Source organism: Rana temporaria, chromosome 13 (assembly GCF_905171775.1).
Source record: "Rana temporaria chromosome 13, aRanTem1.1, whole genome shotgun sequence".
Taxonomy (NCBI): domain Eukaryota; kingdom Metazoa; phylum Chordata; class Amphibia; order Anura; family Ranidae; genus Rana; species Rana temporaria.
The window spans coordinates 73042029-73186207 of NC_053501.1; the positions used below are offsets into that span (position 1 = coordinate 73042029).

Consider the following 144179-nt stretch of genomic DNA (forward strand, 5'->3'; position numbering starts at 1 on the left):
TTTATTCTCTTCTAAAGATGATGCACATGAAAGCCTGCAAACAGTTTGCTGAAGACAAGCAGACTAAGGACATGGATTACTGGAACCATCTCCTGTGTTCTGATGAGACCCAAGATCAACTTTTTTGGTTTAGATGGTGTCAAGCGTGTGTGGCGGCAACCAGGGGTGAGGAGCTCAAAGACAAATGTGTCTTGCCTACAGTCAAGCATTGTGGTGGGAGTGTCATGGTCTGGGGCTGCATGAGTGCTGCCAGCATATGGGAGCTACAGTTCATTGAGGGAACCATGAATGCCAACAAGTATTGTGACATGCTGAAGCAGAGCATGTCTTTGGAGACTGGACCGCAGGGCAGTATTCCAACATGATAATGACCAAACACACCTCCAAGATGACCACTGTCTTGCTAAAGAAGCTGAGGGTAAAGGTGATGAACTGGCCAAGCATGTCTCCTGTCTCCAGACCTAAACCCTATTGAGCATCTGTGGGGCATCCCCAAAACAGAAGGTGAAGGAGCGCAAGGTCTCCAACATCCACCAGCTCGTGATGTTGTCATGGAGAAGTGGAAGAGGACTCCAGTGGCAACCCGTGAAGCTCTGGTGAACTCCATGCCCAAGAGGGTTAAGGCAATGCTGGAAAATAACGGTGGCCACACAAAAGATTAACACTTTGGGCCCAATTTGGATCTTTTCACTTAGGGGTGTACTCACTTTTGTTGCCAGTGGTTTAGACATTAACCACTTAAGACCGGGACCTTTAGGTAGCTAAAGGACCCGGACAGTTTTTACAATTCGGCACTGCATCGCTTTAACTGACAATTGCGCGGTCGTGCGTCGTGGCTCCCAAACAAAATTTTTGTTTGGGAGTCCTTTTTTTCCCCCACAAATAGAGCTTTCTTTTGGTGGTATTTGATCACCTCTGCGGTTTTTATTTTTTGCGCTATAAACAAAAATAGAGCGACAATTTTGAAAAAAAAATCAATATTTTTTACTTTTTTCTATAATAAATATCCCCCAAAAATATACAAAACATTTTTTTTCCTCAGTTTAGGCCGACACGTATTCTACCTATTTTTGGTAAAAAAAAAAAAATCGCAATAAGCGTTTATCGATTGGTTTGCGCAAAATTGATAGCATTTACAAAATAGGGGATAGTTTTATTGCATTTTTATGATTTTTTTTTTACTACTAATGGCGGCGATCAGAGATTTTTTTCGTGACTGCGACATTATGGTGGACACATCGGACAATTTTGACACATTTTTGGGACCATTGTCATTTTCACAGCAAAAAGTGCTATATAAATGCATTGTTTATTGTGAAAATTACAATTGCAGTTTGGGAGTTAACCACAAAGGGGAGCTGAAGGGGTTATGTGTGACCTCATTTGTGTTTCTAACTGTAGGGGGTGTGGCTGTAGGTGTGACGTCATATATTGTGTTTCCCTATAAAAGGGATCACTCGATCGATACGCCGCCACAGTGAAGCACGGGAAGCCGTGTTTACATACGGCTCTCCCCGTTCTTCAGCTCCGGGGACCGATCGCGGGACTCCAGCGGCGATAGGGTCCGCGAGTCCCGCGGCCATGGAGCTTCGGACCGGGTCGCGTGCACGCGCCGGTGGTGCGCACGACCCCGCGGCTGGGCTTAAAGAGACACATACATGGATGTGCCCAGCAGTGCCATTCTGCCGACGTATATCAGCGTGAAGGGGTCCTTAAGTGGTTAATGGCTGTGTGTTGAGTTTTTTTGAAGGGACAGCAAATGTACACTGTTATACAAGCTGTACACTCACTACACAACATTGTAGCCAAGTGTCATTTCTTCAGTGTTGTCACATGAAAAGATATAATAAAATACAAAAACGTGAGGGGTGTACTCACTTTTGTGAGATACTGTATATCACACACACCTTCCACTTCACCAATATTACTACCAAGCGCTCATATTCTCTCCAAAAAATACATACATCACTAGAGCCTGAATAAGAATAAAACAAAAACTCTGCACAGTTTCTGTTTTCTAAACTTGTGTATACAATTTCAGATTAGGTTCTAAGATCTGAAATTTGATTTCATACTGGTATAGTATTTGCCCTAAGATTAAAAGCTTCATGAAAAATGGATCTAAAGCATGTAAATCCATAAAGTATATATGTATATGCGATTCCGAAGAGGTAGTCAGAATAGATCGTTTTCTGTAGCTGCAGACATCAACAGCTCCTCCAGGAGGGGTGCGCTTTCTGTATCCTGATGTAAAACAGACAACAATTTACAATTCATATAAAATCTCCCACATGATGACAGCATTCAAATGACTTCTAAGCAAAGCGCTCAAGAAATATTTTATTTCACCATTTATAATCCCACTCTTACAACTATAAAAAGGATTTATATGGCACTTGAATTGAGGGCCTCCAGGCTGTCCATATCCAGGCTATTATGACTAAATCATACTTTTTTTTTCCAAGAACACTTACTAAGCCATGTCAACTTCACATAAAGTGTAGCCACATTTTCCTTAAAGCGGAGTTCCGGCCACAATTTCACTTTTTAAATATAAATACCCCTGTAATACACAATCTTAATGTATTCTAGTAAAGTTAGTCTGTAAACTAAGGTCCGTTTTGTTAGGTTGTTAGCATTTAGACACTTTATAAAATAGAAATTGACTGGGGCCATCTTAAGTGTGGGCATCATGAAGCCAGACTGTATGACTTCCTGGATTTCAGCCTTGCAGATCTCGAACATGCTCAGTGCTGCACAAGCAGTGTAATAGGTTTCAGATCAGGTTTTAGCACCTGTACTGTCCAAGTCACATGACTCTTCGAGACTGGGGAGTGCACAGACTCCTGGAAATTTACACCCACTACATTCCCAGGAGTCTGTGCGGTGTAGGTTAGGAAGCTTAAGCACCTAGGTGCAGGAAGAGGGAAGATTAACTATTCTGCCTAGCAACAACACTTTGAAGGCATCTAAAAAAAAAAATTTTTTTTCTTAAAGGACTAATGACATTTTTTTTTAAAACTACCGATGTAATGTTACATTTATGGGTGGAACTCCACTTTAAGCCCTCTGCAAGTGCTATGATACCCCTCCCCCGCCCACACAGGGGAGTCCACGACAAAAATAATTGACAACTCTGTGGCTGGTGGACAGAAACTCTAATCTCTGGACCCTGAAGAAATATGCCATCAGCAAACAAGTAACAAAATGCCAATGTAGCTCTAACCTCCAAATCCAAACATTCCCATGGACTACGGTATATGCATCCATGTGCGTGGTTACTAGTTAGGGAGTCAAATTCAGCCGTCTATTAAAATGTGATTATGAAATATACGGTACATACTTCTTTTGTTAGATCTGGAAGCTCCACTGCCAGTTTCATCCAATCGTTAGCCCTACTGAGGTCGCCCAGATCCATATAACACTGCAAATTCAAAGGTGAGGTTAGCAGTCTGTTTAAGAATATACCATCCCACTAAATACATTTTAGATGCTTAGTAGAACATAAAGCCGTGCACTGTAAATTGTCATCCTATTCCTAACACCAAGATATTTGTATAACCAACAAAAGAAAATTTCCAATTTAAGAGCCGGTTCACACTGCGGCGGCACGACTTCGGGGGCGACTCTGCAAGTCGTCCTGAAGACAAGACGATTAGCAAAATGACTTCTGTATAGAAGTCGCCCCGAGCCGCCCCCAAAGTCGTACAAGAACCTTTTTCTAAGGCGGAGCGACTTGCGTCGCTCCTATTAGAACGGTTCTATTGCATAGAATGGGACGCGACTCGTCAGGCAGTGTGAACCGGCTCTTAGGGTCCTACATACACCTAGAGCACAGGTGTCAAGCACAAGGCCCGTGGGCCGAATACGGCCCCCTGGGCCATTTCATGTGGCCCTCGAGCCTCCAGCCCTCCTCTGGTCCTCCTACAGACCCTGCACTATATGTTTTCAAGCAACGCATCCATCTTCATCCCAGCCCCAGCATAGGGAAAGGGGGTGCACTGTGATGTAAGGTAGTATAGGAGAATCAACTTTTGACGGTGGGGTGGCTCTTGACATCTAATGTAAGGGGGGGGGGATGCTCTGGACATCTAATCTTACAGATACAACTGGCCATTTTGAGGGCAATCATAATGCTGATATGGCCCACGATGAAATAGAGTTTGACACCCCTGACCTAGAGCAAACTAGGTGCTGGCGTTTCCTTTCATGTTGACATTTTTCCCTAGAGAGAAAATAAAACATGGTCACTCCCTATTATTCACAACAGATACTTTAAAGAGAACCAGTCAAGAATCTGCTCATGTAGTTATCTAAAAATTCAGTCTTTGTAACGGTACAGGTTGCTGTAAAGGCAAAGTTTATGGTGTTTACGCTCATTTAGCTTCACTTACTTTGTCCGAGTAAGATGGTGTGTCAATGGGTCAGAGAGATCACTCACTGCTCATTCAGCAGATGGGAGACTTTGGGGTAGTCTAATAAAGATAAATCGGCTCTTCACTTTGAAAGTATATTCTTATGCCTCGTACACACGACCGGTTTTCTCGAAGAGAAAACTGCTATTTTTTAGATTGGTCGGGAAAACCGGTCCTGTGTTTGCTCCATAGCAGTTTTCCCGACGAGAAAACTGCCTGCAAAAAAATTCGAACCTGCTCTATTTTTCCCCGTCGTGTTTCCAGTCAGTCTTTTTCTCGTCGCAAAAACCGCTCGTGTGTATGCTTTTCCGAGGGGGAAATAAAACCTGCATGCTCAGAATCAAGTATGAGACGGCAGCGCTCGTTCTGGTAAAACTAGCGCTCGTAATGGAGATAGCACATTTGTCACGCTGTAACGGACTGAAAAGCACAAGGCTGAAAGGCGCGAATCGTCTCTCACCAAACTTTTACTAACACGAGGGTCAGCAAAAGCAGCCCAAAGGGTGGCGCCATTTGAATGGAACGTCCCCTTTATAGTGCCGTCGTACGTGATGGACGTCACCGCGCTTTGGTCGAGCGCTTTTTTGACTGAACGTGTGTATGCAAGGCAAGCTTGGGAGGAATCACATTGAGAAAAACTTCAGGTTTTGGCATGTCAAAAAAAACGGTCGTGTGTACAGGGCATCACTTGTGAAAATTCACTTAGAAGAGAGTATTCAATTACATGCAAAAAAAAATATTTTACTTGCACGTGATTGGATTATTAAAATCAGCAGAGCTTCATCTCATTCACTAAGCTAAAGGGAAAATTCCACTGCAAAGTAAAAATTCCCTTGTAAACAGGAACAGCAAATTTGTCTTTAGTAAATTAACCTTAGTGTGTGAGGTCAGGTAGTTGACAGTGCAGCAAGTGTCTGGCCTCGGGTGATCTCTGACCCTCAAACTGCCTCAACAATGGCAGCTCTCATATTTCTATCCTAAAGGATTCTATTTAAGAACCCTCTACTAACATAAATCAAAATACAATATTTCCCAGGCACCTATTCAAGAAAACCAGCTGTTTGTTGTAATATTTTGGCCGATTTATCTACCACTATATATGACTTCACTACACTGTTCAGTGATGCTGGGTGCTGTAATGACCATAAGCTGGAAACCAAGGATAATCAAAGTGAAGAAATGTCATCAGCACATTAAGGATTCCTCTAAAGCAGGGGCGTCAAACTCAATTTCATCGTGGGCCGCATCAGCATTATGATTGCCCTCAAAAGGGCCGGTTATATCTGTAAGATTAGATGTCCAGCGCATCTCCTCCCCTTACATTAGATGCCAAAAGCCACCCCCACCATCAGAAGTTGAGTCCCCCACTCTCCCTTCCATCACAGTGCACCCCCTTTCCTTATTCTGCTGCTGGGAAGAATATGGATGCATTGCTTAAAAACAGAAAGTACAGGGTCTGGAGGAGGGCTGGAGTTGTGAGGGCCACATGAAATGGCTTAGGGGCTGGATTCGGCCCGCGGGCCTTGTGTTTGACACCTATGCTCTAAAGGGTCCAAGGATTCCTCTAAAGCTTTATTTTCCGTGGTCACATGATAAATATGAAGCAACGTTTTGGAGCCATGCAGGGCCCCTTCGTCGGGCACCAAGCGTGGATCCGAAACATTGCTGTATATTTATTATGCAAGCACGGAATAAACCTTTCAAAGAATCCTTGGTGTGCTGATGACATTTCTTCATTCTACTAACATAAAAGGAACTATAAACATCGAAGCACAAACTATCACCAAATACTGGGAGGAAATGGTGGAGCTTACCAAATATAAAAAGAAGTCCAATTTGCAGTAAAAAAGATCTGTGCTCACACATTCTCAATAGCTATGTCATACCATTAGGATCAGAACAGGCACTAGATCACTTAAGACTCCCAGATGGTGCCCATACCGACCTCTCATTTTGGCCGCCCTATGTTTCAAGTTGTGATGCTGCCATATAAATGACTTGACATTTACAGATAAGGACTTTTGACTTTTCTCCGCTTTCTTGATGTACATACTTGTTCCAGGCCAATGATTTCAAAAGTCAATGGCTGGCCCTAGACGGTCTGAATCTTGGCCAGTTCAGCAGGAACCAGCCAAAATTCAAACCATGTATGGGCACGCTGAATTTACTAAATTGACCGATTGATCAGATTGGGTATAACCCCCCCCGGGAGAACACAATGGCTCGGCAGGAGGGATTCCCCTGTCAATACTGACTGTGTTGGAGGAAAAGAGTGCATCTCTAGCAAGGACATTTTTCCCCAGTGGGGTTTTTAAGCAGCGAAAATTCCAACAATTACAAAATTATATATTAAAAGGGTTTATTAAATGTGTATATTTAAACCCTTTTAATATATAATTTTGTAATTGTTGAAAAATTTCCTTGCCAAAATATATCGGGGTGCGCAGCGCTCTTCACTTTCCATATGTGTGTCTTTTTCATTTAAGAGTGCATCTCTTGCCTGCAACCCATGGCTGCAGGAAAAAAATTTGCTCCATGTATGGCCTGCTTTAGCCAGGCAGTAAGCATTTTCACAAGGTCAGGCACTGCTGGTTGCCATATTTCTCCAATGGCAGGTTTACTTTATTTAATGTGAAAATAGCTCAGGATATTCCGGCAGAAAACAGGAGATATATGACTGTTTCGTGTGAGTGTATGCCAAGCCTTCTAGGTCTTTTCTGCTGTGCTGCCCTATGTTATTACCACAATACGACTTATCGCCTATCAGTTGGATGGTATATAACTGCTATGTATAATATAGAGGATTTACTGCCATGTATTCTATCCCATCATCATATCAAAAAAAATAATAATAATAGAGAAACAAGGAATTAGCCTTTTCACCATGACATAGTCAGCCTTATGAAAAAATAAATAAAAAAGAGTCAAAACATGATTCTAGTATAATTTTACCCAGTACAACATTCATAATATGTTATATAATATATATCATTGACAGATAAGGTCATATGAAGGATGACCCTTTATTTCCCACGATACAAGCAGTCATGCTTAGTACAAGTAGTTTAACAACAACAAAAAAAGTAAGAAGGATAGCGCTGCAGATGTGATCTGTATCTGGTTTCAAAGCCATATTTTACCTCATTAATTCAGAGGAGTGAAGTGCAGATTGTTAAAACCTCATTTAGCAGAACAGCACACTAGAGTCATTGTGTCAGGCTGATATAGCACTTGTTAATATAAGTTGCTCACCCCTGGTGCACCTTTCTCTGGCACACAGCCAATTCCTCAATTACTTCCCGTTATGCTATACAAAAACTTGTTAAAAGTATTCAAAAAAAAATTCTTTAACCGGTTAAAAAAACAGTAATGAATTCCATATGGAAACAGCATGCTATCACTCCACTATATGTAAAAATATACATCCAATTTAGAGAAGCAAAAAAGTGTGCTGGTTTATTGAATGGGATACGATTTGAAATTCCTAAAACATTTCCTAGTGGTATGAATGCGTGTGTGAGGAATGTAACATTTACAGTGGATGTATTTTTTTAGGATATATTTAAATATAAATACTAACAAGTTTAAAAAAGAAACTGGCTAAAAAAACTGTACAACTCTCAATATATATATATATATATATATATATATATATATATATATATATATATATATATATATATATATATATATATATATATATATATAATTTTCTATGCTTATGCTTTATATGAAGACTGTTGCAAACTTTGGTGTAAGAATTACCTTTGCAATATAAACCCTTGCAGCTTTGGAAAATCCCGGGGACAGCTGCTCAGCCTGTATCAAAATAAATTCAGAAGGTAAAACCATATAAAAACTTGTACATTAATATTACAATGCACATATAAAAATAAGTTCTGAGCCTTGTAATATCAAATATAGACAAAACATATTATAGACCTAGATATAGTTAAAGTGGAGGTTCACCCGAAAAGTAAATTTTTAACCTTAGATTGAGGCTCATTTTGTGAAGGGGAATCGGGTAGTTTTTTTTAAAACAAAGCAGTACTTACCGTTTTAGAGAGCGATCTTCTCCGCCGCTTCCGGGTATGGGCTGCGGGACTGGGCGTTCCTACTTGATTGACAGGCTTCCGACAGGCTTCCGACGGTCGCATACATCGCGTCACGATTTTCCGAAAGTAGCCGAACGTCGGTGCCCAGGCGCCGTATAGAGCCGCACCGACGTTCGGCTTCTTTCGGCTACTCGTGACGCGATAGATGCGACTGTCGAAAGCCTGTTGGAAGCCTGTCAATCAAATAGGAACGCCTAGTCCCGAAGACCGGAAGCGGCGGAGAAGATCGCTCTCTAAAATGGTAAGTACTGCTTCGATTTTAAAAAAACTACCCGATTCCCCTAGACAAAATGAGCATCAATCTAATGTTAAAAAAATAAATTCGGGTGAACTCCCGCTTTAACATGAAAAACTGTTGATAAAACTAAATGTTATAGCGATATAAAACATACATATATAAAAGGTAACATATCTATACTGAAATTGCATCAATGATCAAATAATAATAATAAAATGGGATAAACATAATAATTTGTTATGGTGCTGAATACAAAGGCATATCCCAGTAAACCAATTTTTCGATAGATACATGCAGTGTGTCATAAAGCGTATGATAGATGCATTCAGATAGTTTAATCATTTCCATCTTTGCAAATACCTGTGGCCATGGAAGAGATGAAGAACGCCAATTATGAGGCATCACCCATTAGATAGAGCTTGAGGCCTCGTAAACACACTATAGGATCGCCAGAGGACAACGGTCTGAAGGACCGTTTTCATCAGTCCAAACTGATCGTGTGTAGGCCCCATAGGTTATTTACCCTTCAGTCAAAAAAATGAGAACTTGCTTTAAAATTTAACAGATGGACGCCTAACTGATAGGTCAAAACCGATCGTTAGTATGCAAAAGCATTGGTTAATAAGCCGTGCATGCTCAGAATCAAGTCGACGCATGCTTGGAAGCATTGAACTTCGTTTTTTTTCAGCACGTCGTTGTGTTTTACGTCACTGCGTTCTGTAGGCGCGACGGACCATCAGTCAGCTTCATCGGTTAACCTTCATCGGATGGACTGATCGTGTGTACGAGGCTTAAAAGGGTATGTAATATTCTAAAACAGGGGTGGGTATATCAGGTATAGGGGCACATAAAAAGGCATATTTGTGGGGTTAGGGGGATTGTTTTACCTGCTCATGTGGCAGTATGTTGCCACACAGGTTGTAGGAATTTACAACTCCACAAAAAGTGCCATGATCAGGGCATACCCTGTAGCAGCAAGGAGAATCTGATGGATAGAAAGTGCATCTTAGAGGGGGTCATATTCCATCTGGTATATAATTTATTAGGCCTTTCTCTGATATATATAAAACAGAGATACATTTGCGCAGGTTGTTAATCGTGGTATTCCAGTCCTCAGTGGAAAAGGAACGGTCCAAGTCGGTCTCCTACTGAAGCACAGGTTTAGAGGTTTCAGGGACAGAGAATTTGTTTAGCCTCGTACACACGATCAGTTTTCCCGACGGCAAAACTGAGGTGCGCTTTAGGCTAGGAATTCCAGTGTGTATGCTCCTCAGTTTTTCCGATGGGAAAACTGCCTGAAAACCTCCGGACAAAAAAAGAGAACCAGTTTCTTTTTTCCGCCAGGAAATCCGGCGGACTTTAGGCTGGCGTTTTTTGGCAGTTTTCCTATGGAAAAAACTGCGATGGAGCATACACATGATCGGGATTCCCAGCCAAAACTCCATCGCAGTTTTCCCGTCGGTAAGACTGCCCGTGTGCAAGGTAAAGATTGACTGAGCAGGTTCTCGGCTTTCCCTTCTAGAAGTTCCCGTCGGAAATCCCGTAAGTGTGTACGAGCCATTTAAGTAATGATATATACGAGAGATCATTTCTTTATCTCTTGCGGACAACATGCAAATTTAAAGACTCTCCCCTGCAGAGAAGCAGCCAACCATGGTGGGAGATTAAGGAGCATACCTGAACATTTAGATTTACACCCAGACCTGAAAGGCCCTGTAAGATCTTTAGTTCAGTAATACAATCTGGTAAATAAATATGGGGCAACAATATAAATAGTAGAACATCGTCTGCATATAAACCCAATTTTAATTTCTTTGGGCCTTGGTATGTTCTTTAATTTTTAGCATTTCTAATTATGCAAGCTAGGGGTTCAATAGCCAAAACGAATAAAAGTGGGGATGGGGTCGCCCCTGTCTAGTACCTCTCCCTAAGGGGAAGAACTCCGAGTTACTACCAGGGAGTTTCATTCTAGATTGGGGAGATTGGATTAAAACGTTGCAGCTGTATAAAAATTTGTAAATGTCAAATTTAGGGAGTAGACAATGTACATACAGGCCATATATACAGCACATTCAGTGGGCACATGTATTCGTGAAGGGAATAGTTTGGGCCAGCTTAGCCAAAATTAACTATTTAAAGGCACGGTAAACATGGAGTTGGGTTTTAAGTTCAGTTAATGTTGACTGACTTACTATTTTTGCTGAGCTTTAGTAAAAAAAAAAGTGAAGCGATTTTAACTTTGAATAAATAATCGTGTGAGAGAAATTAAAGAAACAGGCTTTTTGATGAGACAGGAGTCGTGATTGAAGCAAACAATGATTTACCTTATTTACGAAGCTCATTGAATATGTACTTTGCAAAAATAAGCAGCTTCTACTCTCCCACTTAATAAATACATTTGAAAACCACTCAAATCAGTGAATACTTTATGAAAAGCAAGGGTGCACATGGCATGGCAGTTTGCAGACAGATTTTCCAAATTGTGACATATATTAATTAATAGACAGAGAGGGGATGTGCTTTCTTCCCAACAGGTACAAGGAAGGGTGCCGCATGGGTGGAGCACGATGGTTGAGGTCGGTTAGTTGTGCTCTGCTACCCATAGGCACTGTTCACGCTCTACATGTGAAGCACCTAATAGCTTATCCCATTGATGTTAGACTTGCCTCTCAGAACTACATCTCCCACAATCCTTTGGGACTGTAGCAATGTTTATATATATTGCCAATCAAGTGCTGAAGAGATGGGGGGTTCCAGGCTGGGTCTTCCCACAGCAGGGGATGGAAGGATGACAGCACTGCTCTGCAAGAACTACGGGGAAATATTGAAAAGACTGGTATCCCAGCTCAAGGAGAAAAGCAAGTGGTCTTATTTGGAAATTGCAGAAAGTAAGCCATTTGGAGATCACCTTTTAATGAGATTTAGAAAAGCTGCTCTGTTTGAAATGATCCTTACAGATTCAGCTAAGGTACAGGGATTTCTTTACCAAGAAGAATCAATAGATGTAAATGGAGTTCAGCTAAAGGCTTAGCTTGTCTTTTGCAGTAGCTTTTTTGTTTTTTATTATGAAATTAAACTTTTGGTATAGTTTTCTGATTTTGGTATCCCTCCCTACCTGACCATGGTAAATCTGGATCTGAATAGAACCTGCTAAAAATAAATTTGCCTCAGTTTTACAGATGGCGGCAGTGGGCCTGGTCCTGCGCAGCGATGACATTGCCCACCCTGGTAAATACAGTATTATACTTGTACATAGTCAATCTCTAAATCAGAAATAAAAAATAGTGAACTAAACCATCAACATTTGCATATACTCTAGGTCTACTTTAAAAGGAGGGGAAAAGTGTGTATTGGCACTGTGCAAAAGCTCACCTTTAGGAAGTTTTGCAGAGCCTCATCAATGGTAGCACTTGGTGGAGTTTCATACAAGGCAGAAGCAGTTTTTCTCTCCAACCATCCAAGATTAGCGACCTAGACAAACAAGAGTTGGCCGAATCATGAAAGTTTCAGTACAGGCAGCTTTAGGTGACTTGCTATATCTAAATTTATATGTTCTAATTTAGGATCAAATGTTTATACACTTGTAGGGGCTTGAGTATTTGTTCTTAAAGGAGAACCGAGCAATCATATGAATGCTGATTGTTCAGTTTCCGGTTGAGAAACACATATATAGGTAGATTCAGAGAGAGTTAGGCCGGCAATCTGCGCCGACCTATGTTTAAGTGTATTCTCAAACAGAGATACGCTTAAACATATCTAAGATACGGCGGCTTGCGCCGTCCTATCTTAGGTTGCAATATTTCTGCTGGCCGCTAGGTGGCGCTTCCATTGCGGTCGGGGTAGAATATGCAAATCACTAGATACGCCTATTCACGAACATACGCCCGGCCGCCGCAGTACATTTACGCCGTTTACGTAAGAGATAGGCCGCCTAAAGTTAAAGCTAGGCCCTAGGTGGCGTAGCCAATGTCAAGTATGGCCGCCGCTCCCGCGTCGAAATTCGAATTTTTTACGTTGTTTGCGTAAGTCGTCCGTTAATAGGGATTTACGTCGTTTACGTCCACGTCGAAATCAATATGCCCGTGCGGCGTACTTAGCCGCAATGCACACTGGGAAATGTAGGCACCCGGCGCATGCGCAATTTAAAAAAAACGTCAAAAACGTCAGGTCAAGCCCCATTAACATAAAACACGCCCCCTTAGACAAATTTGAATTAGGCGCCCTTACGCCAGCCCGCTTTAGGCTACCCCGCCGTAACTTAGCAGGCAAGTACTTTGAGAATCAAGTACTTGCCTCGCTAACTTACGGCGGCGTAGCCTAAACACGCTAAGCTACGCCGCCGCAAAGTTGGGCCAATCTCTCTGAATCTACCTAATAGTGTACACTGGTAGGTTTAAAAAAACGGTAGGCTAAACAGTCATGTTCACATGCCAACAAATTTAAAAAGGCATAATAACGAAATTATAAATTTATAAAATATATATATATATATATATATATATATATATATATATATATATATATATATATATATATATATATATATATATATATATATATATATATATATATATATATATATATATATATATATATATATACACACACACACACATATATATACACATATATATACACACACACACACACACACTAAAAAGAACATACAATCCAATATTTTACTAAAATCACATTTTATGTTACCATTAATTTTTTCTACTTGTACTACGTTTAAGCTTGACCAGTCCGCAATCCAGACACCAATCACTGGCAAATATATGCATAAAATGCACAACATATTAAGCTACATGTAATATCATTTCTGGTGATAAGCAAAGGATTTAGCGAACATAGATACACCACACACAAACATCTGCCTACTGCATAAGTTAATTCAAGCAGCATTAAAGGGGTTGTAAAGAGAATTTATTTTTTTTTTTTAAATAACAAACATGTTATACTTACCTCCACTGTGCACGTCTTCTGGGGTCCCTCAGCGGCTGTCTCTGCTCCTGCCTGCAAGAACTTTACACCTTCATGCGAGCGTGTTCGCATGGTGGTAAGTTCTTTCGGGAACGCTCCTGTGATAAAGCCAGCGGATATAGCCGCTTACTGTATCACTCGGGCGCCGTGTCATTGGATGTGATTGACAGCAGCGCGAGCCAATGGCTGCGCTGCTTTCAATCCATCCACTCTAGCCAATCAACGACCAGGCTGAGCGGCGGTGAAGAGGACGTCGGGGGCGAGCGCCGCAGGTGACCGGTCTCAGGTAAGTAAAATGGGGGGGGGGGGGGGGCGGTGCTGTCGGATGTTTTTTTATCTTAATGCATAGGATGCATCAAGGTGAAAAAACATGTACCCTTTAGTTTCCCTAAAACAAAAATGTAACATATTACAGCTTACCAGTAATTAGATGTGGTAGCTGCAGTAGTTTTCTTATTCCCCCCCCCCCTTTATTTTTACTTGTTAATCCAGTCAGCAAGTTATCTCGTGAAATATACCGTATATGTTTGTAAACTGCAACATATAAAATGTTTGTTTTTTTGGGTTTAATACCACTTAAATTTCTCATTTGGTGCGATGATGATGATAATAATGATAATTTTAACCATTAGTACAACTGGCAACTGACATATTATTCCTTCAAACTGTAACTTAATAGCAAAGAACAGATCCAGTAAACCAAGGTTCCCATAAACAGGACAATTATCTACTGAGAATGGTGGCTTAGATGCTTTTCGTCTATCAAACTTATAAATGAACAACAGCAATAGAATATTGTTTAAAAGACTGGATTGCCTTATTTAAAAATCTGAATAAAAAATGTTGAATAAAAAGACTGGATTGCCTTGTGTATGTAGCTCTTCTAGAACTATTTTCACCCTACATACTATGGGCCTTCAGCCCCCACCTGTACTGCCACACTATCCCTTATAGACACCTGTGTAACATTTTACTGAACTCATAGGTGAATGCTTCTTTCACCTATGGAAAAGAGAATGATCATATAACCAATAAGATCTTCCAGTATCATGAAAGGTCTTTCCATCTGACCAACCCAAAGATCTGGGTTTCTCGCTGTATGTGCCTGAATCACAATACTATCAGACAAGAGCCAATGCAAAAACGTGAACAAATAATTTAAAGGCTACATAAAGTATAAACACTCCATTGGAAAAGGCATATTGCGCGTTATTTTTAGGTTTAAATGCTGTATAAAGTTCATTTTTCGTCAACCCACATATCCTCTTCTTAAAATTAAGTTGCAAGTTTGCATTTGATTTGATTTGTATTTAACTACAAACAGGTGTCTTCAGGAATGTTTTTTTCCAAGTGGTCAATAAAATAAGTGATCATACATGTTTAGTTCCATTTTCTCTTATTTAGTAATATCAACATGTGCATCAGAGGACTTGATGTTTGGTGTTAATGTGTCTTTGCTTGTTCATTTGGGATGCTGTTAACAGTTCATGGAGGGAAATGCAACTAGTTCATTTTAGGTACCGGGCATGATTCGAACCGGTTCATTCAGGAACTAGCCAATATTTGAACTGTTTATGGGAAGGCTGATTGTACCAAGTTGATAGACCAACTTGGGTACAACCAGCCTGCCTGTGGTATAGCCACTAACAATAATCATAGTCTTCTCCTAGCAGGGAGGATACTATGTCATGGCAGGAGGGATTCCCCCATCAGTACTGTCTGTGTTGATGGAAGATCATGCAAATTTATTTCCTGCAACCCGTGGTTACATGAAAGTAATATGCACCGTCTACGTCTCTGGCCTGTATAAGAGCTGTCCAGGATGTAGAAGTTCTCCATAGACCAGACTGGATGCTGAGGTAAGTTCTGGTGTGCGTCATTTTAGAACGCTTTATCTTTTTGGCAAAAGAGGCACAATAATGCTATATTGGTACATAGGGAGGCTGGAATTTAACATATTAAAGCAGAGTTCCACTCATTTATGTGTTTATTAAAAGTCAGCAGCTACAAAAAGTGTAGCGGATGACTTATAATAAAAACACACAATCACCTGTATCACGGTCCACGATGTGGCATCCCAAACCTTCGCTTCTCTACCCCGCCTCTCTGCGGTGCCAGCATTGCAAGTGTGGGCACCCGGCTGTTATAGCTCGCGGCTCCACAGACTGGTGCATACTGTGCATGCTTGAGTCGCACAGCTCCTCCCCATTGTTCCAGCAATGTTCTGGGACCTGCAACGTGTATATTGATATTGTGTGGGGGGTGTGCTTAAAGCGGAACTTCAGTTTTTGGGTCGATCTCCGCTTTAAAGCTATGTGCCGCAAGAACAGGATAAATTATATAAGTAGAGTAGTGGTCTCCAAACTGTGGCCCGAGGGCCAGATGTGGCCCTTTGCTAGCCTTTATCCGGCCCTTGGGTCACTATTCCTCCCTATTATATGAGGCACTATTCCTCCCACTGACAAACAATGGAGCACTATTTCTTCCACTGATACCAATGTTGGGATACTATTCCTCCTACTAATAGGGGCACTACTACTCCTCCTCCTCCTCCTCCTCCTCCTCCTATTGGCCACCAACCCTAAGGCCATATTTATTCTAACCGATGCTGGGCTCAGGACTTTTTCTACCCTGGCTGGCCACAACCCGGCCCTTCTCAAGTCTGAAAGACAGTAAACTGACCCTTTGTTTGAAAGGTTTGGAGACCCCTGAAATAGAGGATAACAGCAGACCATAACCCTGTAGTCAGCAATATAGTTCTGCCAACAATGTGATGCCATAACCCCCTTGTTGAACTATATTGATAATAATGTTGTCTGCAAAATTTCTCTCTGGAGTGTAACTTTAAGTGTAATGGAAGTATAATAAAACACAGCTTGTTATGTTGCACATACCTGATAGCACCAACGGCCAAGGAGATAATAGCACTTTGAGTCATCAGGCTGTAGAGTAATTGCTTTTTCAATGTGCTCCTAAAATTGACAAACATGACCAAAGCAAATGAGACGTGGCCCCTGATATGAAAAGTAACTTACTAAAACATGAAACAGCTAATATTTCAGATATATTACTATAAAAATGTCTTAAGCACTCTTTGGCATAATACTTTCTTTCCCCATCAACAAACCCCGACCATATTGTTTATATAAGCCTATTCCAAATACCTTAAAAATGTATCCAATTTGAATGCGCTTCTGAATGCCTTCATGCTCGGATAGTTGCCCACAAAGGATGGCAAACCTTTAAAACAAACACTACTGTTAAAAAAATAAAAAAATACAGTCTTGTAATTATATGGTCACACAACTACTACAAATCTTTTTCCTTACTTCTAATTAAGGATGAGCTCCAATGTGTTCGCAAAGCCTGCCAGGAAGTCGGCACTGTGCTGCGCTAATCACAGGCAGCGAGACATTTCCCGAACTCTGCAGCCACGCATCGGGACAATGTCTCACTGCCTGCGATTAGCGCAGCGCAGTGCCGACTTCCTGGCGGGCTCTGCATGTGGGCTTTGCAAACACACCGGAGCTCATCCCTACTTCTAATGTAAGATACAAGCAGAATCAGGAAATAGTGAACTCATCTTCCTTACTATGCTGCTTAGCAGATGTATGTGAACCACAAGATTGGCTGAACAGAATAGTAAATTCTATGGCTAGTAAAAGTCCACATACAAAGTTGTTCAAATGGAGATTCAGCCGTTTACTTGGAATTAAACATTTAAAACGATAGCTTCCCTTTCTCGACTTTTGTCAAAATGATGCTATGAGGCAAACAGCACATCTGCTTATAGTGCTCCAGGTGATCCCATCGGTATTGTAGTGAAAATAAATGAATTGGTGTCATCACCAACAACAGTACTAACCCTTAGAGGAAAGGGTAACCGATCAGATGAAACCAAAGAGCCTTCTCACTGGATCCAAACCATGGGTGTCGGGAATGCAATGATAATGCAAAAATAGAGGAAAACTTGGACAGCCGCACTCCAAAAAACGTTCCTTTTATTAAAACTGGTCACAAAAAAATTAGGGCTGGGGAAATTAAAGATTAATTCCTCGATTAATCTTTAATTTTTTTGATCGATCAAAATTCTTGATGTCACCGGACAGCCTGGACAGTGAGACTTACCCTGCTGGATGCGAGCAAACTGCACCCATTGGATTGAGGTACCTTTGCATCTGTGGAGCAGGAGGATGCATCAGGCTCCATCAGGGGAAGGGGGCAAAAATAACCATCGTTTTCCTGTTCTAAGCAGTTTTGTGCAGACAATTCTTTGTGTATCGAATTTGCTCCGTGCGAAAGACTGTTCAGTTCTTCAGGGTATATTGTCAATAAATGCGATTATGTCTGCTTCCAGAAAATGTAAACACTCTGGTATGTCTACGTGACTGGCTAAAGTGATGCCTACTTGCCTGCTATAAAGTGACTGACAGTGAATATACTAGATACGTTTTATAATTAAAGTTAAATTAACTTTCTATGTTTTTCTTAAAGTTTAATAAGAAAAAATTACTTACGTCAGTGCTACAGTTTGAATTTAAAATGTATTTATGTGAACTGTGAAAACTAACTAGTGTCGGGTGATTGTATATAGTGTATACCACATTTACCACTGACTAATGCAGGATCAGATAAAAAGTAGTTGGATCTGTAAGTGCGTTATAATTAATCGAAATTAGTCGATTAATCGATTAAAAAAAAACGATTAATCGAACACGAAAATTTTAATCAGTAACAGCCCTAAAAAAAATACAAGCCACAGCAAAAAATAGAACAGAAGCTGACACGTTTCACACTGTCTCCCAGTGCTTAATCATAGCTATGATTAAGCACTGGGAGACAGTGTGAAACGCGTCAGCTTCTGTTCTATTTTTTGCTGTGGCATGTTGTTTTTTGTGACCAGTTTTAATAAAAGGAACGTTTTTTGGAGTGCGGCTGTCCAAGTTTTCCTCTATTTTTGCAGTACTAACCCTTACACCCCACATATTTCCCAAAGGAAGTTTGATTCTTTATTATAAAAAGCATTTAAGTGGAATATATACTATAATCCTGTTAGTTTAGTATAAATTATTTGCAAATATTTGAGATTTAATTCATTAAAAGTTTAAACATATTATAAGAAACTCAATGTAATAAACACCGCAATGGTTTCCCCATGGAGAGGTCCATATGAATGTGCCAAGATCTGCAGATGTGTGTACTCTGTACGGTCCATCGGGGATTCCCAAACACTGGGAATAGGAAGGAGGCTAGAGAAAGGGAAACTTAATACAACCACCCATTTAGCTGAATAAAGATGTATTTTTCTTGATCAGCCCCATATTGTAGTACAGCTCTAACTATTTGTCTTGCCTTTTATTCACACTGAAAGCCTGCTGTGTGGGGATTGCTGTGCCTCCACTCTGTTCTGAATGTGGTTATTCTACAGACATTGGAAAGATGCACAAAGCCCACAAGTAAAGATAATACATATATTTCCCACGGCCTTCCCAGGCAGCTGAAAAAATAGACTGGGTTTCACCATGAGGGGAGAGAAGAAATGCAAGAACAGATAACACAGAACATATATTTCCTCTCTCCATGGGGCAAGAGGATACACAAGACAAGAAGTCTGCTGACCAATACCAACTAAATACTCAACTCCCATAACAAAAAAAGTGACATCCGGCCCATTGAAAAATACTGACTCTGCAAAACAAATCTAACTGCAGAAAAGATGGCTTTGTACATCGACATTATATCTAATTCCAAAACAATTTGCTGCTGGGAGAAATACACTCGACAGCTACAATTGTTTTTGTAAGAGTAAAAAAAAAAAAAAAATGTATGCATCAGGTTTATCAAAAATAAACATGCAGGTAGAGAAGGCAAAAATGTTGTAAAAAGAAAAGCATTCAATATAAAATATTAAAGTGGAGTTTCCATCCCAAATTTCTTTTTTCATTATTGTGCTCATTAGACCTAAAAAAGTAAAAAAATAATTTTACTCATCTGGAAATGCCTGTTGCTATGCAGTCCCACAAAATCTGCCTTTGAAACCACCTAGGGTTCTGACATCATCTCCCTCTAATGCTCCTGTGAAAGGTGTGTCATCATTTCCCAGGATGCAGTGCGCTGTCCAATTATCACTCCCCATCCAAGACTTCCAGGAAGTGCTTTGTGGGCTTCACAATGCCCACAAGCAAAATGACAACGGTGTAGACATAGTTTTATAAACTATCTTTTTTGAATATCTATGCGGATCGGCGGCAGATTGTAAAATAGTAAGTGACCGGATTTATATTATAAAAACGCAGGATGAAAGGACATACATTTAAAAAATGCTAATTGTGGTTGGAACTCCGCTTTAACATGCAATCCTAAAAAACAAAAAATTTAAAATATTTGTATTGCAATGCGATGATATATATTGACTGGCCAGCGATACAGGACTACACTGTATACGTTGTGTGAATCACAACAGTGACTGAACAAAATTACAGCACGTAAAAGGGTTTACATTTTCCCATTTCAACTGTGTAGCCTGAGGTCTGCCTGGATTTTATCCTAAGACCCCTTTCACACTGAGGCGATTTACAGGCACTAGAGGGCTAAAAATAGCGCCTGTAAAATGCCTCCCCTGCAGCCCCGGTGTGAAAGCCTGAGTGCTTTCACAATGGGGCGGTGCGCTTGCAGTATGTTAGGAACAGTCCTGCAAGCAGCATCTTTAGAGCGGTTTACCTGCCCATCGAAATGAATGGACAGCGATGCAGAAACGCCTGCAAAGCGATTCGTAGCGGTACTTTTGGGGGGACATTTAGCCCTTTCTTTGGCCGGTAGCGGGTTAAAAGCGGCCAAAAAGCGCTGCTAAAATTCACCACTCCTGCCCGAATAACAGCGGTCCTGTATTTCTACATCCGTGATCAGGTCTGTATTGCTGGTAATCAGTAGGTCCTTGTTGGTGCATTCACCATCTGACCCATGAAAATTGTCCTGTAAGACATTTAGGAAATGGCGGGCCTTAGCTGAATGCGCAAACAATTGTAATCAGCAAACGATTCATGTGCAAAAGAAAGTGATTCCACATAATGAAAGTCCTAACAGCGATGAAAGCTTTTAGTGTTAAATTAACAAAATAAATGCCTAACTATTGGTGTTCTCACAGCAAACATATAGTACATGGGTGCTCAACCTGTGGCCCTCCAGCTGTTGCAGAACTACAAGTCCCATCATGCTTCGGCCTTTGGGAGTCAAGCCTTTGCTTGTTTTTTGGTCCGTTGGCATGGACCATAGGGTGAGTACATGGATTGAAAAGTGGCTACAAGGGCGAGTTTAGAGGGCAGTGATAAATGGGGAGTACTCTATTGTGGAAAGTGCGGTCCACCAGGGTTCTGTCCTGGGACCAATCCCATTTAATGTATTCATAAACGACCTGGAGTATGGGATAAACAGCTTGAGCTCTGTATTTGCGGAAGACACTAAGCTAAGCAGGGTAATAATTTCTCCGCAGGATGTGGAAACCTTGCAAGAAGATCTCAACAAATTAATGGGGTTAGCAACTCCATGGAAAATGAGATTCAATGTAAAATAATAATGCATATGGGTGGCAAAAAATATGAATTCAATCTACTCACTGGGGGGGGGGGGGGAGAACCTCTGGGGAAATCTAGGATTGAAAAGGATCTGGGGGCCCTACGTATCGTCACGTCACTTCATCAGGGGATACAAGTCACGATGAAGTCACGTGACGTAACGATACGTAGGGATTGGAGCACCGGGTACAGACAGAGTCTGAAGTTTTAATACGAGTTCGGCGCTTGTGGATGTTTTACTCTACTTCACTACCTAAATGTGAGTTTATTTGTTTTTATTAAATGCATCCATTATATGGAGTCACGCTATGGTCTATCTTTCGCTCTTCTTAATGCTCCCATGATACATTGAGCCTTTCTAATTGGACTTATGAGGATCTGATTACACTCCTACCTGTAATGCTGACACTCTGAGGGGGATACGAGTTCGGCACTCGTGTATTTATGCCCGCTGTTCTTTCATTCATGTGAGTGCATCTTCTCATATCTTTACCCGTTTGAGGTACCCTCACAGTGTCACGCTATATGCATTGCATATATCTTCTCTTTTCCGTGACACACATTGGCCCTTGAGAGCTGTCTTAGGAGCCAGGTGGTGTTCACCAGCCTATTCATCCAGCTGCGATCAGTATCTCTGTTAGCTGTTTGGACAAACAGCCGTGAGGTGAGCTGCCAGCACACTCAGAGGGGTCATCACTGAAGATTTCATTTTTGAATGCTGCATCTTGGGTGGAGGTGTTTCATCTAGACACTGTTCCGTGGAGGAATTACTGGATTTCTAGATCTGACCTTTATTTATGGACAGGACTTTATCACATGTGTGATTTTTGACAGTTTTGCACTTTTTTCCACTTATTTTATACTAGTTTCGGTGTTTGTATATGTAGTAGCAATTTTACTATGTATTTTTACTGTTAAACCTTTACAGGATTATAGGTGTTTGTTCACTTTCATCTGTATTGTTCATTTTAGTATCATCAGATACCCTTTTTCTTTCACCGTTTAGTTCACCCACGATCCCTTCACTTCCCATTCCCTTTCACTTCACCTTTCCATTCCCTCCCCCACAGCGCAGCTACCATACTTTACATTATTATCACTTTTTCTGTTAGGATCAGATCCACAGGTGCTGCTGCAGTTCTCTCCCCCCCCCCCCCCATTAGACAGTAACGGAGTTCTCTATTTTTATTTTTTATTTTGGTGGTATTTGATCATCTCTGCGTTTTTTTTGCGCTATAAACAAAAAAAGAGCAAAAATTTTGAAACAAAAGCAATATTTTTTACTTTTTGCTTTAATAAATATCCCCAAAAAATATATATATGTATTAAAAAAAAATGTTTTTCTCCGTTTAGGCCGATATGTATTCTTCTACATACTTTTGGTTAAAAAAAAGGTGAGGAAGGGGTTAAGTGTGTCCTAGGGAGTGATTCTAACGGTGTGGGGGATGGGCTACTAGTGACACGACACTGATCACTGCCAATGATGACGAGGAGCAGAAGATCAGTGTCTTGTCACTGGGCTTTTTTTTTTTTTTACACAGGCACCCCCCCCCCGTTCTGCTTCTCCGTGACACGATCGCAGGCTGCCGGAGAACATCGAGCACGGTTTCTTAAAGGGGACGTACAGGTACGGCCATTTGCCTACCGCTGTCATTTAGCCTACATAAATCGGCGCGCAGCGGTCGGCAAGTGGTTAAAAATATCAATACCCCTTGCGGACATCACCAATTGTGGAAGAGAGTTCCACATTCTTACCGCCCTGACAGTGAAAACCCCCTTGCGTAGTTTAATGTTAAACAGCTTCTCCTTCAGGCTCATTGTGTGGCTCCGTGTCCTCTTACACTCCGAGACTGAATATTTTTTTTACCTATGCTGGGATTTGTAAATCGCTATCATGTCCCCTCTCAAGCATCTCTTCTCCAGTGAGAATAAATTTAGTGCTTGTAGTCGTTCTCCAAACCTTTCATTAATTCTGTTGCCGCTCTTTGTACTCTCTCCAGCACATCCCTTCTTAGGACTGGTGACCAAAACTGGACGGAATACTCCAGATGTGGTCAGACCAGAGTTTTATAAAGTGGCAGGATTATAGTTTTATCTCTGGAGTATATCCCCTTTTTTATGCATTGTTTGCGTTTTTTAGCCCCCCCCCCCCAAACTGCATTATTTTACATTTCTCCACATTACACCTCATTTGCCATGTAGTTTCTCACTGTATTATTTTGTTCAGGTCTTTCTGCAAAATCTCTATATCCTGAAGTTATTGCCCTGCTTATTTTTGTGTCGCCTGCAAAAACTGAGATTGAGCTATGTATCCCAACCTCTGTATCATTTAAGAATAAATTAAACAGAATTGATCCAAAGACAGAACCTTGGAGTACCCCACTTACCACGCCAGACCAGTCTGAGTCCATGTTATTTAGCAACAAAATGTATATCAGTAAGACTCCATTCACACATGGGCAACGCGACTTCCAGCACGACTTTGGGAGGCAACTTGAACATTACTCGAGTATGAATCACAGTACGACCTGAGACAACTTACAAGGCAACTTCAAGTTGCCTCCAGGACAGGAGGCTTTCCAGTGGCCAATCAAACAACAATCAGCTCTGTGGGAGGGACGAGGGAGGGAGGGGTTTGCCTGAGAAATGTATGTTCTCTTCCTGTATTGTTGCTTCTGTTAAGACAGTGATCCGACTTCTGAGGCGACTTCTATTGAAATCAATGGGTACAAGCTGCCTAGAAGTTGGATTGAAGCAGTACAGGAACCTTTTCTGAAGTCGGAGCGACTGCAGTAGTGTGCATTAAGACGGCTCTCATTCACTTACATTGATTTTCGTATGCAGCGCGATTTGAGACGACTAGGGGCGACTTGAAGTCGGATCCAAAGTCGTCCCTGTGTGAATTAGCTCTTAGGCCCCGTACACACGGCCGAGGAACTCGACGTGCCAAGCACGTCGAGTTCCTCGTCGAGTTCTGGGATGAAGCCGCCGAGGAGCTCGGCGGGCCGCCTTCTCCCATAGAACAACGAGAAAATAGAGAACATGTTCTCTATTTTCTCGTCGAGCTCCTCGGCGGCTCCATCGAGCCAAAACTGTACAGACGACAGAGTTTCTCGGCAGAATCCGGGTTTTGACCGAGTTTCTCGGTGAATTCTGCCGAGAAACTCTGTCGTGTGTACGGGGCCTCAGGGTTTCCATCTACTTTAAATGTAACCTATTTGATATACCGTATTTATCAGGGTATTGCGCGCTCAGGCGTATAGCGCGCACCCCTAAAGTGGACCCGCATTCCTGTGAAAAAAAGATTTTAGTACTTACAGTTTTGGTGTCTTGCGCGGCGTCCATCGGCGGCCTCGTCGGGGCCGGCGTCCGTCTCCGGCTTTGGTGGTGTCCTCGTCGAGTCCGGCGTCCTTCTGCGGTGTCCTCCCTGCTCGATCTCTGCTTCCCGCACTGAGTTTGAACTACTGCGCCGGCATATACCGAGCACAGTATACTCGTGTATAGTCGGGCAGGCTCGTCTCCTCTCGCGGCCATGTCGGGGCCGGCGTCCGTCTCCGGCTTTGGTGGTGTCCTCATCGAGTCCGGCGTCCTTCTGCGGTGTCCTCCCCGCTCGATCTCCGCTTCTCGCGCTGAGTTTGAACTACTGCGCCGGCATATACCGAGCGCAGTACACTCGTGTATAGTCGGGCAGGCTCGTCTCCTCTAGCGGTCACGTCCTGTACGTCCAGGACGTGACTGCGAGAGGAGCCAAGCCTGCCCCGCGGGTATCGGCGTATATCGCGCACCTACGATTTTTCCCTGAATTTCAGGGCAAAAAAGTGCGCGGTATACGCCGATAAATACGGTTTATTATTGTTAATTTTCATAGCTTTATAAAGAAGTCCCTCAACGTATCTGTAGAAAATGTTATATTGCATTAATGTAAATGTTTTCAAGGAAGTCAAGACTAGCTGGATACTGGCCAGCCACATAGTACAGGCTTTAATCTTTTTCGGATTTAACAACACCCGATTCACCTGATGGAATTACGGAAATGGTATTTCCAGAATAAAAAACATGCACTGGATGTGCCTTGTACTATGTTGCTCTTTGTACTGACATTTATATATTTTTTGAGAGTGAACCGACAGTATGATACAACTGAAATATAGTTACTTTGCAAGATACCTCAACTATAACAAATGTCATTGCTACATTGGAGTACATATCCTGAAGTAATGCATTCCCCCTAGTGAACTCTGTGTAAGTGGCCTCTATGTTTGACACAGATAGGAAATAATTGAACCAACAGCCCCACAGAACAGTTATTCTTCCCATAACCTGCACAACGCTCCTGAGGGAGGATCCGGTCATAAGCTGACATGCAAACAAATACGATCCATAAAGTACTCACGCAATGAAACTCAGCACTGATGCAAAAGGTTTACATAAATGAAACCAAGGAAGAAATTTTACGCCAAATCAAATACAATTAAACTATTTACATTAAGTTCTGCTCAACACTGTACAATGTACAGACAAAACAAGAGCTTAGTGCCTGAATCAGAAGTGCTTTTTGTTAAATAGAATATACAATGGGATCACTAAAATGAAAACTGGGCACAACACATATGTTGGAGACCTGGATGTAGCAAACCATTTAAATTACTTCTGTCCGGTCATCGCAGAAAAAAATTGCACCAACAGAAAGAAGTTGGGGAATCATATTGGTTCTAGCAATGGCGGTTCATTTCTCGGATTTCTGGAAGCAGAGGTAGCAGAGGAACTGGGTCGGTTCAAGGTTAAAGGGGTTGTAAGGGTAATTTTGTTTCCCTAAATAGCTTCCTTTACCTTAGTGCAGTCCTCCTTCACTTACCTTATCCTTCCATTTTGCTTTTAAATGTCCTTATTTCTTCTGAGAAATCCTCACTTCCGGTTCTTCTGCCTGTAACTACACACAGTAATGCAAGGCTTTCTTCCTGGTGTGGAGAAAGCCTCTTGAGGGGGGGGGGGGGGCGAGCTGGAGTGTCAGGATGCCCACACAGCTCCTTTCTCTATCTGCAAAGTAGAGAGTGTCCTGACATTCCTGCTCGCCCCCTCCCCCCTCAAGAGGCTGTCTCCACACCAGGGAGAAAGCCTCGTATTACTGTGTGTAGTTACAGACAGAAGAACAGGAAGTGAGGATTTCTCAGAAGAAATAAGGACATTTAAACGCAAAATGGAAGGATGAGGTAAGTAAAGGAGGACTGCACTAAGGTAAAGGAAGCTATTTAGGGAAAAAATGTTTTACCTTTACAACCCCTTTAATAAAGCAATGGGCCCTGAAGGTATTCATCCCAGAGTTCTTAGAGAACTTTGAGGTACATTTTTTTAAGAAGGTAATACAATAATGCAACGTACAAATGGTACAAAAATGCCCAAATACAACAGGACATGAGGCATTCTGAGTATGTAGAGTATATATAGAGTATATACTAGGGGTGTTGAATATAAATCACAGCATCGGTGCATCACGAATCAGACGTTCATGATGCTGCAAGTCGGCCGAATTGATGTCTGGTGACGTCATCTGTCGCTCCGTGTGGTGCTCTGCCTCTCTGGGAGAAACACAGAGCCCCTCCCCTTTACTGAAGCAGAAAGTCAGCTGATGAGCCGACAGCCAGCACAGTGCAGGGGGAGACAGTGCTCAAGGAGACACGACATCAGGAGAGGCTTCACTGGAGGCACCACAAGGAGACACACTGAGCAGTATGGAGGACAGGGAATCGACTGACACCAAGAGTGCTTTCACACTCACAGTTCCCGGGCATTGGCGGTTAAACGCCGCTATTTTTAGCGGCGCTTTACTGTCGTTTTGCCGCGCTACCCATTGACTTCAATGGGCAGGGGCACTTTAGGAGCAGTGTATTCACACTGATCCTATCCCTCCACTACCATCACCCCTCTGCCACTGATCCCAGCCACCCCTCTGCCCCCGATCCCACCATACCACTACCCTCGATCCCACCGCCACTGGAGAAAATGTATTTCTTCTGAATGCTTGAATTTTTGGATAAAAAACGTTTTTAACCATGCACACTTGCGCAGTAATCGTGATGCATTGCGCAATCAGATCGAAACGAATCGTGGACAGGATAATCGTACAGAACTACAATATAGAAATATAGTTATACATTAAATGAATATAATTTTAAAGGTTAAAAAAAAAAAAAAAAACACACACGTTATACTTGCCTGCTCTGTGCAATGGTTCAATCCTCTTCTTTTTGGGCCTCTGCCGGCAGTCCTGCCCACCCACCCCCTGCTTATTAACCCAATAGCAATTTAATATGCTTTCATGCACATCAATGGATCGAAATGTGGCTCAGGTGAGTATAAGGTGGGGCTGGGGTGGGGAGCTGCACATTGAAAGTCTTACCTTAAAAAACTTCTGCCACTTTAAAAAATTGCCTAATAAAACATCTTAACATTCGTCACAAAAAAAAATGTGTAGCATATGTTGGGGATTGTCAGAGCGTTTTTTCATTCCAAATGAGTAATTCTAAATTATTCAGAAAAGCACAGTGTACTTTAAGTAGGCTTCTACAACAATAGCCAAGGCTAGAAGGTAAAAACATTGTAAAGTTACTGCATCACATTATATTAACACAAGATGCAGACCTTGTAACCATAAAACACTGCTGAGAGGCTAGTAATAAAGTGTGTGCTGTTACCATACTCCTGGGCAGGTGGTATTAACTGAATTTATGAGGGATCCCCAAAACACTCGGCATCTGTTTGGAGGTGACAGGTGATGGAACACTGACACTTTAACTAGAACACAGGGGGCCTTTGTTTAACTTGCTGCAGTATGAATGTGCTGGCATGTCTATTCAATAATCAAATAACAGCCCAAGGAACAATTCTTATAAACATAGATGTAACTTTAAGGGGTAGCCGTTCAGAACATTTCTCAACAGGCTCCTATTCTATTAAATTTTAGTCTTCATAGCTTTAGGGTAATACAACTGAATTCAGCAATCCAATATGTCCACACCACAGTATTTTACTTACATTACATTATAACACACTACTGCACTCCGTTGCATATATTACATACTTAGAACTGTATTGTATATCAAAAGATTTTTTTAATTTATTATTTTTTTTATACTTTTTTTTACATATCAATAACACCAATAATAATCCCGAGAAGTGTGGTGTACATTTGTATTCAGCCCCCCTGGATCAATACTTTGTAGAACCTCCTTTCACTGCAATTACAGCTGCAAGTCCTTTTGGGGATGTCTCTACCAGCTTTGCACATCTAGGAGGGGGACATTTTGACCATTCTTCTTTGCAAAATAGCTCAAACTTTCAGATTGAAAATTGCTGTTCACAAAAACTCTCCAACCAAAGTCTTGTCTTCTCAATTGGATTTAGGTCTGGACTTTGACTTGGCCAGTCTAACACATATGAATATGCTTTGATCTAAACCATTCCATTGTAGCTCTGGCTGTATGTTTAGGGTTCTGCTGGAAGGTGAACCTCTGCCTAATTCTTAAGTCTTTTGTGGAGACTAACAGGTTTTCTTTGGCTCCATCCATCTTCTCATCAACTCTGACCAGATTCCCTGTCCCTGCTGAAGAAAAGCATCCCCACAACATGATGCTACCACCACCATGTTTCATGGTGAGATAGTGTGTTCAGGGTGATGTGCAGCATTAGTTTTCCACCACACATAGCGTGTTGCTTTTAGGGAAAATAAATAAATTTTGGTCTCATCTGACCAGAGCCCCCTTCTTCCATGTTTCCTGTGTCACCCACATGGCTTCTTGCAAATGGACTTCTTATGGCTTTCTTCTTGCCACTCTTCCATAAAAGGACAGATTTGTGCACGATTAATAGTTGTCCTGTGGACAGATTCTCCCACCTGAGTGCTGGATCTCTATAGATTTTTCAGAGCAGTGTTAATTTCATCAACGAAAACGTTTGTCAATTTTCATCAGCAGCATTTTTACAGTGATGAAAACAAAAAGCACAGCACATTTCTGTCAACTGCCGAAAACTATGATGAAAATCTATTTTGTTTTCGTTAACTAACAAAAACTAAAACAAAAATGTGAGGCAGGGACATTTACCCTCGCAAAGTAACTTCTGTTTTCCATGGAGCTCCACCTGCTTCCGCCAGCATTACAGGCCTTTTCGGGTTAGGCCTGTTAGGGTTTTCCCTTGAAAAATAAGGCTAGGACTCAGGGATTGGAACAGGGACCTCCCCCAGAGGTCAAAGGTCAGAAGGCGGGTTCCCAGAGGTCAAAGGTCACGAGGCGTGGCTCACCCACCGCCACCAAACTGTACCGCCTACCCCAACTAAGTCGGGGAATGAACAATTAGGGGATAGTGTTTACAGGCCTCCGAATCTCACACCGGGATGACTGCCAGAGACCAGAGTAGCACTGTGCATTACAGTCAGGCCTCCTGAGGCCCGACGAGAGCCGCACTTTCGAGTATCCTGACTCACAACAACAGAGTACGTAAAGAGCAGTGAGCAGATAGAGTACCACTGCGAGTGTGTAGTGTACATTACAATTGTAGCACTGACCCCCGAAGGAGCTGCTGGTTTAATTTGGGCCTGCACTCTACTAATAAACCCCACTAACTTGGCTCAATCCCCTTGGCACAGCTGTGATGCAATGCAATACAATACAATGTAAGACAATACAAAATACCTGTATTATAACCCCAGGATCCACTGACTGCACTTGGAGTGAGAAAAACAGTACGCCACAACAACTGGATACTTAACCAGAGATATATTTTACTGTGAAATATGCAAATAAGTGATTACAGTAATTGTGCTGTCATCCCAACGTAAGACGACAGCACAATTGATTTAAACATAAGCTATTTGAAAACAGTATACATAAACATTTTATACCTGGGAGCTCCCCCTACTTTATTAGCTATGCGTGAGATCTCACTTAAAGTACTTGGTCCTGGATCTTCTTTTCTTCGCTAGCTAAAGTGATTTGTAATCCACAGTTTTGATGAGTCAAATTGAAGTGAATTTGCTCCTGGTATAACTGCAACAACTATTTTAAAATCGCTTGAAACGTCAAATTAGATAGGCCTCAGGCCTTCTCAGTTTCAGTTCCTCTGCTCCTCTGTGGAACTATAAATCCCAGTGAGGCCTGCATATGAGTCTAACTGTGTGTAAACTTAGCAAACTGTGGGTCGTGACCCGCTCACCCACTGGATCGGAGCTCTGGGTAGTAACTTTTGTTCAGGGTCCTGTGACTACAACTTGCTTCTCCGTCAGCTCTGTTCAGCTCCGCTGGATGGATCCGGTTCTCTGATGCTCGGATGAGTGTCTCTCAGTCTCTGCAATCCGGCCACTGTCCTCTAGCTCTCCGAGCTCAGCCTTTCGCTCCCCAGCAGCTCGGCATCCGCCTCCAGAAGGCTTTTGTTTACACTCCTGTCTCCCCTCGTCTCCAAGGCAACCAAAATCCTCAACCAAAACATCTCTCTGCATTACCAGTATTTGGTCACTAGATGGCTCCAAATACTTAAACATAGCAATGTCCATAGACGTTGTATTAAAGTATGCAAACACACATCAATATACAAGAATGTCAGCGCTACACACTCCCCCTACTTTATCTCTTTGGTCCTCCAAAGAGGTTCAAATTGCTAACTCTATTCTGCATTTTAGCCTCTATACGGTTATACAATACAGACAGAGGAGCTTCCCACCAATTGTCATATGATGGGGAGCTATCCTGTGCACTCACAGCTGATACTACTGTGTCTGGTACAGATGTGCCAAGGGGTGAGGTGGGGTTGTCCCTTACTGAATCAAAAGTAGAGGGACCAGACAGTTCAAGGTTTCTTTTGCTGACAAACTGAGATGCTTCAGAGCATTCGCCCAATGTATCATAAGTCAGTCTGCGTGGTGGGCGAATGTCTCTCTTTGCTCTTTGTACTTTCGGGGTATCCATTCCTTTTTGACAAATGTCGTCATCCCTCCTCTCAGTGACTAAAAATGGAGAGTAAATAAGAGTACTGGGCTCTTCTGCAAGATGAGTTGCCGGCACAAATTCTGGGGCCTCTGCCCTGAGAGTTCCGTTATTATCCTCCTCTACTTCTGAAGAGATATCAGCATCTGTTTCTGAAGTTTCCGGAGGCCACAGCCAACTCATCTCCACTTCCTCATCTTCATCTGTAGAGGGTGCAGGCTGAGATCTGGTTATTGGCCTACACACATCGGTGGATGTGGATGGGAATTCCTCCTCTGTGCTTATCCTGACTGCCTCAGTGAGAGGTAAAAGGTGATTCCGATGCCAGGTTTTTATTGGCCCAGTGTTTCCTTCTGGCTTGATTTCATACACTGGGAGCCCTGGAAGCTTCCTACACACAACATAAGGCTGTGATCTCCAACGATCAGCCAACTTATGCTTGCCTGGGATGCCTAGATTCCTCAGCAAAACCCGGTCACCTGGTTGAAGATCCTGAACTCTTACTTTCAGGTCAAAGTTTCTCTTGTTCCTGTTGACTCTGGAGTTCGAGGTGGCTTGAGCCTGCTCGTAAGCTATCTTCAGGCTCCTCCGCAGCCTATCCACATACCCTCTATGGGAGGTCTCTGATGTGTGATCCAAGGAGGAACCAAAAGCCAGGTCCACTGGTAATCGGGCTTCACGGCCGAACATCAATCTGTAAGGTGAATACCCAGTGGCGTCACTTTTGGTACTGTTGTAGGCATGAACCAGTGCAGTAATGTGTTTACTCCAATGGGGTTTCTGTTCCGCAGTCAACGTCCCCAACATATTCAGGAGAGTCCTGTTGAACCTTTCCGGTTGAGGGTCCCCTTGTGGGTGATAAGGAGTAGTCCTGGACTTTTGTATGCCTAGTAGATCCAACAGTCTTTTTATTAATTTGCTCTCAAAGTCCCTTCCTTGGTCCGAATGTATCCGTTGAGGTAAGCCATAATGGACGAAGAACTTTTCCACGAGAGTCTTTGCTACTGTGGTTGCTTGCTGGTCTCTAGTAGGAAATGCTTGGGCATAACGGGTAAAATGATCTGTTACCACCAAGATGTCCCCCTGCCCACTCAGATCGGATTCCAAACAAAGAAAGTCTATGCAGACCAGGTCCATTGGTCCCTGGCTCTCCAAATGGCCCATTGGGGCAGCCCTCTGGGGCAATGTCTTTCGTTGTATACACCTGAGGCAGGAATGACAGTAACTCTCCACTTCTTTCCTCATGTGAGGCCAGTAGAACCTGTCCCTTACTAGTTGGAAAGTCCTCTCGGCTCCCAAATGACCATGATGATCGTGTAAAGCAATCAGTACCCTCTCTCTGTGCTTTTCCGGCTGGAGCAGCTGCCACTTTGCTTCTGGATCATCAGAGGGGCCCCTTCGGTAGACCACCCCTTGTGGCAACTGCAACCGATCCCATTCTTTCAGTATCAGCCGGGCTTCCTTCTTGGGGCTCTTCTGCAGCACATCAGACTGTTGATGTTCCAATGCCTTCAGCACCAGCCCACACAGTGGATCTTCCTCCTGATCTCTCCTGAGATCCTTTCTGGATAGCTTGGGGAGACCCTCTTGTACAACCTGGGAGACGTTGCAATAGCACCTGGGTACTCCCGCTGAGGATACTCCCACTTCTTCAGCTCTGGCCCCACCTCTACCATGTAGACTTGTCCCTTCACAAAGGGCTCTTACCCCCTCTGGAGTAAGTTGAGTCCAGTCTTCTGATGGATTTCGGTGGTCATGAGGCCTTCTTGATAGAGCATCCGCATCTCGATTACCAACCCCTGGTCTGTACTTCAGGCTGAAGGTAAATGCCGAGAGAGCAGCTAGCCACCTGTGACCAGTGGCGTCCAGCTTTGCAGTGGTGAGCAGGTATGTGAGGGGGTTGTTGTCCGTCTTTACCACGAATTCAGCCCCATAAAGGTAATCCTTCAACTTGTCTACCACTGCCCACTTCAGAGCCAGAAATTCAAGCTTGTGAGTCGGATAGTTTCTTTCGGCAGGAATCAAACTTCTGCTCACATAGGCGATCGGCTGCAGATGCCCTTCATGCTCTTGATAGAGCACTCCTCCCAGTCCGTCATGGCTGGCATCCACATGCAACTCGTATGGTTTGGCAGGGTCTGCATAGGCCAAAACCGGAGCAGTGGTAAGGCTCCACTTCAATTGTCTGAAGGCTTCCTCACATCCTGGAGTCCACTGGTCCTGGATGGACTCTTTCTTCCTTCTGGGCCCTTCTTTTGGCTTCCTTGACTGATCTGGGCTTACACTAACTTCTTCCTGTTTCTTCAGGAGCTCAGTGAGTGGGTGGGCTATTTTAGCGAACCCCTCCACGAACCTTCTGTAGTACGAACAGAAGCCTAAGAATGACCTGAGTTCAGTCACGTTGGTGGGCCTTGGCCAAGAAGTGACAGCTTCTAACTTCTTGGGATCGGTTGCCACTCCCTCTTCAGACACAATGTGTCCCAGGTAATTCACTGAGGGCTGGTAGAACTGGCATTTTTCCATAGAGAGCTTCAGACCTTCATCATGAAGTCTCTTCAGGACCTTCTCCAGGCGTTCTTCGTGCTCTTCCAACGTTCTTCCAAATACTATGACGTCATCCAGGTAAACTAGTACTTCAAGTAGGTTCATGTCACCCACTGTTTTTTCCATCAACCTCTGGAACGTTGCTGGGGCCCCAGACAGGCCTTGTGGCATCCGGTTGAACTCAAAGAATCCGACTGGGGTGATAAAAGCGGTCTTCTCTTTGTCTTCAGGGCACATGGGGATCTGATAATACCCACTCTTTAAGTCCAGCACACTGAACCACTTTGCTCCCGACAGGCTATGCAGAGCATCCTCTATCCGAGGTGTGGTGTACTGGTCAGGAATGGTCCTCCGGTTCAGGGTCCTGTAATCGATACATAGGCGTAGGGACCCGTTCTTCTTCCTGACCACCACTATTGGGGAGGCATAAGGACTCCTGGACTCCCGGATAATGCCAGTCCTCTTGAGTTCAGCCAGTTGTTCCCTCAAATCTTCCAGATCTCCCAATGGGATTCGCCTAACCCTTTCACGAAACGGCTTGTCTTCCTCCAGTTGAATTCGGTGGGTGGCACTCTTTGCCAAACCCACATCAAATTCACTTTTTGAGAAAGCTGCCCTCCATCTCAGAAGTTGGGCTTTAGCTCTTTCTCTCCATGCAGGAGTAAGAGGCGTATTCTTTGGGCAGAATTCTTCTACAGGGATTTCTGCTGCTGGTCCTTCCGTCGAACCACATGCTGCGACTGGAGTTGCTGGGCTGACCTGTCCTAACAGTAGTCTGGCTGGCACCCTCACTGGCACAGCTGCTGTGTTGCAAACACTGACTGGAACTTTGCCGTGAGTCCTCTTCAATGCCCTGGTGGGCAATACTTCAGGGATAAGTTCTAACCCCTTTTTTTCTTCCTGGCTTGTATTTTCAAGGAGAATGAAAGGACCTGTTTTTTTCCAGCTTAACTTGACGGAGGCTCTCAGGCAGACTACTTCACCCGGCTGGACTAACCTCTTTTCCCTATCCAGGAGCCAGATTTTCCCCACTCCCTCTTCAGGAGCCTCTTCCTCCTGTCTAAGGTCTCGGTATGTCTGGGCCAACATTGGATGTATTTTAGTTGGGAGGGTCCCCTTCTGCAGCACAAGCGGTGCAAGTAGCCTCCTCACCAAGTTAGTGTTCGTCCCAATGATGAGGGAATTTTTGTCAGCCCCTGGGGGACGAGGGCACACTATGGCCAAGGTGTCGAAAGTCTCAGCCTCTCCTGCTGTACTTGGGTCGAAGGTGAGTCTGACCGGCAGGTAACCATCATATGGGAAGTTCTGGGTGCCTAATCCCCATATCTCTAGTTCCTCCAATTTCTGTAACGGCAGGTGCTTGAGATGTCTGTCATAGAAATCCCTGTAGAGCAAGGTTACTTGGGCTCCAGTGTCCAGCAGGGCTTTCGTATAAATCCCCTCTACTTGGATGGGAACAACTGGGGAGGGTCCCACTAGCTTGGGGGGAAATCCACTGATTGCAGTACCTGTGACATGCCTGGTGGCTTGTACCTTCGCCTTTGGTTTTGGGGGTCTCTCTCTTTTCCATCCTGGCTTGTTGGTGACCTCAGTGGTCAGGGGTATATGAGTCGGTGTGGAGTTCGCTATTGCAACCGGGCGCCCAATTGACTCCTTCACTGGGGCCCTCTGAAGTTTTTCCCCCAGTTGTTTGGATTTTGTTTCAGTTACTGGGCTTGGGCACACTCGCCTGAGATGTCCTACTCCTCCACATTTGAAGCAGACTCTCTGTGTTTGTTTCATAAGATGGTTAATGGTAGGAGTCTCTGGAGGCTTGAGTGGCAGGACTTCTTCTGTCTGGGGTTTCACCAGACGAGTCATCAACATGGTCATCATCTCCAGTATTTCTTTCTGGGTCTGGAACAGCTTCTCCAGTTCAGTCTGACCTACGGGTAGGTGGTGAATAGGTGAAAGCCATGATCCCTGTTCAACGCTTGTTGCCAATACATTAAGTTCCTGAGTGTCTGAGGGGACACCTATCTGCTGTATTTTAGCACTTGTGGTGCTAGGAGGTTGAAGTTTCCCCTGTTTTTGGTCCCTCTCAATCTCCATTTTATCCGCTTCATTCACTTTCTCAATGAGGACCTCATCCGGAGTTGAGGGATCTTCCAAATACTGCTTCAGTTGTAGCTTGATATAGTCACTCCTCAATCCCGTAGTCACAGATCTCCTAAATTTCCTCTTAACTGGCTCGGCTCCAAAATGCTCTCCATTTCCTTCTTCCTTTGATGTGAACAGCAGGCGGTCCTTGAGCTCAATGGCCCGAAATAGGAAGTTCTGAGGAGTCTCTCTACTATCCTGTGTCATATTTATCAGTCGATGAAACAGCTCAGTGGCATCTTCCTCCTCATAATAGCTTTTCAGTATCCTCTTTAGCTGGTTCAAGGTCAATCCACTCTTCCTCTCCAACATGCCCCTAACACTTGAACCTGGGCTGATGGCATGGATTACAGCCTCTCTAATTTCCGATTCCAGATATCCTTTCTGTAGCCCCAACTCTATTTGGTGTAGGAGGCTGGTGTAGGACAGTTTGTCCTTCTGCCCTCTTTCTCCTATCTGGCCGTCAATGTGGAAATCCTTCCGGATGGTTACTTCCTGCAAGCGGCCCTGGGTGCGTTTCTTCAGTACCTTCCCAGTGTTGGGCGTTATCTGGCCATCTTTCTGGTCCTCCAAAACGACACGTAACCCATTAATGCGTTCAGCTATCATACTGGAGGTCTCCTGAAACCTCTCCTGTATGTTACAGTACTGTCGCTTCAGATCAGCCAGCTGTCGTTCTGCCAGTGATTTAACAGCAGCCTCTGCTTTCCTGTCTAAAGGTTCTAACTGCTTTTGACTGGGAGAGCGCCCTTCATGTTTGCTGGGGTGTGTCAGGTGGAACTCTGTCTTTTCGGACAATTTTATACTGGCACCATGGAAGTTTTCAGGGACATCCCGTTCCCACTCTATCAGTGCATAGGTGCAGTCGGTCCCAGGATCGGGTTTCACTGCGACCACGTAAGCCTTTCTGTCCGGGGACAATGCTTGTACCACCTCTTTAATTTGTTTCTTTCCCCAGTCGCTCCCTGGAAGTTCAATGACCACGCTCGCTTCTGAGCGTGTCCCTTCTGCTTCGCACCATTGGACTACTTTGATGGGGTCCATGATAGCGTGAAGGGGCGGGCTTGCTTGTAGAGTGACAGGAATCCCGGACGAGCCCCCACGTGTAGCACTGACCCCCGAAGGAGCTGCTGGTTTAATTTGGGCCTGCACTCTACTAATAAACCCCACTAACTTGGCTCAATCCCCTTGGCACAGCTGTGATGCAATGCAATACAATACAATGTAAGACAATACAAAATACCTGTATTATAACCCCAGGATCCACTGACTGCACTTGGAGTGAGAAAAACAGTACGCCACAACAACTGGATACTTAACCAGAGATATATTTTACTGTGAAATATGCAAATAAGTGATTACAGTAATTGTGCTGTCATCCCAACGTAAGACGACAGCACAATTGATTTAAACATAAGCTATTTGAAAACAGTATACATAAACATTTTATACCTGGGAGCTCCCCCTACTTTATTAGCTATGCGTGAGATCTCACTTAAAGTACTTGGTCCTGGATCTTCTTTTCTTCGCTAGCTAAAGTGATTTGTAATCCACAGTTTTGATGAGTCAAATTGAAGTGAATTTGCTCCTGGTATAACTGCAACAACTATTTTAAAATCGCTTGAAACGTCAAATTAGATAGGCCTCAGGCCTTCTCAGTTTCAGTTCCTCTGCTCCTCTGTGGAACTATAAATCCCAGTGAGGCCTGCATATGAGTCTAACTGTGTGTAAACTTAGCAAACTGTGGGTCGTGACCCGCTCACCCACTGGATCGGAGCTCCGGGTAGTAACTTTTGTTCAGGGTCCTGTGACTACAACTTGCTTCTCCGTCAGCTCTGTTCAGCTCCGCTGGATGGATCCGGTTCTCTGATGCTCGGATGAGTGTCTCTCAGTCTCTGCAATCCGGCCACTGTCCTCTAGCTCTCCGAGCTCAGCCTTTCGCTCCCCAGCAGCTCGGCATCCGCCTCCAGAAGGCTTTTGTTTACACTCCTGTCTCCCCTCGTCTCCAAGGCAACCAAAATCCTCAACCAAAACATCTCTCTGCATTACCAGTATTTGGTCACTAGATGGCTCCAAATACTTAAACATAGCAATGTCCATAGACGTTGTATTAAAGTATGCAAACACACATCAATATACAAGAATGTCAGCGCTACACAATTACAGCAGGCCTGAGGTGAGGCCTCCCCTCAGACCACTGTCTGTCCAGAGCACTGTGTATGCGCACATTACAGGCCTCCTCTGACTACTGGCAGTGGCATCCAGGGCACTGTGCATTACAGGCCATTCCTCAGACCACCATCAAGTACTGTGCAGCATTACAGGCCTCTCGGACCACCATCCCAGAGTACTGTGCATTACAGGCCTCCCCTCAGACCACCATCCAGAGCACTGTGCAGCATTACAGGCCTCTCATACCACCATCCAGAGCACTGTGCAGCATTACAGGCCTCCTCAAACCGCTGTCCAGAGCACTATGTGCTTTACAGGCCACCTCACAGCACTGTTCAGAGCACTGTGTACAATGCATTACAGACCTCCTCAGACTGTTCATGACCAGAACACTGTGTGCATTTCTGTCCTTCTTAGACTGTCCATGTCCTGAACACTGTGAATTACAGGCCTCCTCAGACCACCGTCCAGAGCACTGTGCAGCATTACAGGCCTTCTTAGACCGTCCAGAGTGGCTAAATTTGTATTTGAGTTTGTTAATACCATAAATAACATATTATTAGATTTTTTTTTTACTCCAGGAGTATATAATGGAGTTTGGAAATGATATAGAAATGCTTAAACAATGCCTAATACAATTTAACACATTAAATCCTAGTTGACTAAAATAATTTTATTCAACTAAAATGTACTGGAGATTTTAGTCAACTAAAATTCAACTAAAACTAAAAAAATTGCATTTTAGGAAAAAGACTATAACTAGAACTAAATAAAAATTTGAGGCCAAAATTAACACTGCTCCAGAGTTACCATGGGCCTCTTCGGTGCTTCTCCGATTAATGCCTGACCTGTCAGTTTCTTGGTAGGTTTTCAGTTGTGCCATACTCTTTCCATTTTCAGATGATGGATTGAACATCCATGAGATGTTCAAAGCTTGGGATATTTTTTTTTAAATAACCTTTTTTACCAAAAGAAAAACTTTTTATTGAGGTAAAGACATACAGCTCAAGACAGTACAACCAATAAAGTAAACCGCACGATAAACGTAAACACACAGCAAAATTAACAGTTCCATACCCATAATAGGTTTCAATGGTAAGCCCTCCCAAACTTACTCTGAGCTATTATGGCATGCCTTAATTGTATGTAATAGAAGCGCATGGAAATCGGTAGGTCAAACTTATCTTGTAAAGCCTGAAATGACAATACTTTTTTTTGGAAGATTTGTCAAATAGCACCCCATATCTCTTCCATAATGCCCTGTGTTGCAACTTGGAAATTTCAAGGTAGGTACCATTCGACCAAATTGGGCTGAACTCAATGTACCCTGTCAATCCCTGCAAATATCTAGTTTAACCTCTTGACCACTGGGCACTTAAACCCCCTTCCTGACCAGACCAATTTTCAGCTTTCGGTGCTCTCACAATTTGAATGACAATTACTCCGTCATACAACATTGTACCCATTTGAAATTTGTGTCCTTTTTTTCACACAAATAGAGCTTTATTTTGGTGGTATTAGATCACCTCTGGGTTTTTTATTTTTTGCGCTATAAAAGAAAAACGACCGAAAATTCTGTAAAAAACAAAAAAAACAAACTTGTTTCTGTCATATTCGCAGGTTATTTCTCACACACAGCATATGCATACCACGAATGACACCCCAAAACACATTCTGCTATTCCTCCCGAGTATGGCGATACCCCATGTGTGCAACTTTTACACGGCGTGGCCACATACAGAGGCCCAACATGCAGGGAGCGCCATCAGGCGTTCTGGAGCACCCAGGCCAATTCTGACATTTCTCTCCTACATGGAAAAATCACAATTTATTTGCTAGAAAATTACATAGAACCCCAAAACATTATATATGCGGAGTATTTGGGTATTGCAGAGTATTTGGGTATTGCAGAGTATTGGGGTATTGCAGAGTATTTGGGTATTGCAGAGTATTTGGGTATTGCAGAGTATTTGGGTATTGGGGGTATTGCGGAGTATTGGGGGTATTGCGGAGTATTGGGGTATTGCGGAGTATTGCAGAGTATTTGGGTATTGCAGAGTATTGGGGTATTGCAGAGTATTGGGGTATTGCAGAGTATTGGGGTATTGCAGAGTATTGGGGTATTGCAGAGTATTGGGGTATTGCAGAGTATTGGGGTATTGCAGAGTATTGGGGTATTGCAGAGTATTGGGGTATTGCAGAGTATTGGGGTATTGCAGAGTATTGGGGTATTGCAGAGTATTGGGGTATTGCAGAGTATTTGGGTATTGCAGAGTATTTGGGTATGGCAGAGTATCGGGGTATGGCAGAGTATCGGGGTATGGCAGAGTATCGGGGTATGGCAGAGTATCGGGGTATGGCAGAGTATCGGGGTATGGCAGAGTATCGGGGTATGGCAGAGTATCGGGGTATGGCAGAGTATCGGGGTATGGCAGAGTATCGGGGTATGGCAGAGTAACGGGGTATGGCAGAGTAACGGGGTATGGCAGAGTAACGGGGTATGGCAGAGTAACGGGGTATGGCAGAGTAACGGGGTATGGCAGAGTAACGGGGTATGGCAGAGTAACGGGGTATGGCAGAGTAACGGGGTATGGCAGAGTAACGGGGTATGGCAGAGTAACGGGGTATTGCAGAGTAACGGGGTATTGCAGAGTAACGGGGTATTGCAGAGTAACGGGGTATTGCAGAGTAACGGGGTATTGCAGAGTAACGGGGTATTGCAGGGTAACGGGGTATTGCAGGGTAACGGGGTATTGCAGGGTAACGGGGTATGGCAGGGTAACGGGGTATGGCAGGGTAACGGGGTATGGCAGAGTAACGGGGGATGGCAGAGTAACGGGGTATGGCAGAGTAACGGGGTATGGCAGAGTAACGGGGTATGGCAGAGTAACGGGGTATGGCAGAGTAACGGGGTATGGCAGAGTAACGGGGTATGGCAGAGTAACGGGGTATGGCAGAGTATGAGGTATGGCAGAGTATGGGGTATGGCAGAGTATGGGGTATGGCAGAGTATTGTATGTATTGGGCAGGGATAGCTGAGCTGGGAGGGATGGCTGGATCTGTGACTGCAGTTGTCACAGATCCAGCCACAGCACTGCTGACACCCCGCGCTCCCCCCCCCCTCTCTCCTCTCCTCTCGCACTGTACCGAACGGTACAGAGAGGAGAGGGAGGAACCGGCGTCATCAAATGACGCCGGGTTGTTTACAAGTGATCGCTCCGTCATTTGACGGAGCGATCACGTGGTAAACAGCCGCGATTCGCGGCAATTTACCGTGATCCGTGATGCGCCGGGTCTTCTAGACCCGGCGAGCATGGACACTTCCGCGAGTGCGCCCCAGGGGATGCGCAAACGCGGAAGTGCACGAGGACGTCCCAGGGACGTCCTGTCACAGTAACTCGACCGCGCTGTAGCAGTATTTTTGCTATAGCGCGGTCGGCAAGTGGTTAATACACATTTTTTGAAAAAGATTACATGTTGAATATATCTTATGCGGCTTACTGAAGGCCTGAGCCTCAAACGCCACTGGAACGGTGTCGCTCTGTACTGTTTGCAGCATCACAGCTTCAGAAGAGCTGCTGTTGGCGCTCTCCCGTTCTGTGCTCAAACACATTGTACCTATAAGATGCTGCAATTGAGCAGCAAGATAGTATAAATAGGGATTTGGCAAGGCTAGACCACCATCGTCCTTAGGGCAGCGCAGGCGTTTAAGTTTTACGGAATAAGGAATTTACTATCCTAAAGGTTTTAAGGGGAACCAGAACTGTGGAGTTGTGCAGGACGTACAATAACTGGGGCATAAGAATCATCTTATTTAAGTTCACCCTACCAGCTACAGATAAGTGAAGGGAATTCCATGTTTTCATTTGATCCCGGAATCTTTGTAACAAAGAGGAAAATAAGCCCCTCATACTCCCCTATACAAGGTGTTACCTGGACTCCCAGGTATCTGAATGAGGAAGCAATTGGTATGAAACATTCATCCAAAAGGTTTACCCCCCACATCAATGGGCATTATGGTGGACTTTGTCCAATTTATCCGAAACCCCAAGTAGTTACCAAATTCCGTTATGGTGGACATAGTTTCCTTAAGAGAGCCTTCCACGTCTCCAAGCAGAATCATTGTATCATCCACTTAGAGCATCAATTGTTCCTGTCTCCATAACAGGAACTGCTTGTGTGACTTTGTGGTGCCCAATGGCCAACTCCCCTCCGAAGCCGGGGTGTCTGCAACGGACCCACCCCCTGGACTTCTGGAGTGGCCTACAGTTGTGCAACTTCCTTTGCAGATGCTTGCAGACTCCGGGCATTTCCCGTCAGCTTACTGAACTAGAACGCATTTGTCACCGCAGGAATTCATCACAGTCTGTCGCTAATCTACTCCTCCCTGACTCGATCAGCGGAAGGGTACATTCCCCATTCCATTCCAAGTGGGAAGCAGATCTCGAAATCCAATTCACTGACTCCCAGGAGGGAGAAGATTCTCCACTTTGCCCAGAAGTTCTCCATAGCCACTAGAGTCCAAGACACCTGTTACAAAATCATTACCCAATGGTATAGGGTACCCACCACTCTGCACCATTTCTTCCCGCAAGTCCCTAGCCTATGTTGGCGTTATGGCACTGCAGAGGGAACGATGCTGCACATTTTTTGTGGGCCTATCCCAAGCCCTACCCTTTTTGGCTCGACGAGACCCACACAATCAAACACCTGACTAAGGTCTCTCTGGAGAGGAGCCCCGCGGCCTGTCTGCTTCACATTTTGGAGCGGCCCATCAAGAAATACAAAGCCTCCCTCACCATCCAGCTACTGAATGTTGCCAAGGCATGCATCCCCCTCTGTTGGAGATTGGAAAACCACAGGAACATCGCCGGCGGGTTCTCCGAAATGAACGAACTAAGAGATATGGAGGATCTCACCACCACCTTGCAAAACAGGGAGGAGACCTTGAGACCCTGGCAACACTTCATATATACGGACGCTTATCGCCGTAAGTTGGGCAATCTGACCCCTTGGGCTTGTTTTGCTCCCTAGTCGGGGGGGCCGCTACCCTGCCTCACCTTTCTACTATCTACCCTCATATTACGCTGCGCCTCACCTCTCTTCATCCCCTCCTACCTCTTGCTTCTCTCCCTTTTTCTCCTGGTCCTTGCCCCCTTCCCGCTCTTAGAGATGTCTGACCCGCTACCCTTTCCCCCCTCTGTACACACCCCTTCCCCATTGCTCTTACCCAGTCATGAGCTGTTCCAATCAGATCCTGTAAATATCCTAAGGTGTATTACTCACTTTGTGTGTCCCATGTCCTGGCCCAGCTGGCCATTGGGATGCTCTGCCTTCTGGACAGCTGTAAAAATGTATTGTATAGCTCTGCATTCATTATTATAAGCTATATAAATCCTGTATAATATTAAATTCTATTTACTAAGTAGGTGACTTCTGAAGGCAATTGGTTCCACTAGATTTTACTTAGCGGTATCAGAGTAAAGGGGGCTGAATACAAATGCATGCCACACTTTTCAGATATTTGTAAAAAAAAAAAAAATTTAAAACCTTTTATAATTTTCCTTCCACGTCACAATGTGCGACTTTGTGTTACTTTAAGGCAATATACAGGGAGTGCAGAATTATTAGGCAAATGAGTATTTTGACCACATCATCCTCTTTATGCATGTTGTCTTACTCCAAGCTGTATAGGCTCGAAAGCCTACTACCAATTAAGCATATTAGGTGATGTGCATCTCTGTAATGAGAAGGGGTGTGGTCTAATGACATCAACACCCTATATCAGGTGTGCATAATTATTAGTCAACTTCCTTTCCTTTGGCCAAAATGGGTCAAAAGAAGGACTTGACAGGCTCAGAAAAGTCAAAAATAGTGAGATATCTTGCAGAGGGATGCAGCACTCTTAAAATTGCAAAGCTTCTAAAGCGTGATCATCGAACAATCAAGCGTTTCATTCAAAATAGTCAACAGGGTCGCAAGAAGCGTGTGGAAAAACCAAGGCGCAAAATAACTGCCCATGAACTGAGAAAAGTCAAGCGTGCAGCTGCCAAGATGCCACTTGCCACCAGTTTGGCCATATTTCAGAGCTGCAACATCACTGGAGTGCCCAAAAGCACAAGGTGTATAATACTCAGAGACATGGCCAAGGTAAGAAAGGCTGAAAGACGACCACCACTGAACAAGACACACAAGCTGAAACGTCAAGACTGGGCCAAGAAATATCTCAAGACTGATTTTTCTAAGGTTTTATGGACTGATGAAATGAGAGTGAGTCTTGATGGGCCAGATGGATGGGCCCGTGGCTGGATTGGTAAAGGGCAGAGAGCTCCAGTCCGACTCAGATGCCAGCAAGGTGGAGGTAGAGTACTGGTTTGGGCTGGTATCATCAAAGATGAGCTTGTGGGGCCTTTTCGGGTTGAGGATGGAGTCAAGCTCAAATCCCAGTCCTACTGCCAGTTTCTGGAAGACACCTTCTTCAAGCAGTGGTACAGGAAGAAGTCTGCATCCTTCAAGAAAAACATGATTTTCATGCAGGACAATGCTCCATCACACGCGTCCAAGTACTCCACAGCGTGGCTGGCAAGAAAGGGTATAAAAGAAGAAAAACTAATGACATGGCCTCCTTGTTCACCTGATCTGAACCCCATTGAGAACCTGTGGTCCATCATCAAATGTGAGATTTACAAGGAGGGAAAACAGTACACCTCTCTGAACAGTGTCTGGGAGGCTGTGGTTGCTGCTGCACGCAATGTTGATGGTGAACAGATCAAAACACTGACAGAATCCATGGATGGCAGGCTTTTGAGTGTCCTTGCAAAGAAAGGTGGCTATATTGGTCACTGATTTGTTTTTGTTTTGTTTTTGAATGTCAGAAATGTATATTTGTGAATGTTGAGATGTTATATTGGTTTCACTGGTAAAAATAAATAATTGAAATGGGTATATATATTTTTTTTGTTAAGTTGCCTAATAATTATGCACAGTAATAGTCACCTGCACACACAGATATCCCCCTAAAATAGCTAAAACTAAAAACAAACTAAAAACTACTTCCAAAAATATTCAGCTTTGATATTAATGAGTTTTTTGGGTTCATTGAGAACATGGTTGTTGTTCAATAATAAAATTAATCCTCAAAAATACAACTTGCCTAATAATTCTGCACTCCCTGTATATATATATAGTGCCGTCGTACATGTTATACGTCACCGCGCTTTGCTAGAGCATTTTTTTCCCACTATCGTGTGTAGGCAAGGCCTAGTTAATGATCGGGTTGAAAAAAACGTTTTTTCTAGACCATTAAAAATGTAATTTTTTACAACCCGAAAACCGGTCAAGTGTACGCATTAGTGTGTCTTAATCTGCTAGCACACTGCCACCCTCCATGCTCCTTCATACAGAGTGTAGGCATTCTAATACAGGATGTGTGTTACTGACCAATCAGCAGGGGGAAAGGGCATAAAAGAGAAAACGAATGCAACCACCACATCCAAAGTTTGATAAGCTGCAATTTTTGTTTTTTAATTTAATATCGCTTTAAACTTAATAAAGAAAGCAGTCACACAATAGTGTTATAAAAGAGATGCAGTCACTTCTAAAACATAATCTCTATAATGAATCAATCTCAGGTCACTCTATGGCACTTCTATAAGCCAAAAAGCCCCATTGTAGGTTCACTGCTACATCCAGAAGCCAAAATACATGCCACATCTCAGAGGCATTATACACATTTGGCTTTTATCTGATATAGGCTCAGTCTGCATGTAGTAGTTTGGTGTTCACATCTGCTCTACATTAGAAGTCTCCTGTTTTGTGGCTCTATTACAAGAATGAAAACATTGCAGCTGTGATTATTCCTGCATGCGAGTCGAACTGAACCTTTCTGCAAAAGGACTCTACGATGCCCTGCAAAGTTTTTTTAATGGCAATAACAACTCAATTCCAGATTACATTTACATTAAATGTACATTCACTTAAGGTATATCCATTTGGATTGGTATAAATGTTCAGTATATCAGTCTTTATGAGTAAAAGTGATGGAAATCAATCTGCGTATGTATAAAAGTATAGGATATCAATCTACGGATGTATAAAACTGTAGGACATTAATCTGCGAATGTATAAAAAGTAAAGGATTTGAATTGGTGTACAGTGGTGAAAATAATGATTTGATCCCCTGCAGATTTTGCCCACTTCGTTTAATGAAGAGTCTATCATTTTTATCATAGGTGTATCATATATGAGAAAGACAGAATATCAACCAAAAATCCAGAAAAAAAAAAAATAATGATACAAAATGTTAAAAATGTAGTTGCAGTTCAGTGAGTAAAATAAGTATTTCATCCCCAAGCAAAACATGACTTAGTACTCGGTGGAAAAACCCTCGTTGACAAGCACAGAAGCAAGACGTTTCTTGTAGTTGGTGATCAGGTTTACACACATTTTAGGAGGGATTTTGGTCCACTCTTCTTTCCAGATCTTCTCTAAATCCTTAAGGTTTCTTGGCTGTCGCATGGCAACTCGAAGTTTCAGCTCCCTCCATAAATTTTATATAGGATGACGGTCTGGAGACTGACTAGGCCACTCCATGACCTTAATGTGCTTCTTCTTGAGTCAATCCTCTGTTGCCATGGCGGTATGTTTTGGGAAGAATGTTCTCAAAGATTTTACAATACATGGCCCCTCAATACGGCAAAGTCGGCCTGTGTCTTTAGCAGAGAAACAGCCCCAAAGCATGTTTCCACCTCCATGCTCGACTGTATGGATGGGTCATAGTCAGAACACCATCCCTACAGTCAAGCATGAAGGTGGAAGCATGATGCTTTGGGGCCGTTTCTCCAATAAAGGTACAGGCTGATTTTTCTGCATTGAGGGGCCAATGAACAGGGCCCTGTACTGTAAAATCTTGGATAAGAACCTTCTTCCCTCAGCCAGAACACTGAAGATGGGTCGTGGATGGGTCTTCCAGCATGACAATGACCTAAAACATACTACCAAGACAACAAAGGAGTGGCTCAAGAAGAAGCACATTAAGGTCATGGAGTGGCCTAGTCAGCCCCCAGACCTAATCCTATAGAAAATGTATGAAGGGAACTAAAACTGAGTAGCAAGAGGCAGCCAAGAAACCTTTAGAAGTGGTATTTAGTAAGACAGATTTGTACATGCAGTTGGGCATAAAAGAATGATTTGTATGGCTCCACCCACTATCCAAAAATGAAAAATCCCTCATTAGAATCTGTGCTAGAATTGAGATGCCTTCTGCTTTAAAAAGGTTTCTCACTAATTAACCGCTCGCCCCCGACTCCCGTGCGTGTGCCCGGCGGGCGCGATCGCCGCCGGGCACACGCGATCGCTCGGTACAGAGCGGGGACCGGGAGCTGTGTGTGTAAACACACAGCTCCCGGTCCTGTCAGCAGGGGAAATGCTGATCTTCGGTTCATACAATGTATGAACCGAGGATCAGTGTTTCCCCTAGTGAGGCCACCCCCCCCCCCCCACAGTAAGAACACACCCAGGCATACTTAACCCCTTCCCTGCCCCCTAGTGTTAACCCCTTCACTGCCAGTGGCATTTTTATAGTAATCCAATGCATTTTTATAGCACTGATCGCTATAAAAATGCCAATGGTCTCAAAAATGTGTCAAAAGTGTCCGAAGTGTCCGCCATAATGTCGCAGTACCGAAAAAAAAATCGCTGATCGCCGCCATTACTAGTAAAAAAAAATATAATAAAAATGACATAAAAATACCCCCTATTTTGTAAACGCTATAACTTTTGCGCAAACCAATCAAACGCTTATTGCGATTTTTTTTTACGAAAAATATGTAGAAGAAAACATATCGGCCTAAACTGAGGAAAAAAAATGTTTTTTTATATATTTTTGGGGGATATTTATTATAGCAAAATGTAAAAAATATTAATTTTTTTCAAAATTGTCGCTCTATTTTTGTTTATAGCGCAAAAACTAAAAACCGCAGAGGTGATCAAATACCACCAAAAGAAAGCTCTATTTGTGGGAAAAAAAGGACGCCAATTTTGTTTGGGAGCCACGTCGCACGACCGCGCAATTGTCTGTTAAAGCGACGCAGTCCCGAATCGCAAAAAGTACTCTGGTCTTTGGGCAGCAATATGGTCCGGGGGGTAAGTGGTTAAAGAACAAGATTACAGTGGAACCTACGAGCATAATCCGCTCCAGGAGAATGCTCGTAATCCAAAGTACTTGCACATCAAAGCGAGTTTCCCCATTGAAGTCAATGAAAACAAAAATAATTTGTTTTGCATAGACTTCAATGGCATGCAATACCGCATGCGACCAGAGGGGTGCCGGAGAGCCTCGGAAACGGCCTGAATCCAGCTCGTTTTGTGAGACAACACTCGCAACCTGAGTTAGGATGTTTTAAAATACAGTGCTCGTAATGCGAAACGTTCGATAACCGCGTTACTCGCAATCCGAGGTTCCACTGTACCTTTAAAAAAATAAATAACTGCACAACTTTTTGCATGAAAAAATAAATTAAAAAAAAAAATGTTTTTATTGTTTTTTTACTAGGAGCCTGCAAAGCATTGCACCTGTGATCAGCAGATCACGATGCAATGCAGGACTTCTGCAGACTCTGCGTAAGACTGCTTTGTACCTCGTGTAGTCACATACTGACAGGAAGTATCAATGAACTACCTAGAGAGCTCAACAGTCTCCTGGTAGTTCATTGAGAACTACAAGATGACAGCTGCAAAGGCTGTCAGTATTTGTAGATCTATTCACAGAACTCAGAGAACAAATGATGTGGCTCAGCTGAGCTGTGTTTTTTTAAATTTTGGCAGCGAGATCGGGGAGAATATCCCCGACTCGCTGTCACTACAGGCAGCGGGTCGGGGAGATGCTACAGCAGTGAACTTATTCCTTAAGGCTCGATTCACACCTATGCATGTTGCTTTTCAGCGTTTTTGCAGTGCTTTTTGCATGGCTTGCTGCGTTTGACGTGTGTTTTTACTGCGTTTTTACCACAATTTGTGGTTTTTTTTTTTTCCATCAATTTTAATTATTTTTACATTTCCTTTAACAACCAGCTATAAACAGGTTAACAAAAAAAAAATACGCAAAACACAAATCGCGGCAAAAAGCTGGCTGAATAGGTGAACTGGCCAAAGAAAAGGAAGCTTTAAAATAATGACTCCAATTTCTTGTTAACAGGGTCTTTCAAGCCCTGAGCCTTATCTGACGGACAAGTTAAGTTCTTAGGGAAGAAACTGCTGCATCTACATGCTCCACTTCTTATAATGCTTTTCATCCATGGGATATAAAAAGGGAAAACCTCTTAGAAGGAACAAAAATCTTGTCAGGATGTTCCCAATCAGCATACACCGCCTGTTCCAACAGAGGGTAGAAGGGGAAAGCCTATGCAGCCTCAAGAGGCCTCAGGGACCCTAAAGAGGACCAGGGGGCTCAGCAACCTCTCTAAGAGGCAACTTAAAGCGGTGGTTCACCCTAAAAACTACTTTTTCTAATTCCACTGCCCCCCCACATTACAATCCGATTAAGGCTCTTATTATTTTTTTCATGCTGTACATACCTTAGTACAGCATATTCACCCGTGCATCCGGGTTGCGAGTCCTGCGGGAGTGGGCGTTCCTCACATGCTGGTGATTGACGTTTTGCCCAAAAACGAGCTCCCCCCCGTCGCGTAAGCCGCGTCACGGTTGGCGAAAGGAGCCGAACGGCGAGTCGGCGCTATACTGCGCATGCGCATTGCCGTTCGGCTCCTTTCGCCAATCGTGACGCGGCTTACGCGACGGGGGGGGAGCTAGTTTTTGGGCAAAACGTCAATCACACACGTGTGAGGAACGCCCACTCCCGCGGGACTCGCAACTCGGATGCACGGGTGAATATGCTGTACTAAGGTATGTACAGCATGAAAAAAATAATAAGAGCCTTAATCGGATTGTAATGTGGGGGGGCAGTGGAATTAGAAAAAGTAGTTTTTAGGGTGAACCACCCCTTTAAAGGCAGAATGAACCATCTCTGTAAGAGACTGGATCAAAAGCCTCTGCAACTGAGAGGCAGACATCAACTGGATATCTTCTTGTCCAGATTGCTCAGAAGCAGACTCATCTGCCTGGCCCACCACAGAATCGTGAGCTTTTAGCTTTTTCAACCCATTGTGTGCCCAGATAAAGGCTACAGCTGTGCGGGCAACCGTTGCACCTCAGGTAACACTGTATTGACATGCAAGAAGACCTTCCCTTTGGTTCTCCTGCTCTGCAGAGACAGTTTTGCCAAAAAGTCTCCTTCAGATGCAGAGATGCAGCTTCACACTCACTTGTGCTAATAGATTCCCTGGATTTTGTGCATCAGCCACGTGATCGCACTGCTTAATTTCTTTATGTACTTTGGGAGTGTATTTTGTGTGTATACTTTGATGTTTGATAGTGCAGTATGAACAAGGATTTATCAGTTTCAATTTTGCACCCACTTTCAATTTGTTTCTGTGATGATGTGGCTCCAGAATCCAGAGCAGAGTTGCCGTTCTCAAGCATTGTCACTGATCAGCAACTGGTCAGTCCTGCTCACTGCCTTCTTGATCGACAACGCTGTCTCTGTTGGTAAAACCTGCCCACTGTGAGTTGCAGTTTCTTAGAGGGTAAGCATGTAAAATCCTGGTAGGGGGTATTTTTCTATCCTTGTTCTTACCAAGTGTTGTATGACTTTGTGAACACTGAATAATAAAATTAAGACGTGCATTTCTCTGCAGTTGTTTACTAGTTTCAGTTTGCAAGCCAAGACTGCACCTAGTATGAGCTTTTCAGGTTATCCTTGCATTTTGGAGATACCATGTCATATGCATGATTTCTTATAGTTTTAGGCTAGGTTCACACCTATGCGAATTGGATGCAGCTCTTCTCCGCATCCATCCAATTCGCATGACAAGAGATTGCGATCGGTTCACATATCTCTGCTGCGGCTGTGGAGCGGCTTGCACAGGAACGCTGAGAGTCTTTGGCTCCTTTTCAGGTAAAAATTCAGTTCCGATTTGTCCCTGAAACGGAGAACAGAGACGCACTGGACCCCTGCTGCAAGGCGCATCTGTTGGAGGTTCGAACCCAGCCTTAATAAACAAACACATTGGGCAAATTGTTTCTTTTAAAAGGTATTAACTGTGATTTTAGTGGTGACCCTTAAAATATATAAAAATAAAAAAATATATAGTACTTCCTAAAATAAAGAAAATAAGTGAAACCGAAACCCACAAGTGACAAAATAAATCACAATGTATCATAAACCCTTTACAACAACTTTAACCTACAGGTGAGCCTATATTAAGGCTTACCTGTAGGTGCTTGAAATATCTCCCAGACCTGCATATCTAGGAGATATTTGCAAATTGCCGTAGGGCGATTTCTTTTGCGCATGCGCCGGATTTAGAAAGGGCACGCTGTGGCGTTTCTATCTCGGGTCATGCCGTTAAAGGAGGCTCCCGCGCGTGAGGTCACCATGCGACTCCGGACAGCCGGATTTTGCGGCCCCCGGAAGGAAGAGAGGTGAAGCATGGACGCTCGCTACCAGCAAGGAAGACGGGGGCATCGCAGGCTTCTCCTGCAGGTAAGTGTCACATAATGGGCTATTATGCGATGCATAGTAATCCATTATGCTTTACCTTTGCAGGGAAACAAAGAGGAAGTAACACCCATCAGGGTTTACTTCCTATTTAATACCAGAGATTTGCAATATCACTCTTAATTAAATTCCATATACATGTTTATATTCAAATCATAGGTGAATGTACCACCCTTCACCTAAACACCCTTGGTTAACTCCTATGGCAAAACGCCTCCAGCTAAACACAATTCCGTCATTCAGGCACCAAAAGTATCAAAAGTGTAAAATCCTTTTTTATTAATTAAAAAGCAAAAAACATGTACCCACTCAATTTTCGTGTGCCCCAAACACCATGCAAATGGATAGAACATGTAATGCGAACATAGGACTTTAGGTGCCAAGCTCAAAAAGAATTTAGTAATGGTACACTGACCCCTGTGAAGTACTGAATATAGTACATTAGTGAACAGTAGACTTCAGTGTGCTATTTTATATGCCAATGGAAAAATTATTATTGGAGGCCCTTCTGTGATAACTACATTAGATGGATCATGACTAGGGCTCAAGTCCTGCGGGAACGCGTGGGAACGGAGTCCCTGCACTTTTTTCACAGCAGGAACGCAGTTCCCTTTGCAGGACTAGAGCAGCCGAGCCGCCCTAACCAATCCTTCACTAAGCGGCGATGCCCAGCTCGAGTCACTGTCAGGGGCAGGCGAACCTTAGTAATCCTTTGTTACTGGCCGCTTCCTGTATATGGATTAGTCAGGTAGTGTGCGGGTATTCCGTCACTTCCTCGATGCCGCAATGTCTCCTGGGAGCTTTTGTCATTGTTCCCAGGAGAAATTTCGGAGGTCTGCCGCGAGTTATCGCGGGATTTAGAAAGAACTTGCTTAAAGTGCTTTCTAACTCCCACGAAAAAAAACAAACATGCGGTTTAGTAATTATGCATATGAGTGTATCATTTTTTTTTTTTTCTGGTGGGGGAGTGGATCTTGGGTGGGAGTTCCCACACTTTTTTCCCCAGGACTTGACCCCTGATCATGACCATTGATCAGTTTGAAAAGTTCCACTTGTGAGAAAGTCTGGTCATTAACCAAAGCATAGAGAAGCACAAGAGAATTGTGTAAACTGATGGAAGCACAGTTCCTCGTTTGCATTAGGCACCCATGCCAACAACTAGGTTGAAGTATAGCACTTGTGTAATCACAAAGACATATTTTCATCTACAGCACACACACTAACAAAGAATGTGACCTAGCAAAGTAAAACACACTTATCTGTACGTGTTGTCTGCTAACCAACTAGTAAATCTTAGAAAAAGAAAAATAAAGAAATCTGTGTGGGCAGAAGTTGGATAGTCTTGTATGCAGGGCTGTGTTATGTCTGAAGAATGGACAGCACTATGAATCTCCTCTCCCACAAAAAGACACATACCATTTGTGGCACTCGGCACTCTGGCCTCCTTTCTGAAGTGCATGCTCAGCTTCTTCTTTCCCTGTAGACAGAGCCCGATAACTCTCCATTAAAAACTGACACACTGTGTATGGAAACATATTTCATCTACGAATATGGTCATTTCTTCTAACAAAAGAATTATCTTCCAAAAATAAACTAAAGCATTACACCATACTTTTTGATTACAGAAATTACTTTACACTTTGAAACCTAAAGCGCAGCTTGATTGTTTTTTTTTTCTGAGCAGGGAGAACACGCATTGCCGATTGAAGACATGTAGCTCTAACCAAGACAAGGACATGCGGGGCTGCTACGGATAGACCACTGCTTTGTTTTTGAAAGTGGCCCCTTTGCCTCAGAATAAAAAAAGTTACAGCAGCCTGTTCAAGACGCATAATGGTGATGTAGGGGCTGACATGAGAAACCACATGCTATGTGACACACCTGGAAGTGTTACAGCCTTTTTCCAAAATGGATTAAATAAAAAAAATAAAATCTTCAAAATTCTAAAAACAATACAGCATAATGACAAATGTGTAAAACGTTTGTTTGGAATCTTTGCAAATTTAATTAAAAGCAAAATAAAAAGCTAAATAAATGTACATAAAGTATTCACAGCCTTTGCGCAATACTTTTTTTGAAGCCCCTTTGGCACCAATTAGAGCCTCAGGTCTTTTGGAGTATGATGCTACAAGCTTGGCACACCTATTTTTGGGCAGTTTCTCCCATTCTTCTTTGCAGGACCTCTCAAGCTCAGGTTGAATGGGGAGCGTCGGGCACAGCCATTTTCAGATCTCTCCATAGAGGTTCAAAATCGGGTTCAAGGTTGGGCCACTCAAGGACATTCACAGAGTTGTCCCGTATCCACTCCTTTGTTATCTTAGCTGTGTGCTTAGGGTCGATTTCTTGCTGGAAGATGAACCCAGTCTGAGGTCCAGAGCACTCAGGAGCAGGTCTTCATCAGGGATGTCTCTACACATTGCTGCATTCATCTTTCCCTCGATCTTGACTAGTCTCCCAGTTCCTGACACTGAAAAACATCCCCACAGCATGATGCTGCCACCATAATGCTTCACTGTAGGAATGGTATTGGCCAGGTGATGAGCGGTGCCTGGTTTCCTCCAGACGCTTGTCATTCAGGCCAAAGAGTTCAATCTTTGTTTCATCAGAGCAGAGAATGTTGTTCCTTATGGTCAGAGTCCTTCAGGTGCCTTTTGGCAAACTCCAGGTGGGCAATCATGTGCCTTATACTGAGGAGTGGCTTCTGTCTGGCCACTCTACCATACAGGCCTTATTGGTGGAGGATGGTTGTTCTTCTGGAAGGTTCTGTCTCTACAGAGAAACGCTGGAGCTATGTCAGAGTGACCATCAGGTTTTTGGTCATCTCTCTGACTAAGGCGCTTCTCCCCTGATCGTTCAGTTTGGCTGGGCAGCCCACTCTACTCTAGGAAGAGCCCTGGTGGTTCCAAACATTTTCCATTTACGAATGATAGAGGCCACTGTACTCATTGGGACCTTCAATGCTGCAGAAATTTTTCTGTACCCTTCCCCAGATCTGTGCCTTGAAACAATCCTCGGATGTCTACAGATAATTCCTTGGACTTCATGGCTTTGTTTGTGCTCCGACATGCACTGTTAACTGTGGGACCTTATATAGACAGGTGTGTGCCTTTACAAATCATGTCAAGTCAACTGAATTTAACACAGGTGGACTTAAACCAAGTTGTAGAAACACCTCAAGGATAAATCAGTGGAAACCAGATGCACCCAAGCTAAATTTTGAGTGTCATGGCAAAGGCTGTGAATACCTATGTACGTGTGATTTGTTTCGTTTTTTTATTTTTAATAAATTTGCAAAGATTTAAACAAACTTCTTTCATGTTGTCATTATGGGGTATCGTTTGTAGAAATGTTACGGAATATAATGAATTTAATCCATTTTGGAATAAGGTTGCAACATAACAAAATGTAGAAAAAGTGAATACTTTCCAGATGCACTGTATACGCATATATACATACATACATATACACACACACACAATCACATACATACAGAAATTCTGTAATTTGCGCTATTACGACACCTAAATTATGTTTCTGGTAAAGTTGTTTACAAGCTAAAAGAGAAGTATGGATTTAAAAAAACAAACCTTATACTCATCTAGGTGGATGCAGCATCAATCCAATGCTGCATCTGTCCCAGGGGTGGATCCAGGGGGGGGGGGGGCAACAGAGAAATTATGACATGTCACTTGTACTTGGGATGCCTCTGCCCTACTTATTAAAGTCTTTTGAACATATTGATGATGTTGGACAACACAATTCCCCTGATTTCTCTGTCAAGATCGATAGCACTACTATCAGCCCATCCCCATATGCCAAGGTGTAATCCTGGACTCTGAACTCTCCTTTTGGCCTCACATCCAATCACTGTCCAAATCTTGCAGCTTCAACCTCCGCAATATCTGCACAATATGTTCCTTCCTATTTAATGACACCACAAAGCTCCTAGTTCACTCCCTGGTCATCTCCAGCCTCGTCTACTGCAACTCCCTCCTCACGGGATTACCCTTACAAAGGCTATCCCCTCTTCAGCCCATCATGAAGGTTGCTGCCAGACTTATCCACCTTACTACCCGTTCAGTGTCTGCTACTCCTATCTGCCAATCCTTCCACTGGCTTCCACTGACCCACTTAATTAAATTCAAAATACTACCTTGCAAAACCTTTCACAACTCGGCCCCAAGCTTCATCACTAATCTAGTCTCAAAATACCAACCAAAACAATCTCTACGTTCCTCCCAAGACCTCCTGCTCTCTAGTTCCCTGGTCACCACCTCCCATGCTCACCGCCAAGACTTTACATGAGCTTTTCCAATCCTATGGAACTCCCTACCTAAATCTGTCCGACAATCTCCTACTCTGTTTGCTTTTAGACAATCCCAAAAATCACTTCTTTCAGAGAAGCCTATTCTGATTCCTCCTGTATTGAATTGTATTGCGACTGTACTGGCTGCCCTCATGTTGTAAAGAGCTGCACAAACTGTTGGCGCAATATAAATCCTGTATCTTAATAAAAATAATAATAAATGCCTATGTATCTTGATTTACTCAACAAGGTCAATTATAAAAAAATGCAATGCAGCTGTGTTACACAAATTAAGACTTTTGCTGTCAAAGGCCTCATTTGCATAGGTGGGCGAGGGGCAATTAAACAGGCAATTGAGCTGCAGTTTTAGCGCCTCCTGACCTGCAAATTAGCATGGCTAGCAGCCATGTTAGTACGCACTGCCACAGTGTGTTGGGACAAGATTTATATATCAGTTGTTGTTTGTCAGGCAGTACTACCAAACACGATCCATAAACAGGGCCACATCACAACTGTTCTACAACCGTGTGTAATGTGTGGCTGCAGGCTTTCAATGGTTAACACAGATGGATAATGATCGTCTCTGAGCTGCCTGTCATATGGCTTTGAGCCACAGGGAGCCATCCCTCCTGGAAGAAAACATTGATTACTGCTAGTGGCTAAAGGATAGATTGACTTGGGTACAATCAAGCTGCCCATAGGATTGATGGATTGCATCTCAGCCAGTTCAGCCGGGACCAGCTGAGATTCGATCCATCTATGGCTGCTTTATGCTCCAGAGTTCGGGGATATAGCTACTATTTTGTTCTGTTCTCTTCAAATCAGAGTAAAAATTCTTTCCAGTATTAGGTTTCACACTTGTGATAACCCTCATTGGAGGAATGGCACTCCAACTCAAGTGCAGTAGATGCCAATGAATCTGTACTGCAGAAAACTATAACTCACATGCCCTGCATTGTAGTACACTGCATTAAAATAATTTCAATAAAAAAAAAAAAGTGCAGGCCTGGGCACATCAATTTGCAAAATATTGTATGTTAACATGCATGCAGTAACATCCTAATAGGACAGGATAGTGAGAAGAGGCTTAAGACTGTAATGCCCCTATCAGGGTTGCCAACTTTCAGTACATTTACAAACAGTTTGTAAAATCTGTAATTTTTGCATCTGTCCATAAATGTCCATTATGGACGTGTAGTCTGTATGTCCGTAATGGACATTTATGGACAGATGCAAAAATTACGGATTTTACAAACTGTTTGTAAATTTACTGACGGTTGGCAACCCTGGCCCCTATGTGCAGGAGTTATATTATCTCACCAGCCAATCAAACCAGCTAAAGCTGGCCCGCCAAAAGAAACCAGGGAGATGTTGCCGCTGCCAACGAGGGACATCATGGATGTCTGAGGGGAGGTATTTATAGAGTTTAGTTTTGCTTTATGTAATGCCTAAGAGGTATGGCGGAGCCATTGTAAACATTTCAGAGCATTCATTTAAATATTTTTATTATTATACTCCGGTATAGGGCCAACAATTGGCTCAGTGCTTTGTAACACAAAAGCAGACAGTACATTTACAATATAAGAGTTAGAAGGGCCCTGTTCATGAGTGCTTACAATCTAATAGTGACTTGTTCACTTATAAAAAAAATCTGAATTTTAAAGCAGACCTTATTTCAAAACACAAGGTCTATCTGTTTACTGTGCTCTTCCCCCTCTTTCCCTTTGCCAAAACACTGCTTAAAAGTATACACACTTTGTAGGATAAAAAAATATATTAAAACATTTACCTTTCCCATGGCTTCTGGCAAAATCCCATGGAATGCCAAGTAGCCAAAATCTCAAGAGAAAATGTTCTCTCACTATGTTTGGGTATCATCTTGTGATCTTTGAGCTATTCCGCATTCCTCAGGATCTTACAGAAGAAGAAGTGCAACGTCACCCCCTGCAGTATGAAAGCCAGTGGAAGTGAAATATACCAATTAACTTTTTTTTCTTGAATGAACCATATGTGCAAATGGTTTGGCAGCTATACTTGACTATGATGGTAATTACTTTTTGCTTTAGTCAGTGTTGTATTGGCTTGCATGCCTAAAGCCCCATACACACGGTCGGACTTTTGGCCAACCAACTTCAAATTCTGCAACTTTTCTAATTTGTCTGACCGTGCAAACGGACCAACTTTTCGGCAACAAAAGTCCGATGGTGCAGTGTCTGACCGTGTGTACAGCAAGCCAACCAACTTTTTGGACAAAGTGCAAATACGCATGCTCAGAACAAATGTTAAAAGCAACAAACAATAGCAGAAGTTAACCAAAGGGTGGCGGTAAAGAGCAGAAAAGAGCAAAAAAAATGTGATGTTAGGAAAGTTTTAGAAAAGTTTGCAGAAAAGTCTGACTGTGTGTATGCTATGGGTGTGGCCGGACAATTCAATTAGGACAAAAATCCAAGGGAAATTTTGTTGGATGTCTGACCGTGTGTGTATGAGCCTTAATACTGCATTATTACTTTTTTTAAAACATTAAAACAACTCACCATCTAAGGCAAAGGTTTTCTTCTCTGTTAAATCATCAGTAAGCGCATTCATATCACTGTAGGAGCGTGCAAGTCTCCACAGAAAGTCTTGCTGTTCCCCAAACTGTTGGATAAAAGGACATACAAACATAGGGTCTTAATTAAACTAATGATGCTCATTACACGAGTAGTCAAGAGTTGCAAGAAAGGTTAAAGTGAAGCCTCGTACACACGACCGAGAAACTCGACGGGCGAAACACATCGTTTTGCTTGTCAAGTTCCTTGTTAGGCTGTCAAGGATCTTGGCGAGCCCAATTTCCCCATTCCCGTCGAGGAAAAAGAAGACATGCTCTCTTTTTGGCTCGACGAGATCCTCGACAGTTTCCTCGTCGAAAAATGTACACACGACCGGTTTCCTCGGCAAAAAAAACCCAGCAAGTTTCTTGCTGGTTTTTGCAGAGAAACTCGGTCGTGTGTACGAGGCCTGAAACTACGGGGTTTATTCATCAATGTTTTCACCCAGCATTTGTACATTTTCCACATGATTAAATTATAAAATTGGGTGAATCTTTGGTAAAAATCTTAAACACATAGATCCCTATAGAGTGGGTTAGTTGTCTTTTAATTCAATTGAAAGTATAGGCAGTCCCCGGGTTACAAACAAGATAGGGTCTGTAGGTTTGTTCTCAAGTCTAATTTGTTCAAGTCGGAACAGGTACATTTTTTAAGTGTCTGAGCCTCTGTTCTGAAGATCTCACCTCACTTTCTGTCCCAATGACAATTGGGAAAGGTTGTGTTGTTGTGGAAACAAGCCTTAGTGATAAAGCTTCAGAAGAGACACATTTTTCCATTGATAATGCTTACAGGAGTGAATTTCCCTTCCTAGGGGTAGATTTCCTCTCACTTCCTGTTGTCTCCTTCCGTTTGTAAGGAGTCATTTGTAAGTTGGATGTTTGTAACCCTGAGATCACCTGTACATAAGATTTTAAAAAGGCATACAACCCTATAGTTAAAGGTTCATACTGAAACTAATGAGAGAAAATATAGAAATTGTAACAAAGGTAAAGAGAAACTATCATTTTATCAATAGGCTGTAAATAAATTATAATATATTTATTTATTTGTGTAAAGGAGACCATTAATAAGGCAAACTTTTAATATAGTATACTTCAGAATTACTTGCCCAAAAAAGTTTTACAGAATTTAATTCCAATAGAACTCAGCAATATTTCAGGCATCCCTGCCCTTTGTCAAACTAATCACTCTATGCAATTGAATGACATAAGGCACGAAAACCAGAAACCACAAAAAGGCTACAAAGAATTCATTGGATAATACAAAGAAGATACAAAGTAATAATGTTATGTAGCAGGTGTGACAGATGTTGCACAGTCAAGTCTGGCACCTCTTAAACCAGAGGAAACATGAAATGAAAAAATAAACATATCTTCAACAGATATGACTCAAAATCACGATCGAGCGGATAAATTATTACATTCAAAAAGCCCCAAAACGTTTCGTTTCAGAGCGGTAATACGATCACCACTGCGATCAAGAACCTGGATCATGAACTTGGGATAAGTGTCCCCAAGGTCCCTTTCACACTGCCGCGACTTGAATGTTGCACGATTTTGCCGCGATTTCAGGGATCGCCGGTGTAAACTTGAGGTCTACGGACCTCAACTCGCATTAAAGTCGGACCAAAGTAGTACAGGGAATACTTTGAAGTCGCACAGATATTTATGGTTATAAATGTCAAAGAGGCCCATCTCTCAAAAATGTTTGGGTACAGAAAGTTTATAATATTTTAGTTTGAAAAAAATACCTATGTATGTTGTGATATCCTGTCTAATTGTGGCAGGGGTGGGACATATTTGTACCAACTGCTACCCTACTGGACAGGGTGTTATCATAAGGCCCCTTTCATATGGTCGTCCTGATCAGGTCCTCCTGCCAGTTTTTTTGGGCTGACCTGACTGGAAGGACCATTTATCCCTATGGACTTGTGTCCATTTACACCGACCTACCTCTGGGTACAATATAAAAAAAAAAAAGGAAGGAAGGGGATCCGTCCTCTTCAATTTAGGGGGAGCGAATTGAAGGGTAATTGGGTGTAAATGGATAGCCGAGTCCACTTAACTCTGACTGTCCGTAGAGTAGGGCGGGCTCTGTCCGTGTCCGTGTCCTAAGTGGCCAAGATGTGTGCGTCATCCGCCCACTCTGCTCCGATCAGCACGGGATCTGTAAGCTCCCCCATGTGAAAGGGGCCTTAGTCCAGAATACAAGAACATACATTAAAGATACTGCAGACTTCATAGTTACATTGGATACACTGGTGTTGCTGGACCCTAAAATCTATTTGGTCAGTTGAGATGTTACAAGCTTATATACATCTTTTACCCACATAAAATGGTATTAGTGCTTGTAGACTGTTACTGCATCAGCATCACGCCCACCGCATTATATTGTTACTTTGTATATTCTTTGATTACCCAATGAAATCATTGTAGCCCTTTTCATTTCTGGTTTTCATACCTTACATGCCACAATTATATAAAATGTGACAACAGTCAGGGATGCTCGAAATGTTGCTGGATTGTATTTGAATTTAGACCAGAGCACCATTTTCTTCTAGTGCTGTCCACCCTCACCCTGTACGTCTAGCAAACTTGCAACCAACAGCTCATTAAAACCATATATACAATAAAGAATAAATAAATACATAATAAAACAAAAATGTGCTTACAACAACAAAACAAATCTTACATCATGGGACACAGAGCAGGCTATAAATGTGACTACGTGGGTTATGTGCCACCTTTAGGTGAATGGACACTGGCAGACCAATCAACAGGAATTCCTCTCCTACATAACCCATCCCATATAAAAAGTACTTCAGTTTTTTTCGCCAGTGTCTTGAAGGTAACTGATGTGCTGCATGTGCTCTTTGAAGCATACTAAAGCATACTACAATGAAACAATTTTGATGTGAGTCATGGACTGGAATCCAGTCTATTCGAGTGGCTCTTGGCTAAAATGGATGGCACCTGAGCCTCTTCAGATAGGATAAGAAGACTCCTTGGGGATTGTCATAATGCATTCTTGGGACACCGGACCCTGCGTGTCAAAACCCTGTGCAGTGTATTTCTGACCAAGGTATGTTCGTGGCAGGGTGCTGCACAGGTGAGTGAACCGGGTCCTTGAGGGTCTTCATGACAAAGCCCACCCTGATGGGTGAAGGTTGGACCCTTGCCTGGTGGCAGGGTCCTGCGGCGGGACTGGTAAGCTGTGCTCTTTAACCACTTCCCGGTCGCCATATAGCAAAATGACGGCTGGAAAGTGGTTCTGTTATCCTGACTGGCACGGCGATCTGTGGTGTGGTGTGTCAGTCTGACACACCGCAACTCCGATCGAGGTAAAGAGCCTTTGATGTAGGCTCTTTACCACATGATCAGCTGTGTCCAATCACAGTGTAAATAGGAAAAGCGTTTATCAGCTTTTCCTCCACTCGCATTAACAGGCGTGAGTAGAGAAGAGCCGATAGGCTGCTCTCCTGATGGAGGGAGGTCTGTGCTGATTATCAGTGCAGCCCCCCCCCCACATGGATGCCCACCCATGACCACCAGGTAAGCCCACTAAGGATGCCAATCAGTGCTCACTAGGGATGGCACTCTGCTCAGTGCCCTCTTGTGCCACCTATCAATGTCGCTCATCAGTGCTGCATATAAGTGCCTCATCAGTGCCAATCATTACTGCCTCATCAGTGCAGCCTCATCAGTGCCCATCAGTGAAGGAGAAAACTTACTTATTTACAACATTGTTTTTTTTCAAAATGTTCTGTCTTTTTTTTATTTGTGGCGCAAAAAATAAAAACTCCAGTGGTGATCAAACACCACCAAAAGAAAGCTCTATTTGGGGGAAAAAAATTAAAATTGTTTGGGTACAGCATCGCATGACCGCGCAACATGTCATTCATGTGATGGCGTTGAAAGCTGAAAATTGGTCTGGGCAAAAAGGTGTATAAGTGCCGGTATTAAAGTGGTTAAAGAAAAATAATAATTATAATAAAATAAAGAAAATGGGTTTTTTGTTTTTGAAGCAGACCTCGCTGACTGTGTAATTTTTCTCTTGGCCACTAGGGGGAGTGCTCATCTTTAGCCTGTGCTCTGCTTGGAATATGTTCCTGGCCTGTGTATGTGCTTGTGGCTGCGTGGGATCATGCGCAATAGCGGCTGGAAACACAAGTCAGTCCTTTTTTTATGGTTTGTTTGCATGAAATACATGTGGGCTGCTGGGCTCCTGAGGAGCTGACGGGCCACAAAACAGGCTATACTGGGGCACATGAGTACTCGTCTGGGGTGGGTCTGGCCAGACAGTGCTGGGGGTCTGCTTCTATATTGCAGCCAATGGCTGCGCTGCTTTAAATCCATCCACTGTAGCCAATCAACGGCCAGGCTCAACTGCCAAAACATTTTTGGGGGCGAGCGCGGGACTTTCGAGGGGTCAGGTAGGTATAACGGGGGGGGGGGGGGGGCTGTATTGTTTGTGCTCATGCACAGAGTTGAACTACCTTGCAAGTGGTTGTTGGCAGGATTCCCCTAAAAATAGCGCCTGTAAAGCTCCTAAAAAATGCCTCATTTGCAGTCCCTGTGTGAAAGGCCAAATGCTTTCACACTTGGGCGTTGCCCTTGCAGGAAGTTAGAAAAAGTCCTGCAAGCAGCATCTTTGGGGCGGTTTGTGAGCGTATACACCGCTCCTCTATGCCCTTACCCATTGGAATACATGGGCAGCCCTGCCAAACGCCTGCAAAGCGCTTTGGCAGCAGGGGCTACACGGGCACATTTATCCCCTTCTAGGGGATTAAAAGCGTCCCGCTCCCACCCAAAAGCGCCGCTATAACAGCGGTAAAGCTTCGCTAAAACTAGCGGAGCCTTACCACCGTTGTCCCCACCGCCCCAGTGTGAAAGGGCTCTTCGTTATAAAAAGCTTCAAATACAACATAATAGTGAATACAACTGTATACTTGTTTTTTAAGGCCAAGCTTTAGTATGACTGTAAAAAATGTGAGAAAAACAATATGTACCAGTAATCTATTATTGCACAGCAACTGGAATCCTTCCCGCTTCTGCTCAGCATCACCACTATGCAACTGGTCAGCTCTCTGTATCAAAAGTATTAACTCTCCATCTACAGGGTCAGTGACCAATATTGTTGCTTCATCATCTGTCACAAGATCCACCGATTCTCTCCGCATTGTTCTCACAGTTTCACAGCTGACTTCATCTTCCTCCTCTTCCTCACTCGCTTTACTACTTTCCCGGTCATAGTCAGATTCGGCATTTGCTGTAGTGTATCTATAAATGCAGGAAAAACAAAACTTGTTTGGACACTTATAAAAAATAAAAACCTCTGGAGTCCATATAACAAGATGCAGACTACAGTGATTACTATAACTCAGTGATAGAAACAAACAGGAGACATGCATAACAAGTTCGCATAAATCAAAATTGAGCATAAAACGCAAGCTCCTCGCCAAGTATGAGAACACTTAAACAAACAGTCAGGATCACAGAACAGCAACTAATTGCATTATGGAATCAAGATTATAACTGGCACAGTGCTCTCAACCAAAACCACCAGATACAAAAATGTGTGTAGATACGCAAAGTGATTTCATATCTTTTACACCACACGTCTGGTTTTCTTTACAAACTCGCCTATTTTTGAACACATCCAGATTTTTACCTCTGCATTACAAAGCCATTTCCATACAAATTTTCTGCTTGCCATTTTTCTGGAGAGGGAGAGAGAAAGTGAGAGAGCGAGAGAGAGAGAGAAAGTGAGAGAGCGAGAGAGAGAGAGAAAGTGAGAGAGCGAGAGAGAGAGAGAAAGTGAGAGAGCGAGAGAGAGAGAAAGTGAGAGAGCGAGAGAGAGAAAGTGAGAGAGCGAGAGAGAGAAAGTGAGAGAGCGAGAGAGCGAGAAAGCGAGAGAGCGAGAGAGAGAGAGAAAGTGAGAGAGCGAGAGAGAGAGAGAAAGTGAGAGAGCGAGAGAGCGAGAGAGAAAGTGAGAGAGCGAGAGAGAGAGAGAAAGTGAGAGAGCGAGAGAGAGAGAAAGTGAGAGAGCGAGAGAGAGAAAGTGAGAGAGCGAGAGAGAGAATATGAGAAGGAGAGAGAGAGAATATGAGAGAGAGAGAGAGAAAGCGAGAGAGCAAGAGAGAGAAAGCGAGAGAGAGAAAGCGAGAGAGAGAAAGCGAGAGAGAAAGCAAGAGCGAGAAAAAGAGAAAGAAAGAAAGAAAGAAAGAAAGCGCGAGAGAGAGAGAAAGCACGCGAGAGAGAGAGAGAGAGAGAGAGAGAGAGAGAAAGCGCGAGAGAGAAAGCGCGAGAGAGAGAGAAAGTGCGAGAGAGAGAGAAAGCGCGAGAGAGAGAGAAAGCGCGAGAGAGAGAGAGAAAGCGCGAGAGAGAGAGAGAAAGCGCGAGAGAGAGAGAGAAAGCGCGAGAGAGAGAGAGAAAGCGCGAGAGAGAGAGAGAAAGCGCGAGAGAGAGAGAGAGAAAGCGCGAGAGAGAGAGAGAGAAAGCGCGAGAGAGAGAGAGAGAAAGCGCGAGAGAGAGAGAGAGAGACACACACACACACACACACACACACACACACACAATCTGACTATACGATCAACTTTAGATGTACCAAATCGATGTAAAATTAGGACCTATCGAAACTCTTCAGTTTGCCCAACACTACCTATGTGTTTGTAACTCTAAAGAAGACTGTACAATAAGATTGTAACATGTGTGGTGGGTGTTAGATCTACCAAGTATATAGTGCAAGGTCCTACCTGATGGGATAGTTTAGGTCATCTCTCTTATACCATAGTTTTGGTAGAGCGAAAGTTGAATGTATAGAGATTGTATGGTCAGATTGTAAGAATTACGTTGAACCATATACCGATAAAAAAATAATAAAAAAAAAAAAAAGTTTTGCTCAGCCTGCAGGCAAATAAAATCGAAGGACATTTTTCAAACATAGCGCACTGAATGTAATTTTTGTGCACTGAATAAATGGCAGTTATCATAAGGAAGAACAAAAAAAAAAAAAAAACTGCTGTGCCATGGCAAATTAATACAACTCAACCTTAGGTAAGTAAAAGCGTGTATTCAATGGGAAATAAAAAAAAGTAAAAATTAAGGCATTCAGCAGTCATGGAGTGGCCAACCAGTGGATATAGTGGACCACAGCATTAGGATGCAAGTACTTGAAAGCTGGAGCCACATAGATGACGAGGGAGCTCCTGGGTGTGGAGGATGTCAACAGTGCTGAAGGGCAGGATGTGAAGGGATAGCCACAATCACGAGTTCCCATGAAGGGACAGTGTTAAAGCCCAGTGGGTCGGGGAATGCAGATGGATTACTGTGCATGTGATGATAGCAGGCTGGGGACACCAGGGTAGATGGACGGCAGCCGGGACAACAAGAAGTTATGGCCGCTCGAAGGGAGAAAGCCGTGCCCGGAAATTAAATCACGCACTGTCGGAATACAGCCGGGGAGATTCACCAACTCAGGGCAACACCAGGCACACCAAGAAAAAAAGCCAACAGCAATGACTACATGTTTCTGGGCGTTGCCCCTTCTTCAGGTCATACAGCAGGTCGGCAAAAACTACCAAAGAAATATATAGGGATGAAAAAAATTCTGTTTTCAAATTAATAGAAAACTGGCTAAAAGACTGTATTCAGAGAGTAGTGGTTAATGATTCTTACTCTGAATGGTCTGAGGTTATCAGTGGTGTACCCCAAGGTTCAGTTTCGTGACCTTTAATTTTTAACCTATTTATAAGTGAGAGATCTGGGATTAAAAGTACAGTTTCAGTGGAACTATGACTTTACAGGATGTCTCCAACATACAAGCTGACCTCAATTCACTATTTAATTAGGTGACTATATGGAAAATTAGGTTTGTTGATATGGTATGTAAAGTTATGCACTTGAGGGCTAAAAACACGCATGCATCATACATTCAAGGACAGTGGTTCTCAACCATCTAGTGTCGTGACCCCTTGATAAAATTTCCCAAGTTGTGGGGACCCCTAACCGTAAAATTATTTTCGTAGCATGGGTGGTCAGCACCCAAGGCAAGACAAGTAATTTGCACCCCTAACCCATGGATATTTATCGCTCCCCGAGTCCCTTCCACTCATACAGTATTAAAACCCCTTATGGTACATTTTAGGATGCAACACTCTTTGTTCTCCTTTCTTTCCCTTTTATCCCTCTCACCTATGCCGAAGGTCTCCTCCAGCCCGTACCACTTCACATCCCTCACCAGTTAGCTGACCTCTAGTCTCTCTACCCCAGCCATGCCGTGTGAAGTGGCTGAGTGGGTGGCTGTTGGCTCCAGAAACAGCCCAGCTGGGTGGCCACAGGCTCCAGGGACAGCCCTGCTGGGTGGTTGCAAAAAGTCTGGGAGAGCAGTGCGGGCTTCATGAACAGCCCAGGATTTGGTGACCCCTGGCAAATCATTTGACCCCTGAGGGGGTCCCGACCCCCAGGTTGAGAACCACTGTTCTAGGAGGAGAACAGCTTGGGGAGTCAATGTGGAGAAGGGTCTGGTAGATCATAGACCTAATAATCACATGCAATGCCAAGGGGAGAGGGGGAGTCGTAGAGACGTAGAATTTTGCCCCTGTACAGATTAAAAGGTCCATGTAGTGAACTTGGTGCAGTTACAAAGGACAAAGGGCACTCTGTATGTCTGCAGGAAAAAAGATTAAACCCCCACATATGGAATGGCTTCTTTACAGTAAGATATAAAAATATGGAACAGGCTCCCTCAGAAACTAGTTCTGGCCAGCTCAATAGATAAAAAAAAGAGCTGCATTCCTAAAGGAACAAATTATAACAAGATATTGTTTATAGGTATCAACACCAGTGATTGTACAGTAGATCCAAAGAATATCTGATTGTGTTCAGGGCATCGGCATATTTTTTTCCCCTGCTGGAGGAAATTGGACCATACTTTATAGACTTATTTTGCCTTCCTCTGGATCAGATGTGGGCATAGGGCTGACAAACTATGTAACGGTATAATGTAATATATTATAGGAAGCAGAAGTTAACATCTTAGAGCCACAATTTTGAATACTGATGCACCTCGACTGCCAGGATGAAAGCCATTCCAGGTAACTAAGGCACAGTACATAATTCAAGCCTCTCCTCCTTCAACAGCAATTACTACGCTGTCACTGAACAAGAATGCCAACAAGGACTTATGACTTCCCTGATCTACATGCTTGTTTGTGATCAGTGATTCGAATAGCTCTCAAGTCACAGGGTCACCACAAAACAACTAGGAAACTATAATTTCCCAGAAGAGGTAGACAATGGCAATCCCTGCATTTCTCTCAAGAAAGGGTTACCGTATTTTCCGGCGTATAAGACGACCCCCTATTTTTCCAGTGAAGACGTGGGTTTTGGGCTATACTCGCCGTATAAGACTACCCCTTTCCGAGACAACACCATTTAAAAAAAAAAAAAATCAGAAACATAAAAAAAACATCTTTTAAAATCTGAATAATTAGCTGGCAGAATAATCTAGTATACCGTATCATTAATTGTATAATTGTAGTACTGGACGTTTAAAATTTATTTTCTTTCATATCCCCTTTCCATTTATCAGGACATACCTTGGCTGAATAATTAGCTAAGCTAATACCTTAGCTGAATAATTGGCTGGCAGAACAATCTTTTAGTACCGTATCATTAATTGTATTACTGGACCGTTAAAATTTCTATTCAGGTCCTTTACAGTGCAGAATACAGTGTGCACCGCTGAGCCAATCACGGCAGGCAATGCATCTGACTACCTTGTTGATGGATGCAAAGCCTGCTCGGATTGGCAGAGGCTGTGACATCATCAGCCTGCGCCGCACCAATCCGAGCAGGCTTTAGTCAGCAGCAGAGTGCAACAGAGCGCGGGATTGGCTGAGCGGCGTGCACTGTATTACACTGCATGCTCGGCACCCGACAGGGACAACTTCACTACGGAGGAACAGGCGGGGGTTTAAGCATGGATTTAACTGCGTCTTCACGCCGTAATGAGCACCGCGGCATCTCCTCTGCAACCTGGCAGCCTCCATAACAGGTACTGAGCACCCAAAACTAGTAAAATTAACAGTTCGGCCTCTGCACCCGGCGTATAAGACGACCCCCCTCTTTTGGCAGAATAATATGGGTGTAGAAAGTCGTCTTATACGCCGGAATATACGGTATATTAATGGTGAGCATTTTGCCTTTCAGCATGCAACTTGTTTCTTTTTTTAAGCTTCAGAAGTTATTTCTTTATCATTATCACTATCCAGCAATGGAAAACATCCAAACTACCCCCAAAAATTATAAAAATAAATAAAAAAACACACAACTTGGAAAATAATACACCCTCGGTGCATTTGAAGTAGGAGTATTAAAAACATGTTTCTTTTTTTTTTTTTTTTCACATTTTAAATTTTTTTTAAATGAACAAATTACAATATTTATATGCACAGTATGAGGGGGGACATACTTCCAAGCCACAGTAAAATTATGCTTTTTATGAGTGCAACGTCAGCCAAGTATGCAAACATTTCAGGGTCACGCAGATTCCCTTCCTATCTTCAAGGCGACACAGTGACCATCAGAGTGCTGGTGACGTTTATTTGTTTTACGATAACTTAGAAGCATGTCATTTTTTTTTTTCTATGGTGGTTTACACAGCACCATCGGTTACCATCACTAAAAGCACCCATCTGTTACCAAGGTTAAAGTGGTTGTAAAGGTAAAAAAAAAAAAAAAAAATACTAAATAGCTTCCTTTACCTTAGTGCAGTCCTCCTTCACTTACCTCATCCTTCGATTTTGCTTTAAATGTCCTCATTTCTTCTGAGAAATCCTCACTTCCTGTTCTTCTGCCTGTAACTCCACACAGTAATGCAAGGCTTTCTCACTGATGTGGAGTGTTGTGCTCGCCCCCTCCCTTGAGGGGGAGGGGCAAGCAGGAGAGTCAGGACGCTCTCTACGTTGCAGATAGAGAAAGGACCCGTGTGTTAGTGGGCTTCCTGACTCTCCTGCTCGCCCCCTCCCCCCACACCAGGGAGAAAGCCTTGCATTACTGTGTGTAGTTACAGGCAGAAAAACAGGAAGTTAGGATTTCTCAGAAGAAATAAGGACATTTAAAAGCAAAATCAAAGGATGAGGTAAGTGAAGGAGGACTGCACTAAGGTAAAGGAAGCCATTTTAGGGAAAAAAGTTTTTACCTTTACAACCCCTTTAAACACTGTAAGGAGTGCAGTCCTCATCCTCTGATTTATACTTCCAAGTCATACATTTCTAGAGCATGCATCTATCAGTGAATAATAATAAAATAAGAACACTAAAAAACACATCTCAGTCTAATAAATGCTGTGCTGTTGTTCAGCCGTTTAGTCGTATCCAACTCTTTGGGACCTCATGGACCATAGCACGCCTGGCTTTTCTGTCCTCCACTGCCTCCCGGAGCTTGCTAAACTTCATGTTCATTGTTTTTCGATGATGCCATCTATCCATCGTGTTTTCTATTGTCCTCTTCTTTTTCCTTCGATGTTTCCCAGGGTTTTTTCCAGGGCTGTGGAGTCGGAGTCGAGGAGTCGGAGTCGGGGGAAATTTTGGGTACTTGGAGTCGGAGTCGGCAATCAATGCACCGACTCCGACTCCTACTAAATTTAGATTGGAATAATAAAAAAAAAAAAAAGCAAGTTTAAATGTCCCAATTCACAAAAAGTTATAATTAATGACTCCTCTACTGTAAGAATAAAGACCAATGCATGCAGTGCCTCACGTAACCGCAAAACGAACACGTTACGTGACCGTGAAGAAGCATGCTTTTCATGTGCTTCCTTATATGGCACGCAACGCACAATTAGGAGCTGCAATACTTTAACTTTCCATAGTGTTGTGTTCTGCTTTTACAGGGAACGCATGTTAGAGAACCAGTAAGTGTCCAAATAAAAAAATTCCAACAGGAGTTTTATAAAGCACTAAAAGAAGTTGAAAAGTATGATCGCTAATCAAAACTTACTGTTGAAGAAGCCATCCTTGTTTATCCAGAGATCGTTAGTGATGTGGCCAGAATAGTTACTGCAATGCCACCCACCCAAGTCAGTGTCGAAAGATTATTTTCAGCCCTAAAAATAATAAAGCCCTGGTTCACACTGGGTACGATTTGGAACGATTTGAGATGCGATTTGACATGTCAAATCGCATCTCAAATCGGCGGCAATTGTCGGCAATGGCACTGTCCATCTGCGATTTCAAAAAGTAGTTCCTGTACTACTTTTTGCGATTTCGGGCCGCGATTTACATTAAATTGCGGCCGAAATCGCGGCAAAATCGCTCATTTTACTGCGATTTTGAATTCGCAGCAGTGTGAACCTAGGCTCAGTCTGACTTAAGAGCTTCTATGAAAGAGGATCTGGCAGAGGCAATTCTCTTCCTTAGAACTCTACATTGAATTGATTTGCATTTGCTAAGCCTATAACTACATTTCAAGATTAATATAAACCATTTCTAGGTTTTACAGATTTTGTTTTTGGTTCATTATAGATAAGCTTTGTTTTTGTTCTAAAACAACCAAATAATGTGGTTTGTATTTTTTAACTGGTAAAGATCCTGTTCCTGATGTTTATGCCTGCTGCTACTATCCAGCCACTTGATTGTTTTCATTGTGTTTGTCTTTTGCTTAAACTGTGCAATACAGTAGACTGTTGGCTTCCCAGCCAGTAGTCCTGTGGTAGGTTGCGTTTCTTTCCCTCAAGGAATGTATAAAATACATTTGCATATTAATACAGAGGAGTCGGAGTCGGAAGTACATAAAACTGAGGAGTCGGAGTCGGAACATTTATCTACCAACTCCACAGCCCTGGTTTTTTCAATGAGTCTTCTTTGCATTAGGTGGACAAAGTATTTTCAGCTTCAGGATCTGAAGCCTAGCTTGCAAATTTTTTAGCATAACCTTTCTAGCGTGTGAGATGAGTGTGATCGTACGGTAGTTTTAACACTCTTTGGCGCTGCCCTTCTTTGATATTGGAATGGAAGACCTCTTCCAGCCAGGAGACCATTGTTCAGTTTTCCAAATTCGTAGGCATACCGAGTGCAGCACTTTAACAGCATCATCTTTCAGGATTTAAAATAACTCAGCTGGGATAGCATTGCTTCCGCTAGCTTTGTTATTTCTAAGGCCCACTTGACTTCACTCTCCAGGATATCCGGTTCAAGGTCAGCGACTGTAACATCGTGGTTAAATGGGACATTCAGATCTTTCTTGTATTGTTCTTCTGAAAGGTTGTAGCTATCTAGAAAACACAGCATTGGTATAAGCGGTACTCTCAACAAAAGTATTGGCCCCTTTGGTTCTAGCATATTTTAGGGGAGATGATGAGGAAGCTATACAATGAACCCAGAATATAATTCTAATGTTGATGGGGGGGTCAAGACAAAAAATACAGTACTGGTACACAAGTGTCTAAGCCAGTGGTTCTCAACCTGGGGTCGGGACCCTCTTGGGGGTCGAATGACAATTTGCCAGGGGTCACCGAATCCTAGGCTGTTCCTGGAGCTCGTGGCGTTCCACTCAGCCTCTTCACAGCCACCCATTCAGTTCACAGCATGGCTGGGGGGCAGAAACTAGATGTCAGCTGGCTGGTAAGGAATGTGAAGTGGGAGGGGCTGGAGGAGACTATCTCCTGATTTCGGCATAGGTGTCACTGCTGCGGGACACCACAAAAGTCGGAGACTAAGTGAGTAACTCCACCTGTGATTAGAGTTTCCATTAAAAGTCCCCATTGCAGTTCTCAGATCAGCAGATGACCTTGATCAAGAGCACCTAAGATGGCTAATCAAAACTCCCCCCAGCACTGCCACTCATCCCATTCCCCGCACCCCCCACCAAGGAGTAAGAGAAGGAGTAGAAATGGAGAATACATCCTTTTGTTAAAAAAAAAAAAAAAGAGAATACATTGGGGAAGGAACAAATAAAAAGGGAGGGAAAGAATAGGAGAAAGAACAAGAAAGACGGCTAGAAAGAGGGATGAGGGAAAAAAACAAGACATTGGGATAGAGAGAGATGAAAAGGGAAAGAAAGGAGAACAAAGAGTGGTACATCCTAAAATGTACCATAAGGGGTTTTAATATTGTACGAGTGGAAGGGACTCAGGGAGCGCTAAATATCCATGGGTTAGGGGCGCAAATTACTTGTCTTGCCTTGGGTGCTGAAAACCCACGCTACGAAAATTATTTTACTGTTCGGGGTCCCCACAACCTGGAAAATTTTATCAAGGGGTCACGGCACTCGAAGGTTGAGAACCACTAGTCTAAGCCATCACTGCATGTAGAAATGATGTATAAAAGGCCATTTTTGTACAAGGTGTACTACTCTCTCATGACCTGGTATGGTTGCAAAGCCTGGTCACCACCCTCCTGTATATTGGATGTAGTTAATGATACAGACAAAAATTTTCTGACACATACCTTTTTTTTATCTTGCATTTTGGTCTCTATGTGAGTTGTTCAGGATAGAAAAAAAACTTTGTCTGCGTACTTAAATGCCAATAGCTTGCAGCGTTTGAAGACTATCTGATCCCTCTTTTTAAAGTCCTGACGTAAAAGCAATTGTAAAAATGCGCCATTTTTTTGTATACCCTTACAAATTCCTACTGTACATGCTTGAAAGCTACAGATATCAAATTTATCAACATAAAGAATAAACCCTCTTTGCAACTAATTAGTCAATTAGTCAGCACTTAATACTGCTACTGGGCCCTGGATACAATTGGCATAGTGGCAGATTCCCCTGACAATTTAATCCTAGATCGTTATAGAAAGCTGTGGAACATCTGGATTGACTTTTACTAGTGCAGTGCTACCACAATTGGAAACAAGATTGAGACCGATTGTCTAATATATGAAGAATGCTGATGGCAGAGAATTATTGGAAAAGGTAAGGCACAAAGGTTATTGACGAGGATTGCAACAGATGAACAAAAATGCCTTCGTTCTAAATCTTACGGTGGTAAAAACTGAAAGGCATTCAACATTTGACAGTATAGGTCCCTTTTATTGTTTACGAATATTATAAAATATCGACTTCCCAAGCAGGACTGTTTTCTCGATAGTACTCTACTAACCAGATGCTGTACTGATCAGTATTTTGTCCAAAAGCCACCAAGAAAGAGGCACAACATTCTTTATGCTTACTCACACTCTTTGTTCCCAAAGTTTATTGTCTGTATAGTCTAATACGTGCCAGGCAATGACAAAAAAAGCACAATCTGGAACGGCTTACTTGCTGCATTGTCCGGCAGCCAATTTGGCCTGCAGAATGCTGAACGGCAGCATTTCTTGTACCATAGTCAAGTTAGGATTTGGGAATTAAAAACAATGTGTGTTTTAGGATTTTGGCTTTTGCTAAGCTTCAAAAAAAAAAAAAATATGAAACTGTCAAAATGATCCTCTAGGACCATCCTGTAAAACAAGCAAGGAGAAAAATTAACCTCTCTGCCATATCATCAGCCAAAAAAAACGTTCACGCTAGTTTCCTCTGGAGCCAAGATATTTTTTAGTTTTCCTTCTTCATTATTATCTTAACTGTATTTCTTCTCTTCCTTCACCTTTGTCTTTCTGTAAATAATCTTAGTGAGGTCAGCAGAAAAACCCCAGATGACCGTAAACCACAATGCATGGTTCCCAACTATATGTGTTTGGCAATATTCCCAGAAATACTATCCATGAGTTCAGGATTTAAATTTACTCAGTTTAATATATATATATATATATATATATATATATATATAAATATATATATATATATATATATATATATATATATATATATATATATATATATAAACACACACATACACATATACACACACACACACACACACACACTATAATATATATATATATATATATATATATATATATATATATATATATATATATATATATATATATATATATTTTTTTTTATTATTATTATTATTATACAGTAGATGTTCTGTGAAAACCATGTTCAGTAATACACCGAAGAAACACTGGTAGAACTTGCAATTGATAAACCTTTACATTGCAGAAAATTCAAAAACCGACTTTGATTACCATGAGAGCTAAATAAAGGCTTAATTACGCTGTATATTTACAGTACTGCAGTTATACTCTATGCAGAATGGACTGAGAGGGCTAAAGAATATGGCCCGAACAGCATGGACATGTGGATAGATAGTCATTAAAAAAAAAAGAAGAAACCATGTCACTTTAAGAAATAGGTACAGTAAATCAAGCGGGAAAATAGGGCAAGTTATGAGGGAAAGTCATGGATCCAATCAGGAAGGTGCATAAGGTCACATGTCTAGAGGGAAGATTCTGGAATTGGGGCAAGGCTATATAAAGGAGTCCCCTGAAGGAATCTCCTCACAGCTGGTCAGATTACAGCAACAAGCTCCCCATCCCCCCTCCCTCCTTTGTCGAGGCACTTTATGTGGTTTTGTCACCCTTTCAAAAGGTAAAGGGGGACTTGTTTTTTGATATACAAATTGCTCGAGTCCTGAAGATTGAGCTGTTTATATTTATTATTTAAAAGTGAGAATTTTATGGATTAATAAAATAATTGATTGAATTTAATTAATTTACATTTGACACCAATAAAAGTGCCTCTGCCAATTTTACTCCAAGAACGTTGTGAGCATAGTTATTTATTAAAGTAAAGTGTTTTTTTAAGGAGGGATAGGTGTATCCTACATTTCCATACCACTGAGCGGCAAGAACAAACACATAATTGTATTTATTTCCACACCATCCAGTGCAACTTCACAATTAACATACTTGGATACAATGGATGTTACCACCTCACATAAGAGTACAAAAAAAAAAAAAGTACGACATGATCCAATTAAATAAAAAATGTGGTTCGTTTCACAAGAAGAATTTCCCTTCCTTTATACAAAAAAAAAGGGTATCTAAAAGTGGTTCTAAAGTCTAAAAGTATTTTTCAACTTTATGCAGTCTTTGCATTCATTTAAAGAACGCCCCACTACTTAAAGTGGAGTTCCTGACCCCCCCCCCCCCCCCACCCGCGTTTTCTTTTTTTAGTTTGTTCAAAGTCAGCAGCTACAAAAAGCATAGCTGTTGACTTTTAATAAACCGACACTTACCTGCCCCACGGACTAGCGATGCGGCCACCTTAAAGGGGTGGTTCCCCCTAAAACAAATTTCTAACAATACATTCGTAAGACCCGTTACACTGCGGGTAGGCTGGCTTTTGTTTTGTTTTTTTAGTACATACCTCGATATCGGCGTTTCATCACTTGGCGGTGGGCATTCCTAGTTGATTGACGTTCCTCCGACGGGCACATACGTGACGTCACGACTTTCCGAAAGAAGCCGAACGTCGCTGCGCAGGCGCCGTATAGAGCCGACTCTATACGGCGCCTGCGCAATGACGTTCGGCTTCTGTCGGAAAGTCGTGACGCGCAGTATGCGCCCGTCGGAGGAACGTCAATCAACTAGGAACGCCCACCGCCAAGGGACGAAACGCCGATATCGAGGTATGTACTAAAAAAACAAAACAAAAGCCAGCCTACCCGCAGTGTAACGGGTCTTACGAATGTATTGTTAGAAATTTGTTTTAGGGGGAACCACCGCTTTAAGGCTCGCTCCTCTCCTCGGCGCCATCATATTAACTGTGGGCACCTGTCCGTGACAGCTTACGGCTTCACGGCCAGGCATGCACTGTGCGAGTCGCACTGCTATTGGCCAGCCGCTCTTCTGGGACCTGAGTTGTGTCCCAGAAGATCGCTGACAGGGAGGGGTCACCTAGGGCGAGAGGAGGAGTTGCCTAGGAAGCTGGAAAAAGGAAGCAGGAAGTCCCACTAAAACGAGGGCTCACAAATGTGGCATGTCAGGGGGTGAGGAGTGCTTAAAGCGGAAGTTTCACGTTTGGGTGGAACTCAGCTTTAACATAAACACTCCCATCCCTGATCACTTACCAAACTCCTGTCACCGCTCCAGTGCTGTCTAGGCTGCAGCACCACCCCTCACCTCCTGGTCTCACAGGAGATAAATGCAGCAGGAGCCAAAGGAGCGTGTGCTGCATGCCGATGAGGCACTTGAAAGAGGGAGGAGGGGACTGCAAAAAAGGAGCTAAGAGACTGCAATGTCATTGCACAAAGCAGCCACGTATAAAATCAAAAGAAAGCAGCCTTTATTTTCACCTTTAAGGATAGACATATAGAAAATGGAAATTATAGTATATACCATTGCTACACAAGTCATACTGTATTTAGGCTCCATTCACATCTAGGCATCCCAGAATCACAGCAAATTGCAGGACACCCTTTTGATCCCACTTTCAATGGCACCCCGATCACGTTGCGATTTTGCTACGATTGTCGTCCAACAGACCGCGGTAAAAAAGCGCAAACAGAATCGTGGGACGCCTGTCACCCAAAAGAAGCCTAGATGTGATGTGAATTATGTTATTAAAAATACATTTCCTTTTTAATTTGCAGTGCTGCCATTTTCTGTAAAATTCATTGCAATATGGCAAATTGGGAGTCCTTCTGTACACAGAACTTCCCCAGAAAGGTCATTTTCTGCTTGCGTGATTATCTCACGGATTTTCCCAGAAGTCTGCACTAAGATACAAGTCAGATTTGTGTAACAAAGGGAAAGGGGGACAATGTAACTGATAAGCACACTGGGTGAATGTACACAAATGTGTAAATAACAATGAATAAGCAATACGTGGTCAAACACTGGGTGGCATCAAATCTTCAGCAAACCATACATAAAAAATACTGGGATAACATATAAAGTGAGTCCATAGTGAATCACATGTGGAAGCCACAGAGAAAAAAGTTGTCATATCATTTTTTTCTCTGTGGCTTTCACATGCGATTCACTATGGACTCAGTTTATATGTTATCCTAGTATTTTTTATGTATGGTTTGCTGAAGATTTGATGCCACCCAGTGTTTGACCACTTATTGCTTATTCATTGTTATTTACACATTTGTGTACCCAGTGTGCTTATCATTTACATCAGGGATCCTCAAACTCCGGCCCTCCAGCTGTTGTAGAACTACATATCCCATGAGGCATTGTAACACACTGACATTCACAGACATGATGGGAATTGTAGTTCCTGAACAACTGGAGGGCCGTAGTTTGAAGACCCCTGATTTACATCGTCCCCCTTTCCCTTTGTTACACAGCGCAGATATCACTATTTACTCAGAGAAGAGACAAGTGTCACAAGTCACAAGCAGCCAGTTACCGTATTTATCGGCGTATACCGCGCACTTTTTTGCCCTGAAAATCAGGGCAAAATCGTGGGTGCGCGTTATACGCCGATACCCGCGCCGAGTTTTGAATACTGCGCCGACATATACCGAGCGCAGTACAGTACAGTACAGTAGCGCGGGTATAGTCGGCCAGTCTCGGCTGTTCCGCGCTCACGTCCTGGACGTGAGCGCGAAAGTTGCCGAGCCTGCCCGACAATACACAAGTGTACTGCCCTCTGTATATGTCGGCGCAGTATTCAAATTCGGCGCGGGAAACGAGCGGGGAGGACGCCGGACTCGACGAAGAGGACACCCGAAGTCGCAGACGGACGCCGGACCCGACGAGGCCGCCGCGCAAGACACCAAAACTGTAAGTACAAAAAAAACTTTTTTTCCACAGGATTCGTGGCCACTTTAGGGGTGCGCGGTATACGCGGGAGCGTGTTATACCGCGATAAATACGGTAAATATAGTGCTAAATATGGATTATATAAATATGCATAGCAGCCATAGATATCACAAATAAAGTGTAATAACGTGATTTGTGCAACAGCCTGTTGCACAAATCACTTTATTTATGATATCTATGGCTACTATGCATATTTATATAATCCATATTTAGCACTATATTTAAAGTGGATGTAAACCCAAATTTTTTATTTATTTATTTTGATGTCACAATGTAGAGTATAAGATTTCCTATCATCTGTGCCCAGTCTTGCCACGCAGAGTTAATCCAGCTCTGAGCAATCCTCTTTTTTTGTATAGTGAAATAAAACGGACTTACAGAGAAAAAACCTTAGTCCGTTGCGCCCCCTTGCTGTGAGTGACAGGTTATTTACATATCTCATGCACTAGCCTGGAGACGGGCATTCTTTTTTAATTCCCACCCCCACTCCTTTTCTGAAGTCATGTGTTTACTTTTCTGGATTTTGACTTGATGTTAGTGATCGAAGCAGAATTTAGTGTGAGGATTACACAGGAGAAAATGCATGTTGAGTGTAGGGGAGTGTAGAGGAGGGCGGGGAGTCTACTGACATCACGACTCCACCCACAGTGCTCCAGACAACAGATCCACCCACAGAATCTGCAGTTTTTTAGTTCTTATAACAGACAGAGGGGAGACATTTGACAGGTAAGTATACATGCAGGAGGCATCTATATCCTTATAGATCAGCACTATGGCAGTAGTTTAGAAAGGATGAGAGCGGGTTTACATCCACTTTAACTAGCTGCTTGCTTCTGCTTGGGCCTGGCACACATGCACAATCTCACAAGATCATGAGGACTTAAAGCCATCATCATGTGCGATTGTGCGTGTGTGCCAAGCAGAAGCAGCCAAATATAGTGCTCCTCTCCCCCGAGAGACACCTGTACCATGCCTGCAGTCCCTGACTGGCTCCTGTACCATGCCTGCAGTCCCTGACTGGCTCCTGTACCATGCCTGCAGTCCCTGACTGGCTCCTGTACCATGCTTGCAGTCCCTGACTGTCTCCTGTACCATGCCTGCAGTCCCTGACTGGCTCCTGTACCATGCCTGCAGTCCCTGACTGGCTCCTGTACCATGCCTGCAGTCCCTGACTGGCTCCTGTACCATGCCTGCAGTCCCTGACTGGCTCCTGTACCATGCCTGCAGTCCCTGACTGGCTCCTGTACCATGCTTGCAGTCCCTGACTGTCTCCTGTACCATGCCTGCAGTCCCTGACTGGCTCCTGTACCATGCCTGCAGTCCCTGACTGGCTCCTGTACCATGCCTGCAGTCCCTGACTGGCTCCTGTACCATGCCTGCAGTCCCTGACTGGCTCCTGTACCATGCTTGCAGTCCCTGACTGTCTCCTGTACCATGCCTGCAGTCCCTGACTGGCTCCTGTACCATGCCTGCAGTCCCTGACTGGCTCCTGTACCATGCCTGCAGTCACTTCTGCCTGTTGCCTCCTCCTTCCCTCTACGAGCTGTTACCCCTGCCCCCATGTTTCTCAATAACCCTACTATCCCCATCCTCTTCCCCCAGCGATCACAGCCTTTTCCATCCAAACTCTCCCACCCCACAATCTCCATTTCACCCCACTCTCAACTACCGCCACCTTCTAAACCACCCCTCTTCCTAGGCGATGGGTATCAATAATTGGTATCGGCGAGTACCTGAGGTAAAGTATCAGTACTCGTACTCTGTGTTAAAAAAGTGGCATTGGTGTTTTCCTAGCGTCTATAAACTATGGCATAGATTTATGGACTTTCATATTTCTTTGTTGTTTTAACTGGAAATGGCGGTGATCAGCGATTTTCAGCTGGACTTCCACATTGAGGCGGACAAATCTGACACTAAGTGACACTTTCTGGGGATCAGTGACACCAATACAGTGATTAGTGCTAAAAAAAATGCACTGACACTGCATAAATTACACTGGCAGGGAAGGGGTTAACATCAGGGGCGATCAAAGCAGGGCTCTAGTCCTGCGGGAACGGAGTTCCTGCACTTTTTTCACAGCAGGAACGCAGTTCCCTTTGCAGGACTAGAGCAGCCGAGAGCAGTTGAGCCGCCCGAGTCAATCCTTTACTAAGCGGGGATGCCCAGCTCGAGTCACTGTCAGGGGCAGGCGAATCTTAGTAATCCTTTATGTTACTGGCCGCTTCCTGTATATAGATTCATCAGGGAGTGTGCGGGTATTCCGTCACTTCCTCGATGCCGCAATGTCTCCTGGGAGCTTTTGTCATTGTTCCCAGGAGACATTCCAGAGGTCTGCCGCAAGTTATCGCGGGATTTAGAAAGAACTTGCTTAAAAAAACATGAGGTTTAGTATTTATGCATATGAGCGTATCATTTTTTTTTTCGGTGGGGGAGTGGATCTTGTGTGGGAGTTCCCACACTTTTTTCCCCAGGACTTGACCCCTGGATCAAAGGGTTAAGCGTGTTCCTTGAGAGTGTTTTCTAGCTGTGTGGGGGGGATGGACTGACAGGAAGATTACAGAGATCAATGTTCCTGCTTATAACGAACAGGAGATCTCTGTGTACTTCCCTGTCAGAACGGGGAGCTGCCATGGGAACATGACCTGTCCCCCATAGATCTTGCAGACTGGAGTAAGACCTGGTCCATCATAGCAAAGTGCTTTTTTAAACTGCCATGTTGGAGTGAGCGTACAAGGTTCTCTTACACTGGTACTGGGTCCCAGCCCGCACCAAGTCAAACCCATCATGCAATAAAGGATGCTTCTGGGGTTGTGGTCAGCGAGGAGATGAACTGCATACATGGTGGTCTTGCCCCCGTCAGATAGGATTCTGGACAAGGGTCTTTGGCCTACTATCCTATAGATCTTACAATGTAATGTGCGTTCTTCTCTCCCCCACTCTGCCTGACAGGAATCTTCAGTGTGAACAGTTAAAATGCTTGTAAAATCCTATAATCCACTCTATTACAGTAGTATACAATGTACAATGTGTGCATTTCTGTAATATACCTGTGCCAAATACAGTGGAACCTTGGATTATGAGCATAATCCATTCCAGGAGAATGCTTGTAATCCAAAGCACTCGCAAATCAAAGCGAGTTTCCCCATAGAAGTCAATGGAAACGAAAATTATTTTTTCCACATTGACTTCTATGGCATGCAATACCGCATGTGGCCAGAGGTGGGGGGTGCCGGAGAGACTCAGAAATACTTGGAGACCATTGGGCTGCATTAGGAAACACTCAGAAAGGCTCTGGAACTGAGAATTTCCAAAAAGGCTCTGATCTGCTCCGGCGCCCCCGCACCTCTGGACAAAATCGGTACTGCACACCATAGAGGCTTGAATCCTGCTCGTCTTGCGAGCCAACACTAGCAAACTGAGTCAGGATTTATTTTTTTAATTGCTCGTATTGCGAAACTCTCGTTACTCGCAATCCGAGGTTCCACTGTACCTTTGTTAAAGCGTCTTTCTGCGCTTATGTGACCCACCAGAGCTCTAGTCCCGGCAATTATATTACAGAAACACACACATTGTACATTACAGGGCCGATCCTAGGCAGGGTGCGCCGCAGAGGTGAGGCCCCCGAAGCTCCAGAGTGCTCCCCTCCCTCCTTCTTGTCTGTGTCCAGAGGCGGAGCGCATGTAGCGGGTGCTGTGGTTCCCCATCCCGCTTGCTCTCTCCGCTGGCAACTGACAAGAGCGCATACCTCCCGCTGTCCCCAGAATTCGGGCTGGGTACTGCAGCGGAGCCTAGTACCAGAACACGTTCCAGGACTAGGCTCCACTAATTATTCTGTCCGGTGTCGGGCCGCCCCCCTCTGCGTGTGTCGGGTCTTCTCCCATAGGCAGTGTGATGAGAGGCTTCAGGGTTGGCCAGAGCTGCTGCCAATCATCCCGTGCACTCCCAGAAATGCTCTCCGAGTGCCACCCTCCTAGTAATGTCTGGGAGCTCTTTCTAACAGACTCTCTAACAGAAGCCCTCTCTGTGTGCATTAGAGAGACCCCCCTCCAGGTCCCATTGGTGTACTAATTTTCTTTATTGTTAAAAGACCATGGGAGGATCCCAGGAAAATAAAGACTTCTTACGGGGGCATCTGTTTTTGAGTCGTAGCATACTGGACGCGGAATTTGACGGAAACGTCACCTAGCGGCCGCCGAAAAAATTGCATCTTAGATCCAACGGCATACTAAGACGTACGCCTGTTGGATCCATCCGAGATGCCGTTGTATCTTGTTTTGTAGATACAAAACAAAGATACGACGCGCAAAATTTTAAATTACGCTGCGTATTAATAGATACGCCGGCGTAATTCTTCTGTGGATCTGGCCCTATATATAACACACACATACATATACATATATATATACATACATATATATATATATATATATATATATATATATATCACTTTTTTACCCTGAAAATGGAGGGTAAACTGTGCCTGCGTGTTATACGCAGGGGGCTATGGAAAGTTAGGGTGCGTGTTATATGCCGATAAATACGGTATATATATATATATATATATATATATATATATATATATATATATATATATATATATATATATATATACACACACACACACACACACACACACATATACACACACACATATACACACACACATATACACACACACATATACACACACACACACATATACACACACACATATACACACACACATATACACACACACATATACACACACACACACACTAGGAGCGTATCAAATGATAAAGTCAGGTGAAGTTTGAATCCTGATGATACATTTTGCTGCTGACTTTTGTATTTGCACGTTCTCTATGATGGAACGATCGATCACATAGACATGTGTGGCCACTGTAATAAAGCGATGGCGTCTTAGCACTCTTGACCAATCCTGAGCCTGTAGACGGAGACAAAGCTCACAGACGCTCCTAGAACAGGCTGGGGTCCTGAGTGTTTCCAATGAGCTGCCGTCCCCATTCCCCCCCCCCCCCCGTGATTAGGATGTTTGTAATAAAAGGAAGTAACCCCAGAATGCAGAGCGGGCAGTAACAGCCAATCGGCGGCCGCAGCTGCAGACTTCCGCCACTGGGGGTATAAAAAAAAAAAAAAAAAATCAGCAAACAGCGGCCGTGATAGCCGTTTAGAATAGATGGTGGGCGGCCGGGGGGGTATTTCCCCCCAACACGCCCCTGCCTCTGATCCCTCACAATCGGCCTGTTTTCACGGCAGACATCTAGTCATAAACCTCCATTATCCAGGGAATGGCTCTGTGGTAAGTAGTTGTAAACAGCAGTTATATAGACATCAATCTGGGGTTGTAACGGATAGTGAAATAGAAAGTTAAATACAAAATGAACTTATTACGGGCTACTCCCCTATTAAGAGATCAAGGGGAATAGCAATAGGATTCGACAGTAATACACCATGGGCTAGATTCAGTTAGCCGGGCGCAATGTTACGGTGGCGTAGCGTATCGTATTTACGCTACGCCGCCGTAAATCAGAGAGGCAAGTGCCGTATTCACAAAGCACTTGCCTCCTAAGTTACGGCGGAGTAGCGTAAATGGGGCCGGCGTAAGCGCGCCTAATTCAAATGAGTATGAGGGGGGCGTGTTTTATGTAAATGGATGGTGACCCGACGTGATTGACGTTTTTTACGAACGGCGCATGCGCCGTCAGTGTACATATCCCAGTGTGCATTGCTCCAAAGTACGCAGCAAGGACGTATTGGTTTCGACGTGAACGTAAATTACGTCCAGCCCTATTCGCGAACGACTTACTCAAACGACGTAAAAAATTTGACGCGGGAACGACGTCCATACTTAACATTGCGTACACCTCATAGAAGCAGGAGCAACGTTACGCCGGAAAAGCCTTACGCAAACAACGTAAAAAATTCCACCGGGCGCACGTACGTTTGTGAATCGGCGTATCTAGGTCATTTGAATATTCTACGCCGAAATCTACGGAAGCGCCCCTAGTGCCCAGCGTAAAATTGCACACAATTATACGCCGGCGTATTCAAGTTACGTCGGCGGAGGAAGCCTATTTTTTCAACGTATCTGATTTAAAATTACGGCGGCATATCTGGAGATATGCCGCCGTATGTTGTTGCTGAATCTAGCCCCATATGTTTTGAAAGCAAGAGAGTCAGACCCAGAAGGTCTATACTTGCCGTATTTATCGGCATATAACACACACACTTTTTCTCCCTGAAAATCCGGTGCAAATTTTAAGTGCGTGTTATACGCCAATACTTGCATTTGGACTGCCTCGGAGGGAACAGGGACGAGCGCCATCAGATTACATAGAGCGAAAATCTCCTATTTACTTAGTGGCAGCTGTAATACATAGTCCCAGGACTTCGTATTAAAGAGACCGCCAAGTAAACAGGAGAATCTCGCTCTATGTAATGTGACAGTGCTCGTCCCGCCCCCTCCCTTTCGAGGCAGGAGTAATCTGGCATGAGGTTGCAGATGGGCAATGGTGAGGCTGCAGATGGACACCGATCAGGGGGCAATGGTGAGGCTGCAGATGGACACCGATCAGGGGGCAATGGTGAGGCTGCAGATGGACACCGATCAGGGGGCAATGGTGAGGCTGCATTGTGATGGGCACTGACCTTTAATTTTGTTTCAAAGTTCTTTATTTAAAATTTAAAAATTTAAGAGATAGTGGATAGATTCCGGGACTACTATGCAGACTTGTACAGCTCTTAACAGGAGGAAATGAGGGAAGAAATGGACAACTTTTTACAAAAATGTATTATTCCCTCGCTCTCCGAGATAGATAGGAAGGAATTAGATAAGCCGATTACACTGGAAGAAATCCAATTAACAGTAAAAGAGATGGCGGGACAAAAATCCCTGGGGCCAGATGGCCCCCCGGCCAAGACTTATGAGTATTTTGGGAAGGAGTTGCTCCCGGAACTTATAAGAGTTCTAAACTGGTCTGCGATGAAGGGAGAACTTCCCTCATCTATGATGGAATCGACTATAGTAATTCATAAAGAGGGAAAAGACCCACTTAATAGGCCATTTTCTAGAAGACCACAGACTAGTTATAAAGGAGCCTGCCGAGTGGCTACAATAGAAATTTAGCTGCGGCACCGCCCACCCCCCCTGTCCCTTGTCTGTCTGTCATGTTGTGGAAAGGGGTGGCGGGTGGGCAGTACTGCCGCTCAATTTCTATTGTAGCCACTCGGCAGGCTTCCTTCTTGTTTATAACTCGTCTTCTGGAAAATGGTTGCCTCTAATTTGTTCCCCCTCAGCCTTCAGTAATGGCGAAGGAGACACTGCTGCTGGGATATAGAAGGGCTCTAATGGGGGGGGGGGGGGACACCTGAGATGTAAGGAAGCACTCCACTGGCTGGGGAAAGTGACACCTGAGATGTAAGGAAGCACTCCACTGGCTGGGGACAGGGGCACAATTTTTTTCTTTTTTAAAAATAACAAACATGTTATACTTACCTCCACTGTGGAGCTCGTTTTGCACAGAGTTGCCCCCGAAACCTGGTCTGGGGTCCCTCGGCGGCTGCCTCGCATCCTCCTCACAAGAACTAACCCCCTTCATACGAGGTCTCTCGCATATGGGTTAGTTCTTGCGGGCGCGCTCCTGTGATACAGTCGGCGGCTATAGCCGACTGTATCACTTGGCCCCTGTGTGTGTGGGCGGCATTGAAGGACCCGGCCTTGGGGCGGCACAGGGAGTAAATACGGACCTACCCAGAAGATGTCTCATCTGTTTTTATTAAACAGTGCTTATCATACCCCGTACAAGCTTTTCCGGTTTGGTCACAAGCCCGGATGCCAGCTGCCCCAGATGCAGAAGAAATGAAGGGGACATGATTCACGTGTTTTGGAGATGTCCAAAATTATTTCGATATTGGGAGGGAAGTAGTGGGAATCATTGACCAGATTTTTTAAGTCAATATGGAACTGGAACCAATGCAATGTATTAATGGGTAAAGGGAGAGGGAAAAATTGGAAATAACCAGCTTGTAATTTTGAGATGCCTATTCCAGGCAAGGAGGCCGATTGCACAGAGATGGAAAACAGCTCTCCCACCGACCAGTAAAAAATGAAAACAAAAGTATGAAAGCAATAATACTGAAGAAAAGAGTTACGTACATCAGACAAGGTACTCTGAAAAAAATCTGGAGACAGTGGTGGGAAAAAAGTAATATCCAAATATAATGAATAGTTGGGGAAGAGATGAAGAGAAGATTTAAGGAAACAAAAGGTTAAGCGGGGACGATAGAGGAATGAAAGCAGATGGATATGAAGGTGGGATAAATGTGCTTGACAGGGGAGGGAAGCATAGCTGGAGGGAAGACAAGGGAACGATTGATGGGCGGAATAGTCCAATTATAAAGGATGGGGAACTACAATTGTTCTAATGATATATTACGATTATTGTTTTTGTATGCTCCAGAGGAGGGTGGGAAGGGGTATGGGAATGTATATTGTAAAATGAATTAATAAAAAAATGAAGCATAAAAAAATTGTTTTTTTTCCCTGAAACTTCCCTCTTAAAATGAAAGTGCGTGTTATATGTTGATAATTACGGTATTTATTAAAGTATCCTTTCTTAATGGGGTTGTAAAGGTAAAAGTTTTTTTACCTTAATGCATCCTATGCACTAAGGTAAAAAAACATCTGACAGCATTGACCCCTCCCCCCCCGAGCCCCAGTTTTACTTACCTCACCGTTTGAAAGTCCCGGGCGCGTGCTTGTCATCTTCTTCGGTTCCCAGCCTGGCCATTGATTGGCTAGGCTGGGCGGATTGATAGCAGCGCAGCCATTGGATGATGCGGCGCGCCGGGGGGCGGGGCCAAGTGATACAGTCGGCCGCCAATGTATCACAGGAGCGCGCTCGCAAAAGCTTTCCACCATGCGAGGGAGCTCGTATGAACGTGGAAAGTTTTTGCGAGGAGGAGCCGAGACAGCCGCCGAGGGACCCCAGAAGACCAGATTTGGGGACACTCTGTGCAAAACGAACTGCACAGCGGAGGTAAGTATAACATGTTTGTTATTTAAAAAAAAAAAAAAATTCTGCCTTCAGTGTCCCTTTAATACTGACTGCACACTGGTAAATGTATACTGCCCTAATAGACGACCTTTACTTTTCTTGACAAGGTTTCTCAAAGAGGAACTGCCGTCTGCTCACATAATTTGTAATAAAAAAAATCTTTGCCAGTCTGAAGCTTCCCTCCAACCACTTTGCATATTATTTTATATATACTGAGATTCTGTATTTGCCAAACATGCTGCAGAAATCTCCCTCCACTAAGGCTCTGTTCACACCTAGGCGTATATACGCCTGAAGCGCGACGCTGCAGCAGCCCCTAAGACGCTGGAGGGATGATTTTACATTGCCCTCTATGGGCAATGTAAAAACAAGTCCCGGACCTTTTTTTCAGGCGGCTTTCGGCGTTTGGCATAGGAGATGTGGACCTGGGGGTAAGCTGCATTCACAATCGCGGCGTTTTGTCGCCGCAATTCGCGGGACAAAACGCCGCGATTAGGTACGCCAAGGTGTGAATGCAGTCTAAGTCTGGCTGCATCCATTTCAACTGTGGGCAACTGAAGCTGCTACCTGTTCACTTCCTGGATTTACACATACACACACCTCCAGCTCTCATTGGCCCTCTTACGACTCATCCCCCCCTCCAGAGAGAGAGAGAGAGAGAGAGAGAGAGAGAGAGAGAGAGAGAGAGAGAGAGAGAGAGAGAGAGAGAGAGAGAGAGAGAGAGAGAGAGAGAGAGGGGGGAAGAGAGAGAGGGGAAGAGAGAGAGAGCGCGCTCTGTTCATGAGGTCATAAGCCTAGGCTAATGACTAGATAAGAAACAGGAAGTGAGCAGAAGATTTAATAGATGTAAAGATAAAAAAATGACTGAAGGTCCGTTTTAATAAACTAGAGGGCTTCAGAGAAGGGAAATTAATATTGGCAGGAGACTTTGATTTTGTCTTTGATCCAACCTTGGATACTCAACCTATATCTTTATGATCAGAGGGAGAACAACTTGGGGCAATCAAACAGAAGCTACATCAATAACAGTTAATAGATGCATGAAGCATCTTATACATCAAAGGAAAATACTTTAGATATTATTTACAAGTACACTCTTCATATTCAAGAATAGATTACATTCTTTTAGACCATAAATTTTTAGAGGGGGATGTTAAAAATAGAAATAAAATCAATAACTCTCTCGGGCCATGTGGTTGTCCTTGATTTGAAGGACATGCCAGGCAGAGGACTTGGAGGTTAGACAAGTTCCTCTTACATAATCCTAGAATAGCTGGAGATGTAGAGACTGAGCTGAATCTATTTTTTAAAGGAAAATAATATAGGAAACATATCCCTGGCTGTACTTTGGGAGACCCACAAGGCATACATGAGAAGGAGGTTAATAGCAGAAGGTCAATTTGTGAGCTCAATCCACTGCAATAAGCGTATATTCATTGGTTTGCGCAAAAGTTATCAAAATAGGGGATAGATTTATGCATTTTTTTTTTTTATTATTATTATTATTATATTAGTAATGGCGGCAATCTGTGATTTTTATCGGGACTGCGACATTAAGGCGGACACATCGGACACTATTTTGGGACCATTGTCATTTATACAGCGACAGCCACTAATTACTGAAAAAAAAACTGCACGGAAGGGGTTAAACCATGGGTCTTCAAACTACGGCCCTCCAGTTGTTCAGGAACTACAATTCCCATAATGCCTAGTAATGTCTGTGAATGTCAGTGTGTTACAATGCCTCATGGGATGTGTAGTTCTGCAACAGCTGGAGGGCCATAGTTTTAGGATCCCTGGGTTAAACACTAGGGGGTGATCAAGGGTTTAAGTGTGTCCTAGGGAGTGATGGACTACCAGTGACATGACAGCGATCACTGCTCCCGATCACAGGGAGCAATAGATCTCGGTCCTGTCACTAGGCAGGATAGGGAAATGCCTTGTTTACATCTCCCCGTTCTGCCTCTCCACACCACAATCGCGGGCCGCCGGCGAACATAAAGTTTGTGGGACCTGTGAGCACACTCCCGAGGCACGCAGCGGCAAATTCAAAGGGACGTACAGGTACGCCCATTTGCCTGCCCGTGTCATTCTGCCGACGTATATCAGCGTGCAGCGGTTAATGAGAATCGTGCCCTAAATTTTGATACCAGGATGATAGCTGCAGCATATAACCAATCAATTGTTGCCCTATAGGCATAAATGTGGTTAATCAATAGCCACCTGAACAAGTGTAATGCCCCTTTCACACCAGTGGACCGTTTTTCAGGCGGAGCCGATCAGTCCACCCATTTTTCTCCATAGGGCGGCGGATGTAAAATGGATACGTGTCCGTTCATACCCACCTGCATCTGATCTGACCTGCAGTCTAGCAGTACTAGGCGAGGGCAAACCAAATAAAAAAATAAAACTATATTATTTTATCCTTAATTATTACTAAAATGGAACTCCAGAAAATTTTGACAGACAGTGAGGAAGGAGTAAAACCTCTGTTAGGCTTTTGTTGTCATCCACTGTATATTCGCAACTGGAAAGATTTTGCTTACCTCCTGTTGTGTCATCAGGGTGGAAAGAGAAGCAAGTCTTTCCCATGACGACATATAGTTAGTCAGGTTGAAAAAAAATAAAATAAAAAAAAGACTAGTTCAACTCAACCAAAAAAATAAAACAAAAAAAAGACATGGAGCCATAAAGCAGGGAAGTGCAAGCAAGTAGTGTTGGGAAGGGTTAGAACCACCGTCAAGTTTGTGTTGCTGCCTCTGTTCTCATTGTCAAAATGTTCTTTCTTCTTACAGCACCACCAAGTGGAAAGAAATCTGCCCATTGGGAGCCCAGACAAGAACAAACTTATAACTTTGACCCCTTTCACACTGAGGAGTTTTTTCAGGCGGTACAGCTCTAAAAAAATAGCGCCTAAATACCGCCTGAAAAACTCCTGCCCAACCTTCTCAATGTGAAAGCCTGAGGGCTTTCACACTGAGGCGATGCGCTGGCAGGAGAGAAAAAAAATCTTCTGCAAGCAGAATCTTTGGAGCAGTGAGAGGAGCGGCATGTATACCGCTCCTTCCCATTTAAAACAATGGGAAACTGCTGCAATATTGCCCGCAATGCACCTCTGCAGAGGCGCATTGTGGGCAGTATTAACCCTTTATCGGCCGAATCCGACGGTATAGCACCTCCACTGCCCCGTGTGAAAGGGGCCTAAAGCCCTAAACCTTTCCCACTCAGGAATTCTACTTTATGTGAACATAAATGGACAGATGATTGCTTTAAATTGTCCATTACAACTAATTAAAGCTACCCCTGTCATACTGGAAAAAGTTCCCTGTAATAGTGGTGCCATTGTATTCACCTCATTCACAATTTGTGATTTTCACTCACTTGCTCTGATGAAGAAAGTGGATTCCCCCTCACTTCTGTCACAGTGACAATGGTCCCCAGGCTAGATAGAGGGGTAAATCTCCCCAGTGGGTGGACAATGTGTCTGTACATACACTATATCCCACAAATGAAGGACGTCCCAGAACTAATGACATGTCACTTACCCCCCTTCACTCTCCACATCGGTATGTGTAGCCCCAGAACTAGTAGTAAAATAAATAGAACTGGAACCAGTAGAATCGGTCCTCTCTCTATGGGGGAAGACTCTCCGTCGCCGGATGGTCTTCTGGTTCTCTTCCAGGTACGACCTGCGGAAGAAATACAAAAGTTGACTTTCACTGTTGTGTATTTATTCTTCTGCCAATAATTTACACTGCATTTCATTATGGTAAAACAGTGGTCACATGCTGAATCAGTATTACAAAACAGAAAGCAACATAAAAATACATTTTAGAACAATCTTCATACATTACCTTAAAAAAGTGACAGTCTTTATAGTTGCATTGTTTGTTATTTATTATTTAGCTATGTTATTGTTTGTTATCACTTGCCGACTGAAACACACACACATTATATTATATATATATATATATATATATATATATATATATATATATATATATATATATATATATATATACACACACACATACACATATATACACACACACACACACACACATACATACATACATATACACACGTTGTGGCTTGCAAGTGGTTTACCGGGGTTATGTCTGAAGCTATCAGACATAACCCCAGTATTTGTTTTTCAGCCAACATTTGATTTTCTCATAAAAGCGTTCAGTGGCTAATTAGCTGCTGGGTCGCTTTCAGAAGCAGCAGGAGGGGTCGGCCTACCCCCCCCCCCCCCACCACCACCACCACCACCACCACCTCTCGCCTGTGTTTCTCGGGCATACCGCTTTCACCAGCAAGCCCACGAAACAATCCGAATGTTTGCGCAGCTGGTCTAATGTCTCTGATCACCTCTATGATCTTGGAGGACCTGAGAAACGTCATGATGTCACTTCTGATCTAGGGCTGAAGTTAACTAAAAGATACATTTTTTTCTCTTTTTTTTTACCTGCTTTTAAAGGCAAAAGAGAGATTTGGAATCTTATGCCGGACATCCCTCATTTCTACTATAATAGAGGTTTACATTCCTTGTAATAATAAGAAAGAAAAAAAAAAAAAAAAATAGGGGCAGTGTAAAAAAATAAAAAAGTTATGTAAAGCCCCCCTTCCGTCATGCTCGCACGCAGATGTAAACACATATGTAAACTATGTTTGCACCACACATGTGAGGTATTGCTGCGAATGTTAGAATGAGGGCAATAATATTAGTGCTAGACCGCCTCTGCAACTCTAAGCAGGTAGCCTGTAAAAATTTAAAAGCATCATCTATGGAGATTTTGAGGTATCTTAGTTTGTCGCTATTTTACAAGCATGCGCAGTTTTAAAGCGTGACAGGTTAGGTATCCATTTACTCGGTATAACATCATCTTTTATATGTTACTAAAACTTGGGCTATGTATTATGTTTTTTTTGTATTAGAATTCATTATAGGGTATTTTTTCCAGAAAAATAGTGACATAAAAAATTGCAACAATTGCTATTTTAGGGTCTCTGCTATAAAAATAATAGCCGACAATGTCAGCCTATTAGCAAGGCAGGGGGCGGGACGGCTGCAAATTGTGACCAAGAGCGAGAGACTCTTCATAATAACAAGTGGGCAATCGTCCAAATCCTTGGACCCACTGTCAGACCCTACACTGGTGCAGTGGGTCCTGGGTTCCTCCTGGTGCACAACAATGCCCAGCCTCATGTGGCGAGAGTATGCAGCCAGTTCATGGAGGATGAAGGAATTGATACCATTGAATGGCCCCACATTTTCCAATAGAACACCTCTGGGACATTATGTTCCGTTTCAAGAGTAATGGATTGTCTTTCAAATAAAATCCTTCACATCTCTTAGTAAAAAGCACCACACAAAGTACACGAAAACACTGACTAGACACAGAGGAGAACCCGGAGGAGGACACGAGGGACGGTCCGGGGGGGGGGGGGTATAAGCACCGATCTCTCTGTATAGCTTTCAATAAACGCAGCTGACAGCTGCAGGGGGGGGGGGGGGGGAGAGGAGGAGAAGAAAGCTGTCAGCTGCTTTATTGAAAGCTATACAGGGAGATTGGGGATTATAACTGCCCTGCTCATCTGTGAGGCTGCCCGGGTCCCCCCACTATGCTAAGGACGCTGGGCACGGTACAACAGAGCTGGCTGCAGGTATCGGATGAAGCATCAGAACATTTGCACGATTCCAAGTACTCGTGCAAATGCTCGTTATTGGTACCAATACTAGTACCCGATTTAAAATTCAAGAGCATTACTGATCGGAGACATCATAACTTTGTGTTCATGTGAAAGACAATACTCACCGAATTTCTCCTACAATATCTTCGGCTAACCCATGAAGACTGTTCCGCAAAGATTCAACCTCCTGCTTCACTTCTGTAATGCTGCCAAGAACATAGTCCAGGCGGTTCAACAACTCCATCTGTTCCCCATGAGATACAACCACCACATCTTCCCTTCCTGATAGCGCTAAAATTGAGCACAAAATACAATAATATAAATGACACAGCAATGTAATCTTTTTTGGTAGCTTTCAACCGTGATGTAAAGAAAAAAAGACAATATAAAATAGATACCTTGTGAATAATTTGATGACGTAGCGACATTATCACGCTCTGATAGTGTGCGTATACGATATCCATTTTGCTTTGAGAAAACCTTTTTCTTCTCCTTCCGATGTCTCTGATACACCAAGTAAACTACAACTCCAGAGGCGACACCAGCAATCAATCCAAGTCCAATTCGGTATGTAAAAAGAAGTTTATACATACTGTCTTCCTGAAAAGAAAATATAATGATTACAGTAGGACACAATTACATATAAGAGCCAGAAACAAATGCTGTACACCTCTCTTCGCTAGATGGTGCCAGATTACTACAGCAGGATAGATTTCATTTCTCCTTTGCTAAACTTTTCCACACTATGGCAATTCTTCAGCTGGGGGACCTCTGCCGGATACCTGCTGTAATACAGTCAGAGATGCTGACTTATGGTTAGTTCTGGGTTTTCCAGACACATAAATGTATCTAAAGCTCAAAATCTAACTGAAGAATGCTTCCTTTCAATATACCCGCTGGGTGCCTTCTTTTTGTTATTGTGTCTTTAAGAGTTTGCAACCTCACCTGGTGATCCTGACAGAAAGAGCCTTCAGCCCTCGTTTACATTGAATGAGGCTTTGAAATTGTGCAACTTTATCTGACATTGAACGATTTCAAAGCTGCAAGTCACAGTGCAACTTTGGGCGCGACTTTAACCACTTAAGGACCGGACCAATATGCTGCTAAATGACCCAAGGGGTTTTTACAATTCGGCACTGCGTCGCTTTAACAGACAATTGCGTGGTCGTGCGACGTGGCTCCCAAACATAATTGGCGTCCTTTTTTTCCCACAAATAGAGCTTTCGTTTGGTGGTATTTGATCACCTCTGCGGTTTTTATTTTTTGCGCTATAAACAAAAATAGAGCGACAATTTTGAAAAAAATTCAATATTTTTAACTTTTTGCTATAATAAATATCCCCCAAAAACATATATACAATTTTTTTTCCCCTCAGTTTAAGCCGATACGTATTCTTCTACCTATTTTTTGTAAAAAAAAAAAAAATCGCAATAAGCGTTTATCGATTGGTTTGCGCAAAAGTTATAGCGTTTACAAAATAGGGGATAGTTTTATTTATTTTTGTTACTACTAATGGCGGCGATCAGCGATTTTTTTCGTGACTGCGACATTATGGCGGACACTTCGGACAATTTTGACACATTTTTGGGACCATTGGCATTTTCACAGCAAAAAATGCATTTAAATTGCATTCTTTATTGTGAAAATGACAGTTGCAGTTTGGGAGTTAACCACAGGGGGCGCTGTAACATTTAGGGTTCACCTAGTGTGTGTTTACAACTGTAGGGGGGTGTGGCTGTAGGTCTGACGTCATCGATCGAGTCTCCCTATAAAAGGGATGACTCGATCGATGCAGCCGCCACAGTGAAGCACGGGGAAACCGTGTTTACATACGGCTCTTCCCGTTCTTCAGCTCCAGGGAGCGATCGCGAGGGGGCGGCTAGAAACGAATAGCCGCGCCCTCGTCCCGGATCGCTCCTGAAGCCACGGGAACCGCCGCATGTACGGGGGGGTTCCCGATCGGACCCACGTCTAGGCAGGCACGTACAGGTACGTTGATGTGCCTGTCCGTGCCATTCTGCCAGCGTAAATGTACATGCGGCGGTCCGGAAGTGGTTAAAGACATCTGTGCGGCTTCATGCACAAATGTCAATTCGAGCCGCACCCGAAATAACCAAAAGTAGTGCAGGAATTACTTTTTCAAATCAATTTGGCAGCGCAAGGTCAGCGTTGCATCAATTTGAACATGGCCATTGCCGACAATAGGGTGCAACTTGTCATGCGATTTGACAAGTCACTCCAATGTGAACAAGGGCTCAAAGGTCTGCGTGTATGAAACAGCTGCCAACTGCCATGTAAAAGTATCCTTCAAATAAGAATACATCTTCCCAATATAGATAACCAGGTTGAAATTAAAGTGATTGTAAAGCCTTTTTTTTTTGTTTGTTTTTTGTTAAAGCGGTTGTATACCCTTAAAAATAATAATAAAAAAAAAAACCTGCAAGGCCAAGGGATAATAAGCTAGTATGACTAGCAAACTAGCTCAATATCAATTACTTACCTTAGATCGAAGCCCCCGCAGCGGTCCTCGGACACGTCCTCTGTCGCCGCCATGATTCCCCGGAGCGACTTCCGGGTATCGCCGCTCCGGCTCTGTAACTGGCCGGAGCAGCGATGACAACACTCCCGTGCATGGATCGGTACGATCCCTGCGCATGCGCACATTTCTGGTAGGCTCCCATTCAAGAGTCGCCGTGCTCAGTGTGCCTGCGCTATTGTCTACGACGCACATGCGCCGTAGACATCGGCACGCGCTTTTCCGCAAATATCTCCTTAACCATGTAGGTTAACTACTTACCGACCAGCCATGGCAGGTCGGCTCCCCTGCGCGAGAGCCCGTAGCTATACGTCGGGCTCTCGAAGCGGCCGTGCGTGTGCATGGCGGGCGCGATCGCCACCGGGCACCCGCGATTGCTTGTTACAGAGCGAGGACCGGGAGCTGTGTGTGTAAACACACAGCTCCCGGTCCTGTCAGGGGAGAAATGCCTGACCATTTGTTCATACAATGTATGAACAGCGATCAGTAATTTCCCCTAGTGAGGCCACCCCCCCCTACAGTTAGAACACACCCAGGGAACATACTTAACCCCTTCCCCACCCCCTAGTGTTAACCCCTTCCCTGTTATTGGCATTTTTATAGTAATTAATGCATTTTTTTAGCACTGATCGATATAAAAATGACAATGGTCCTGAAAATGTGTCAAAAGTGTCCGCCATAATGTCGCAGTACCGGAAAAAAAAAAATCGCTGATCACCGCCATTACTAGTAAAAAAAGAAATAATAAAAAAGCCATGAAACTACCCCCTATTTTGTAAATGCTATAACGTTTGCGCAAACCAATCAATAAACGTTTATTGCGATTTTTTTTACGAAAAATATTTAGAAGAATATGTATCGGCCTAAACTGAGGAAAAAAAAATAGTATATATATATATATATATATATATATATATATATATATATATATATATATATATATATATTTTTTTTTTTTTTTTTTTTTTTTTGGGGGGGGATATTTATTATAGCAAAAAGTAAAAAAAATATTCTTTTTTCTAAATTGTCACAAGCTCTATTTGTGGGGAAAAAAAGGACGCACATTTTGTTTGGGAGCCACTTCGCACGACCGCGCAATTGTCAGTTAAAGCGACGCAGTGCCGAATTGCAAAAAGTGCTCTGGTCTTTGACCAGAAAAATGGTCCGGGGGTTAAATGGTTAAGGAGATATTGCAAGCACCTACAGGTAAGCCTTAATGTAGGCGTACCTGTAGGTGCAAGTATACCATGAGGGTATACAACCACTTTAAAAATAAAAACATGGTTATACTTACTTGCTGTTGCACAGAGCAGCCCAGATCCTCCTCTTCTCAGGTCCCTCTTCGGTGCTCCTGGTCCCTCCCTACCGTTGAGTACGCCCACAGCAAGCAGCTTGCTATGGGGGCACCAGAGCCGAGCCACAGCTCCCTGTGTCCATTCAGACATGAAGTGGTAGCCCAGCCCCACCCCCTTTCCCTCCTCATTGGCTGACTGACAGCAGCGGGAACCAATGGCACCAAACTGCTGTCTCAACCAATAATGAGTGGAATCCCGGGCAGCGGAGACATACCTGCAACAATCGCTGGATCTAGAGGGGCCTCTGTAAGTATTAGGGGGGCTTCTGCACACAGAAGGCAAAAAAAAAAAAAAAAAACACTTTCAGCCTTTCCAATCACTAATGTTCCTTACACACAGAACTGATGTAAAAACAGACAGGAAGTTCCTGTGCAAAAACACGAGTATGGCTGTATAGTGAGCGCATTTACACACATATATGCCTGCATTTGTGCTTAAAAAGTCTTCCAGAACGCCAATTATTCAAATACTATTAGGTAGATTCAGGTACATTGGATTAAATTTACGGCGGCGTAGCTTAGCGTGTTTAGGCTACGCCACCGTAAATTAGCTAGGCTAGTAATGATTCTCAATATACTTGCCTTCTAATATACGGCGGCGTAGCCTAAAGCGGGCGGGCGTATGGGCGCCAAATTCAAATGTGTGGAAGGGGGCGTGTTTAATGCTAATAAGGCTTGACGTTTTTTTGTTACTGCGCATGCGCCGGGCGCCTACATCTCCCAGTGTGCATTGCGGCTAAGTACGCCGTATGGGCCTATTGATTTCGACGTGGACGTAAACTACATAAATCCCGATTTGCGGACGACTTACGCAAACGACGTAAAAAATTTGAATCTCGCGGCGGGAACGGCGGCCATACTTTAACATTGCTATTCCATCTAATAGATGGAATAACTTTAGGCCTGCTAATGCCTTACGGAAACGGCGTAAATCGACTGCGGCGGCCGGGCGTACGTTCGTGAATCGGCGTATCAACTCATTTACATATTCTACGCCGACCACAATGGAAGCGCCACCTAGCGGCTATCCAAAATATTGCAATCTAAGATAGGACGGCGCATGTTTAAATGTATCTCTGTTTGAGCATACGCTTAAACATAGGTCGGCGTAGATTCTGAGTTAGGTCGGCTTATCTACTGATAAGTTGGGGAGGTGTGATTTATGTGTGTACACACGTGCACATTTTACCTTAATGCAGGGAATGCTTGCAAAATTGTGTGCAAATGCAGCAGGTTTTCATGAGCGCCAAATCACATGGTGATGAGGCGATAACGCAAGTCTGAAAAAAAGGGGGGGGGGGAGAGGAGTTAAGCCCCATACACACGATCAGAGAAAACTTACGAAAAATACCGCTTTCGAATCGATTGTACGATAATCGAATCATTAGTACAGAGCTTTTTAGAGCCAATCATGGCAGTTCATCTGCCAGATCGTACGATTTTCATTTAATCAGTACAGCCGTCGTTCAAAAATGCAATACAAATGCATTACAACACATGACGTCACTTGCGGATTTTTATTGTCGTACGATAATTTTGCTGACATTAGTAAACTTATCAGATTCGATCTGCGATTGTCTGATAATCTTATCGGTTCCCTGTATTTCTGTGGGTAGGACAGCCCACTGAAATGAATGTTCTGCCTACATGCAGAAAGCAGGGCACAGTGTGGGATCCTTGCCTTACTTTGCCGCGTTGTGATGTGCCCTCGTCCTGACCTCTGACCTCCTCCTGTCTAGGACATGCTGGGCACTGAGCTGTATTGGGAAGTGATAGAAAGGAGATCAATGAGATCAGGAGCTGTGATCAGCACAGGGAGATCAATGAGATCAGGAGCTGTGATCAGCACAGGGAGATCAATGAGATCAGGAGCTGTGATCAGCACAGGGAGATCAATGAGATCAGGAGCTGTGATCAGCACAGGGAGATCAATGAGATCAGCACAGGGAGATCAATGAGATCAGGAGCTGTGATCAGCACAGGGAGATCAATGAGATCAGGAGCTGTGATCAGCACAGGGAGATCAATGAGATCAGGAGCTGTGATCAGCACAGGGAGATCAATGAGATCAGGAGCTGTGATCAGCACAGGGAGATCAATGAGATCAGGAGCTGTGATCAGCACAGGGAGATCAATGAGATCAGGAGCTGTGATCAGCACAGGGAGATCACATTGCACTATAATGAGGATGAAGGATCAGAGTTCTCATAGAAATGTGTCCACACACACACACAGACTATCACGTGTCCAGGAGCACCAAGGACATGGTGTGACCCAGAGGCACAGAACATCTATGGAGCCCCCTTCCTATCATCAAGCCCAGTCACATGTGCACAAGGATGACACCTGACAGGTCACAGCCATGGACAGCACACCTGTACAATGACAGTTCTCCAGCACTAACCTATCCAACGCCTCCTCCGCCTCTTGCCTCCTCCTCGGCTGCTGTCCGAAGCTTGCGGAAGTGGAGATCAGAGAAGCCTGGGACACATGCCGGGGCACTGCGCATGCGCGGATGTCACTCTCTCTCAGGCTTCTGGTACACATGCCGGGGTACTGCGCGTGCGCGGATGTCACTCTCAGGCTACTAAGACACTTGCCGGTGATCTACGCATGCGCCGCACCCTCTTCTCGGTTGCGACTGCGGTCAGTGACCTGAAACTGATGGACTTTAGTAGTCAGAGATGTGTTAAAAAGAAACAGAGTGAGAAACGAAACTGAGCCCCGGCTTGTTGAAAACTCCAGAGGAGTAGCTGCAGTAATTAGGGCTGGAATAGACTTGGGGTTGGTGAGCTTTTTTAGCCCTCCAGTCCTTAAAGTGGAGGTTCATCCAAAAAATACATTTTTAAGATTACATTCAGCCGAGTTCTCCTAATGACAATCGGCTGTTTTTTTTTTTTTTTTCGTACATACCTTATTTTCACCACTGTTTCCGGGTATGTCTTCTGCGGGACTAGGCGTTCCTAATTGATTGACAGGCTTCCGACCGTCGCATACTGCGCGTCACGAGTTGCCAAAAGAAGCCAAACGTCGGTGCGCAGGCGCCGTATTGAGCCGCACCGACGTTCGGCTTCTTTCGGCAACTCGTGACGCGCTGTATGCGACGGTCGGAAGCCTGTCAATCAATTAGGAACGCCCAGTCCCGCAGAAGACATACATGGAAGCGGCGGTGAAAATAAGGTATGTACAAAAAAAAAAAAAAAAACAACCGATTGTCATTAGGACAACTCGGCTGAATGTAATGTTAAAAATTTATTTTTGGGTGAACCCCTGCTTTAAAGGAGAAGTCTACCCTAATAGTAAAATATCTACGTCTACAGACATCCACGATCTAACACTTATGCCCCACACACACGACCGGTTTTCCCGTCAGAAAAACTGCGATGAGAGCTTTTGGTCGGGAATTCCGTGTGTATGCTCCATCACAGTTTTCCGATGGGAAAACTGCGGGGGGAAAAAGAGAGCAGGTCTCTTTTTTCCTGCTGGGAAAAAAAACGTGCACGTTCGAAAACAATTAGATGCATGTTCGAAATTAAACTACATTTTATCGGCTCGTCGCAGTCTTTTATGTCACCGCGTTCTTGGCAGTCAAAAGTTCACCTGACTTTTATGTGACCGTGTTTATGCAAGGCAGGCTTGAGAGGAATTCCGTCGGGAAAACCTTTGTTTTTTTATCTGACGGGAAATCCGGTCGTGTGTAGCCCTGTAGAGAAGAAATCAGTATATATACCTTTTTTTGAAGCCGATCTGACCCGATCCCGCGGTGAGCCGCGGCTTTGTTGTGGAGGTGAGTGTAGAGGACACAGCCAACAACGGAAGCCCCATAGTAAGTCTATGGGTGACATCACTTCCCATTCATTTCACGGCCGCTGTCGTCTGTGTCCTCTGCAGAGCTTCTGCCGCTGGAGATCGGCTTCAAAAAAAGTATATATACTGATTTCTTCTTTACAGGGTTAGTGTTAGATTGTGGATGTCTGTAGATGCAGGGATGTCAGTGTTCGGGTGGACTCACACTTTAAACAGCAAACGGGTGTTCACATGCCGCGGTTACAATGCTCAGGGGAGGGCTGGCAGGGGGGGCAGGGTGGAAATCTCCCCCCAGGCTGGTGACACTATGCACAGCCACCGGCCACCACTACCAAATGCTGTTTTTGCAAAGCAGGAATATGCCTGCTGGAGCTCTGTTAACATAGGTCACGGCCGCTGCTCACCTCCCACTGTGCAGCCGTGCCTGTGTCAGCTCCGAGGTAGATGGCCCCAGAGCTGAGCTATGTCTCGTCTCACACATAGCTCAGCCTCAGCGCACACCAACGCTGACATCCCCTTCTCTCTCTGCACAGACACGAGGAGAGATAGAGCTCATCTGCTCCTCCTCCTTCTGAGTCTGCCCGCCCACACTCCCCGGGCATGTGTGGACAGGAAGTTTGAACCCAAAAAAGCATCAGACAGCCTGCCTGCGCCCCAGCCTCCATCCAGGTAAGCTCACCCTCTCTAGTCTCTCCTGCCTCCCAGTGTATAAAAAGGGTTGCTCTGTGGACTTTGTTAAAGGGGAGGGGGCAGGCTTTGGGTGAGCAGAGACCCTCTTTACACAATAGTCCACAGCATGCACCCTTAAATCAAGTTTCCCAGAACACCCCTTACATCTGATGTATATGGGTTCTGTGCGGAATTCTGATGTAAAGAGGGCCTCTGTGCGGACTCTGATGTAAGGGGGGCCTCTGTGCGGACTCTGATGTAAGGGGGGCCTCTGTGTGGACTCTGATGTAAGGGGGGCCTCTGTGTGGACTCTGATGTAAGGGGGGCCTCTGTGCGGACTCTTGTGATCATGAAAAATCTTAGACTGTTTTCCTCGATCCATCACTTTTCCACGCTCTATGGGCCACTTGACTGGACTTGTCCCCCAGGCCTAAGGCTGCCAGCCCTTCCCTGACAATGCTTCATGCCTATGGCAACAATTATTCCTCGTATACAGGGTTGGTGCAAGGATTTTCGACACCCTAGGCGAAACCTAATTTTGACATCCTCCTTGGCTCCACCCATGACTCCATCCCCTTTGCTCTGCCCATGTATACTCCATCTTTTTAATGAAGTGCTCATAAAATGCAGCCTCACCAGCTCCCATCAATGCAGCCTCACCAGCACCCATCAATGCAGCGTCACCAGCACCCATCAATGCAGCCTCACCAGCACCCATCAATGCAGCGTCACCAGCACCCATCAATGCAGCGTCACCAGCACCCATTAATGCAGCCTCTCCAGCGCCCATCAATGCATGTTTGCTTGCTTTCATTCATACAGGAATCAAGACACAGTCCTCCACTGCAGCTGTGTTTCTGAGACTATATACGAATGGAGTGGCAGCTGCCTGCTGATGCTGAGACTTAGTTTCTTGCTGCAGAGAGAAGAGAGTAGGAACACCAGTGCCCTAGGCAGCAGTGTGCCCTAGGCGGCTGCCTAGTGGTAGCACCGGCCCTGCTTGTATAAAGCGAATGGGGAAAGGCCACAAACGGCCCGCTAGCCGCATATACAATGCACATGGCATGGCAGCCCACTGGTGCCGCAATTATGGGGTTGATAAAACAGGTGACAAGGAGATGTCACATCGCTTCTTCATCACCATCTGTCAGACACTTCTGTAAAGCCACCTGACCCAGATCACTTTTCAGAAGAGCAGCGGTTTAGATACAAGTCTAAACTTAGCAGAACAGAGACCTCCAGGCTAAGGAATATACATGTCTAAAAAGATTTCAGTCTTTGGGTGACATTTTGTCAGGAAATATAATGGCTGTAGCCACACATATTATGATCAGATTGCACATTCTCTTGACAAGCTGTGACGGAGCAAAAATGTAGCATTTTGGTAGCACATTGCATCAGACTGAATGAATGACACTGCAGTGCATCAACACATGTAATGAACATTAGCGTGCATTGCAGTCATGTTACCGCGGCTTGTTGGACTTAAAATTTGCCACTGAATGTGATTTTGTCCTTGCTCATTGCAATTTGTAAAAATAAAAAAAAAAATTCTTACAAACACGGGGTCAGTTATGGGATGCTTTATGAATCCTGTTGTGGAAATTTTATGAAGATGTATTTAATATGTATTGTCATAGTGTCGCCCAGTTTTAGTACTCCCACAGCCCGCTCTAAAGAGCTAACTGGGGCAGACTGACGCTGGTTGAGTCCCATCTGGTAGTGGAAAACTTCCTGGGATTGGAGAGAGGTATTTGCAGAGTGGGAATATGTCCGCTGGAGAAGGGCCCCTGTGCGAAATTAACAGAACGATCGTCTGGGGAGATATGTTCACTCTGCAAGGACATTATCAGTTATAGGCGGATGTAAGCTCTTGTCTCTGCTGTGTCTGATCAGCACGGTTGGGATTCGTAGCATACATCTGCAGATAGCCTACCATCCCCAGGAACGGTAGTATAATCCGGGTATGCGTTGTTCTCTGGAATAACGCAAAATAAGGATTCCTATCAGCGGTAATACAGGAGCTTATGAATTGTCATGGTCAGGGAGAACGTCCATGTTTTAAAGCCATGCGGCTTCTTTTGTTAAAAACATACATACACACTTTTCCTGCCCAGACACGCCCATAAGACCTTAGCCATTATTCATGTTGTTGTTTGTATTGACTAATCCTGTTGGAAGGATTTCCTGTTAGGTAATTTCCTTTGTGGAGGTCACATCCTGTGATGTCACTTCCCATGGAGGAGGCAATTGGCTGCTGGAGCCATCACTTCTTGTTTTGTGAATGCTTTTGTCATGTACAAATACAAAAGCAGAGCAGACTGGTCACTGGGCAGTGCTGCTGACAAAGTTGAGACGTAAGCTATGGTGATGTCTGTTTATTAGGGTATATACGAGAAATAGAATGATGGGTAAGATCAGGGCCGACGCTAGCGCAAGGCAACATGGGCACTTGTCTTACGGCGCAAGCGCCGGCCCTGGGAGCAGGGCGGAAAATTGTCAAACTTTTCACGTGAGGAGTGGAGGACTGAGCCTGGACAGAGAGACTTTGCAATTAGGGAACCGGGAACCCAAAAACCAGGCCCAGGCAGCAGCACACTGCAGCAACAGGTGAGGCCAGCCATGTATGTTGTTGCATTGTATCATCATGTTGTGAACCAGGTTCTAACTGCCAGACAGTGCCAAGCAGCCAAAATGTATAGTACTTGCTCAACATGGATTAAATAAATTCGAATTATGCATAGCCATAGATATCATAAATAAAGTGATTTGTGCAAGTAGTACCTGCTGTTGCACAAATCACTTTATTATTATCTATGGCTATACATAATTCTAATTTATTTAATCCATATTGAGCAAGTACTATATTTGATTGGCTGCTTGCATCTGTTTGGTCATGTGCCTGGCACATGACTTAGGCTACTTTCACACTGGGGCGCTATTTTAGCAGCATTTTACTGTCGTTTTTGCGGCGCTATTCGGCCACTAGCGGGGTGCCTCAAAGACTTTTTTTGAGCATCCTGCCAGCACACTGCTAGAGGCCCAAAAGGGTTAAAACCGGCCGCAAAGCTCCCCAAAGCACCGCTGCAGCGACGCTTTGCTGGCGATTCAGTGGCACTGCCCATTAATTTCAATGGGCAGGGGCGCTTTAGAAGCAGTGTGTACACCGTTCCTACAGCGCCTCAAAGATGCAGCTACTAGGACTTTTTTGAGCATCCTGCCAGCGCACTGCTCCAGTGTGAAAGCTCTCTGGCTTTCGCATTGGAGTGAAAAAAGAGGCTCTTTCAGTGCGTGCATGCGTGCCGGGGGGGGGGGGGGGGGCGTCAAAATGCACCTTCGCCTGAGTTGGAAAAATCCTTGCACCGGCCCTGGGTGAGTGAGTGAGAAACTTGTAAAGCGCAACACATGCAAACTGAATCGCCTCTGGGCGCTGTTCCATTTCATGGGTAAGGAAACCCCTTGACCTCAAAAGAGATGGGTTTTAATCTTTCTCCTGAAGGCCAAGTGGTCGGACTCTAGTCGGATGGTAGTTGGTAGCGCATTCCACAGCCGAGGTCCCTGGACTGCAAATCTTCGATCTCCTTTGGACTTGTATCTGGCTTTGGGTATTTGGAGTAGGTTTTGATTTGTGGATCGCAGAATGCGATTTGGGTTATGGGCTTTTATTTTTTCGCATAGATATTGGGGGTAAGATGCATTATATCAGTAGACCAAATGTGTGCTTATTAGCACAGGAGAAATGGTGTGCGCATAGCGCAACTATCTCAGTTATAAATAGTTTTGGGAGCCCAACTCACACCTGCCAAATTGGATAAAATGGGCTTAATAGCTGACCCCTTGTGTTATAGACATAAACAAGAAAGGGGTGACCTCGTCCACCTTCTCTGGAGATGCCCTAAATTACACAGTTATTGGACAGCTGTCTTGGGTACCCTTAAAGGGGTTGTTATAAACTTGTTATATTTACCTCCACTGTGGCCCTAATCCACATCTTCTGGGGTCCCTCAGCGGCTGTCTCTGGTTCACCCCGCAAGAACTCCACACATTCATGTGAACTCCCTCGCATTGTGTGGAGTCCTTGCGGGCGCGCTCCCGTGATACAGCGAGCATAAAGTACTGCTTTTGCTCTCGAAATCGCAAGAACCCCCTTCAAATGTTGTTAACACACATGGGCCACACCCTTATTTTTGAAAAATATGTGTACCAACACAGGGGATGCTCAGAAAAGTTTAAATGGCTATGGGTACCATGGCTGGAATACTCCTGGACTTAGCCCACGTGAGCTCGTTCAGATGCGGCTTGTGCAATGTCCAAACAGACCAGCCTAGTTTCGGTTAGGTACACCGCATAACACACTGGAGGATGTGTGTACTTAACATGGTTACATGAGGTACATTCTGTTTGTCAACATTTGAGATGTACCGTATTTATTTATCGGCGTATAACACGTACCCCAATTTAAGAGGAAAAATTCAGGAATAAAAAAAACGTTTTTTTTTTTTTAAATAAACCACTTTGAAGCAAAATAATGGTCAATGCCAATCAATGCAGCCTGATTAGTGTCCATCTGCAGCCTCAATGCAGCCTGATGCCCATCTGCAGCTTCAATGCAGCCTCTGTGCCCATCTGCAGCCTGATCTGCGGCCATCCAATGCAGCCTGATGCCCATCTGCAGCCTCAATGCAGCCTCTGTGCCCATCTGCAGCCTGATCTGCACCCATCCAATGCAGCCTCAATGCAGCCTCTGTGCCCATCTGCAGCCTGATCTGCGCCCATCCAATGCAGCCTCAATGCCCATCTGCAGCTTCAATGCAGCCTCTGTGACCATCTGCAGCCTGATCTGCCCCCATCCAATGCAGCTTGATGCCTATCTGCAGCCTTACCATCTCTCATGCAGTGCAGGAAATCAGAAGGGGGATGAGCGCCGCCAAAATCACTGAGCTGTCATCTTCTGTTTACAGTACTCGGCTCTCAGTCGGCAGTCACATACACAGTCCCGCCTCCGCCATCGCCATTGAACCAGCTATTGTGATTGACAGAACACTGGTCCAATGTCGGTGGCGGAGGCGGGACGTGTGTGTGATGTCAGAGTAAACAGGACATGACGGCTCAGTGATTCCAGCGGCGCTCGTCCCCCTCCTTCTCCTCCGAGGTACGCTATCGGCGTATAACACGTGATTTCCCCCCTATTTTCAGAGAGAAAAAGTGTGTGTTATACGCCGATAAATATGGTATATACAGTGGAACCTCGGATTGCAAGTAATTCCGTGCGTTTCGCAAAATACAAGCTTTTTCTTCAAAATTCTGACTCCGTTTGCGAGTGTTGTCAAGCAGGATTCAAGCTTCTGCGGTGTGCAGTACTGCATTTGGCCAGAGGTACGGGGGTGCCAGCGTCACTCTGAGCCATTTGGAAATACTCTGTTTCCGAATGTTTTTGAGTATTTCCGAGTCTCTCCGGCACCCCCCACCTCTGACCACATGCGGTATTGCATGCAATAGAAGTCAATGCGGAGCAAATTATCTTTATTTCCATTGACTTCTATGGGGAAACTTGCTTTGATATGCAAGTGCTTTGGATTACAAGCATTCTCCTGGAACGGATTATGCTCGTAATCCAACTATCCACTTTTATATATACAGTTTAGGAGCTGTCTGTATTTTTTTTCTGCCACTAAACTCTCCTGCCAAAAAATGTTAATTAAAAGCCTATGTGTGCATGAACACATCAATCCCTTAACTATTGACAAAACTGATTTTAAAGACTTACCTCCCATTGAATTTTATGGTGAGTTCAATAAACCGCCGGCTTTTTTTTAAACCTGCAAGGCAAAGCTATAATGTAAGTAAAACTTAAAGCGGTGGTTCACCCTCCTCAACATCATTATACCATTACATTCGGTATCGTAGCGCGAGCTACGGTATGCCGGTCTTAAATTTTTAATCCCTGTACTCACTGTGCTATCGATCATTGAAGATTCCGACTCCCGCGGGGAATGGGCGTGCCTATGGAGAGGGAGGATGATTGAAGGCCGGCTCTGGCACGTCAGAAGACAGCCGGAGTAGGTCTCGGCTCTTCACGGCGCCTGCGCACAGGCTATGCGCAGGCGCCGTGAAGAGCCAAGCCTATTTCGGCTATTTCCGGAGGAGCGTGACGTGCCAGGGCCGGCCGTCAATCACCTTCTCTCACCAGAGGAACGCCCATTCCCCGGAATCTTCAATGATCCATAGCACAGTGAGTACGGGGATAAAAAATGTAAGACCGGCATACTGTAGCTCGCGCTACGATGCCGAATGTAATGGTATAATAAAAAAAAAAAACTTTTAATAGGGTGAACCCCTGCTTTAACCTAAAACACCTCTGTCACCATTGACAGGCCTTCCATCTTTACCTGGTCTTACTTCCAGGTTGGCGGCCTCAGGTCCTTTGATTGGACAGGCCGCAACTACATCACTCCCACAAATGTACGCTGAGCTGCTGTTCACAGCACAGGGCTCTGAAGGAAAGGCACGGGTATGCAATGCTGTATCCTGGCCTAGGCCAACAAGGCCCAGGTCTAGGGCAGCACTTTGCAGGGGGGCAGCACAGACAGTGTCCCCGCCGGCTTGCACTACACAGGCAAATTAGTTTAGCGCCCCCATAAATCGGCCGCACTGCTTCCAGTATGTGGGCGGTTTTCATTCTGCAACTGTGGGGGGGGGGGGCGTTGCTTCTACTTTTTTATTATCCCTGCCCCATTGTAGAGATTTCCCTTCACTTCCTGTCCCATAGCCAAACAGGAAGTAAGAGGAAATCTATGCAAATTAAGGGAATCCATTGCCCCCCCCAGGCCATCAGAACTAGTGTCCCCACTTGGAAATTTCTGGGTGGGTCTTAAACCGCAAGGGGTGTGTCCTTGACAGGAAGGGGTGGGTCATATTTAAATTAGGGGATGCACGAGTTTAGTCAAGCCTAGGGCAGCACAAAACCTAAATACACCCCTGCGGGTATGCCATTCTTTCAGAGCGCATGCGCCAATGACGTCACTGCTGGTTTTACAAGTAAATATCTCCTAAGCGGTGCATGTTTAGGAGATATTTACAGTACCTATAGGTAAGTCTTACTATAGGCTTACCTATAGGTAGAAATCATTCATGGGAGTTTACTCCCACTTTTAATCTAAAAAAGTAAAATGCAAGGGACTTTGTGAATAAATAGAACATTATTGGTTTGTAAAGGTTTGTCCTCACATTACACAGTTTTGGTAACTTTAAATGGAATTGTACAATCAGATTTTAGAGTGTAGGGCTTATAAGTGGCCATATACTACTGCTTTTTTTTAATTCAGTCAGCTGGATAGATTTCCCCATCTACACCTTAAGGCCTCATTCACACTACGGGCCGTTCGGGTCCGTCTGTCACAGACCTGAACGGCCGCTCCATGCATCGCTATGGAGCGGCGGATGTCAGCGGAGACATGTCCGCTGACATCCGACCCACTAAAAACAGACGTATGGCGGCCACGTCCCCATCCGTCCATGCGGATCGGATCGGGTAAGATCTGATCGGATCGGGTAAGATCTGATGAAAACAGACATGCTGTCCGTTTTCATCAGATCGCTTCATAGGAGGACAGCGGTGCCCGACAAGCCCCTCCCCGCTCAGTGAGCAGAGAGGAGCTTGTCATCCGTCGGCTCAGCTGAGATCTGGCGGGAGCAGGCGGACTCCGTCACTACGGAGTCCGCCTGTGTGCATGAGGCCTTCATCACAGATGGAAAAATCCATGTGCTAGGCTATTACATTTTGTCAGAATACCCTAACCACAGCTACAACTGATTGGCTGCAGTCGCTGTTCTGTCCTTTTACTTACATTTTTTGCAATCAAAGGATGCCAAATGGGAAAGGGGGGGGGAGTGGAGGTTGGGGTGACAGGGTCACCTACTAAGTGAATTGTGTCCAGTACATCAGAAACTAGCTGACATATGGTCACTGTATGGGCTGCTTTATAACATGTATTTGTTTGCCTATTGTGAGAAGAGAACCTGGTTACTTGATGTTTTGACATTTCATTCAACTCAATGTTTATTCTGAAAATGCTTTCCTTTATTAGGTTGATTTATATCACTTTATCTTACTGTTATTTTATTATATGTTGAGCTGCTTATGACGTTTCTGGCTATTGCGAATGTACCTAATGTGAAGATTTTCATCAGATAAAATCCAGCCAAATGAAATCCAATAGGACCTTATACAGCAGAACAGCACGGTCACTGAAGAGCAGCTTATTGACAAAAGACAGATCTGAGTAATATTTCCATTAACGGATATTAAAGATTGTATCTTAGTACAAGCAGAGGTTTATATTATTAGGTACATTATCAGACTGACTGTAATACATCCTGCTAAGGCTTTATCTGTATATACTTTAAAGCTATCTCCAGCCAAATAGTTTATTACACTGTTGTACATATACAGCATGTCAACTGTGTTACCTGGTAAAATAGTTGAGTTTCTGTTCAACCATATTTGTGATTTTTGCACATCTGCCACACTAGTCAGAAGCATAATAGCATTTACCAGCAACAACAATGTTGATAAAACCCTTGTGGCATACAATAATAATATGATATCCTCACTAATACATTTTCCATATAATTAGAGGGGTTGTAAAGGTTTGTTTTTTATTTTCTAAATAGGTTCCTTTAAGCTAGTGCATTGTTGGTTCATTTACCTTTTCCTTCAATTTCCCTTCTAAATGTTTTTTTCTTTGTCTGAATCTCTCACTTCCTGTTTCTCCTCAGTAAACTTGCCCCCCTCATCTGAGAGGTGGTTAGTCAGCCAGAACAGCTTACTGAGGAGGAACAGGAATTGAGAAATTCAGACAAAGAAAACAAAGAAAAAAACATTTAGACGGGAAAAGTTAAGTGAACCAACAATGCACTAGAAAGGAACCTATTTAGAAAATAAAAAACAAACCTTTACAACCCCATTAAAGAAAAAATAATATAGCGTATACAATTGTGACACCAGTCATATTGTAATTGAATGTTATTAAAAATGACCTTTCCTTTTCAATCTGCAGCCTCTGTAATGTTCTGTAACTGCAATACGGCTTTACAGAATGTGTACTGATCACTACCCAGAAACATCATTTCCTGCTTGTGTTATTGGCTCACCAATTTTCCCAGAAGTCGGCCTAAGATACAAGTCAGATTGCAGGTACCCCCTGCAACAAAAATGTAGTTTTTGGTGAGATACTTTCAATTGGTTACATAGTTACATAGTTAGTCAGGTTGATAAAAGACACAAGTCCATCCAGTTCAACCACAAAAAAAATAAACAAACAAAATACAATACATAGTACAATCCCATACACCCAACTCCACACCCACAGTTGATCCAGAGGAAGGCAAAAAATAGGTACATGTCTAAGGCCCCGTACTCACGACCAAACATGTCTGCTGAAACTGGTCCGCGGACCAGTTTCAGCAGACATGTTTGGCCGTGTGTTGGCCCAAGCGGACCATTTTCAGGCGGATCGGACAGGTTTCCAGCGGACAACTGTTTCCTGGACTTGCTTTAAAACAGTCCGCTGGAAACCTGTCCGCCCGGTCGTCTGTACAGACCTACCGTACATGTCCTGCCGCCCGCCATCCCTCGCATGCGTCGAATGACTTCGACGCATGCGTGGAAGCATTTTAAAGGCAGGCCGCCCACGTCGCCGCGTCATTGTCGCGGCGACACCGCGGACACGCCCCGCGTATTGTTTACGCGCGGACCTCTGTTCGATGGTGTGTGCAGCCATCGAACAGAAGTCCCCGGGCAGTCCCCGGGCAGACATGTCCGATGAAAACGGTCCGCGGACCGGTTTCATCGGACATGTCTGCTCGTGAGTACTCGGCCTAAAGGGATGCAGGCCCAGCAGATTTCCTCATTAGTGCTATGCAGGTTCAGAGCTGATAGATAAATATGAAACCACTCCCATTAGACCCACTCAGAACAGAGGCACAGAGGAACAAACAGGGATTTCTTCAGAATAACAAAAAGTAGGAATCTGCAACAAACTATAATGCCGTTTAAAAACGATCGTGTGTGGGCTCCAGAGCATTATTCATGACGTGAAAAATGGGCATTAAAAATATAGAACATGCTCTAAATTTTTGCGTCGTTTTTCACGTTGTGAAAAATGGTCGTGTGTGGGCTTTAACGACGTGAAAAAAAAACACACATGCTCAGAAGCAAGTTATAAGACGGGAGTGCTCGTTATTCATAATGGAGATAGCACATTCGTCACGCTGTAACAGACTGAAAAGCACGAAGACTGAACAGCGCGAATCGTCTCTCACCAAACTTTTACTAACACAAAATCGGCAAAAGCAGCCCCAAGGGTGGCGCCATCCGAATGGAACTTCCCCTTTATAGTGCCGTCGTACGTGTTGTACGTCACCGCGCTTTGCTCGAGCATTTTTTTCATGATCGTGTGTAGGCAAGGCAGGCTTGACAAGAATCACGTCGAATATTTTTTCGTTTTTTCTAGACCATTAAAAATGGTTGTGCATAACAATAATCCTTGTAATGTATATAGATCACCCATAGGGGGAATGTTTTTTTCAAAAGTGGAGTTACGCTTTAACAAATTTTACAAACATACATACAAACTAGATCAATAGACTAAAAACTAAGGGCCAGATTCACGTACAATTGCACCTTTGGAAACTTAAGCCATTTAAGTTACACCGCCGTAAGTTTTCAGATTTAGTGCTCGATCCACAAAGCACTTACCTGGAAACTTGTGGCGGTGTATCGTAAATGCATCCGACGCAAGGCGGGCCAAATCAAATGGGCGGCTAACATTTAAATTTGGCGCGCGCCCGTGCCGGACCTACTGCGCATGCTCCGTTTCCTAACTCCCGCCGTGCTTTGCACGAAGTGACGTAATTTTTTTGAATGGCGACGTGCGTAGCGTACTTCCGTATTCCCGGACGGCTTACGCAAACGACGTTAAATTTTGCATTTCGACGCGGGAACGACGGCCATACTTTAGACAGCAATACACTAAAGTTAGGGCACCAAAAAAAACGACTAACTTTGCGACGGGAAACTAGACTAGCGGCGACGTAGCGAACGCGAAAATCCGTCGTGGATCGGCCGTAACTCCTAATTTGCATACCCAACGCTGGTTTACGACGCGAACTCCCCCCAGCAGCGGCCGCAGTACTACATCCTAAGATCCGACAGTGTAAAACAATTACACCTGTCGGATCTTAGGGATATCTATGCGTAACTGATTCTATGAATCAGTCGCATAGATAGAAACAGAGATACAACGGCGTATCAGGAGAAACGCTGTCGTATCTCTTTTGTGAATCTGGCCCTAAATGCCACGTACACACGGTTGGAACAAACCTTTACAACCCCTTTAATTAACAGAGTGCTGTACTTTTCCATCTTTCCTGTATATAAATATTTCAGCATCATAACCTAAAATCTCATCTAAATAGGGCTGTACAGTTGTAAAGCAATGTTAAAAAATAAGCATGCATAACAGTAACTAGTTACATATAAACAAGTGTCACATTTGCTACTGGCTGGTCTCTTAGTTAAAAGCCAAAGTCCTCTCTGCCCCTCCACCTAGGGTTGCCAAACCGGAACACATTAGCGGCACACTGTAAAATATTTTTGTTTTAGCATTGTGAGGGGTTAGCTCGGTAGCGGGGTGTGTGACCCCCTTGGATGGGTTCACCACACACTGAATTTATACAGACAGGCAGTCGAAGACGGTTGAAAACAAAGATTTGGGTTTATTCTTTCACCTTGCTGGAAACAAGTGCAAGCATCCAAACAGCATAAACAAAATCAAACATAAAATAAACCCTGGCCACTTTGGGCAATAGTCTTTTGATTTTTAACACACAGAAAAATCAATCCTCTCCTCACCTCCTCAGAAGACTTTCAGGCACTGCTCTCCTTACTCACAAAGACTCAGGATTCAGCAAATTAGTGGTAATCCTCTGGATTACTTATAGAGGCCTTAATTGCCTCATTCCGAACAGCTGAAGTCTTCCAATGCCCTTAGACCTTTCCTGGCTAATTTTGCAGCCGACGCCTAATAACAATTGGTGTATTGTCTAAACAAGGCAGAAATGTATGTCCCATCTGTGACAAAACCCACAGATTTACCTGACTTCCTGTCACAGCATACAGTATAGGATTTTAACAGACTTGGGACACCTTTCAGCGCTCCAAAGAGAATAGTAATGCAGTGCACATAGTGCCCCCTCGTCCTCCTGTCAACGCTACCTCCCCCATACCACTGCAGCTGTAATCTTCCGAAGCTGTGGGGGTTATTACAATCGACTGTACTTGTAATAGGCACTCACCTTGAGCCCCAACTATGCCCACCCTTTCTGCCCCCCTTCTTCGTTTACAGAGCCTGTACTCTATCTTTCAGCAATGAAAAGTGCTCTATGACTGAAGGAGACAGACCTTTCATTCATTTGCCCATTGCCACTCTATTCATAGAATGCTTTTTATTAATGGAAGCTATATTACAGCTCATATGAATGGAAGAGGGCTGGAGAGGATGTGCATAGTCCACATAACTGATGAGTGGCAATGACAGGTCCAGCAGCTGCATTAACCAATGGGAGTGTGGGAATCTGGAAGGGTGCAAAAGAATTCAGATTTCAACTAAAAGACCAGCGACAAGAACAAGGGATTGAATGTACAGTATCTCACAAAAGTGAGTACACCCCTCACATTTTTGTAAAAATGTTATTATGCCTTTTCATGTGACAACACTGAAGAAATGACACTTTGCTACAATGTAAAGTAGTGAGTGTACTGCTTGTATAACAGTGTACATTTGCTGTCCCCTAAAAATAACTCAACACACAACCATTAATCTCTAAACCGCTGGCAACAAAAGTGAGTACACCCCTAAGTAAAAATGTCCAAATTAGGCCCAATTAGCCATTTTCCCTCCCCAATGTCATGTGACTCATTAGTGTTACAAGGTCTCAGGTGTGAATGGGGAGCAGGTGTGTTCAATTTGGTATTATCGCTCTCACTCTCTCATACTGGTCACTGGAAGTTCAACATGGCACCTCATAGCAAAGAACTCTCTGAGGATCTGAAACAAAGAATTGTTGCCCTATATAAAGATGGCCTAGACCAGGGGTACCCAACCTTTTGAAGAGCAAGGGCCACTTAAGCGACTTGGTAACCGGTCATGGGCCACAATGAGTGGAGAGGGTGGATGGCAGCCCACTCTACTCTATAGAACCCACTCTACTCTTTTTTTTTTGTGGTTCGGATTGGAGGTAGGCATTTGTAAACTGACACAAGTCCATTTACACCTGCCATTACTTAGAGGTGAATGGAGGGTCCGATTGGGTCAGACTGACTGTGTGAAAGGGGCCTAAGGCTGCTTTCACTCTGATGCACTGTTGTTTACTCACACCACAGGTGCAGCACAGTTCACCTGTGGCTGTCAGGGCTCCATTCCCGGCTCAATTGAGCTCCCGCGCATGCGCGGGGCAACTGGGCATTGGCGCACGTCCGCGCGGTACAGCGGCGCGCCGTGTGCGTGGACGCGCGCACGGGCGTGCACGTGACAGCTCTGTGGCCAATCAGAGGACTGACTCTCCTATTTAAACTGGCCTCATCCCCTGAACAAGTTGCTGGCTTGTCTTCAGCTCCTATGTGTTTACCTGTTGCCGTACCTGCCTGTTTTGACCCGGAATTCTTGACGACTCTCCTCTCACCTGGAACCTTTGACCCTTTGGCTAACGTTACCTGGATTGCTGTTGTCTCCTGCCCCTTGACCTTGGCTTACACTCACGGACTCCCTCTGAACTCTCCTGCTCTTGACCCATGGCTTGTGACTCGGATTTGCCTTTGTCTCCTGTGGATCCTACCGGACTTACCTACCAGTTCCTGCCTGACCAACGCTTGTCTCCAGTCTTCTGCACCTGCCCTGCTTCTGTCAGCTGCACCAAGTCTGCCTACCAGTTCTCGGCACCGGTGCCTCCTTGTGCCGTCCCTCCTCTGTTCCAACTCCAGGGAGTGGTCTGCACAGGGTCGCAAAGGTGAGCCGCCCTCAGCATCTCGGTCTCGGTGAGTACAGGTTCTGACAGTACAAGCCAGCCAGATGTCTGAGACCGACAGGGCGCGCTCACCCTTTGAGACGCTGTGCCAACAGGTCTCCGCCTTAACAGAGGCAGTCCAGAAGCTTCAGGAAGGCTACTCCAGATTGATGGCCGCCTCCAACAACTGGCCGGTTCCCTAGGTCCATCCGCTGCAGCCCTAGCCTCTTCACCCGGACCTTCTGCTGCCCAAGCTCCTGCAAGCCCTGCCATGATGGGGAGTAATCCCGAACCTCGGGTCTCCATGCCCGAGCGATTTTCAGGTGACCGCCAGAAATACCGGGCTTTCAAGAATGCCTGTTCTCTTTATCTGGCCTTGCAACCTAGAACTTTTGTGACCGAAGCTGTTAAGGTTGGATTCGTCATTTCTCTCCTTTCTGATGAGCCTCAAGCATGGGCACACTCCTTAATGGAACAACGCAGTCCAATACTTGACTCTATTGACACCTTCTTCACCCACATGGGGAAATTATACGACGATCCTCTACTCGCAGCCACAGCAGAGGGTACTCTGCACAACTTGAATCAAGGGAGACGGCCGGTGGAAGACTACACCGCCGAATTTAGAAAGTGGTCTGCTGACACAGGCTGGAACGAGGTGGCCCTCAGGTACCAATACCGCCAAGGCCTCTCTGAGAACCTAAAGGATGAGCTTGCAAGGTCAGCACCCCCTGCCTCTCTGGAGGATTTAATCCAAACCGCCACTCAGCTGGATAGGCGCCTTCGAGAACGTCGTTCGGAGAGGTTCCAGTCCAACCGGCCTAACTGGGTTCCACCAAGATATGCTCCAGCACCTCCGCCTCACCCAGCTCCACCGAACACCTCATTACCCGAACCAGAGCCGATGCAGCTTGGTCTAGTACGGGCCCCTCTGACTCCAGAAGAGAGACTCCGGAGGCATCACTCTAACCTCTGTCTGTACTGCGGAGCCGCTGGCCACTTTTTGCGCACCTGCCCAGTAAGGCCTTGTAAGTCGAAACCTCCATCTGCTATCAATTACCCTGTTACCAGTTTGCCTCAGACTTATGTTATCCTCTTTCTTTCCCTACAGCTCCCGGAAGGGGCAACACGTCTGCCGGCGATAATTGATTCCGGGGCCTGCAGCTGCTTCTTGGACTCATCCTTGGCCCAAAAGCTGCGTATCCCCTGCCGTACCAAGGTTTTACAGCTGCAAGTTCATCTGGCTGACGGCTCTCTCCCCCGTTCCGGATTGATTACCCAGGAAACCCTTCCTCTTTGTGCCATCTCAGATTCTGGGCACCGGGAGTTCCTCTGTTTGGACTTGATTCCGTCCCCCATGTTCCCTATCATTCTGGGTCTCCCTTGGCTACAAGTTCATCTGCCCTGCATTGATTGGCTCAAGAAAGAAGTCAGCTTTTCTTCCATCTACTTTTCCCAGCACTGCCTTGCACCAGTTCCAGCCTCCTGCTCCACGTTAGCTACCCCACCTGAAGACCTACAGCATGTTCCTTCAGCCTACCTAGACTTCAAGGATGTCTTTGACAAAAAACAAGCCGATTGTCTCCCACCACATCGGTCATATGACTGCCCCATTGACCTCTTGCCCGGATCTGAAATTCCCTTTGGGCGCATATTCCCCTTGTCAGAGACTGAGTTGAAGGCCCTCAAGGCCTATATTGAAGAAAATTTAAGAAAGTTCATCTGTCCCTCCTCCTCGCCAGCGGGGGCGGGGATCTTCTTTGTCAAGAAGAAAGATGGATCGCTTAGACCCTGCATTGACTATAGGGAGTTAAACAAAATTACCATCAAGAACCGATACCCGCTGCCTCTAATCCCCGAACTTTTCCAAAGGTTCCGATCAGCTCAGGTTTTTTCTAAATTGGACCTCCGGGGCGCCTACAATTTGGTCCGAATAAGGGCAGGAGATGAGTGGAAGACAGCGTTCAGGTCCAGATTCGGACACTTCGAGTATCTGGTCATGCCCTTTGGGCTTTGTAATGCTCCCGCCACCTTCCAGCATCTAGTCAATGACATTTTTCGACAATTTTTAGATGACTTCCTCGTAGTCTACTTAGACGATATTCTCATCTTTTCAGCAACAAAAGAATTACATCGGCAACATGTCAGGCAGGTTCTCACTATCTTGAGACAACACAGGCTTTATCTCAAATCAGAAAAATGCGAGTTCGAAAAGACATCAGTGCAATTTTTAGGATTCATAATTTCTGTGAATGGGGTAGCCATGGACCCCCAGAAAATCAGTGCTATTCAGGAGTGGGCACCTCCAACAGACAAAAAGGGCGTTCAGCGCTTCATTGGCTTCGCCAATTTTTATAGACGATTCATCATCGGTTTTTCATCAATTGTTTCTCCCATCACCAAGTTGACCCTCCAGGGGCACCGCTTTCAGTGGCCACAAGAGGCTCAGGAGGCCTTTATCAAACTCAAAGCGGCCTTTACCTCGGCACCTGTACTTTGTCATCCGGATTCTACGCTACCTTTTGTTCTAGAAGTGGACGCCTCGGAATCTGCTACAGGCGCTATTCTTTCCCAGAGACAGGGACCAAAGTCGCTTCTTCACCCAGTAGCCTACGCCTCTCGGAAACTAAGTCCTCCTGAGCGCAATTACGACGTGGGCGATAGAGAACTACTGGCCATAGAATTTGCACTGGAGGAATGGAGGTACCTGCTGGAGGGGGCAGCTCATCCCATTATCATTTTCACTGACCACAGGAACCTGGAATACTTACGGTCTGCAAAACGCCTTAGGCCCAGACAAGCCCGTTGGGCTCTTTTTTTTGCTTGCTTCAATTTCCATATTACCTATCGTCCTGGCGCAAGGAATGGAAAAGCTGATGCCCTCTCCAGGATGTTTCCGGAGACGCCCGATACTTCTGAGCCCAGCACTATCCTGTCACCTCAAAATTTTTTGCTTCTCCCTCAAACAGATTTGTTGACTACTCTAAAGACTGCATGCCAACGGTGCCCTGATCATGAGGTTTCCTCCTTGGAGAAGAAGGACGACCTGCTGTGGTCTCGTGGGAAGATTTTTGTTCCAACAGAGGCAAGACAGTTAATCCTCAGCACCTTCCATGATCGTAAATTGGCTGGCCATTTTGGTGCTCGTAAAACTTCCGAACTGATCTCTCGCTCCTTCTGGTGGCCTAAATGGAGGTCCGACTGCAAGGATTATGTCTCGTCCTGCATTCGTTGCCAGCGGAATAAGGGGCCAAACACGAAGACCTGGGGGCTGCTGAAACCCCTTCCTATCCCAGAACGGCCCTGGATTGACATCTCCATGGACTTTATCGTCGACCTGCCTCCTTCAGCCGGGTTTACCACGATCCTAGTCGTGGTGGACCGTCTGTCCAAGATGGCGCATTTTTTGTCTATGGTGGGTAAGCCTTCCGCCGCAGACACAAGCCAAAATCTTTTTTAAAGAAATTATCAAGCTCCATGGAGTGCCCAAAAGCATAGTATCTGACAGAGGTACTCAATTCACATCCAAATTTTGGAAGGAACTATGCAGAGCTTTGGAAGTGGAGATCTGTCTGTCCTCGGCCTATCACCCTCAAAGTAATGGCCAGACAGAGCGCACTAATCAAACGCTAGAACAGTACCTACGATGCTTTTGCTCAGTCTCCCAAGACGATTGGTCCTCCTTGTTATCTACAGCCGAGTTCGCTTACAATAATTCCATACATTCTTCCACAAACCAAACCCTGTTCTGGGCTAACTTCGGTTTCCACCCTTCCTTTCTGCCGGACTCCATCCCGGAAACATCTGTGCCAGCGGTCCAGGAACGTGTGACCTGCATCCAGCAAAACTTTCAGAAGTTACAGGAAAGCATGCAGCAAGCTCAGCAGGACTATAAGAGGTTCCATGACAAGGGGAGGAAGGATTGCCCTGTCTTCAAAGTGGGTGAGAAGGTCTGGCTATCCGCCATCAACCTCAAGTTACCTATTCCCTCTCGGAAGCTGGGTCCGAGGTTCATCGGGCCATTTGAGATCAGGCGAGAAATCAACCCAGTAGCTTTTGAGTTGGCTTTACCCAGGTCCTACAAGATCCATCCTGTGTTTCACGCCTCCCTGCTTAAGCCCGTTGTGCCTGACCCCTTCAACGGTAGAGAAGAACTGCCGCCACCACCAGTGGAGATTGAGGGGAGAAGGAATTTGAGGTGGAAGCCATCTTGAATTGTAGGAAGAGAGGAAGACAATTACAATACCTCATTAAATGGAAGGGGTATCCCCCTGAAGACAACTCCTGGGAGCCTTCCCGAAATCTCCATGCCCCTCGTCTGATTCTGGCCTTTCATGCGGAGCACCCTGAGGTGATGGACAGTTTGGGCGTCCGGAGTCCGCCCCTTGGGAGGGGGCACTGTCAGAGCTCCATTGAGCTCCCGCGCATGCGCGGGGCAACTGGGCATTGGCGCACGCCGTGTGCGTGGACGCGCGCACGGGCGTGCACGTGACAGCTCTGTGGCCAATCAGAGGACTGACTCTCCTATTTAAACTGGCCTCATCCCCTGAACAAGTTGCTGGCTTGTCTTCAGCTCCTATGTGTTTACCTGTTGCCGTACCTGCCTGTTTTGACCCGGAATTCTTGACGACTCTCCTCTCATCTGGAACCTTTGACCCTTTGGCTAACGTTACCTGGATTGCTGTCGTCTCCTGCCCCTTGACCTTGGCTTACACTCACGGACTCCCTCTGAACTCTCCTGCTCTTGACCCACGGCTTGTGACTCGGATTTGCCTTTGTCTCCTGTGGATCCTACCGGACTTACCTACCAGTTCCTGCCTGACCAACGCTTGTCTCCAGTCTTCTGCACCTGCCCTGCTTCTGTCAGCTGCACCAAGTCTGCCTACCAGTTCTCGGCACCGGTGCCTCCTTGTGCCGTCCCTCCTCTGTTCCAACTCCAGGGAGTGGTCTGCACAGGGTCGCAAAGGTGAGCCGCCCTCAGCATCTCGGTCTCAGTGAGTACAGGTTCTGACAGTGGCTTACCTGCAGGTTGGCTGCACTTTACCGTAGACTTCTATTCAATTCTGTAGGTGTGGTGCACTTTCAGAAAGCTCACCAAACTCGCAGGTAATATAAGTCTATGGCTCAGTGCAGGTAACCTGCAGCCCAGTAACCACTGCAGAACAGATATGCTCATATATACACTGTGATTTTAGTAATAAACTTACCTTAAATAAAAGTATTCTATTCTATTCCATCTCAAAGTAGGGGTTTGTGGGCCACCTCAGAGGGCTCCGCTGGCCACATGTGGCCCCCGGGCCACTGGTTGGGCACCCCTGGCCTAGACTATAAGAAGATTGCCAAGACCCTGAAAATGAGCTGCAGCACAGTGGCCAATACCATACAGCAATTTAACAGGACAGGTTCCACTCAGAACAGGCCTCGCCATGGTTGGCCAAAGACGTTGAGTTCACATGCTCAGCATCATATCCTGAAACGGAGCTGCAGCACGGTGGCCAAGACCAAACAGCCTGTTAGTGCTCAGACCAAATGCTGCACACTGCATCAAATTGATCTGCATCGCTGTCATCCCAAAAGGAAGCTTCTTCTAAAGATGATGCACAAGAAAGCCTGCAAACAGTTTGCTGAAGACAAGCAGACTAAGGACATGGATTACTGGAACCATGTCCTGTGGTCTGATGAGACCAAGATAAACTTATTTGGCTTAGATGGTGTCAGGTGTAAGTGGCGGCAACCAGGTGAGGAGTACAAAGACAAGTGTGTCTTGCCTACAGTCAAGCATGGTTGTGGGAGTGTCACGGTCTGGGGCTGCATGAGTGCTGCCGGCACTGGGGAGCTACAGTTCATTGAGGGAACCATGAATGCCAACATGTACTGTGACATACTAAATCTGAGCATTATCCCCTCCCTTCAGAGACTGGGCCGCAGGACAGTATTCCAACATAACTCCAAACACACCTCCAAGATGACCACTGCCTTGCTGCAGAAGCTGAGGGTAAAGGTGATGGACTGGCCAAGCATGTTTTCAGACCTAAACCCTATTGAGCAACTGTGGCGCATCCTCAAACGGAAGGTGGAGGAGCGCAAAGTAGACATGTGCACTGCCAAAAATTTCGTTTTTTTCGTTTTTTTTATTTTTTCGGAAAATCGAAAAAAAAATGTTTTTCCGTTTTATTTGTTTTTCGAAGCAAAAAAAAGAATAAAACGGAAAAAACGAAATTTCCAAAAAATTCGGGATTTCGGAATTTCTAAAATTATAAAATTATAAAAATCGAAAATTCCACAATTTAGAAAATTCAGATTTTTTAAAATGTTTTAATTTTTTATTTTTTGAAAATGAAAAATTCGAAAATTCTAAATTCTAAATTTCAAAAATGGAAAATTCGAAAATGACATTTGAAATTTCGAAAATTTGAAATTTCGACAATTCGAAAATTCGAAAATGAAAAATTTCGAAAATTCGAAAATGAAAAATTCGAAAATTTGAAATTTCGAAAATGTAAAAAATTCGGAATTTCGAAAATTTGAAATTTCGAAAATTTGAAATTTCGAAAATTAGAAATTTCGAAAATGAAAAATTCGAAAATTAGAAATTTCGAAAATGAAAAATTCGAAAATTAGAAATTTTGAAAATTCGGAATTTCGAAAATTTGAAATTTTGAAAATTCATAAATTCGAAATTTCGAAAATAATAAATTCGTAAATTCGAAAAATAAAAAATTCGAAAATTCGAAAATTGAAAAATTCGAAATTCAAATTCGAAATTTGAAAAATCGAAAATGAAAAATTCGAAAATTAAAAAAAAATGAAAAATTCGAAATTTCTAAAATTGAAAAAAACGAAAATAAAAAATTAAAATTTGAAATTTCGAAAATTCGGAATTTCTAAAATAAAAAAAAACGAAAAATTCGGAATTTGAAAAATTCGAAATTGAAAAATTCGAAATTGAAAAATTCGAAAATTCGAAATTGAAAAATTCGAAAATTCGAAATTGAAAAATTCGAAAATTCGAAATGGAAAAATTCGAAAATTCGAAATTTCGAAAATTGAAAAATTCAAAAATTCGAAATTTTGAAAATCGAAAATGAAAAATTCGAAAATTACAAAAAAAAATGAAAAATTCGAAATTTCGAAAATTAAAAAAATTGAAAATGAAAAATTTGAAATTTCGAAAATTCGGGATTTTTAAAATGAAAAAAAAAAGAAAATGTTTCGTATTTCCGAAATTCCTGAAAATCCGAATTTCCGAAATTCGTAAATACGAAAATTCGTAAATTTAAAAATTCGTAAATACGAAAATTAAAAATTCCGAAATTCGGAAATTGAAAAATTCGGAAATACGAAAATTCTGAAATTCAAATTTTTCGGAAATACGAAAATTCTGAAATTCTGAAATTCGAAATTTTCGGAAGTCCGAAAATTCGGAAATAAAAAATTTGTGAAAATGAAAATTCGAAATTTCAGAATTTTTGTTAAAAAACGAATTAGAAACTAAACGAATTGCACATGTCTAGCGCAAAGTCTCTAACATCCACCAGCTCCATGATCCATGAGTTGAACAGGACTCCAGTGGCAACCTGTGAAGCTCTGGTGAACTCCATGCCCAAGAGGGTTAAGGCAGTGCTGGGAAATAATGGCGGCCATACAAAATATTGACACTTTGGGCCCAATTTGGAAATTTTCACTTAGGAGTGTACTCATCTTTATTGCCAGTGGTTTAGACATTAATGGCTGTGTTTGAGTTATTTTGAGGGGACAGCAAATTTACACTGTTATACAAGCTGTACACTCACTACTTTACATTGTAGCAAAGTGTCATTTCTTCAGTGTTGTCACGTGAGAAGATATAATAAAATATTTACAAAAATGTGAGGGGTGTACTCACTTTTGTGAGCTACTATATGTCCCTTGTGCCAACTTTTAGTTCCCCTATTGGAAGATTTTCCCTCTATTACTTTTCTGGGGACAACCCACAATTTGGGATTTTATTTTACTTTCACTTTCATTGATAAACAAGAGAAAGAGAGGATCCTTAACCACTAGGGGTCCGCGTTATAGCTGAATGACGGCCACAGCGCGGACCTCAAATGCCAGGAGGCAGTCAATAGACGTTCTCCCCTTTGCACGCGCAATGCATGCCCCCAGCGCGCACGGCGTGTGATGTGATGACAGATTTACTGAGACTTGGGTGATCACAGATCCGAGTAATGTGTCAGTCCCGGCCTCTTACCACGTGATCAGCTGTCAGCCAATTACAGCTGATCACATGATGTAAACAAAGCTCGGTAATCATTTATTTTTCTCCTCACGCTGACAGCATGAGGAGAAAAAAAAAGACGATCACCGGCTCCTGTGTAAGGGACATCGGTCCCCAGTGGAGGAAACACATCAGCCTCATTAGTGCCCACCAGTGCCCCCGGCCAGTGCCACATGTCAGTGCCCACAGTGACCATCAGTGCAATAAAGTGCCACCTATCAGTGCCCATCACTGCCACCTATCAATTTCCACCAGTGGTGCTAGTCAGTGCCTCATCAGTGCCACTGAGCAGTGCTGCCTATCAGTCTCACCTACCAGTGCTAACCAGTGCCCATCATTGCCACCCATCAGTGCCACCTATCAGTGCCCATCACTGCCAGCTATCAGTGGCACCTATTAGTGCCAATTCTCAGTGCCCACCATTGCCATCTATCAATGTCCTTCAGTGCCACCTCTCAGTGCCCACCAATGATGCCTCTCAGTGCCCACCAGTGCCACCTATCAGTGACGCCTTATTGGCGCCCATCAGTGCTGCCCTATCTGTGCTCATCAATGCAGCCTATCGGTGCCCATCAGTGCAGCCTCATCAGCGTACATCAATGAAGGAAAATGTGGAAATTCATTGGAAAATCTACTAACATATGGCCAGCTATTACAGCCAGCAGGCATAGTATTTTCCATCACCTTAATGAGAAAATTTCCCTACTGTCACTTTTTCACTGTTTATGTTAGGGATGTGCAAAAGTGAAATGGTGGGGTTGAGATGTCTGTATTTGCCCAAAACCCTGTGTATAGCCAAAACTATTTTTCTTTTTGATGAAGTGTAAAAGGATTAGTCAGGCTGTTACTAAAGGATATCTAAAGGTTCTTTTTTTTTTTCTCATTAACATTTTTATTTTCATCATAAAAGAGTCATTACAATATAATATTCGTAAAGAAACATAACAATATCAATCACCGACAATTCAGAAGATATTACCATAGACTATTGTATATTTTAACACTGTGAAAATTATAACTTTCAATATAGAAAAAAAATATGTAACTATGTGACTTTGACTTAGTTAAATAAATATCATATTAAGGTTCATATTGTACACCTGACTATGCCAAAATGGGTTAGAACCCCACAACCCTCCAACACCCCTAAAGGGATCACACTGTGTCCAAGGAGATTTGAGGATCCCTCTCCTCTCTGTCTAGTCTCTTCCATAAACTTCTAATCAAGAGATGAGAGGAGATATTATTGAAAACTAATAACTTTCAGCATAAAAGTTATTGCATATTATAACAAGAGAACAAGAGTGATCTACAAACAACGGAACACAAACTCCTGCGCACGGGTGGGATGTTCAACACTTAGTAAATAGTCTGCATGCAGATTTCCTCAGAAGTCAAAAGTAGTGGCAACACAAGCCTTGCTGCCCTTCATGGATGGGGAAATCCTAGCAGAAAACAAAAAAGGAGAAAGAAAGGCGCACCAGCCTCGTGTACTACCATTTGACAATTTATTAAATAAAAAATGATATTAAAAACTACTCACAAACAAATGGTGATAAAAGGCTTATCACAAACGATGAAGTAAAATACCCCTCGAACACACTCCAGAATGTAGGGGGGTTCGAGGTACGTCACTGCTGGCTTACGCGTTTCGAGGCGTCAAGGGCCTCTTCCTCAGAGCTCAGCAGTACAGACCCTTCCACAAACACTGCTTAAATACAAGTACACATAAGCACAGGTACCGCCCACCACAGGGACTCTCCCAGGGGCCGTCCAGACTCCTCCCAACTTAATGAATGGTCGATTAATAGGATACTAAATGTTATATGTTAATTGTTAATGATAATAATAATACTGCTCAAAGGGATGGTACTAATAGTGATGAAAATAATAATCTTAAACCATCACAGATGATAATAATTCTAAAATTTGAAATGAAAATAATAATGGTGATAGTATCACAGATTGGGGAAGGTGTACTGCAGATCCATACATATGAATTGCAGTGGTAATCACAGTATCCCCTACATGCCATAGCCCATCCATGCAAATGTATATATGCATCCATGGATGGCAAAAAGGGGAGACAGGAACACAGATCACGGAAAGGGGGGGAGGGGAGGGAGAGAAGCAGGATGGAAAGGGAGAGAAGGAAATGGCCAGATAGGGGGGGGGGAGGGGGAGGCAGGGGGCATTGAAGACTTACACTGAGGCTCCTTGGAGAGAAGTCGCCATACATACAGCCACCCGAGGAACGAGTGGTGCCCCCACAGAGAGCGGCCATCCCCGCTAGAGCCGCCTGACACCAAGCCGAGCGGTGTCAGGGCACTCATACGGGCACGCTCCCATGTCCTGCTGTTGTGTCGTCCCCGTCACTGGAAAGGCCAGGCTCAGGTAAGTAAAAAGGGGTTCTGGTGGGGGGAAGGGGGGATGGGAGCAGCTTCATCACAGGAGGTTTTTAACCTTACAACCCCTTTAATGTCTACAAACCCTGCTGGAGATATTCGCTTTTTTAATTTAGCCTGATGACTGTTGTCACCAGTACAGAAAGTGATGGGAAATGCAAAATGTCACTGCAATAGGAAGTTAGGAGACCTCTCTGAATGGGGACATCTGCTCAGGTGACAACTATCAAAGATGGACTATCTCCAGACTTTGGAGATATTTTCTTTCACTTTCTGTTGTGTCCTTGAAATACAAAAGGATGGGAAATCATCCTAGTGGGACTGCCAGAAATTGGAAGAAAAGATGCCTCTAATGTTGTGTATGAAGGAGTGTTTGAATACGTAGTGCATAAATTATTATTAATATATTATTATTATTGAACAAATATTGGATATAGGGGGCGCTAATGACAATATAAGTAATACATAAAAGTAAACAGTAAAAGTGAATAAATCGATAAATAAGATGGCCTAACTAAACCAACAGTGAGCAAATAAAAATAACACTAGTAAAACAGTGATAGCAAATGGTGACAGAAACCATAAATCAAAAATATATATAAAAGTCCATTTATATATATGTTTGATTTATGGTTTCTGTCACCATTTGCTATCACTGTTTCACTAGTGTTATTTTTATTTGCTCACTGTTGGTTTAGTTAGACCATCTTATTTATCGATTTATTCACTTTTACTGTTTACTTTTATGTATTACTTATATTGGGCCATATTCTCGTAGATCGGCGCATATTTACTCAGGTGTAGCGCATCATAGTTGCGCTACGCCGGCTTAACTTGGAGAGAGCTCTCCCATATTCCCGTACCACATGCGTCCTACGTTGCGCTCGCGGAGCTGAAATGTGTCGGCGTAAGTAGGCGCAAGTGACGGTAGGAGGGATGTGGGCGTGAAGAATGCTAATGAACCGTGACCCCATGCAAATGATGTCCAGACCGAACGGAGCATGCGCCGGACGTGCCCCGCCCTCTGCGCATGCGCAAAACAACAGTAGGCGTAAATCCCTGCTGAGTTGGGCCGGCCCAGTGTATAAATGCGTCACCACATGCGCCCAACGAGTGCAAAGTGACTCCATTGATTCTGTTGGTGGAGATTTTTCTCTTTAGCTTTGCAATGCCTGGACCCAGGAAGGAAAGGAGAAAAAAGAATTTCAGCCAAGATGAGAGGGCCATCGTAGTCTCTGCCATGGAGAGATACGATTCAAGACTCCATGGTGCTGACAGTGGCAGCACAAGTAAAACCAAAAAGGAGGAGATCCTTAGGAAAGTGACTGCCCAGGTCAATGCCTTAGGCCATGAGGCAAGGACCCCCCAGGAAATTCAGAAAAAAATGAATGACCTGCGTGGTGTGGTCAGGAACAAGATGGCCATCATTGCAAAGCATGCCAGGGGCACAGGAGGGGGGCCACCCTGTTCTACCCGGCTCACTCAAGAGGAGGAAGTGATTGCCCACTGCCTTCGGAGGGAGCAGGTGGAGGGCCTGGAGGGCCATGACTCAAGTGAGCCACCCATGAGGACAGGTAAGTGTGTTTTATCTTCTGGTGTGTTGCATGTGTGGTGGGGGTGGTGGGTTATGTGACAAGTGTGTTGGTCCACCAACATGTGACTGTTTTGTGTCATCCACAGGTGAGCAGGATGAAGCGGGGCCATCCAATGCTGCCAGTGGCCGTCACAGACCATCATCCACTGAGCAGTCTGCTTCTGTGACTGACCTCCTGGGAAGCCAACAGGCCTTGGTGGAGGGGAGTGGTCAGTCCTCCGCGCAGGAGGTTGTTGAGGAGGAGGTCCATGAAGAGGAGGTCCAGGAAGAGGAGGTCCAGGAAGAGGTGGTCCAGGAAGAGGTGGTCCACAGCGAGCAGGAGGTCTTCCTTTTTTTGGAGGAGTCGCATGTGGTGGCAGGACCATCACAAAGCCCCCGCATCTCCAGCCCCTCAGGGTCCTCCAACACCCTCTCCAGTCCCTCCCGTCCCATCCCCCTCATCTCCAGCCCCTCCAGGTCCTCACTCTATGCAAGGGGCCCAGCCACTCCTGTCCCCAGGAGGGCTACCCACAGGACAAGGGGTGCGGCAGAAATGCTTCATGAGAATCTGGCCAGGCAGCAGGACCAGCAAACCCGTCATATGGGTGAAATCTTGGTGGAGTTGAGGCGCCTGTCTGACAGCTTGGCCTCCTCGGGAGCAGTACCAGATGCTCTGCAAGATGTGGCTGGAAACTGCGCAGCCACAATCACCAGCCTGGGTGAGCTGCAGACTACAACTGCCGAACTTGTGGGGGAGGTCAGGTGCCTGCGAAGGGCTGTTCAGGCCCAGACAGCTACCCAGGAGTCATTGCTCACCCGCATAGCACTAGCTTTGGAGGGCAGACAGGCAGGCAGGGAGGCACCTGGGAATGTTCCTCCACCTGGAGATGTTCCTCCACCTGATGCCCCAGCTCCCCCCAGGCAAGTGAGGGCCAGGAACCTGGGCACCAGGCGTAGCCCGCGCCGGGGCAAGTGATTATTTCTTGTTCATTTGCTCTGGTTAAGAGCTTTTTTTATTATTTGCTCTGGTTAAGAGCTTATTTTATTATTTGCTCTGGTTAAGAGCTTATTTTTTTAGTTTGGGTGCTGCACACAGGCAGTGTTGCAGAGTACAGTGTGAATGGTGTGTGAATGTGGGGTGGTGACATTCCTGCCAGTAAGGGGTGTCACCCTCGGGCGCTGGTGATAAGTTCTCCCCAGGTCCGTATGAATGACGTATGAATGGACAGCAACATCATTGGGGCCTTGACGCGGCGTTGCTGCTCCTTAGTACCGTGCGGTGTACTTCGGTCTAATCCAATGTTCTGTGCATGTGGGGTGTGTGTTAGGGACCACAGTGGTGTGCATGCGTGCATTTTCTGTGTGCCATGTTTAATGTTTGTGTTTAACGTTCAAAGATTCGCTCCACGAGACATCTTCTGACTGCTGTACCATCAGCAGACGGGGTAGCCTCGGTTAGGGGGGGACATGGTGGTTGGGGGGTCAGGTCATCACGTAGGTCAATCTGCAGGCCCTTTCTCACTGCGAAGTTGTGCAGCACGCAACATGCAGCGATGATTTGGCACACGAAGTTGGGGGAATACAGCAGGGTACCCCCAGTCTTATCCAGGCATCGAAATCGTGACTTAAGGAGGCCAAATGTTCGCTCAACCACTGCACGGGTGCGTGCGTGTGCTTCGTTATATCTTCTCTCTCCTGGTGTTTGCGGATTGCGGAATGGAGTCATGAGATGAGGTCCCAGGGCATAGGCAGAGTCACCTGGAAGGGAAAAGACAGGAGGATGTTAGTCATGCATGTGCCCCTCGTGATGTCTGCATCATGGGGGGGGACAGTCATACCTGACACCCATGTCACTCACCAACCAGCCAACTGTCCCCATACACATTCTGCTCAAATTGTCTTGGGATGTCACTTTGCCTGAATATAAAGCTGTCATGGCTGGATCCGGGGTGTTTTGCACGGACGTGCCATATGAGGCCATGTGCATCCACGATCACTTGGACATTGATAGAATGCCAATGTTTTCTGTTGCGGTATATGTGCTCGGTCTCGTGGGGGGGCTGTATTGCCACATGGGTACAATCAATTGCACCCACAGTGCGTGGGAAACCATCAATTAGGCAGAAATCTGTCATTGCCTTCAGCCGCATGTCCTCCTGGGTGGGTCTGATTATGTGGTGCGACATGCGTCGGAGTATTGCGGGGACAACTTGGTGCACGCATCTACTCATGCTGGTTTGGGATATCCCAACCACGTCTCCACTGGTTCTTTGAAAAGAGCCTGTGGCAAGAAAATGCAATGTTGCCAGGACCTTCACCAGTGGCTGCACTGCATGGGATTGTTGTGTTGGGCTGCTGATGTCATTCTTCAGGGCTCTGGTAATTTCAAGTATGGCATCAGGGCTGAATCTATAACGGTGAAACACATCCACATCAGCCATGCCAAAGAGGCTAATGCGCTGTGGGTAGATCCTCTCACGTGCCCTCCTCCGTGCCCTCCTCCTTCTAAGTGCCTCTTCCTCCTCACACACTAGCAGTGCTAAGACCACGCCTGCCCCTGGCATGTTGGCATACGAATGTGTTGTCCGCAAAATTTGGTTGCTCAGCTCGTCCGGGATGGTGCTGCTGTATTTGCTTTTTTCAAGCTAACTTACTCAGGTCTGGAGCAAAGTTAACCGAGCTTTATAAGGGGTAACTTTCAGCCGGACAATCGTCTTACGCGCACAGCGCGTAGCCTAAGCCGATCGCGCGTAGGTTCGGGAATCAGCGCATCTACATCATTTGCATATTTGAATACTAATTCTATGGCAGCCTAGGATGCCATCAGCTGAAATATACGCCTACGCTGCGTAAACTTAAACTAGTTAAGACGGACAGGAGTAGCCTGATTTCTGGCGGATCTGGTTCTGTGACTACGGCGCATAGATAGGACGGCGCATCTTTACACTTACGCCGCGCATCTCCATATACGCCGGTGTAACTTGTTTGAGAATATGGCCCATTGTCATTAGCGCCCCCTATATCCAATATTTGTTCACAATTTTGATTCAGGTCACAATTTTTGGGGAGCAGCTTATTTATATATTAATAATTTCTTTACTATTTATTATTAATTATTTTTCACTGTTGGCGCAAGATATCATATTCCCATATTATTATTATTATTATTATTATTATTATTATTATTATTATTATTATTTTTATTACTATTATATTATATTATTTTATTAAATTATTATTGTTATATTATTATTATTATTATTATTATTATACATACATACAGTACAGACCAAAAGTTTGGACACACCTTCTCATTCAAAGAGTTTTCTTTATTTTCATGACTATGAAACTTGTAGATTCACACTGAAGGCATCAAAACTATGAATTAACACATGTGGAATTATACATAACAATAAAGTGTGAAACAGCTGAAAATATATTTCATATTCTAGGTTCTTCAAAGTAGCCACCTTTTGCTTTGATTACTGCTTGGCACACTCTTGGCACACTATTGGCATTCTCTTGATGGGCTTCAAGAGGTAGTCACCTGGCGCAGCACCCCATCACTCTCCTTCTTGGTCAAATAGCCCTTACACAGCCTGGAGGTGTGTTTGGGGTCATTGTCCTGTTGAAAAATAAATGATGGTCCAACTAAACGCAAACCGGATGGAATAGCATGCCGCTGCAAGATGCTGTGGTAGCCATGCTGGTTCAGTATGCCTTCAATTTTGAATAAATCTCCAACAGTGTCACCAGCAAAGCACCTCCACACCATCACACCTCCTCCTCCATGCTTCACGGTGGGAACCAGGCATGTAGAGTCCATCCGTTCACCTTTTCTGCGTCGCACAAAGACACGGGGGTTGGAACCAAAGATCTCAAGTTTGGACTCATCAGACCAAAGCACAGATTTCCACTGGTCTAATGTCCATCCCTTGTGTTCTTTATCCCAAACAAGTCTCTTCTGCTTGTTGCCTTTCTTTAGCAGTGGTTTCCTAGCAGATATTCTACCATGAAGGCCTGATTCACACAGTCTCCTCTTACCAGTTCTAGAGATGTGTCTGCTGCAAAAGGTGGCTACTTTGAAGAACCTAGAATATGAAATATATTTTCAGTTGTTTCACACTTTTTTGTTATGTATAATTCCACATGTGTTAATTCATAGTTTTCATGCCTTCAGTGTGAATCTACAATTTTCATAGTCTTGAAAATAAAGAAAACTCTTTGAATGAGAAGGTGTGTCCAAACTTTTGGTATGTACTGTACATATTCAGACAGTACAGTTACAATACAATTCAATACAGGAGGAATCAGAGGGTCCTGTTCGTTAGAGCTTACAATCAAGAAGGGAGGGTTAAGTGATATAAAAGGTAATAGCTATGGGGGATGATCAGATGTAGAAAATAAATGGACAGTTGTTAGGTAGTGGCAGAATAGGCTTTTCTGATGAAAATGGTTTTCAAGGATCTTCTAAAAGATAATCAGCCAGATTGGGGTAGGGAATGAATTCTACTGGCCAGATTATTAAATAATTCTGCATATGCATGTACATATGCGTGTACAAAATGTGAATAACCTGAACTCTAAATGAAGGTTTGGGGTAGTTTTTTAAATAAAAGTTCCAGACGCCCTTAGCAGGGGCATTTTTATGCCCTTGTGCCCGAGGCCTTATACGTGATTGGTTTGTGTATAACAACAATAAAAATAATAGGAACAGAATTTTAAGCCACATCTGTCAAGTTACGCCTTGTGCAGATTATTCACATGAAAGTGTGGCTCATCAAAATATCTCTAAAACTGTAAAAATAATTACAATGACTGCTGCTTGTATGTACGGAGAAATAGTTTTTCCCCTTTTGTGCGTCTAAAATTTACAAAATTATCTGTATACCCCATCCTTAGAAGAAAAGTTGTAGACATGAGCTACAGTACATCATGTCTGCCAGAAAATTCCCATTCTTCTTTGGCACAAAAGAGAAAATGTCATCCAATTTATGAGATCATACCATAGAACATATTTTTTTGTGTGGGCTGAAAGACTTTATTATTGATAACAATGTATAACTAGTACTGAGTTTTATAATGCACATAAAATCACACTATATTATTCATGTCTTTGGCAAAGAAAGACCACAACTGGAGCACCAATTTACTGTAATGTTATATTAACCTAGAGTTTAAATCAATTCAGATCCACATGGCTATGTTGTGCCAAGTTCAGATATCAGCTTTGGGATTTCTGAATAATTCAATGTCTGTGGTCAGGTTGGAACACTCAGCTCATACTACTGCAACCAGATCTGTATAAATGCAAAGAGCCAGGGTCTCTGCCAAATGGAAAACCTCCAATATGTCTATGAAATTGCTGATCCCACATAGATTAGAAAAATGAAACACTTGACAACAGAAATAGATGTATAGTTCCCTAGTGGAGAGTAAATATTTTATATCCTGTTTTTATACATTTAGGAAACAAATAAAACATGCAAAAATATACCCAACAGTTTCGTAAATCATGGCTCTTACTATTTAACAGTTAGGTTGTATTCACTTTTTTGCTTGTCTATAAAGTCCACTTTCTCTCATAAACAGGTTATATCTGAACTTAAAGCGGAGGTCCGCTGACATACTCGGTGAGGGAATCAGGAAGTGAAGCGTTGCGGCTTCACTTCCCAGTTCCCTACTGCGCATACGCGAGTCGCGTTGCGCATCCTAACTGGTCTATGCTGTCTTCCGTTAAGGAGCGTAACCCCCCGCATGAGTATATGCTCGGAAGTGGGTAAAAATACCTGTATTATACAGGTAACTGCACCCCCTCCCCCTGAAAGGTACCAAATGTGACACCGGAGGGGGGGAGGGTTCCGAAAAGCGGAGGTTCCATTTTTGTGTGAACCTTCGCTTTGAAGTAGTACTAAAGGTTCGATTTTTTTTTTTTAAATAACAAACATGTCACACTTGCCTCCACTGTGCAGCTCATTTATTTTTATTTTTTTATTTCTTTATTAATTTTACATATAAAAACATCATTAATCTGGGCACTCAGCCACACATGAACGCGCTAATACATTACATAATATATACCAAAAACCAAACCCCCCTCCCCCCGACCCTATACCTCAGCCTCTCATTTCTAAAATCTCTCCATCTTCCTTTCTCTCGCCTAATCTTTTTTATACTTTTCCTGTCTTCTCCCTCTTTAGTTCGGATTTGTTTACTGTTCTTTTCTTGTTTTGATGTATTGTATTATGCTCCCATCACTTCTGCGTATCCTATTGAGTGCTTATATTCTGTCCATTCCTTCAATTTTTCCTCAAACTCCTCTGATGTCTCATCATCACTAAACCTTAAATATTCTATATGTCGCGTACACACGACCATTTTTAATGTCCTAGAAAAAACGTTGTTTTTTTCAATGTGATTCTTGTCAAGCCTACCTTGCATACACACGATCGTGAAAAAAAATGCTTGAGCAAAGCGCGGTGACGTACAACAAGTACGACAGCACTATAAAGGGGAAGTTCCATTCAGATGGCGCCATCCTTTGGGCTGCTTTTGCTGATTTTGTGTTAGTAAAAGTTTGGTGAGAGACGATTTGCGCTTTTCAGTCTTCGTGCTTTTCAGTCTATTACAGCGTGACGAATGTGCTATCTCCATTACAAACGCTAGTTTTACCAGAACGAGTGCTCCCGTCTCATAACTTGCTTCTGAGCATGTAAGTTTTTTTCACGTCGTTAAAGCCTACACACGATAGTTTTTCACGATGTGAAAAAAACAACGCAAAAAATTAGAGCATGTTCAAAATTTTTAATGCCCATTTTTCACGTAAAAAAAATGCTCTGGATCCTACACGCGATCGTTTTTAATGACTATTTTAAGAAATTTAATTTTTCACGTCATGAAAACGTTTTAAATTTAATTTATTTTGTTGCACCAACCCTTCAATGTGGGCCATTCCAGTTCTTGCCAGTGTGTAGGTATTTGGCTCTTAGTGACGTTTAAGAGCTGTGGGAGCAATGTTCTCAAGTATTGTTTAGTTGGCATTCTTATCCCATGGAGTAAACACCCCCACGGGTCGTCAGGGACTTTGATGTTAGTTATTTCTCTGATTATTTGCCTAAACTCCACCCAGTGGGCCAAATCCTCAAAAGAGATACAACGGAGTAACTGCTGTTACTCCGTCGTATCCCTGGTCCTAACTATGGAACTGATCCACAGAATCAGTTTCCCATAGTTAGGACGAAGATCCGACATGTGTAATTGAATAACACTGCCGGATCTTAGGATGCAGTACCGCTTCTGCCGCTGGGGGCATTTTGTGTTAAAATGCCCCCTCGGGTATGCAAATTAGCACTTACGGAGATCCACGAAGCTTTTCTGCTTCGTTTTTTCTCCGTAAGTATTAAGTTGCATACGCAAAATTAGGGCTGCTTTTACATGGTGTAAAGTTAGTACACCATGTAAAAGCAGACCCTTCTGTCTAGCGACGCGTTTTTTTTTTCGAATTTGAATTTTTTTTTCGCGCCGTATCTTTTTTTTTTTCTCGACGCAACTTTATTGACCCGTCGCAATCCACAAAGCCCGGCGTAACGTAATTTCGCGCTATGCACGTCGGGAAAATTACGTCACGAGCATGCGCAGTACGGCCGGCGCGGGAGCGCGCCTCATTTAAATCATATTACTATTTACTGACATGGAACTCCTCCTCCCATTTCTTGATGTATGATGGTATCTCCAGCTTTTTTGTAACATTTAATATCTTGTAAATCCTAGAGATTGCCCCCCTCCTTCCCTCACCTTTTTCACGCATAGTTTCTCTAGGGGCCGTAGGTGTTCTACCCATCTAATAGGCTGGGGTAATGTTTCAAAGAAGTATTTTAGCTGGGTATACCACCATTCATCAATCACCATCAGTTCTCTTTTATTTTTTAGTTCCTGATATGTGTACAATTTATTTTGCTTCGTTACATCTTTCGGTTTTGTGTTTTCTTGTGTAATCCATTTTCCGAACATTTTTTTCCATCCCCGGCATGAAATATTTTGTGTCAGTTAGTGGTGTTAAAGGTGAGTGTTATCCCCATTTTTCCTTTTTATGTATCTTATCCCATATTTTTAGTGCATTCCATGTAATACTATGTGTGTGCATACTGAGTTCTCTATATTGTGCAGGAATCCATATTACCTTCCCCATTGAGGCTTTGCTAATTGTAAATTCCATATTTACCCATTTTGTTTCCCTATTCTTTTTAGCACATTCTATTGTTCGTGAAAGGATAATCACATTATAATATTTTCTCAAATCAGGTGCCCCTAATCCCCCTTGCGCCTTTTCCTTATGCCGCGTACACACCATCACTTTATGTGATGAAAAAAAAATGACGTTTTTAAAAACGTCACTTTAATTGACTGTGTGTGGGGGAAAACGTTGTTTTATGTCTTGTAAAAAACGACCAAAAAAAATTGAAGCATGCTTCAATTTTATGTGTCGTTTTTCAAAAGTGCACTTTTTACTTCACAGAAATTGACCGTGTGTAGCAAAAAACGTCGTTTTCTAAGACGTTTTTTCATCCACGCATGCCCAGAAGCTACTTATGAAGCAAGCTTCAATGGTAAAACGTGGTGGAACGTAACCTCGCTTTGAAAGAACATTGTGAGAAAAACGATGGTGTGTAGGCAACTTCGTCTTTGAAAATTGAAGTTTCAAAAACGTCATTTTTTACTTCACAGAAAGTGTCGTTTTTTTTCATCACATAAAGTGATGGTGTGTATGCGGCATTACAGTGTCAAACTAATACGCATTTTTTTCCCTCGTCAGATACATTTTAGGAATATTGATTGTAACGTTTTAACCACTTAAGGACCAGCCCATGTACATATACGTCCACAATATGGCACGTACAGGCACATGGGCGTATAGGTACGTCCTCGCCTATTAGCGGGTGGGGGGTCCGATCGGGACCCCCCCCGCTACATGCGGAGGTCGGGTCCGCTCGGGGAGCGATCCGGGACCACGGCGCGGCTATTTGTTTATAGCCGCTCCGTCGCGATCGCTCCCCGGAGCTGAAGAACGAGGAGAGCCGTGTGTAAACACGGCTTCCCCGTCCTTCACTATGGCGGCGCATCGATCGCGTCATTCCCTTTATAGGGAAGACACGATCGATGACGTCATTCCTACAGCCACACCCCCAAACAGTTGTAAACACATACTAGGTGCACCCTAACTCCTACAGCGCCACCTGTGGTTAACTCCCAAACTGCAACTGTCATTTTCACAATAAAGAATGCAATTTAAATGCATTTTTTGCTGTGAAAATGACAATGGTCCCAAAAATGTGTCAAAATTGTCCGAAGTGTCCGCCATAATGTCGCAGTCACGAAAAAAATTGCTGATCGCCGCCATTAGTAGTAAAAAAAAAATAAAAAATAAAAATGCAATAAAACTATCCCCTATTTTGTAAACACTATAAATTTTGCGCAAACCAATCGATAAACGCTTATTGCGATTTTTTTTACTAAAAATAGGTAGAAGAATACGTATCGGCCTAAACTGAGGAAAAAAAATGTTTTTATATATGTTTTTGGGGGATATTTATTACAGCAAAAAGTAAAAAATATTGCTTTTTTTTCAAAATTGTCGCTCTATTTTTGTTTATAGCGCAAAAACTAAAAACCGCAGATGTGATCAAATACCACCAAAAGAAAGCTCTATTTGTGGGGAAAAAAGGACGCCAATTTTGTTTGGGAGCCACGTCGCACGACCGCGCAATTGTCTGTTAAATCGACGCAGTCCCGAACTGTAAAAACACCTTGGGTCTTTAGGCTGCATATTGGTCCGGGGCTTAAGTGGTTAAAATATACCTGTGGTAGTGGAATTGGGAGCATTTGCATTTTGTAATTTTTTTTAGGTAAAATTACAATTTAAAAAATATTTATTCTTCCACTCCATGATAACTGCCCCCGTGCTATTCTATTAAGTTCTGCCTCGGCCCCCATACACACAGGAGGATTTATCCGCGGATACGGTCCAGCGGACCGTTTCCGCGGATAAATCCTCTCAAGGATTTCAGCAGATTTTAATGCGATGGAGTGTACTCACCATCGCATTGAAATCCGCGCCGAAATCCTCTGGCGATGACGTGTCGAGCCGTCGCCGCGAATATGACGCGGCGACGGGCGCGACGCTGTCATATAAGGAATTCCACGCATGCGTTGAATCATTGCGACGCATGCGGGGGATCCCTTCGGACGGATGGATTCGGTGAGTCTGTACAGACCAGCGGATCCATCCGTTGGGATGGACTTCAGCAGATGGATTTGTTGAGCATGTCAGCAAATATTCATCTGCTGGAAATCCATCCCAGGGGAGATTTATCCGCGGATAAAGATCCGCTGGCGTGTACACACCATAGGATCTATCCGCTGAAACCCATTTGCTGGGATTTATCTGCGGATGGATTCTATGGTGTGTATGGGGCCTCAATGTCATTCAATAATGGAAGGAAATTTGCTTTATATAATGTCTCAATGGTTGTTGTTATATTCACTTCAGTTCAGTTCTTTTTTTTCCCCAGACGAATGGGAAATACCGTATTTGCCGGTGTATAAGGCGACCAGGCGTATAAGACGACCCCCTAATTTTACAGTTTCTTTAAGATTTTTTACCTGTACTCTCCGTATAAGACGACCCCCCTTCCGAGGCTTCATATTTCTTCCTTCTGGAGCCATATTCTTCTTCATTCTTGATGGAGCTGGAGCCAATCACGACGAGCGATGTATTCTATTAATGGATACAAAGCCTGCTTGGATTGGCAGAGGCTGTAACATCATCAGCACACGCCTCTCTGACTCTCAAAGCCAATCCGATTGGCAGAAGTTGTTACTCAAATCCGAGCCGGCTCTGTATTCATTTGAATACATTGCTAATCGGGATTGGCTAAGCGGTATATACTGTATGTAGCCGAAGCTACATACAGTATTACCGCACATTCAGCAGGCATCCAAGCAGCTGACCCGGCGTATAAGACGACCCCTGCTTTTTGGCCAGTTTTTTTAAGTGTAAAAGGTAGTCTTATACGCCAGCAAATACAGTATGTTTGATAGGCATTCCTATCTGTTTTAGATATATTGATACTCAATATTTCAGATTTAGCTGGATTCATTTTAAAGTTGAATATTTCTCTGTACTCTTTTAGAGATTTCATTAAGTTAGGGAGGGTTATTCTAGGGTTAGTTATAAAAAATAAAATGTCATCTGCATAAGCCGCTAGTTTATGATCTTCTTCCCCTACTTTTATCCCCCTGATGTCCGCATTCCGCCTTATCCCCCTTAACAGGGGTTCCAGCGCTAGGGGTGACAGGGGGCACCCCTGTCTAGTACCATTCTGCATCTCAAATGTTCCCGAAACAGTCCCGTTGACTTTTACTCTCGCCGTTGGTCGGTTGTATAGTGATTTTATCCAGTAGGTCATTCTAGGTCCTAAACCTTTTGCCTCAAGTGTACTCTGCACAAAGCACTAGTCTACCGTGTCAAACGCTTTTTCAGCGTCAATTGACAGAAGTAGACCTGGGCCACGTTTTCTTTGATTTTCTGAATAGCCAAAAGAATTCTAATTCTGTTATCCCTCCCCTCGCTTCCTGGTATAAATCCAACTTGGTCTGCATGGACCACATCATTCATTATTGTTTTCATCCTCCCGGCGAGTACCTTTGCAAATAGCTTAGCATCAGTATTTAGGAGTGAAATCGGTTTATAACTGGAACATAGTGTGTTATCTTTCTTTCGGAATTATAGTAATAGTGGCCTCTAGTGCCTCTTTCCGCATCTCCCGTTTCACGCCAACCTCGTTCATATAGGAGCACAGTTTTGGTGTTAAAATGTCTTTAAATTTTTTTATAATAAAGTGTCATCAGACCGTCGGGTTTGGGACTTTTCCCACCTGGTAATTCTTGTATAGTTCTAATTATTTCCTCCTCTGTTAACTGATAACTAGTTAACTGGTGACTAGGTAACTGATTTTATCTTCTGGAATTTTATCTAGATCTATCTCCTTTAAAAAAAGCTTTTGTTTTCTCCCCTTTTTGTTTTACCTCTTCCTTTGTATCATTTGTATTAATTGAATAGAGCTATTCATAGAATTCTTGGAAGGTTTTAGCTATTTCTATTGTTTTGTATCTTAATTCCCCAGTACTTGTTTGTATTTTCTCTATGTAATTAGCTGTTTTTTTCTTTTTTAATCGTTTCACTAGGTATTTCCCAGGCTTATTACCCCATTGATACCTCCCTTTCTTTATTTGATTGTATACTGTTCAGGTTTCTTGTTCTATTAATTCTCTCATCTCCTCTCTTTTGATGCTAAGTTTCAAAAGGGGTTCTTTCTCTCTAGTTTTCTTATGTTGCTGTTCTAATTCATAGATTTCTTTAGTTATTGCAATTTTTTTCTCTTTAGTTCTTTTTTTCCCCCACTCCTTCCCTAATCAGTATACCCCTAATTTATGCCTTGTGGGTTTCCCAGACTATGGCCTCTGACATATCTTCTGTACTATTTACCTTAAAAAAATGCTCTAGTTCATCCTTTATTCTCTGTTCTATTGCTGTAGAAGCTCTTCATTTAACCTCCAGCTATTGCTCCTATTTTGTGCCTCTCCTATCTTTAGTTGGAGTGTCACAAGCGTGTGATCTGAGAAGGTCGTTATTCCGATGTTTGTACTATCCACTATTTCCAGTAACCAGTGCTCGATCAGAAAAAAATCTAGTCTTGAGTATGTCCCATGTACAGGGGAATGGAATGTATAATCCCTTTGTTTAGTATGTTGTGTTCTCCACACATCCACTAGTTGGTGCATTTTCTTTTTTAGTTTATTCCTCATGGCCCTATTGGGCTCCAAGCATAAGGTAAAATCCCCTGCCATAATCGTCCCCCCTTTCTTAAATTCCATGAACTCGGCCATAGGCCCTATTAAGTATTTAATTGAATATTTATTAGGGCCATATATATTTGCCAGGGAGACCTCTGCTCCATTCAATTTTCCCCTTAAAAATAAGTAGCGCCCCTCCGGATCCACTTTCCTCTCCTCCAAAGTGAACCTGGTTCCCCTGGCAAACCCTATGGCCACTTCCTTTGCTTGACTGATAGGCGAGTCCCCATTGTACCATAAGGGGTAATCCTTTGAAATAATTTTCAGATTTGTGCCAGCGAGAATGTGTGTCTCCTGTAAGAGTACTACATCAGCCTTCAAGGAGTTTAGTTCTCTCATTATATTAGCACGTTTAGTGGGAGCATTTAATCCGCAAACATTATATGAAATTATATTTAATCTAGGCATCCTTACTTATTAGAGACTCTGCTAAGAGAGAAGAGTTGTTTCTTTCATGGCTTTTCAAGGAGGTCTCCCTACCCCTCCCACCTCTCCCACCCCCCCTTCCCCCTCCCCTCCCCCCACCTATACCCCCTAATGCAGCTCGTTATGCACAGAGTGCCACCGAACACCGTCTTCTGGGGGTCCCTCGATGGCTCTCTCTGCCCCTCCCAGCAGGGCCGGATTAACAATGGGGCTGATGGAGCTGCAGCTCCAGGCCCCTTTCCCAAGATAGGCCCATTTGCCCAAAAAAAAAGATCGAATTTGGGGGGTTGTAGCTCGATGACCAGAGGTCACAGAAACCCTACATTTGGGGGTAGGCATGGGAAGAGCTACCCCACAACTGGTTAAAATATGGGACGGCTATCATTTATGGTTCTGGAGATACGGGCCTGCTTGCACAGCCTGTCAGAAGCTACATTCAGAGCGGCCAATATAAATACAAGCTGACACACTGCAGCAGACTGATAGGATCACAGGGCTTATAATAATTATTTGTATATTACTCATGGTAATTAACCCCTTGCCACCCAGGCCAATTCTGACACTTCTCTACTACATGTAAAAATCATCATTTGTTTTTTGCTAGAAAATTACTCTATGGTGGTCTTTGCACTTTTTATGTTGAACGGTGTAGAGCTGCACGATTCTGGCTAAAATGAGAATTGCAATTTTTTTGCTTAGAAGATAGATCACGATTCTCTCACGATTGTTGTGGCGTAACATCATCTTTCACATAAAAACAAACCAAAAAAAAAAATGGGCTAACTTCACTGTTTTGTTTTTATGGTTTTTATTATTCATTGGAGTGGGAAAATGCAGTGTGACATAACATATTGCAGCAATAGCCATTGTATTCCCTAGAGTCTCTGCTAAAATATATATAATGTTTGGCGGTTCCAAGTAATTTTCTAGCAAATAATATTGCTTTCTAACTTAAGAATCAAGTGTTGGACTTTAAGTGGTTAAATTTAGTTACAATGTTAGTTAGTTAAAATGTTTCATTTTGTTTACAAACTTTGCAGACTGCCCAGATTTGTTCTTTACACACAGAAGTTTATCCCTTTGATCTGAGAAGGAAGTGTTAGTTACAATGTTTCCTGTTAAAAACTTGGCAGACTGCCCAGATATTTTCTTTTGACAGCTGAAAGTCTCTCCACTTGTTATATGAAAGAATCAGCAAACTGCATTGAAGATCGTCATGGTGGTTGAATCGAGATCACGATTTTTTTAACGATTAATTGTGCAGCTCTCGCACGGTATTTGCGTAGCAATTTTTCAAACATGTTTTTTTGGAAAAAAAAATTTCATTCATTAAAAAAACAGTTAGTTAGTTAAGTTAGCACAATTTTTTTGGTATCCTAAGCGATGCTTTACATTTTTTTAGGTTACATGTTTAGAGTTACAGAGGAGGTCTAGTACTAGAATTATTGTTCTCGCTCTAACGATCGTGGCGTATGTAACCTGTGTGTATCTGGCTCTGATACTACCAGTGCCTACCCAGCCACTGACTAGTATCTCTCCCCAGCCTGTCCCCACACACCCTCTCACCTGCTGACCTGTGGATGGGGGAATCACTCCTGCAGTGTTATTGTGTTCTGCCAGTGCGTACAATGATCAGTGTTGCTAACTATAGCTGGCAGCACTGATTGTTTTAAGAAAAAAAAAACAGGCTGGTTGTACTCAAGTTGAATAATAGATTGACTTGTGTAAAACCAGCTAGCCCATACATAGATTGACTATGGCTGGTCTCTGCATAATTGGCGTAATTTCAATCCATGTATGACCCGCTTAACCACTACTCAGTCCCTAAATATCCTTCCACTCCTGTACATAGTGCTAACTGTCATACTCTCCACACTCCTCTCCTGTACATAGTGCCCACTGTCATACTCTCCACACTTCTCTCCTATACATAGTACCCACTGTCATACCCTACACACTCCTCTCCTGTACATAGTGCCCACTGTCATACCCTCCACACTCCTCTCCTATACATAGCGCCCACTGTCATACCCTTCACACTCCTCTCCTGTACATAGTGCCTGCTGTCATACACTTCTCTCCTGTACTTAGTGCCCACTGTCGCACCCTCCACACTCCTCTCCTGTACATACTGCTCACTGTCATACCCTCCACACTCCTCTCCTATACATAGTGCCCACTGTCATACCCTCCACACTCCTCTCCTATACATAGTGTTCACTGTCATACCCTCCACACTCCTCTCCTATACATAGAGCCCACTATCATACCATCTACATTCCTCTCCTGTACATACTGCCCACTGTCATACCCTCCACACTCCTCTCCTGTACATACTGCCCCATCATACCCTCCACACTTCTCTCTGGTACGTACTACCCTCTGTCATACCCCTCACTCTTCCTGTACATACTGCCCATTGTCATACCCTTCACACTCCTCTCCTGTACATAGTGCTTTTTTCCGTACCCTTTGTACTCCTCTCCTGTACATAGTGCCCACTGTTAGACCCTCCACATTCCTCTCCCTCACCTGCACATACTTCCCACTTATATACCGTCCATACTCCTCCCCTATGTCGCTTACCCACAAAAACAGTTCTTTAAAATTATACTGAATATCCTCAATGTTACCAGCTCTAGAATGGACACACTTTTGTTAGTTCAACTAAAGGAAATATCAGTTCTCATATTTGTTCTGCCCCATTATTAGTACTCATTTAATTTTGTGATTACTACTATGATGTATAGAGGAACATCGGGGATCTCAGCTACTCTAAATATACCACTTATATAAAAAAGTGGCCCTGAAAATATTTTTTAAATGTTGGCAACTGTGCACTTAGGCACTGCCCAAGGGCCACCGTCCACCGGGTCAGTAGGGGGCCCCATGAGAGGCTCCTGGGATCCTGTGATAATAAAGCGGTAGTAAACTTTCCTGACATTACTACTTTTTTATAGGCCCTGGGGTAGGTTATGCCACAACGTACAAGTATGCACAGCATATTAGCACATTAGTGTACACTTTAATTTTCAGACTGAGCCCAACAGTGCTGCGATGAATCAGGCGGGGCCTGGACACTTCCATCTTCACC

The 144179-nt window shown here is 43.9% G+C and overlaps 1 protein-coding gene across 1 annotated transcript; it reads right to left on the reverse strand.

The window, feature by feature from the left end:
• Positions 1-1827: 1827 nt before the first annotated feature.
• Positions 1828-99484, reverse strand: RMDN3 (regulator of microtubule dynamics 3). Its single transcript, XM_040333578.1, has 13 exons — positions 99377-99484; positions 93481-93682; positions 93208-93373; positions 90934-91077; positions 63669-63939; positions 58607-58709; positions 53183-53243; positions 16916-16991; positions 16646-16723; positions 12141-12239; positions 8181-8234; positions 3344-3424; positions 1828-2244 (listed from the first exon to the last, which is right to left on the reverse strand). Exons 2-13 carry the CDS (start codon positions 93671-93673, stop codon positions 2176-2178), a joined length of 1395 nt encoding a protein of 464 aa, XP_040189512.1. The 5' UTR covers positions 93674-93682; positions 99377-99484; the 3' UTR covers positions 1828-2175.
• Between the last annotated feature and the right edge of the window lie 44695 nt (positions 99485-144179).

Bases quoted from the DNA above. Each gene is read 5' to 3' on its own strand.
- RMDN3 (XM_040333578.1), bottom strand. From the start codon at position 93,673: ATGTATAAACTTCTTTTTACATACCGAATTGGACTTGGATTGATTGCT. The intron at 93,374-93,480 runs GTATCTATTTTA...GCTCAATTTTAG, and splicing joins GTCATCAAATTATTCACAAG to CGCTATCAGGAAGGGAAGAT. The intron at 3,425-8,180 runs GTAATTCTTACA...TTGAATTTGCAG, and splicing joins CAAGGGTTTATATTGCAAAG to TGTTATATGGATCTGGGCGA.